This window comes from Aptenodytes patagonicus, chromosome 3 (assembly GCF_965638725.1).
Source record: "Aptenodytes patagonicus chromosome 3, bAptPat1.pri.cur, whole genome shotgun sequence".
Taxonomy (NCBI): domain Eukaryota; kingdom Metazoa; phylum Chordata; class Aves; order Sphenisciformes; family Spheniscidae; genus Aptenodytes; species Aptenodytes patagonicus.
This window is the reverse complement of record NC_134951.1, coordinates 78499104-78619262: the sequence shown is the minus strand read 5'-3', so window position 1 is coordinate 78619262 and position 120159 is coordinate 78499104. Positions and strand designations below refer to the sequence as shown.

The following is a 120159-nucleotide window of genomic DNA, read 5'->3' as shown; positions in this document are numbered from 1 at the left end:
CAAGCTGAGTGTTTCTGAAAAGGTTGCATCATTTATATCCATTTTCCTATGAAACAATCCTGCAGTGACTGGATGGAAAGTCTAACAACTGCATCTTGGGAAGGTGGACCAGACAAAATAATGCAGATGGCAGAGGGAGTCCCTGAGATGGTTGCTGTATTTCCAGGCTGGCCTTTCAATCGTCAGGGTCTACAGACCAAACCCATACCTTAACAGAGGACCCTATGTAAGGGTAGTGCAGTGATCAGGAAACTCGGACAGGTGGACCCTGGCAGTGTCACCATGATGCAAAGTATGGCAGCAGGTGGAAAGCTCTGGGCACCAGGAAATGGAAGGCATCATCTGCAAAAGACTGTTCTTCCTACCGTGAGGTTGTTTCCCTTGGCAGCCGGTCTCAGCAGAAGGTGTGCAACCCTTGACTCAGCCTGTGTAGCCGTGCAGTAGCCAAGAGCTGGGACTACCGAATAATGAAGGGACGTCAACCACAGACAAGGGATGGGACCGCAGCTCCCCCCCCGCAGCTCCGTGCTGGCCAGCTGCAGTGGAATAGAGGAGGTCTTGGAAAGTCTGGGGCAGTGCCATCCACTGCTATGGTGGGTGGCCTTCCCTGGGGGCAGGCCCACCATCAGTCCTCTGGGGCAGCCAGTCCTTCCAGTCCCACCTATCTGCTCCTCCGCGATGAGATGAGGAGATGGGGAATGGACCAGTTACAGTGAACAAACAGTTACTGGACTAACTACCAGCTCCTTGAAACTTAGATTTAGGAGGCTAATCCAAAGATGAGCTTTATGAAAAGGTTATTTAGAGGACTAGTTCATATGGTATTTTTAGCAAAATGATAGCTGAAGAAAAGCAAAAGGGATTTACTTTGACGTTGTTTAATAAATGAAAAAGCAACATTACCATATCATTTCCATATATGCATCAGCACAGCTGCTGGCACAGTCCTGACCCCTCAAATAACTACCCCCTTCCAGCACTGTGTACAACAACAGACCGTGCCTGGGCCAGCAGAGCCAAGGAGACTTTTATGCTCCTGCACAGCGAGAAGGCATGAGCATGGACTTCACCTTCTCCTCATCTTCAGCAGGGCTGCAGGCCTCACCGCCTTCCCACGGGGGCAAGGAGGAGCGGAGCCCACCCAAGCCCCGCTGCCCATCCATCACAGGCTGGCATAGCAGGGGTGCAAGGTGATGCACATGTTGGAGAGGTTTGTGCACCTGAGGAAGGCTGTCTGTCACACACCTCATGCTTTGCAGGTCCTGGCTTTCACCCTCCTAGCCCTCATCCCAGCTTGGTAGGGAATTAAAGGCATCTTCACCAACCTCCGTCCTCTTCACAATCATTTTCCAAAGGGTTGGCTGACAATTTTGTATCAGATAGATAGAGTACAACTTGGCACAACTAACATGGGAAAAACTGTCTCTCTCTCGTCCTTTCTTTCAGCAATATGATTAAAATGGTAATTTATTCTAAAGTACCAGGAACACCTCATTCACATTTTTCCTGGTAACAGCTTTTGCTCAGAGAGGTGGCACTAGCTAAGCAATATGTCAGCTTCCAGCAAGGAAGCCTTTTGTTTATCTTCTGGAAGTCCATGGTCTTCCCAGCTAATCCTTCACTGATTTTTCTATATTCAGGGAAGTTTATTCCTTGGTTTTCCCATCACGTCATGCTTTATTCTCATTTTATTCTGCTCCACCTCAATTTTCCCTCCTCTGGGGATGAACCTTTCAGGCAATTCCAGTCTTCTCCAAATCAAATAAACTGGAAAAACACTGTGTACAGTATGAGAAATCCCTCCTCCTGTTATTCTCCTTTTCCATAAAGCAGTCAGTCCAGGGGGAAACATTGGCCTTGTGACCTTGCAACTACAGTCCCAGCTGTGATCCCTGTTAGTTCATACTGTGCCAAGATTTTTTGAGAGATTCATTGATTCAGGCCCTGTTCAGCCTTCTGTGCACAGAGGCTGCAGATTTTTTTGCCAGGAGGGTTTTAAAGCACGTTCTTAAGAAGCATGTTTTAAGAGGCAGTGGGCACAAACTGAAACACAGGAGGTTCCCTCTGAACATCAGGAAACACTTGCTTCCTGTGAGGGTGACCGAGCACTGGCACAGGTTACCCAGAGAGGCTGTGGAGTCTCCATCCTTGGAGGTATTCAAAAGCCATCTGGGCATGGTCCTGGGCAACCAGATCCAGGTGACCCTGCTTGAGCAGAGGATTTGGACTAGATGACCTCCAGAGGTCCCTTCCAACCTCAACCAGTCTGTGACAATTCTGTTTCCTTTCAAGCTCCAAGCAAGCGCAGCCTACCTTATCTGTGCTAAGCCATTCCCCTCACTGCTCCTGGGAAATAAAGTCAAGCTGAATTTGTGTAACTTCAGCTCTGCTTTCTTACGCCTTTGTCAGAAAACACTGTGTGTGTGCAAAAAACTACTAGCGCCAAATAACAAAATTATTCCTGTCAATTGCATGCTGTGGTAGTACCAAGCCAGTTTTGTTCACCAGGCTTTGGGTCTAACCCCCACACTGCCCATAGAGATGGTTACGCTAACAATACCTGAGCTAGACTAACCCACGCTCACCTCCAGGCTGTCACGGCTAGCTTGCTCTGTTGAGGCAGGCAGGCAAAAGGCCAACCCTGACCTGTACCTATACAAACAAAATAACTGCATGAGAAATTATAAGGTAACAACATGAGAAATGGCAGAAAAGAGAAGCATTAAATACACGATGAAAGGGAAGCAACGGCTTAAAGGAATTGCTGACCCAGGTAGAAAACATGGAGGCTATCACACCACAGATACCAGATACCAGTGTAAAACCAGCAAAACTGGGGGTAGGGGTTAGAGCAAACAGGGCAGTCTGTTTGGGAGGGGATGAGGATTGTAATGGGAAAGAGCTTGGGAGGGGAACGGCGTTGTCTGCTGCTGGTTTGCTCTAGTGCGGGCTGGCTGGCTGGCTCCGCTCACCCTCACCAGCTCTCCTTGGTTCCTTCTTGTCCCAGGCTGGCATTTGCTGCTGCCTCTGCCTCTCTCCCTGCCTGCTGGCGGGTTTGGCTGTCGGATGCCTTGCTGAGAGCAAAGAGACTCATTTCTCATGACATACCCTGAAATCATTCCCTGGTGACAGCTCAGAAGGCAGCTCTGACTGTCAGTGTTGTGGTGCCAAGCCATGACCCTAGGGTAGCAAAAGTCTGTCTTCACCACAGCCATGAGTGTCCACTGGGTGACTCCAGCACTGTCACTGCAGGCAATGCTTTGGAAGAAGCTGGCCTCCCATGCAGGGAAAAATGATATCAGAGACACGGCGGGGAAGCTGCTGTCCCAGATAGCACCCAGCATCTTACCATCTGCTGCTGTGGTGTCTGTGACACAGTGACTGAGGTCAGGCATGCAGCTGATTCTCTCCTGGTGGAAGTGGGTTTCCCTTTACCACTCAATTTTCTCAGAGGAATGAACTAACACTCTGTGTGTATATGTGTACGTGTGTGTGTGTGCACGCGCGCCTTTGGCTGAGCCTGGGTGAGGTTCAGTGGTGCCACACCGTTGGCTGGTGGTGGCAGCAGGCGGCGGCCAGGCACAGGCTGCTCCCGAGGGGCAGCAGAGGTGATGGTTTGCGTGCAGAGGCCTGATGCAAGGCAAGGCCTGAGGCAAAGGTCCCTGGCTAGAAAAATTCAATCATGAGGAGTGTTTGCAGAAGAAGCAGGAACGCAAGGCACTGAGCTTGAATGGGGACACAACACATGGGCAGTGTGACCCCAGGACCAAGGAGCAAAACAAGGACATGCAGGGATGGCCAGAAAACCCTGCGAGGGGTCCTGCGCACATGGGCGTCAGCCCAGCTGGGACCAAGTCACGCCTTTCTAACAGCAAAACCTTCACCACATCACACTCTGAACTCACAGGGAGCTGCAAGGGCAAGAGCTGGGGTTTGCATCACTGGGTATTATCACAGTGCTGTGGGTACTGCCTGGGCACAGGCTCCTGCCGGCTGCCATGCCGTGGGAGCAGGGAGGTCTTGTCCCCAGGAGGGAACCAAAAGATGTCACAGGAGTGAGGAGAAGCACAACTGCTTGTCCAGGCTGTCACTCTCAGGTACGGATTAGCAATGCTGAAAATTAGCATCGTTGACTGTTAATACAGAACTAATACTGCCACCACGTCCATAGGGCATCCATGGGGACGTGGCATTCCCATGCCCTCACACTCAGCCTGCGTCACTGATCACTCCCAGCGCCTGCTCAGAAAACCTTGGCTCATTTCTTTGGAGCTTCTGAAATTTTTCAGACATTTTTCAGCTTCTCGCTTGCTATGCGGCAGTTTTATTTAGCAGATCTAGAGGCTATTTTATTAAGATTATTTTTTCAAGATTATTTTTTCATAGAGTTCACTGTGCCTGGAAACCCCAAGATAACCACAGCGCAGACAGAAGTTTAAACAAAGCTCTTGCATGCTATCATCTGACTTACTTAAAAGCTTTTCTCTTAACTGTTGCCACCTGTAATTATCTAAGAGCACACACAAGTGTTACAGGATGTTCTTGATGAGATCAGAGTTTGGGAGTCTGCAGTGTACTTTTTCCCTGCTTGGTAACTGTCAGATTTGTTTTGCATTGGGCATGGCTTTGCGGTCTGTTGGCAGGACGGATCAGCCCGGCAGAGCACCTGTGTGTGAACCACCGCAGAGTACATCCGCTCCAGGACCAGCCTGGAAAGGAGCCTCTGCTGAAGTCTACATACCCAGCTGGACCTACCCTGCCCAAACTCATTGAAGCAGATGCTCTCTCCTGCTTGGTATCATCCTCAATAGCTGTATTCCTACCTGATATCCTCCTTGTGCCTGTGGAGTTCAAGAAAACAATGTTTCTCCAGAAGTGAAGCCACACATATCCCAGACACCAGACGTGCCTGATGCACAGAAGTGTCCATGCAGTACCAGGAGCAATGGCAAGCACGGAGGCTCCGGTCAGTGTGGCTGTAAGGTTCCTACTGCTGGGTTAAAAATGATGCAAAACACTGAGCTGGCATAAACTTTCTCAGCTGATTATGGTTTGTCCAGAAAGTATTGAAGAGACCTTCTGTCAGCATCTGTGCTGGATGAGGTCCCTCACTGTCGGCTGTCTTGGGTATCACCTGCCATCCTGCGGCTGGCCTTGAAACCGATGTAAAAGCATAAAGTTGGCAGAGACCCTATGTCATGTGCACTAATTCAACAGAAACATGTGTTTGCCTGCAGGTGATTCAGGTCAGCTTTGTGTGCTGTGTGACCTGGGAACAGCACTGGTGTTACTGGAATGGGACAATCCTGCTGCAGGTCGCAGCGGAGACGTACCCTGAAATCAGGTGGAACAGCTAAGATCTCCACATCTTCTGCTGTAACCGAGGGGCAGATGCAGTTAAATATTAACGTTGCTGTGATGTAGCTACAGCCTGGCCCCAAAATGTATGTAACAGCACATACTTTATCGCACATATGACTAAGAATAGTCACTCACCTGAATGCTCCCCACAGGTATGACTAACCACCCTGCTCACCCACTTCCACTCTTAGGGACTAATGGAGATATACTTAATGATGATTTAGGCTCACAATTTCCTGGTACACTCATAGTCCACATACTCATGTATTTATGGGAGCAGCCCAATAACTCAAAAGTTATTGGGAACCTCTTGTACTGAATGGACAGCTTGCTCCATAGGAGAGTCAGGGCATACATTTTACAAGGTCACTCAGTCCGAAATACCTCCCTGGAGAACAGCCTGTGCACTGTAAAACTGCCCGTGCTGCCGGCTCTGCCGCCTCAGTCTCAGGAAACCAGAGTGGGACCACCGCTGTTTGCACGGCTGGCCACGCAGGTTGCGGGGCGGCTGTTTGTCCATCGCCTGCTGAGTAACACAAGACCCTCCCTGCACACACACCGCCCCCACATACACACACACAGGGACACGCTGCTGTTCCCGTACTTGAATTTGTGGCTCCTTCTGTGAATGCTTCCTGCACTTTGTCCTTGTTTTTATCTTTATTTGACTTAGAGGCTGAGCTTCGACAGTCACTTAATTAACATGCTTGACTCAATGTCTTAGTTTCAGTCCACCGAGAAGGGCTCTTCTGCAGGGAGCTCCCCTGCCTTCACTTAGCCAATTCCTCCCAACTCGAGAGTGAACCCGCTCCAGCCTGAGAGTGTCCCTGCGCTGGATTTATGGTTCATCTGTACAAAGTGACAAGTCCAATGATCTTGTTCCAGCCACTCCCTTAGCTGTAAAGTGGCTAGGCTTTCCCAAGGCTATTTCACGTCAAAAGCTGCTAGTTCAAGAGGCGACCAACCCTACGGACGCTCAAGGGTAACAGCATGATCTCACTGAAGCATGTGGGCAACTTCTTCTCACCTACCACTGCCCCAGACAGGATATCTAATGGTGACCATCACTGTCTCATTGCTTCTTCCACCGCCGATACCCACCCACTGCTTCATTTCTTACACTGGAGGCAGTTATCAAGGCACCTACTGCAGTGGGGAGGGGAGCACCGAAGCCTGCTGCGCAGCACAGCAGGACAATTAGCCACTGCGGGGAAAGGCTTAACCAGAAAACATTGATCTCTATTTCCTAAGTCCTATTCCACATGGTATATGTTTGGCTTTAACCTCTCCGGCTAGCTAGTTTCCTCGCCCTTGAATCTGACTCCCCTTACTTCTGTGACCAGTCTCTTTCAGTTTAGTTAGTCCCACTGAAATTTCAGCAGTCCTGGGGATAAAGTGAGGCAGGGCTGCCTGCATTCATGATGGGTCTGTAGCGTTCAGCCCCAATTCTCTACCAAAGACCATCTGCTTGCCCATGAATGTTGGGTCTGTATGTTCCCTTTGGACTTAAGCTACTGATGCCTTCTTGCCATTGCTCCTTGGCAGCTTTCTTTATCCTTGCAGGCCCTGGGAGATTGTGTTTGCATTATCTCATTTGTAGCTGCAACTGGATTTGTGCCATCGGTATGTTTCATTATCTCTCAGAAGTGTAGACAGATGCCCAAATGTTCATAAAACCAAATTACAAGATATCAAAACCCAAAAATTTACAACACAAGCTAAGATATGGAAATAAAACTTAAGAGCGGGAGCTCTCAGCTTCTCCAGAAGGGGAAACGTAAGAGCACCTACCACAACAAGTAGTGTCGGATACCTCCTCCTTTACTGGGGCAGCAGCTCGGTTGCACCTGTACGGTGTCAGAAGCAGCAGACCTGAACACGGAAGCTCACAGACAAATGTGCCATTTCTCAGCTACAAAAGGGCTGGTTTTACAAGCAAATTGAACAGAAGCAATAGCTTTATCCCCCGCTGAGCAAAAAGCCCTTTTAGAAGCATAAATATCAGGGCTAATAACACTGACAAACTGCATCACAGCTGTGTGCATATGATACTTAACTCCCCAAAGATTCCAGCTTGCAGAATAGATTTGAACTCCTTTTGCATCAGGAAAAAATATACTCAAACTCAGAGGCAAAAAGTCTTTCACTAAATCTGTTGCACTGATTGATCCCCAATTACCATTTTTCTAGGTCAGTTTTAACTGCTTCCCTGTGCTTTTTAATAAGTGCTGTGTGTCTGATTCCTGGCCTTCTGTCATGTGAAAAGCAATTTATAACCAGGCCAGAAGAGATGGGTGGATATACTCATTTCACAGAAGTGCTAAAATGGTGCTTTAACTGAGGACCTTATAGAAAATCCAAGAATAATCTGCATAATGACACTGAAGCTGAAGTCTTCTGGCATGGTGTAGGTGGGGGATTCTGTAATTGCCTGTCTCTCATTAGACTGCATTCACACCAGCAATCCTTACAGCTGCATGGTGATACACAAGGAGCAGGCTGTCAGAAATTCAGAAAACCACGTCCCACAGTGTTATACCACTTTTTATTCTATTAGGGCTGGCTTGAGACAGCCCAGTGCTCCAGGTAATGGTATTTTGCTGCCTCAAGGATCGAATGGGATTTCAGCAGGGGTCAGGCCAAGGACAGGGGCTGCAGGAGTAGTCAGGGGGTTCTGCTGCAGGTTGAAGCAGGGCAGAGAGGTGAGTTTGTGGTCTTTGAAGAGCACCAATTGGTCTTGAAGGACAAGAGCAGTCTTTCCCTATGCCCTCCTGCTCCTCTCCATCTTCCAGGGGTCAGGACACTTTGCCCCAGTGCAGTCTTGTCTGACAAGACAGAGGGTCACTCTCCCCTCCACGCAGCCACCCATCCCTCAGAGAAGCACCCCTTTCTTCTCCTCCCAGTGGGACCCCGCTGGGTAGGTGCTGTCCCCACCGTGTAGAGGTAGAAAAAGGCACGGTCCAGGGCAGAGCTCCAGAAAGCAGGGATCTAGGGCCTCCTGACGCTGGAAATAGTGGTGGGATGTGCAGCTCCCTTGTCACCTTTCCTCTCCTCCCAGGCTGCCCAGGGCAGCAGCGCTGGGAGCAGAGCCCTGCAGAGGTGGGAAGGGGGCATCCCCCGCTCTGATCCCTGCAGGCAGGGCAGCCTTTTGGCCCACCAAAAGTGCCTGCCACCACTTTCGCCCCTGCTCTGAGCTGGGGTAAGATGCTGGGGGTGGCTCTATGCCTCACATCACGCTGTGCAGCTGTGATACCCTGTCTCAGCACAGCAGTAAGTACATGATTAATATGTGCAATCTAGGAATTAATTAAGCAATCACACCCCCAAGACCTTACTGCAAAATTAAATTCTTGCAATTAACTATGTATTAAAGTCTTGCTGAACAGGGCCAGTTCTCAGCCTTTGTAGAAACATCAGCGTCTTTTGGCTGTCCTGACAGCAAACCTGCTTGCTACTTGCCAGTTTGCTTTTTCCTATGTTTTTTCTTCTTCCCTTTCAAAATCACAGGCTTCCTTTAAGCTGTGCGTCTCCTGAAGCCTACTTAACTCGCCTCTTCCCCCTCATTCAAGACTCCTGCAGGGCTGCCAGTTCAAAAGGAGCATCTATACACAAGAGAGGAGTCAAGGTGTTTAAACCACCTCAGAAGTGCCTATGCCCAGGCTGAGAATGGTGAAATAGATGCCACCACAGCCCTGGCCAGGTAACTATGGGTGCAGTTACCCAGTACGTTGTAACAGCGAAACCTATCTTCGCCACCAGCAGAAACGTGTTATGCTTCAGCCTGAGTCCCCAGGTTCACTCCATCCTGACTTGTTTATCAAGTCCCTTGTGTAGGATCTAGCCTTGTAATACCTGTAGTGTGTGCACTGCTCGTCTCATGTTGAGACCTGCTACCCTTAGAGTAGGTATGAGCGGTTCATCTACGCAATAGAAATAACAAACCTAGGACTTTGGCTGCAAGTCTTGGGGATGGGGCTTGTTCTTTCCAGCCATACATGGCCACTCACCAGGAAGCTGAAGCCCTGGGACCCATGTGCTTCCCAGTCACACCGGTGGCTGTGACGGCAGGCTGGGTTGAGACATGAGGATAACTGCGGATGACCTGTGCTGTACCTGTGCTGTACTGTCCCAGAGCTGGGAAGGCTGGTCTGGCCAGGTCCAGCCTCAGCTCTGTTGCTGGATGTAGTCACCCCCTCCAGGCAGCTCTGGGAGAAGTTTTGTGAACTGGATGGGTGAGTGGGTTCAGGAAAACTCTCTGATCAGCATTTAACAAAACCTGTGTTTTTTTCCTGAAGTGCCTAGCACACCCTCCAGGCTCTGTGCTGGTAGTTACAGGGCTGCCTGGGCTCCTTTGCTCCATTTGGTAACCTGTTATCACTGCCCCCTTTGATAAGAGCGGCTATGCAAATCCCAGGTGCATTGTAGGGTGACCTTGTCATCTCCTTGGGAAGTCAGAGCAAAGCAGCAGGACCCTGGGGACCATGGCACAGGTTCACAAGCCAAGCTGCCCCAGGGCCAATTCTCTTTCCCCAGACAGCTCGAGCATCCCTCGCCCTGGCCTAAGCAGCTTTTCACACAGCACTCAGGCAGCTCATGGACCCAAATACCAGAGGCTCAGCAGCGCTCCCACCTTTGGCAAAAGCCATGCCACCTCATGACTGCAGAAATTAAACAGTCAGAGAACAAACTCCAGCAACATGTCGTGCTCTATGCCATGGCAAAAGCTGAGGAGTGAGGACTGTGCACTGAGCTTTGTCATCGAGGGAGATATTCCTAGGTTGCACAATACTAAGTGGTAATTAGTGTTCAATGAGGAAATGAGTTCAAGCTGTGACTTTTGGATCTAGACGCAAATAATCAAAGAGTTTTGCGAAATATAGTATGATTATCATCTAAGAAAAATGTCTTAGTAGTATGTGAGCCAACCATAAAGTACACTTTGTTTCTCTCAGTTATAAAATAACGTTCTCATGGTGCAAATAAATATCAAGTGCAAACACATGTTGTTTGAAATAACTTGAGCCACCTAAAAACAAGGTGTGTAGGCTCCCTCTATAGTCAGCTGTTAGATATCAAGCCCTCAGTGCTGATCTGAAGAGCTGAGATTCCATGACACAAAGCACTGGTGTATCACAGACTTTTTGGCAGTCCAAATTTGCTTAAACATTTTTGGACGGGCACCTTTCTCCCAGCAGGATTCACACGAGATAGATAGGGTGTTGTCTGGCCACCCACAGTCAACCCCATCGTGTGCTAAGCACTTTATGCCCTGGTTAATTTGCAGAAATGTCCCCATGTGTCAACACATTGTCCAGATTAGCTGTGTACTGCGTGGTGCTCCAACTGCTATTAACAGCTCTGGGTGCACAGATCTGTTATTAACCACCACTGTATAGCTCCTGCTATACATCTGGATATATATCCGGAGATACCTGTCCTTCTTTGTTGACTGGACAGGCCTGGACAACAGGCATGGGCAACTAGCTCAGTCTAGATGCTCAGCTTTCACATGGCTGACGTTAGCTCAGGTGAAGCCCTACCAAAAGTTACAAGACAACTGGTCTCTCCATCACTACAAGGAGGGCATCCTGCTTCTTCCCTCTCCTTTCCAGCTTCCCTCTCCCAGCGGCTCCCAGCCATGTGGTCCTGTCCCTTCCCTTGTGCTGGTTCTTCCTCGTCCCTTCACTGAACCCCTACGACTGACTACTGCAGGATAAATCTACCCAGATATTTCCTGGGATCAGCCTCTGCCTACTTAGCGAGTTGATTTAATTCATGGAGTATAGGACCAACAAGTGCCAGAATGGGCTGTAGGAAAGGGGAGTGGGACCTTCACACCAAGAAATTGGACTGGCTCACACTGTCTCATGTACCTGCACCCTAATACAAAGGCAGTGAACCCCAGTGGGAGCACGGCTCACTGTTTGTTTGGATGTTTCCAGTGATTCTCCACCACATTCCTCTGAATGTAGTATGTCCTGCTCAGGTCCATGGTAGCATACAATTATGACAGACAGCATCGTGCTCAAAGCTCCGTTAAACATCTATGCTCTTGTTATACTCACAGGAAACAGAGCTGTGATAAGGTCCATACGCGTAGGTAAGCACCTAACCAAGATCATTACTAAAGGGTGTGGATGAAAGAATGACTCACTAGAAGGAATTCAATGCAGAAATGTTTACTCATGCAGGAAGGTTTGTAGGAAAACATCTCAGGAGGCACCTGAATGGAAATGTCTATCTGAGGCATCTCTAGTAAATCACTTTAGCCTAAACTCCCAAAGACCTGAAAACTAGTATCTCTGAAGAGCTAGCCTGTTAGATGTCTCTGCCTCAGTTTCTCGGTCTTCAGGAGCGATTTCATTAGCAGGTGCTTTCAGATCTCTGAATCAGGGCTATTTTTTGACAGCAAAGAGCTATATATATGATCAATATCAGTATGCATTGTTTTTGTGGATGGATTAGACTTGTCTTGTATCTGTAATTTCTTTTCAGCAGTGTTTTAGGCTTTGCTTTGTTCACATTTCACCCAACCCTGTGAGCATACATCTAAAGCTCAGGAAGGTCAGAGTACGAGAATGCTTACCCCAGCTTTTGGAAGGCTGACATGTTTTAAAGCAGGCATGGTAATGCTTCACTACTGTAAGCTGAAGAGATTACTGATTATATCCAGTAAATGTGCCACAGCTGACACTGTTTCACGAACTTGCCACTGCAGGGCAATATGGGTATTCTGTTAGAGGCACAGATGCCCTCTGCTAACAGAGGAACTCTGGCTTTGTTTACTTTGCTCCTCTGGCTGCCATACACGCTATACACTGATTGATATCGTGCTGCACCTGTGCTAATAAATACAACAGACAGGCCCATTTTTTATTGCTGGAGGCATGGGGCATGGCATGGCTTACATCTGTATACACCATCCCCAGTCAGAGTGATCTTCTCCCTTCTGCCTACCAGAAACAGCCTGTCCAGCGTCACCACCCCAAACATGCCTGGGCGTTGTGAGGACGCTGCTAACAGGAATCGGGCAAAACAGTACTAGGGAGGGTGGTAAAGATTAAGTAGGGTGGATATGGGACAGTGCTTGAGCCCATACACAGTCCCATTTAGTTTCTGAGTACAGATGTCACCCTGGCAAGCTGTCATGCTGCCTCCGTTCACATGTGCTCAGATCCACCAGCAGAACTGCATGCATGCTTACTCCCTGCTCTGTCCCCAGTAAAATGGAAAAAAAACCCTGCTGCAAAACATCTTAAAGAGATCACACGAACACACTCAGGTGTGTCCAGATGACAAGAGTCACATGCCCTTATGTTGGTGGGATTTCACGTGCCCTTATCTTGGTGGGATGGACCGCTCAGTTCCCCTAAGATTGCCTACACAGTTCCCCTAAGATGTCGCCATACACAGGAGGGAGTCTTGTCAGGATATTCAAGAGCAGCTCAGATGTCAATAACAAAAACCTCTGGACGTCATGAAATATCTGAAGCTACTCAGTGGTCACTCCCACTGTAGGGCAATACTTTGCTCACTGGTGATACAAGAGAATACCCAAGTGATACTGCAGGTTTTCCAAGAGAAAGAACATCGATTTATCTTAAAAGTGGAGCTACAACCTTCTGCCAGCATAACTGGCATATGAACACAATAATTACATTTGTCTTCCTTCTTGCTCTCCCCAGCATGAAACTACACCAGGCAGAATCAGGAAAGGGAGTAAAGCACATTTCCAGGATGCTTTATGCACTTCTTGTTGCATTTAATTCAGTTTCGGCTGACCCAGGTTTTAGCTGTTAACAAATGCATCAAATATGTGCAGTGCTGAGTAGTCTGTGTGCAGGTGGGTGCAAGGTTTAAAAGCTGCTAGTGCAGTGAGGTCCTAGACCATTAACAGGGGGAATAACCCATTCCCTCCTTCTGATGTAAAACAAACCTGAACAGAGATAGGTAAACAGTTTAGTTGTAAATGGCCAAAGGTCTGGTCTTGTCTTAGCTGGGAAAGATGTTTATTGCAAAGTAGCAGTCCCATTTGTGATTCATGACAGATCCTAGATATGCCAGTCATTGCAACTCAACAGGGCTTGTTATTAATAGCCCTTTAAAATATCACGTTACTTATCACCTCTGTTTTCCGCTGAAGTTCATCATTTAGTTTTGTGCTTCATAAAACCCAGAGAGGTCACCAAGTGCTCCTCGGGGGCAAATTAACTCAGTGACAGCAGCCTGCTCAGGGCTACATAGTCATTTCAGTCTGGCTTAGAAAGAGGGGTAATAAACCTGTCTGCAGAAAATTTGCAGGCAGAGATCTTTGCCCATAGATGTTTTTTTGTACAAATCCACACCTTTGATGTTCAGCTGCACTGAACCTCTTCCAGTCCTCCATCATTGCTTACATTATTTGACACAAGCTAATTGTTTACAGGGCAGGCAAAGGGGGAAAAACACAAAAGGACCTTATGCAACCTATGGGAACACGACATAAATCATCTCTCTCAGTAGAAGAGGCTGAGGATGTCTCCATTGCTTAAGCACACATTTACACATTAGCATTGTCTAATAAATTCACATGAAATAGCTGTAAAGTGTTTGTGAGACGGGGCTGTGGTTTACGGCAGCCTCTGCCCGCCACCTCCCCAGGGTGCAGGACAGGAGGCAGAAGGCAGGGTGGGCACCTGAGGGCTGGTGACGGGTCTCGGAGCCACTCCTCGGGTGTGGGGCAGCCGTGTGTGTACCCCTACAAGTTCAGTCTTGGCACCTCCGACTCAGAAGTGCCAACTCATACTGCGGTGGCTGGTCTGCTTCCTATTTGGGGCAAAACATTATTCTTTAGCTATTAGATGCCTAAAAGAAATCTGCCCTGTTGTGTCTTCTCTGTGTTGTCTTCTTCTACACCCCCAAAGCAGCATGCAAGCGGTCATCTATATCCAGTGTAATTTTGAGTATAAAGTTCTTCAGCTGTACATATATGAGAGAGAGGACAACATTGCTTTCATAATATTTATGACCTCTGAAAATACTGGACAGAGGAATTATTGCCTACCCCATACTGTGCACTGACAGACTGTCAGTGACAGACTGAAAGGGTCATAATCTAAGACATTAGCTCCTGTATTTCAAGAGTGTCATATAGAAAACAAAATAACAACAGAGGCCAAAACAAGAGAGCCAAAGTTTGTTTAGAAATGGCATTTGAGAAACAAATGTTGTGATGCATGGCTTGACAATTGACAAACTTAATTAATTATTTGTTTGTGAGTTTTGAGCAAACACTTTGGCTCTTATTTAAGCATGCAGTGAAGGGCAAAGCCCTGGAAAGCAGCTGAGTTAGATATTTTAATGAGTTGCAACATACAAAGATGCCAACCTTGGATGACATTTTAGAGCAGATCGGAGAATTTGACTTCTTTCAGAAACAAGCCCTCTTTTTCTTATGCCTGCTTTCTGTTACCTTCACTCCCATTTATGTGGGGATTTTTTTCCTAGGATTTACCCCCGAGCACTATTGCCGCAGCCCCGGGGTGGCTGAGCTGAGCCAGCGGTGTGGCTGGAGCCTGGAGGAGCAGCTGAATCACACGGTTCCTGAGTGGGGTGGCCACGAGGCCAGTTTCGGCAGCCGCTGCAGGAGGTACGAGGTGGACTGGAACACAACAGGCATCAGCTGCACCGACCCCCTCGGCAGCCTCGTGGCCAACCGGAGCACTGTCCCCCTTGGTCCCTGCCGTGATGGCTGGGTCTACGACTCCCCGGGGACCTCTCTTGTGACTGAGGTAAGACACAGTTTGTCCAGCAAAATCACTTTTGCCTGCACACCTTGAAGCTAAAAGATGCTGGATTGGTAAAGTTTGCTTTTGGTGCACAGCCTGAGCCTGACTGCTAATAAATAGTGAATAACAGAACTTGCTAGGGACTTAGAGCAAAGATTTGTATGGATAAATAATGGGAAATGATTGCTTTTCCTGGGAGGATAACACTGCAAGCTTGTCATCAATCAGAAAATGGCTATTCTCATAATTCAGTATTTCAGTCACCAAATTGAGGGTAGCACCCCGTAGCCCAAACTGAGGAATTGCACATTTGAGTGATAATCCAAACAGATACTCATGTACAATGAACACGAACTAGAAGATGGGGCTAAATTTGTCAGATAATGAATTAGCAATAGCAGCATTCTTTTCTTCCAACTTACACTATCTAAAACAGATAGTTTAGAAAGTGAAAAACTGTGCAGACCAGTACTAACGGTCTAAAAGCCATGTAGAGACCTGAAGCATAGGAAGGGCCTCAAGAGACATCTCTTCTACTTCTCCTCCAGTCCCAAATCTGTATTAACTATACCTAAACCATGCCTAGCAGATGTTTCTGTAACCTGTTCTTAAAAAATTGCGATGCTGGATACTTCACAGCTTCCTTGGGCAGGGTATTCATATTCCCTTGCTTTGCTATCGTCACCATTACAAAGCAACTCTACCTCACTTTCCCTCGGGACAGATGGGTTGGGGCAGAGAAGAGCACTCCCAGCCATCATCTGCATTAGTCGAGCCAGGGAAACCGATCTGAGCTGTTTGGTACAGCCCCAGCAAACTTGTCCGGGTTAGAAAGAGATTAAATAAGCAGCCAAAGACATTCATGCTTCTTTCTGGGCTGCAGTCTAGTTACACCTGAATGAATATTTCCAGCTGTAGAGAAGTTAACACCAGTTTGCCCTCCTCCCCTCGCTGGGTGTGGGGGGGTAACCTGTTAATTGTAAATCAAACGCAAGTTACAGAGTACTGGTTCACTGCAGAGAAAAGTCAACCAAATCCTGGGCGTTTTGCCAGTCCTAATGAGGAGCAGGACAGCCATCTCTTGGCTCCCCTCTGGCAGGGCTCATGGCAGCCCTGCCACCTCTCACGCCCAGCACTGCTTTCACACAGCGAGATAATACACGGTTAGAGACAGGCCTTGGCATCTGGGAAGGAAGTGATGCTCCAAGCGTCCTCCAAATTTCCAACCGATAGGTGGGGAGGAGAGGGTGAGATTTTTCTGAACTTTTTAATTTGTTCGTTCAAAGTTTCTCTCCCTTTCCCACTCTCCTTATGTGTCATTGTGCAATCATTTTCCAGGGTGTAACTTTTCCACAAAGTTTGGGAAAATCCGGACAAGATGTATTGCCAATGTCAGTTTAAGAGATTAGAGGGTTTCTTTTCTGGAGCCTGTTTTCTAGTTGTGTGTCATTGGTTTCCTTCCTCCTTGAACAGCCATGGTTTGTGTTGAATGTTCCTGTGCTTCTAACTGATTGTCCTTGCAGTTTAATCTGGTGTGTGAGGACTCCTGGAAGCTGGACCTCTTCCAGTCATGCGTGAACGCTGGGTTTTTTATTGGCTCCATGAGCATTGGCTACATAGCAGACAGGTAGGTAGTACGTAGACAGGAGTGAGATGAACTGTTTCCTCTGGCTATCTGCTTTCTGCATGTTGCTGAACAACATTCACGATTCAAAGAGAAAATGAAGGCAATTAAAACTTGATTCAAAAGGCCCGTGTGTCACTCACAAAGGGGTGGATGGTGGTTCCTAAGCCCCTACTTTCAAAGGCTGTTGTGACCTCTCAGTGGCTCCATGGGGAAATTGCACATTCACAAGTGAAGAGGTTTTGTTTTCTTTCACAGTGGCAAACTGCAATGCGAGCTCAGAGTTTGAGATGAAATTTTAACTCGCGCACCAAGAATTATTTGTCCATCTTTGTGATAAATTTGTTTCACATTAATTTTAACAGTATCCAGATGCCCATAAATCAGTTTCAAAATAGGAGAGTTTTTCTCAGATACAGAAATAGAAGAAGTTGCTCCTTCCTAAATTTGCTTTGGTCTCCCTTTTTCTCAGTTGGCTCTGTATGTAGCTGGATCTAGACCTTATTATCCCTCATCTCCTCTTTTCCATCACAAATGTCATTGTGCCATATATTTGCCCAGTGGGGGGGGTTTTAGGTTAGACTCTGAACAAATTTAATGCTTTGTAGCTAACCTTCCTGTGCATGTTTACCAAATTTTTCAGCAAAATGGCAAGAGAGGCTGAGACTGGAATTTGAAGAGGTGAAGGTAACCTGGGGTGAACAATCCTTCTGTAGAGTCAGTCTCTCTTGGAGAAATGTTTTTTTTCTTTGTATTCTCAGAACATAGGAGAGCACAATGAGCAATAGCCTTTTCCTCCCATGCTGATCAGGCCCCAAAATCATCTCTGTTGTACAGATATTGCCACCGTTCTGTTCTTTTCACTTTCCCTCTCCTCCATGGGGGAAGGTCCACGGGAAGGGGCACAGCCGTCCCCATAGTACTTCTGCAGTGTCACAAAATAAGGATGGGACTGTGTTTGTCTCGCTGGTCCCTGCTCCCATGTTTCATTGCAGGCAAACACATCATCGGTTAGGTTGTGCGCACCACCTTTGTGGGGAAAGTGGCTACCACAGTCCTAGCTAACCCCAACCTGTCCCTCCACACAGACAAATCTGCTTGTGAAGAAGCCCACCTATGCATGGATTGGACAGACCGCTTTCCAGCCCTCAGTAAACCATTATCTTACTGCCAGTAAACCAGACCATGTTTTTTTTAAGCTTTCTGCTTAAACAAATTTTTCATCAGAAGATAGTGATTTATCAAAGTAACTCTTTCTGGCCACATTGTGTGTGCGGCTACAACTTTGGCAAAAAGCTCTCTCAGGTGATAGACATCAAATGGTTACAGCAATACCACAAAGATCTTACATCCAGTCTTCAGTCCTGGGCTGGACTCCCCTGTCTAATTTGAAAGACAAAGGTTATCATGCTTATGCCAATTTTTGCTTTTCTTCACACGTATTTTGAAAGATCTTGGTTTCTTTTTTGCATCGGAAACATATGTCAGCCTCTCCATCCTCTTTTTCCTTTAAACCCAAATTGTTGTTTTCTGGCCAATCTTCTAGTGAATTTGAAAGTATTCTGTCCTTTTCCCCAGAACAGACACTTAGATAATGATGCACAGCTTATGGGAGCAAAGGAGGGGATATGTAGCAACCGCTCATCCAGGCATGACAGGACATGAAACAGCAGTGAGCAGATCCTGCAACCATCAGGGGCACCACTCTTCAGATCACCTTTTCAGCACAGAGATGAATTAAGCAATCATGTTCACTAGCAAAGGCATTTCTTGGCAGTGTATGGCTATGTGAGCCAATAGAAACCAGAGCTCCCAAACCCACAGCCATTTATATCTGCAATGCTCTCTCTCTGTCAAAATACTGAAGGATCTTTTTACCAAGGTTTATTATCAAGCAAAAGCATGAAAAGACATGAGGGAGTAGGATATCATTGTTGCTAAGATGAAGCACATGCATGTCGTAGCATCGAGGGGCTTTCTACTGCTCTGCTCACTGCCATCCTGCCCCAGTTCAACGCGGTCCCTGCACTGCAAGCACCTGAGAGCAATACAAAACCCCATACCCAGAGAGTGTTGTGCTGAGGGCAAAAACAAACGCAGAAGTCTCAAATTTAGTAGAGGGAATGGGAAAAAGGCCCATGAATTCTGTGTTTCCTGGATTTGAGATATCTATCCTCTTCTCGTCAGACAGCCTGAGTGCAGGTAGAGTGCTAGTTTTCCCCTGCATGAGATTGCTGCAACCCGCTGTACGTGGGACAACTCCTGCAAATGTTTCAGGTGCTTCAGGGGAGGTTTCATAAGCTCTTTCCAAATGTGCTTCTCTCTGAGGGATTAGCCCTACTCATTTACTTGATTGGTCTCTGGGCACACATCCAGGCGCTGACTTTGACATTCAAGAGTCATAGGTATCTTGGAAATGGCACCCCTGTGTCCCTAGAGAGCTCCCAAGGTCAGTGCTAACATGCAGCACTTGCACTTCTGCCACTCAGAGCTGGGGCACTGGGAAAGGGCCTTTGCAGGAGAGGGGTCCTCTCATGGTCTGATGAGGCTTTCCTGGGCTGGCCTTTAAGGCAAGTCAAAAATGTCTGTATGTCAGGCCCATGACAGGAGGACAGTCTGAGCGATGGGATCTGCTGATGTTATTGTGGAGAACAGAAGACATTTATTTTGGCTGGCGTTTATTATCATGCTATTTTTGTTAGTGGACATTAACTAATTTAATGGGTTTTATAAATCATACTTCTAATTGAATATATATCTCTGTCAGATAGAAAACAAATGCCTTTCCAGTGTTCCAGTAAGCTTGGGTTTTTTTGGAAACAATTTATTTCTGACTATCTGTGAGTCATGGTGATACAGGGAATGACAAATAACAGGGACGTACAAGATCCTCTTCAAGAAGCGCTCAATAATGAGCCAAGGTTGATGAGAAAATAGGTAACGATCACAGTTATTGAACAAGATCCCCATTAAAAAGCTATTGCAGCTCTGAAAGATGGGCTGAAGAGCCACACCAGAGCATTTGACCTCATTAGCTAAGTTTTTAACCAGAAATGAACGACTACCTGAAAACACAGGACAGGGGAGTCCCCTGAGCTTCCATCAAGATGAAAAATGCTGCAAAAGGAAGAGCAGATGCAGACTCCTACCCAAAATGAACAGAGAAGAGGGGGACAGGGACCATCTCCAGCCTCTTCAAACCCTTTGGTTTGTCACCCTACCCTGCCGGCAGCTGAACCTGTTTCTTCTCTTTTCTTCTTTCCCTTTGCAGGTTTGGCCGCAAACTCTGCCTCCTGGTCACAGTCTTCCTCAATTCAGCCTCGGGGGTTCTCATGGCCTTTGCACCAAGCTACACCTGGACGGTCATCTTCCGCCTGATACAGGGACTAGTCAGCAAGGGGGGCTGGCTGACAGGCTACGTCCTCAGTTACGGCAGCTTGCAATTACACTTTCTGGGCAGGAACCCCCTGTTTAGCAGCAGGGCTGACCCCTGTTGGTGCCATCATGATTTTTAAGGAACCGTGTGTAACAAAAGGAGACAGCGACACTGTGCTATTTACTGCCAAACTGCACCTCTTTGCTTAAATGCAGGTGTTTATGACCCAAACTTGCACCAGCTCGTAGACATAAATGGAATAATTAGGAGGCAGCTCTGAAAACTAGGGAGCGTTCATACCTGGAGAGGCACGTGCCAAAATGAAGGACAAGGTCTAGAGACAAGAACTAATTGAAAACGCTGCGAAGATGTATGACACTTTTCCGGGAAAGGCAGCAAGTGGTGCTGTGAGAGATAACATTTGTGTTTCACAGCATTGGTGCCAAAACACTTTTTGCTGTGCTGTTTCACACGCTTGGCGGGGGGGAGGCTCTGTTCCCAAGCTATACGGGAGGAGGGAGATGGAGGCAAGCAAGTGCCAGCTGTCTATTTTATTTTCCCATTTAGTTTTTAGCTAGAAGGAGCAGGAGGAAGAAAGCAACTTTTGCCCCGTGTTGATGGGTGAGGGCCTGACCCTCGAAGGCAGGGGCAAAGTCCCCAGCTGACTGGCAGAGGAGGAAGGGTCAGGACTTGCCCTGTGCTCTACACCAGGGACCCAGACCTGCTCTGCTTTCCCATCCAAACCCATGCCCGCACACCATGCCGCGAGGGCACGGCTAAGCACAGGGGCTTCGTGTGGTTTTAGCTGGCAGGAGCTTTGGAGTCGCCCAGGCTCTCCAAACCAATGTATTTTCTCTGTGCCTCATACAACTTGTCCTTGCAGTTGCAGAATTTGTTGGCTCAAACTATCGGAGGGCAGCGTGCATCATTTACCAGGCTGCCTTCAGCCTGGGACTCATCATCCTCACCGCCCTGGCTTATGCGCTTCCGCACTGGAGGTGGCTCCAGCTCACAGTCACACTGCCCAATTTCTTCTTCCTGCTCTACTATTGGTAAGTGCCCGCTGTTACAGCTCCCAGCAACGCCGAGCCAGAAACGGGGGACTGTAACCGGGAGTCGAGGCTTCTCTGTAGGGATCGGCCATAGCGTTACACATAGGATTACTAAAACGACATCAGATCAGATCTGGCATTTTTCTGTTATTCTGTTCCCCCTGCCCAGGGCTTTAGTCTGAATCACCTAAGAGCAAGGGACTACCTGCAACATGTCACAACGCTTCTGTGTTTGGAGTCCTTGCCACCCATCACAAACTAATAAGTCGTTATTTCTTAAACAGTACTTGAGCTACTGTGAGAAGCGAGTTTTTCTAAACATTGATTAAAATTGCTTTTTTTTTAAATGCAATCAACACACTTTTGTTGACTATTTGCAAAAAAATTGAGTGAAAATGCTCCTTAGAAAATTCCATAACCAGATCAGGGAACAGATTTGGGAGGAGGTTTTTGTTTGGGTTTTTTTGAAAGTTTATTTTTAACATGGAGAAGCTGAAGGATCAGGTTTACAGCTGTTCTTTTTTATATCCACAAACTATTAGGCATTTCTAAAACGTGTCAACAGAATTTATCTCAGACTAATGTTTCCAAACCATAATAAACTGGTTTTAGCCTTTAAAAAAAAAAAAAATCTGGCTATATTGTCATTCAAGTGGAGCACAAATCAGAGTGCAATCACTGACAGACACAGCTACCACTGAGTTCAATACCGCCCATGGATATTCAATACACCGTAGGATCATAGCCTGAGAAATTCAGTTCCATTTTCATTTTCTGTGTACCAGTAATGTGCATTTTCCTTCCCCGTAGCTGTCACGCTTATATGTGTTGCAGGTGTCTGCCTGAGTCTCCCAGGTGGCTCATAGCTCAAAAGCAAAATGACAAAGCTATGGAAGTCATTAAGCACATCGCCAAGGGAAATAAGAAGAAGCTACCTCTCTCTTTCCAGGTGACTGCACTGCATTTGCTGCATATATGCAAACCTCAAGGCAAATAATGTTATGAGTTTAGGATCGGTTTGGGTTTAAAGTAGGGAGCAGCTTGGCTACCAAAAGCACTGCAGTTCCCTAAGGCATAGGCAAGTGAGTTTTCTTCTCTTTGACTGCCTAGGACCCTCGCAGAGCATACTTGGGAAAAAAGGCTTGCAAAAATAGCCAGCAGACAAGAAAAATTCTTCCTTTAAGTAGTATCAATCAACAGTAAACTCACCAAATCTCATGACTTAAAATTCCAGAACATCCTTATGCATTAATTTTTTTAAATGTTGCTTCATGTCATGCAACAACCTCATACACATGGCTACACAGATATGAAGACTGTCTATGTAAATTTTCATGTTTCCTTTCCCCAAAACACTCTGGAGAAGTTATTTTGCCCTCAGTTACGTAACTGGCAAATGAAAACCCTCATCCTCCCATTAATCCAGAGGAAAATGTTCATTGCAGTGTTCATCACACTCTCCCCTGCCCACTGTAATCTCTTGTCCTGTTGCTTGTGCTCCCAGAATCTCAAGTCCGAAGATGAAGATGGAGAAAAGCCGAAACCTTCATTTCTAGACCTTGTCAGGACACCTCAGATCAGAAAACACACGTTTATTTTGATGTACAGTTGGTAAGGGAAGGTTTTTGCAGCCCAAATGGAGGTGTGTGATTCGGTGCCCTAAATCGTCATCATTGATTTAAGTCTGGTTTGCTCCCTACCAGCTGCAAATCTCAGTTCTTTGCATAAACTCTCTCCCAAAGGGTTTGGCTTCATTTGCACCCTCTTCTCTGCCCAGGTTCACGAGCTCCGTCCTCTACCAGGGGCTCATCATGCACATGGGAATAGCCGCTGGGAACATGTATCTGGATTTCCTCTATTCTGCTCTCGTCGAGTTCCCAGCTGCCATCATCCTCATACTAACACTGGATCGCATCGGCCGTCGCTACCCCTGGGCTGCGGCAAACGTGATGGCAGGTGGTGCTTGCCTCGTTACAGCATTAGTCCCAGACAGTGAGTCATGCAAACCTCCTCTGTCAATGAGTTCTTTCCCTGTCTCTTGGTTATTGCCCTGGAAAATGGAAAACAATCATTCCTAACCTGGCCCATGTCAGTATTGTGATCCAATGAAGACCAATACCGTAAAAGCTAACGTATGTCCCACCATCAGCATTTATACCAGCTAATAAGAGGCTGGAGAAATGGGGTGAATTAAATTTCCAAAATGGCATCAAATCAGATGGCAAGTCTGCAGGTGCTAGATCATGAAGCATGCCATGTTAAGTCCACAATTTTTGTCTGGCCTAAAATTTGGATTTGAATGCACAATTGAGGGTTTTCATCCAAAAATCCCCATGTTTTTTGTTTCTAATCCCCATGTTTTCCTGTTTCTAAAAAGGAAAAGTGTATGGGCACATGCACACATTTAAACACCATCTGGGTACAGTAAGTGCTTTCTGCCATCAACAGTGCTGCTGCCATGAATGTAGGATGTTGAGCAACCATGGTGACAGGCACTTGGCTTTCATTTAGCTAAGCGTTCACTCCAAGGCCATAGTCTCAAAGCGATGTGTCCCTTAAGGGCCACCAAATGAAACATCTTTCCTTTTTCTTTATGGAATACAACTAGACTGAAACCACAGACACAACAGTGCCAAACAACTATCAGTTCACGGGGGACAAGGACAAAACCACAAAATGTTACAGAAAAATGTCATAGGCAAAAAACCCAAAGTGTCCAGATAATGGAAACTCATTTTAACAAGCAACTGGGGAGTGCAGGGGCTATGCAAGGGACCGCTGGGCTTTGCTGGGGGAGTGCAGGGGTGAGAGTCCTGCGGCCCTGCAGCTGCTGCCTGTGCCAGGGCATGGGGAGCAGCAGCACCCAGGTGAGCGCCTTGCACTGGGGACAGGTACGGCCGGTGAAGACGCTGCTGCCAACCTGGCTCAGCCCATGGTTTAACGCCCTGCCGGGCTTGGTGGCAGCAACCGCCAGCAGAGACCCCAGCCTTCGCCTCTTGCCTGCACCAGCATCACCAGCCCCGGGCTGAGTCACCTTCAAATGCCATAGCCCAAAGTCCAACCCTCCAGAAAAGGGTTGTTTTTCACCCAGGCAGGCTCTGTGGGGGCAGTGGGGCGGGCAGAGCCCCGGGCGGGAGGCAGGGACGGCCCTGGACTCCCACAGCTGCAAGTGCTGCAAACCACATGCAGCAGTGGCTGGTGTCTCAGCTCTGGAGAGCCTCTGCCGGCAGGGCTTATGGGCAGCTATGGGTCAGTAAAATACTGCCCTGGGCTTGATGCGTCCCTCAGTTGGCTAAATGAGGGAGAAACTCAGTGTTCCAAGTGTGCTAATAGCTGAAACATCTGACGCCATGATCCAAGGTCACTTTGGGATCTAAAAGTCCACATGGCACACAGAGGTGTCCTGGGCTCACTCTGTACGCAGGGCTGGGATATTCATTTATTTGCAGCAGACATCTGTAGCTCCAGGTGTGACAGCAATTGTAGAGCACACACTGAGAGACAGGGAGGCAACACAAACTTGTCCCAGCCTGAAAGCCATCAGAAGCCTCTCTGCAAAAGTACAGAATATCTTGCTGATAAGCAGATTTCAGCTACCAAACAAGGCAGCTGCCCTCAGTTTAGTTTTATTGCAAGCAAGAAATGGTGTCTTGCATAAGCTTTTGGTTAATGCACTGGGTAACCCAAACTACTTTGTATCATTGATTTCTCCTCTATGTGACAGCAACCTAGCAAAGTCTCAAGTCTTGGTTATTTACTTGAATGACAAGACAATTGCACGATAAATTCTTTATTGAGTGAAACAGAACACCATCATGTGCTGTCCTCTTGACTTTTCATGACAGCAAGCTTAGTGTTGCCTTAAATTAAATCTTTAATGCTGTTTTATGTCAAGAGCAGAAAAAAACAGTTTTGTATTCCAACCTTAATGTGCACAATGTCTTTCCAGCTCTTTATTGGCTTAAAATGACTGCAGCTTGCTTGGGCAGGATGGGAATTACCATGTGCTACGAAATTATTTGCTTGGTAAATCCTGAGCTGTATCCAACATTTCTCAGGTAAGTGCACCATCTTCTGTTAGCTGGTAAAAGCGCTGGGTGTTTCTCTGGGAGAGACTGCGAGAGGCCAGCCCAAGGTTGCGGATGCAGCTGAGGAGCCTGTGGCTCATGCACTGCCCTGGAAATAGAGTTTGTGTGTATAAACACACTTTGCAAAGGTAGAGGAGAGCTGCTGGGTGGTGCAGCAGAAACCCACCACCTTCCCTGGCCAAAGCCGCTTCCCCGTTTCTGAGCTTCTGAGCCCAGCACTGAGGCAGCAGGATTCTGAGGGGATGTGCAAGAAACCTTCCCAGACACCCTCCAGGCTCCCCTTCCAGTGCCGTTCAGTGAAGCAGAAATGAAATGCTCCTTAACATCTCTCCTCCAATATAGGGCTAGTCTTAGAGTCTTGCCTTGTCTAACTCTCTTCCTCCTCACCCATTTCACCTTGTGGTATTTCTCCACGGGAGAATGCTCTGCCTGTGCTCTCTTTTGATTATGTTCACCGTGATAGGGGCCAGGCCTTTCTAAGCCCCTTCCTAAGCTCCAGGGTGTTATCTGTCTTTTCCTCCCTGAGGCTCATGGCCCATCCCTCCTCCCATCAGCTGCAAATCCGCTGGACAGGGTGCTGACCTGCTCATCCCGGCAGCAGGGGTGGGCAAACCCTTGTGGGTCCTGCCGGGGTGCTGGGGTGCAGAGCTGGACAAGGCACCTTCAGGTGACGTGTGTGTGCACGCATGTGTGTGTGCTCGTGCTTTGCAGGAACCTGGGAGTCCTTGTCTGCTCGTCCATGTGCGACCTTGGTGGGATCATAACGCCCTTCCTTGTGTACAGACTAGCGGAGCTCTGGCACGAACTGCCCCTGGTCATCTTTGGTAAGAGAGCTGCGAAACAGGTCGGTTGGCCACAGCCTAAACGAATGAGTTTGGTGATCTATTTTCCGCCTTTAAAAAAATGTAGAGAGATGTATATACATGTGTGTACACATGTAAGATACAGCTTGGTAAGTCTGTTTCATCTGGGTGTTTGGAAGTTGTAGCAAAGTCACCCCTTAGCCCTTTCTGCAGCGAAGGGGACCCCATGTTTTTGGGACAGCTCTTTCAAGCTTTGACTTCCTCCTTCTGAGCCCTTCCCAAGGGAGGATTGTCTTTGGGTTCTGCCCCTCTCACCTGCGGCGTGGTTACAGGACCTGAGGTCCGAGCAGGACGGCCTCTTGTCTCCCTACACAAAAGTCATACTCCACCTCTTGCTGGCCCCTCAGGGGGCCCAGTCTGTCAAGGATCCCATGGCAATTTAGAGTGGCAAAGCAGCATGTCAGCCCTAATGTTAAGGCTGCTATCCTAAAAAAAGGGCTGCCTTGAATGTCTGCTGCTGCACGTATTCAAATCAGTGTGCCTGCATGCACCGTCTGCCCTGAGTATGGTCATAGCAGGGTCTAAAACTAATCAGAAGGTGAAATTGGCCAGGTGGCCTGGTAGCAACCTTTTGTTGGTGGGGATCAAAAGTGGGGATGACAGCTAGCTAGTGTCACCCCAATCCCATGCCAGCTGGACAACCAGAGCCAAAACCTATTTCCTTTGTATTGTGTGCACAAAGCAAGGGAGCCAGACCACCTCTGGGCCTATGGCCCAGGATGACTTTCCAGGCCTCAGATGCACCTCAGAAACGTCAGCAATTACTTTGAAAAATGAGAATCACATAGATAAAAAGCCAAGTGTTATTATCACTTTGAGGAATCCTTATTCAATCATTGGGGCAGCTGTGTCTCAGTAAGAATTAATTAGTGACTTGGAATAAAAATCGGGCATGACCATTGCATTGCCTTTGTCATCCTTGTTCTGTGTTTGCAGCTGTGATTGGTTTAATCGACGGCGGCTTGGTTTTGCTCCTACCTGAGATGAAGGGAAAGACTCTGCCTGAGACCATTGAAGATGCTGAAAATCTGCACAGGTATGGCATTAAGCATCCTCCCACAGAGCAGAGCAAGCCTCCTTTACATCTGCAAAATCTGCTAAAAAAACCCATTCATTGTACATCTCCGAGGATCTGTTGGGTTTTGTTGTAGACGTATAAATACAGTGGATGGCTGGTGGGTAACTCATCCCCGGTAGCAATATCAGACTCTGGGCTCTCCTGTATGATCTGACCAGAATCCACTAACACCTTATGTGGGAGCCAGACAGTAAGAGAAGGCATGGAGGGCAGTTTCACAGGCCATCTGAAAAGCATCGGTCTGGGCTTCGGTCACTCCTTAGGCAGCGCGTACAGCTGCTCTGCCTTGAGAAGCATCTGTCAGCATGGGGAAGCATGTCCTCCCTGCCATGGCCGGCCACTGCCAGCCGCTGAAGGTGGCTTTTGAGCAGGAGAGCACCTTGGCACAGCGGCAGGAGATTTCAGCAGCTTGTTCAGCCATCCTACCTGCCCAGGGAAGGTGAGGCAGAGGGACAAAGGCACAGCTCCTTGGGGAAAGGAGAGAAGGTTGATGGCAGGGAAACCCTATGCGAGCTGGCTGTCATATCTGTGCAAGTAAAGCCAGGGAACACAACCCTCGGTCACACCATCCTCCCGAAAACTTAGCAGTCCCATCTAAGTGTCTGTGGCTGCCAGTTGCACCCTGCATGTGCCCAGGGGTGCTCACCACCCCGGTCTCACCTCCTGTACACAGCTGTGCCAGTGAGGGGACCGCTGGTGTCCCTAGAGATGCTCACACCCAATGGGGACAAAGGTGGCTGAGGTGTGGTTTTAAATTTGGGGAGCAATGCAGGGAATGTCCTGTGGTTTCAGTGCTTTCTCCTTCTGGCACGACTCACACCTGCTGGAGCAGCTCCCAGGGTGAGGGTAGAGCTCCACAGGCACTGAAGGAGCCACTCGGATTTACCGAAGCTGGTGCGGAGCCAAAAGACACTTGGCCTGGTAAAAAATTGGGTGTGGGAGGAAAAGGACCCAGCCTGACCAGAAAGGGATGGCAATGTAGCACAAGGTAGAGCATGGAGAGGTTGCCTCTAGGAAAACTTAGGAAGTCCATACATGCAACCACACACCCAGATGTTACTTTAGAAATCACCTAGAATAACAGTTTTTACAGTAGGAAATGCCAGAGTTAAAGTTACTAATGCTGCTGTTGTGATAGGATTTCCAGACAGCAGCGCAGCTGCAACAAGGCTGCAGAAAGTCTCCAATTTACTCCTTATTCTGCTGCTCTTCAAAATAATCTAACCTCATTTGAAAAATTGCCAGTGATGAGACATCCGCTAAACCTAGTTTTCAATTAATGTAAGCATATGGATTATTTGGTGGATCATGCTGCTAGCTACCAGGAGCATCATCTGCCTTTTCCCCTTTCCTTCCACAGGAAAGAGAGAAGCAAAGAAAAAGCAATTTATCTCCATGTTCTGGCTTCTGAAGCTGCCCCCAAGTATGAAACATAGAATCATAGAATCATTTAGGTTGGAAAAGACCTCTAAGATCATCGAGTCCAACCCTTAACCTAACACTGCCAAGTCCACCACTAAATCATATGCCTAAGCACCACATCTATACATCTTTTAAATACCTCCAGGGATGGTGACTCAACCACTTCCCTGGGCAGCCTCTTCCAATGCTTGACAACCCTTTCAGTGAAGAAATTTTTCCTAATATCCAATCTAAACCTCCCCTGGCAAAACTTGAGGTCATTTTCTATTGTCCTATTGCTTGTTACTTGGGAGACTGACACCCACCTCGCTACAACCTCCTTTCAGGTAGTTGTAGAGTGCGATAAGGTCTCCCCTCAGCCTCCTTTTCTCCAGGACACACAACCCCAGTTCCTCAGCCGCTCCTTGTAAGACTTCTGCTCTAGACCCTTCACCAGCTTCGTTGCCCTTCTTTGGATGCGCTCCAGCACCTCCATTTTGCCCCGGATCTGCCTTTACTGGGGCAGCGAGGCAGAAGGGGGCCAGCAGAGCAGCCGTAGCAAGCCCAGCCCTTGACCTCACAAGCAGGGGACAAGCCAGGCCAACGCGGTGATCTTTTCCCCATTGCACGCTCCCAGCTGCTAGCAGTCTGCAGCTTGGGGACTTCCCGAGCCACAGGTCGTCTGCCCACATTTCTGCTTCAGTCCCTCGTGGACCGTCCTTCCACAAGTTTTTCTATTTGCCTTCTGAACACATTCATGCTTCTGGCATCCCAGGGCATCCGGCAGCAGCAACTCATATGGCGTGAGCGGGAAATTCATGAAGGAACACTTTCTTCTGCTTGTTATAAAACTAAAAATCTCTTTGGGCTGCTCACTCACAGCTCATGTCTATAGTGACCATGAGTGTATCCATGAGCCCAACTCACCTCCTCCAAGCTACGCCTGATTCTGCTTGAAAGCAAGCATGTAGGCAGTAACGGATTTACTGTCACAATTCCCCCTATACCCCTCAAAATCTTGGTACTGTCAGTCGGTCTATAGCTCCTGATGCCCAGCAGGACAGCTTCGTGAGACAGCTCCTGCTGCCCAGCAGCAAGCACTGCCACTGCAGAGCCCACTTCAGGAGCCTGGGGCATCCAGAAGCCCCTCTTCCCTCCCAGTTTACTCCCCTTCTTCCAGAGAAAAAAGTACAAAAAATAAGTACTTCTAAGCCCAGACTGGTTTTTAAGCTTTGGCATCCCAGAATTTGACTGGATATTAGGCAAGCAGGAAAATGAAAAGGAAGGCAAAGAGGAGTTGAGGCAGTGAAGCCTCATGACATGGGGGGCTGCATGGAACTACATCATCCTTAGGGATCAGTGACAGGGCGGGGGAAGAAAGGCCCGTCATGGACACCCACTGGGAGCGGCATGAGCAGTAACAGGACACTGTGCATATTAAAGCATATTCATGTTTGTGTTTACGCATGTTTGTTTTCTAATGCCATAAGTTTGGTTTTTTGCTTGACCAAACTCCAAAACAGCTGCAATGCATAAGGACTGAGGCAGGGGTGAAAGATAAGCCAAAAAAAGGGTATGGCTTTCTAAGTAGATCTCCCTCAATAACATGCTGGAAAATCACTGCTCTAGTGCTTTTGAAGGTTGAAGGTTCCTCTCCACAGCCCTTAGGAAGCACTTAAAATGTGATTCATGTCATATTCATCAACTTGTGGATATTCTCTGGATTTGGGTTTGTCTCCTGACCAGTCCCAGTTCTGGGAAAAGGCCCAATTTCTTCATATTTTAAAACATTTACGGAATGTAGGATGACACAGTGCCATACAGTAGGGGTGGGATTGGAGCAAGTTGCAAATAAAATCTAGCACATGCATTGTTTTGATCACACAATAAACAGGGGATCTGGAAACCGCATGAGATTTGTATTGGCCTGTAGGATGTGATTTTCTGCCAATTCATAAACACACGCACACAAGAACACCTTGACAAAACAACCATGTTAAGATTACAGCTTGCAAACAATAAGCCTTAATGAGTCTCTGATACACCACAGAACCTGTGGCCACATTTGATGGGATAAAATTAGCACTGGAGTCTCCAAATAGCAGCTATGCTGGCATGGTGGTGTTTGGATGTCGGTGCTGACAGCAACAGCAGAGGACAAGAGCAGTGCTTAGAAAATGCCGCCCTGGACCACATCTGCAGCCAGGCAGTCCATCAGATGATGCAAGGGAGAACACCAGAAACTTTGTAAAAGTAAAGAGCAATTCTTTCCAAAACCCAGTGACCGAAGGTTGGTGGATACCCTAAACATGAAGTTTTTATTTTCTCTTTAGGCACAGTCCTTATACTGTGGTTTTAAGTAGTTGGGCAGGGGACAGGGTCTTCTTCAAAGGCCAGTCTCACTTTCATTAACCTGGACACAGCTATGTCCAGGTGCTCCCTGGGTTGCCTGAGCCAGCCAATGGTTGGGCCCTGAAGTGCTCTTTCCCAAGCTCCAGGGACAGCCCTGCCACTGAGCTGGTTACACTCAGCAGCCCCAGGAGCAGACAAGCTTCAGCTGCTATTAATGGGAAGGGAAGCTGACAAACTTGTTTTATCTAAGGCAGGATGTTAGACAGCTTGTCTCATACCCTGGAGGAGATCCACTCCTACCACACGCACAAGACACACAAGCTCTCTGCACTTTGAGATTAACCATGTGCAGCTAGACCAGACTTGACATGTTTCATTGACTTCCCAACTCCAGGAATTAATACGTGAATTTCCAAGGTCACCAGCAAGGAAATTGATGAAGCAGATTTGCCTTTGTGCTCATTAAGGTGCTACCAGAAACAAATGCCGATATAACTTATAGAATCATAGAATAGTTTGGACTGGAAGGGACCTTAAAGATCATCTAGTTCCAACGCCCCTGCCGTGGGCAGGGACAACTTCCACTAGACCAGGTTGCTCAAAGCCCCATCCAACCTGCCCTTGAACACTTCCAGGGATGGGGCATCCACAACTTCTCTGGGCAACCTGTTCCAGTGCCTCACCACCCTCATAGTGAAGAATTTCTCCCTTATATCTAATCTAAATCTACCCTCTTTCAGTTTAGAGCCATTACCCCTTGTTCTATCACTACACGCCCTTGTAAAAAGTCCCTCTCCAGCTTTCCTGTAGGCCTCCTTCAGGTATTATAGGCTATAAGGTCTTCCCCGACCCTTCTCTTCTCCAGGCTGAACAACCCCAACTCTCTCAGCCTCTCTTCATAGGAGAGGTGCTCCAGCCCTCTGATCATCTTCATGGCCCTCCTCTGGACTCGCTCCAACAGGTCCATGTCCTTCTGATGTTGGGGGCCTCAGAGATGAATGCAGTACTCCAGGTGGGGTCTCACGAGAGCAGAGCAGAGGGGGAGAATCCCCTCCCTCGACCTGCTGGTCATGCTTCTTTTGATGCAGCCCAGGATACGGTTGGCCTTCTGGGCTGCAAAAACACATTGCCGGGTCATGTTGAGCTTCTCATCAACCAACACCCCCAAGTCCTTCTCCTCAGGGCTGCTCTCAATCCATTCTCTGTCCAGCCTGTATTTGTGCTTGGGATTGCCGCGACCCATATGCAGGACCTTGCACTTGGCCTTGTCAAGCTTCATGAGGTTCGCACAGGCCCACCTCTCAAGCCTGTCAAGGTCCCTCTGGATGGCATCCCTTCCCTCCAGTATGTCAACTGCACCACACAGCTTGGTGTCGTCAGCAAACTTGCTGAGGGTGCACTCAATCCCACTGTCCATGTCACCAACAAAGATGTTAAACAGCACTGGTCCCAATACCGACCCCTGAGGAATGCCACTCATCATTGGTCTCCACTTGGACATCGAGCTGTTGACTGCAACTCTGTGAGTGTGACCATCCAGCCAATTTCTTATGCACCGAGTGGTCCATCCGTCAAATCCATGTCTCTCCAATTTAGAGACAAGGATGTCATGCGGGACAACGTCAAATGCTTTGCACAAGTCCAGGTAGATGATGTCAGTTGCTCTTCCCTTATCCACCAACGCTGTATCCTTGTTGTAGAAGGCCACCAAATTTGTCAGGCACAATTTGCCCTTAGTGAAGCCATGTGGGCTGTCAGCAATCATCTCCTTATTTTCTATGTGCCTTAGCATAGCTTCCAGGAGGATCTGTTCCATGATCTTCCCAGGCACAGAGGTGAGACTGACTGGCCTGTAGTTCCCTGGGTCTTCCTTTTTTCCCTTTTTAAAAATGGGCATGATGTTTCCCCTTTTCCAGTCAGTGGGAACTTCACCGGACTGCCACGCCTTCTCAAATACGATGGATAGTGGCTTAGCAACTTTATCCGCCAGTTCCCTCAGGACCCTCGGATGCACTTCATCAGGTCCCACGGACTTGTGCACCTTCAGGTTCCTTAGATGGTCTTGAACCTGATCTTCTCCCACAGTGGGCGGCTCTTCATTCTCCCAGGCCCCGCCTTTGCCTTCTGCGACTTGGGTGGTGAGGCTCGAGCACTTGCCGGTGAAGACTGAGGCAAAATAGTCATTGAGTACCTCCGCCTTCTCCATATCCCGGGTAACCAGGTCTCCCATTTCATTCCGGAGAGGGCCCACATTTTCCCTCGTCTTCCTTTTATCCCCAACGTACCTATAGAATCTTTTCTTGTTGCCCTTGATGTCCCTGGCCAGATTTAATTCTATCAGGGCTTTAGTTTTCCTAACCTGATCCCTGGCTGCTCAGACAATTTCTCTGTATTCCTCCCAGGCTACCTGTCCTCACTTCCACCCTCTGTGGGCTTCCTTTGTGTGTTTGAGTTTGTCCAGGAGCTCCTTGTTCATCCACACAGGCCTCCTGGCGTTTTTGCCTGACTTCCTCTTTTGTTGGGATGCATCGCTCCTGAGCTTCAAGGAGGTGATCCTTGAGTATTACCCAGCTTTCTTGGGCCCCTCTTCCTCCCAGGGCTTTGTCCCATGGCACGCTACCAAGTAGATCCCTGAAGAGGCCAAAGTCTGCTCTCCTGCTGTCCAGGGTAGTGAGCTTGCTGTGCTGTGCACCTTCCTCGGTGCCCTAAAGATCTTGAACTCCACCATTTTGTGGTCACTGCAGCCCAGGCTGCCCTTGAGTTTCACATTCCCCACCAGCCCCTCCTTGTTGGTGAGACCAAGGTCCAGCATAGCACCCCTCCTCATTGGCTCCTCTACCACTTGGAGAAGGAAGTTATCATCGACGCATTCCAGGAACCTCCCGGATTGCTTATGCCCTCCTGTGTTGTCCCTCCAACAGATGTCGGGGTGGTTGAAGTCCCTCGTGAGGACCAGGGCTTCTAAATGTGAGGCTGCTCCTATATGTCTATAGAGGGCTTCATCTGCTCGGTCTTCCTGGTTGGGTTGCCTGTAGCAGACCCCTACTATAATGTCACCTGTCCCTGGCCTCCCTTTAATCCTGACCCATAAGCTCTCAGTCGGCTCCTCATCCATCCCCAGGCAGAGCTCCATGCACTCCAGCTGGTCATTCCCAACACTCCAATCATAGGAGCCATCCCACCACGTCTCCATGATGCCAATAAAATCATAGCCCTGCAGGCGTGCACACATCTCTAACTCCTCTTGTTTATTCCCCATGCTACGTGCGTTTGCATAGAGGCATTGAAGTTCGGCCCCCGATCAAACTGGTAGGAGTGGGATGGATTGAGGCTCCCCTCCCCCGGGAATTTTAGTTTAAAGCCCTCTTCAGCAGCTTGGCAAGCCTAACTTGCAGGTGACTGCAAAGCAAAGGCACACTAGAGCCTCCCATCTCTGCAGCTCCTGCTGTGGCAGTAGCATTGCTTATGGAAAAAAATGCCAGTGTGATGGGTAATGGTCTTACGAGTCAGCTTCTGTAGTTACTCATTTATTCATCCCAGTATTTGCTACGCTTGACTTATTGCTTCCTCCCCCATTTTCTTTCTGCACAGAATTTTCAACAGGTTTCAAATCAATGAACTATAATAAAGACAGTTGTTCCGCCAGATTTCTTTTGTTGCAGGGCAGAGACATCTCTGCAATCACAGCAGGACACCAGCTCCACAGGACACATAATTACATCCCCACTGTCCCTGTTGCCCATCTCAGGACCAGATTGTTCCTCTCTGACCCTGAAGCAAATACTAGTTTTGCAGCTGCCGGGGCCAAAGTCACATCACTCCAGATCTGTCCTTACCTTCTCAGAGCAACCTCATCATGGCCCTGCTTCGCTGGACAACATGCTTCCCTGCCTTTGAGGCCCTAACAGCAACACTGAACATTAACTGGGTCTCAGGCCAGCCGAAAGCAAGGGCAAGATCACTGTACTCCCACACCAGGAAGCAATCATGGGGGAATAGCACACTGCCTGCAAGATTCCAGCAACAGTTTGCTCAGCTGGAAGCTCTCTCCCTGCAGATGATCATTAAATGGCAGCAGTATCTTGTGCCCTGCATACAGCATCCTTATTGAAAGCCAGCGTTCCCCAACAGTGCTAGGGACCAGCAAGACAGAAACAGTGAAGGGGGGCCACAGTACTGTTGTGCCTGTTTTCCTCTGCAACAGCAAGACTGTTACAGTTGCTAAGTGGGAAGGACTAGGAGAACTGTGAAAGGTGCTGGATATTTCTTGGCAGACCCAGCGTTGCCCCAGTGCTCCCCAAGGCACAGCACCCCTGGCCAAATCCCAGCTCAGAGTCCTGCAGGTCCCTAAGCCTGAGCCCAACTCACTCCAAAGGGATGCCCCTGCAGAGGGCTGCCCCCTCCAAACACGTAGAGATACAGCTCTGTCCTGGCCCCCACCCCATCCTAAGCCTCCAGTGGAGCAGGACTCTGGTGAGCTCTGTCCCCTGGCAGCTGCAATGCTTTTTCCACCCTGACTGGAGTCTCATAATATTTTTAATAAAATTCTGCATGTCTGTGCATGCAGACATTTATAATGCTATGAAGGCTTAGGAAAAGTTTTGTACAAAAAAAAGTATAGATTATCCGCTATGAAGATTATATTAAGACAAGAAAATTTAGTGGTTACACATTGAAAACTGAGCAAGGCTATTACTTTATGAAGGACTGCAAGTCTTTCTCCCATGCACACCTATTTTCATGCTCTGGAGTTGCCACATGGCCATCTTTGTGAGTTTGAGGATAGCCAATAAAAACACCGATGAGGGCTACTATACAGGCACATGGACTCACATGAACACCATAACACATAAGGGCTAGCAAAAAAAAACCTGTGCAAATCTGTTGCAAGTTGTACCAAGACTGTACGAGGTTTGTAGTCTTCTCAGCTCCATAACAGAAGTAAACCTCTCATATTATGCTGCCTCTTCATAAGACAAAACAACAAAGTCAGACTTCATGGAAGCTTATAAAGTTTTGCTGGAATGGACCCCACCATTCCCAAGTTAAGATCTGCCCCCATGTCGAGGTCCACACAGCTGGTACGAAAAGTTCCCAGCTCTGAAACATATTTATATTATAGTGTACAGAGAGGGAAGCAGCTATGCAGTAATAGGGACAATCCCATCAGAAACCCCCAAACATTGTAAATAAAGGATAAGCAGACAAAAAAGGAGGCAAGACAGGAGAGAGTATTTATTCCAGTTTGCCTTTCCATGCTAGTGCCTTAAAGCAGGCTACCCAGAAAGAGTTAAGTCTTCTTCAGTCATGTGCTACTTCTGACGTTTGGACGTGGAGATAGATCTTTTTGGCCTTTGGAGCACTTTGCCTGCAAAAATAACAAGACATGAGCAGCAAACCAGGAATGAAGGTGTTCAGGGAGCACCTAACTTCAAATTCGTCACTTGCCCTGCCTCTTCCGCAGAGAAAATGAGCAGCTAATCCTCAAATCCTCTAGTTTTGCTCTGGCTCCTCAGTAGATACTGGTGCTTCACTCACGGCATGAGTAGCTGCTATCAAGAACGCTCTTTTTCTGTTCCACAAGATCAGTTAGGGTTTTTAAGCACAAATAACATTTATAATAGTGTTGCAGCAGGTTTGAGAGACAAGGGCAGCTATTCACAGGCCAATAAAGGCCTATGCTGCTTGTTTTCAGATGCCTAGGTAGGCAAGTGGTAAAAAGAAAATCTTTCCAGCTAGAGTCTGGGAATTAACTAGCAACTTCTTGGAAGCACAGGAGGCAGCCAAGTAACCCCTGGGCTTCCCCAAGGAGCTCTGGGCAGGCATTTTGCACAATTTCAAGTGAAAGCTGCTAAGAGTTCACCATCCTGACTCACCCGTGAAAGTTTTCAACGTCTTCAACAGTCTCAGGCAAAACTCTTCCTTTAGTTTCAGGTAGAAGCAACACCAATCCACCCGCAATCAAACCAAGAACAGCTTCAAATCAAACAGATGCGCAAAGAGCTTGTTTGCATATACCAATTTCCAGCATATACACCACTTTCTACTGCCTGGCACAAAGGACTCATAAATGGCATTTTATTTTGTTCTTCACACAAGGTGTGAAGCACGTCAAGGCTCTGTATGCAAAACCAGCGTGCCACCTCTGGAGGATGTGGCAGCCACATGGAGACAGCAATGAGCCAAGTTCAGTTGTGAGTTACTCACTGAACCAGGGCATCTCAGGCTGGACAGACAACTGTAAAGAGGAAAGAACCCTTTCTGGTCTAAGTGTATGCCAGGAAACGGATTCAATTTTTCTGCTATTTACATAACAAGATTTAGAAAATACATCCACAATGTATTATCTCCTACACAATGTGATTAACTTCTCCACTGATAATTTCTTTTACCCACTTTGTACATGTTCGGTGTCTATATTTTATATTTACCAAGCACCCTCCTAAACGTGCTGACTGTTAAAAACTGCATACTGCCATTCAAGACATTTTTCTATAAATAGTGTGCTGATCTAAAGATTCAGAAAAGTGTTGCAGACCCTGGCCTGAGAGTTCAGATCACTAATCTACAAGCACTCATCTTGCATTTATTTACAAACCTCTTTCCACATCGCCGAAGAACAGCCAGTTAACAGACTGTCAGAAAAGCTGAGGTGTAACAGCCACGCTTGTACTCCATTAAATAGGCAATTATGTGAAATTCTAGGGTTTGGCTCCTGGACTGAGACAATATACCTCACAGAAGAGCAGTAATTGATCAGATTTGAATTCATCAAAATATTAATCTCATCAGAACATTAGAACATTTCTCAACTCTTTGCCATCTGTTGAACCTGTATTCACCTCTAGCTTCCTTTAAAATGCAAGGAACAATAATAAGGGCAAAGGAGACATGAATGCATAAACAAGCTTCAGGTTGTTACAAACTGAAGGCTATGGCTTCTGCTGAATTTGGGGCAACTGCCTTAGCTGCTTTTCCCTCCCTTTGAAACTTGGGCCCTGCTGCTGCACCCCAGGAGTGGCCGGCGAGGAGGTAAGGTAGCACTTACTGAAGACTATCAGCGGCAGATCGTGCCAGACTTCCACCAGTCTGTAGACAATGAATGGGACAATGACTCCACCAATATCGCACAAGGAGGAGCAGACCATCACTCCGAGGTTCCTGGTTAAAAAGCAAAGGAATCACATTAGCATCACAGTACTGCGGACAGAAGGGCACGGATCACAGTTCTGACCCTTGCATAGGGCATGCAGATCAGCAGACGACAAAATGCCAAAACAGTTTGCAAAGCCCTAGTTTTCCACTGGTAGGCACATCCAGAAGTTATATTTAGACCTAAATATTGCAAGAATAAAAAGCTTAGCAAATAGGAACAGGAGAGTATATCTGTATTTTCACAGATGTAAGTGAATTCCCAAGGTTGAAGATAGAAGAGAATCAGGCCCAAAGTGTCTGAGGGGAGTCTCCGGATGTAATAAAAATGTAAAACCATTATCTTCAGTACATCTTAGGTGACCTAGTGCAAGGGCTGGCAAACGATCCTTCTGTTTGCTATACACCATTAATAAAATTTAAAACTCCACTGTATTCATTATGGATAGAGAAATAAGATTAATAAAGTCTCATGATTTCATATGTTGCGTAGCTTCATATAATCAGTGTCTCTCCAGTGAAGAAAGGAGGAGTAAGATTCATCTGGTCAGTGCAGACATCATCTCTGCAGGCAATGGCTTACAGTCACTGGGTAGAAAGAGGAAATTTTGAAGAAGAATTAACTCCCAAGCTTTAGATTTCTGCAGCGCACATATCTACGTCTGAGCTATTCACTCTGCAGCCCACTCACAAATAGGGAAAAAATCCAGTCCTCAGGTGAAGGGCTTGATTTCACACACATTCTCCATAGCAGACTCCACTCTGGACAGATCCATTTAAATGTTATTTTGATTCAAACAAGATACAAATCCAAGCACTACATGGGACTTCAGAACCCTCATCCACCCTGGTGGTCTCCACTTTTCCCTTTATTTCAGTCACAAGAGTTTTCATCTGCCTTAAAGTACATTTGTTGTCTTCATGAATCTACTTTTTAACACATTTTACTTATGGTCCACCTACTTTATGTTCAGCAGTACCTGCGTAGTTCTGAAGCATTTGAGGACAACTTAGTTTAGCACAAAATGTTAACATACACATTGGCCTCAACTATTTGTGTCCAGGCCAAATGCCAATGGGGAGGAGGGTGCACCTACCTGATGTATGTTGGATACAGTTCAGTGTTTACAAAACAAACCATTTCAAAAGCCATTGTGATTCCCATTCTCCCGATGCAAGCAGCAATCACTTTTAGCCAATGTATGTCTGCAGTGAAAATGCATTCAACACATTTAAAAGTATCCCAGCGATTCAGCAGGAGTCAGTTAATACACCAGTGTTATTTTAGGTGGGACCTTTGATCCCATATCACTTGATGTTTTGAAGGGGCCTTGTTTCACCTGTGTGAATGAGGGAATGGGAAGAGCCAGCGCCGCATGAGCTGTGGCATGGGGACCCTCCCAAAGCACAGGGGACCTAGGTGCTTTGAGATTTATTATTAGCAGTGCTACAAATCAACCTCATTTCACTTCTGCAGCATGAGGAGCGCTACTAAAAGTCAGGGAGGCAGCACCAGACGGTGGGCATGGGTTTGCAGACCTTTGGGGCTGGACCTCAGGAAAAGGGTGGTGGGTGGGTGCTGTTCCCAGGGGTAACGCGAGGGTGGGAAGCCACCATGTGGCCTCACGCAGGTGACTCACCCTCTGGGATCAGGGCTGTGACAAGGCAGGCGGCCCCAGCCACCAGGTTTGCCGCAGCCCAGGGGTAGCGCCGCCCAACGTGGTCAATGGTGACGATGATTATGAAGGCGGCTGGGAACTCGACAAGCGCAGAATAGAGGAAATCCAGATACATGTTCCCAGAGGCTACTCCCATGTGCATGATGAGCCCCTGGTAGAGGACGGAGCTCGTGAACCTGGGCAGAGAAGAGCATCCCGGCTTCATTAGTCAATTGGAGGACCAAGGTCTGTGTCCTGCTGGAGCCTTCGTAACCAGAGCTTCAAAACCAGCTCTCCAACGTTATCTTCTTACCAGTTGTACATCAAAATGAATGTGTTTCTTCTCATCTGCGGTGTCCTGACAAGGTCGATGAGTGAAGGACTCTGCTTTCCGCCATCTTCCTCTTCAAATTTAATATCCTGTGGAAGAGCCAGTACAAAGTACAAAGCAGAGTGAGTTTCTACCGGAAGAAACTGATGGAAGGGACTTTCATGATGCTTGCTTACATGCATAAGCAAACCCTGAGCTCACCTCAAAATGGGAAGGCATCTTTTTCTGATTTTTTTTAGCCATATCACTGACAATTTTCATAGCTTTGTCATTTTTTCCTTGAGAGATCAGCCACCTGGGAGACTCTGGGAGGCACCTACAATGTGAGTGGATGCTATTATGTACAAAACCATAAAGCTCACATAGTGCTCCCGTGTATGGAGACTGTGGAGAGAGGGCTTTGGTTGAATAGAGGCAGGTGGGTTTTTTCTTTGTTTGTTTTTTGTGTGTTTCCCTCCACCACCCATCAGGAAAAGTAGTACATCCCGCTGCTGAAGTGGGAAGACAAGCAGTTGTGGTAGTGGCTTTAGTCAGAGAAGAGTTTACTAAAGATAAATCAGGGAAGGGCTTTGAGCGAGAGTAGTGCTATCATTTTATTCAGCCTGTTCACCACAAACTGGCTCCTCTTAGGGAGTCATTTTCCAGTTGTGCCATCACAGGTTAAGAAGAAGTAAACAAGCTAGAACTGGCTTACCAATTCACAAACATGGAAAAAGGAAGGCAACAAATCTCTTTCTACTATTCCTAACCTCTCGACCCATCCAGACAATTTCTCAAATCAAAGCACTCAAACTGAAAAATATCAATCAAAAAGAGAGGAGAGAATCCAAAATAAAGGTGAACCCACATGCCTTCTTTTGGTTGGACCACAAAAAGCCGCAACTTTTTTTCCTTAAAAGAACATGTAAACAACTTGTTACAGTTATGTTAGCATTCAACAATCTCTCAATAACCATATTTTTGGCGTAGGATCCACTAAATTATGTTAAGGCATTTCTTTTCCTTTACAAAATGCTTAATGAAGATAATATACAATACTAAACCACTCTTCCTCCAGTGTTTTTCGAAGTGGTCTTTCTTTTAAACAGAAGTCAGGTGCGGCGCATAGGCTAAGATGCAATGAAGTCTCAGATGCTGAGGGGTCCTATTTCCCTCTCCTTTTTGCTGTGTACCTCCTCTTTGCACTAAGAGGCACACATAACCGAAAAGCAGTGCCAAATCTCCCTCAGTATCAAGCCCTGGGAGGCGGAAGAAGCTGGTTTTTGGGTCGTGGGCAGAGGTACAACAAAAGCCTGTTTACCAGTAGTAGAGCAGGAAGAAGCAGCTCGGCAGGGTGACGGTGAGCTGCAGCCACCGCCAGTGAGGGATGGCATAAGCAATGGCATCAAAGACCAGGAGCCCAACAGAGAAGGCCGTCTGGTAGAGGATGCCCACCGTCCTCCGGTACTTCGGACCAACGACTTCCGTCACTGCAAACACACACAGAGACAGGTAAATGACAGCTCAGCCATGACCACTCAGCGCAGCAGTAACTTGCTCTGCGGGGACGCTAGAAGACCAATGCTGCGTTAACGCCCTGAAGAAGCCATCTTGGTAATCCTGGGCTTCCTGGCATAAAGCCTCAAGACAAAAATCCCCTGCTGCTTGCAGAGAAAGGTTTGCTTTTCTGTCACCCAAACTCTCAGCAGAGGAGAAAACACTGCTCCTGCACTTACACTGGCCTAAGGCATCCAGTACTGTCCTCTGTCATGGAAATCTCTGAGTAAATCAAACATTCCTGAAAGTGCACAGATGGTAAAAATCTAACGCCAACATACATGTCTCCAACCCAATAACAAAACATCATATTTTGTTTTTTAAGTGCAGCCTTTCAGCCTGCATCTCACTCCAAGTATATAAGAAATGCTTGTACCACAGGATGGCATACAGCTTCCTGGTCAGGATGGCTTCACAACTCATCTACACTTTGCAACCGCACATCACAGGATAGACCCACAGGTTAAGTCTCGTTGGTACAGAGCTAAAAGTAACTATTCCAGTAGGCAGGCACAAGCACACTCAAAACTTTGCATCCAGTTGTGTGATTTCAAGAAAGCAAACTGATTAGAAAAAGAACAGAAAGCAGTTATTTAGCAACTGAAGGAAGTGCTGTGTTTTGGAGCCATGGATTAGCTAATACTGCTTGGCCGAACGACACACAAAGACATCTCCTCAGGCTCAGCTGGACTGAGCCAAAAGCACCTGAAGGGTAGACAAGTGTCCCAGGAGAGTGTGACAACAAGGTTGCTCTGTCCTTGTACCCTTCCCTGGGCATTCAGTATTAGTCACCCTTAGGGAGAGGATACAAGTTTAAAGGGGCTTTGGGGCTGATTCTGGGTGGCTTGTCTCTCATGAGAGAGTTTCAAGAAGAATCCAGAAGTAACAAGGTGTAATAGAGGGAAAATACGAGGATAGGGCAAGTCATTGTCCTGATAGGGATTTTATGCTCTAAAATGGCATAAAGATCCCCAGAAGACGTGATGAAGATTTCATTTGTGCCAGGAATAGATTTAAGAGGCCAAGCAACCATGTAGAATATGCACAGGAAGGAACAATCATGTCTTGGCAGAAGGTAGTCTGGACTGTGGACTAGATGTTTTTATTTATATCAGACATCTGGATAACTGCATTAGCAAGATGTCCCCGCTAAAAGACTTAATAGAAGTTTAGGGTGTTGACATTTATATTTTTTCCACTATCACAGTGACCTGGATCACTCAGAGCTATTTGGTAGAGTCACCTGACATCCTAATCCAGATAAGGCTCTATTGGGCAGCAATTAAAATATTTAATTTGCTGCTTCAGTGATTGCTTGGTGTTGGCTATTTTTGACAAGAGCCTGAACTCCACACCAGAGAAATCATAGAATCATTAAGGTTGGAAGAGACCTCTAAGATCATCGAGTCCAACCGTCAACCCAACACCACCATGCCCACTAAACCATGTCCCTAAGTGCCTCATCTACACATCTTTTAAATCAGAGAAGTCCCAGGCAGCTCAACCATGCACCAGAAAGTGGTCCTGAGCCGGCCCCAACCCTGCTGCCACACAGCCATGCTTCACCACCAGACACAATCAGTGCAAGGCTCTGGGAGAGGCATCAGCACAGCCTGGCTCCTCGCATTGCTTTGCAATCCCACGTGTTGGCCTCCACTCCGACAAGTGCATAGATACTCAAACAACTTGTCTTTTTCTCAGCAAGCACATACTGTTCTTCAGTTATTTTTAGGCTGTAAAGCCTGTGTTTGCCCTTTAATTCTCTTTGTGTCACAAAAATGCCTCCAATTTTCCCCACCCTCTGCCTGCTTCTTTAATGGCCTCCTCTGTCATCACCCCATCTGTGACTGGGCTGGAGCGGCTGCAGTCTGCCCTAGGGCCATCGCCTTCCCCAGCTGGTGCTTGAGGGGAGGGAGAGGAGCCCCGGGGGCCCAGATCTGCAAAGGGGAGCTGCACCACAGGGGAAAGCCTATCTTGAGGTAACAGCCCTGATATACCACTGCTTGCTTGAGCTTTGAAGGCTCAAGCCACTGTTGCTTCTCCCTAATGACAGTGCTTGAAAAAAATCCTGAGAAGTCAAAGAGGGAGAAATCTCCTTGATAAAACACCATGGGAGGCATTTTTTAAATGGCTTTTGCTCGGGTTTTTTTGTTTTGGTGTTGTTTTTTTTTCTTCATCTTCTGCAGCCAGTCTTGCTCCTGGGAAAAGGTCTGAACTCACCCAGGATGTAGCCTGCGGTCCAGCAGCCCTTGCTGACCAGCCCTTGCAAGAACCGGAAGATGACTATCCACAGGTAGGTGGGCACAAAGACCAGAAGGATTCCACAGACAACATTTGCAAGAATTGTATTTAAGAGGCAAAATTTACGTCCAAACCTGGATTGGAAGATAATACATGTAAAGCAAAACACTAATCATGAAAACACAGGCGTTTTAAACTAGTAAGAGCTTTGTGCATCTTTGGGAAAGAAAAAAAAAATCCAACTTTGCTATACAAGGGATAGATACATACTGACTTTTATTCTTAACCCATTACTCACTTATCTGCTTTTCTATTTCCTGAAAAATTACTGTGCCAATTGCTCTGCAATTCCACAAAGGCTTTCAGGAAAAAGAAAAATTTCCCAAGTTAAAGAACAATAGTCCCGTATTTATATATATTTGTACTGTGACTGTTATCCCTGAATTTCAGAACATGCATCTTAGTAATCTGTTTTTTCATAATGGCAGTGAAAAATAAGTATGGGTTAATATTATGATTCTGATATGTCTGCATGCACGAACTTTGTAACAGGTTTATATACCACAATCTTAATCTCCAAAAATCTAATATGTATGGATCTTGTTGCGAGTGGGCTGCATTTCACAGCTGGAGCAACTCAGAGCCTGCTGTACTAACAGTCCTAGGCAGGAGGGGAAGAAGGGGGAAAAAGGGCCTTCAAATACTGGCATTTGTTTCTTTTTAACCCCAGCCACCTGGGCTAGGGCAGCTGTCTCTGAACAGGGAGCTAAAGATGCCAGGACACAGGGATTTCTGCTTTTTCACAGCGACTGCTGCTGTACCTATCTGGCAATCTCTGCGCCTACTATTTCAAAGTTTCTCCAAAGGAAGCAAGATGTTTCCAAGCTGCAGCCACACAGAGTGTGACAGATCAAGTGGGGGCTCTAAACCAGCGTTTTCTGGCTTCAGTTAACACCCCAGGGCTATGGTGGCACGGTAGGAAGTTTGGGGTGTACGGTCCTAAAATAGTCCTCACAGACTCTTGCAGGACTCGCTGAACAGGAGATTTGTGCAAACCACCAGGTATGACCTAAGAGACAGAGTCCCCGTTCCTCATACCATGACTGAACATCCAGGTGGTTGACCTTCTTTTAAGAGCAGAGATGATAGCAGTTGCACAACCTTTCTCTGCCTTTATCTAAGCTTAGCTGCTGAACACTGATAAGGGAGGTCAGAGGGTTTTACTGTCAGCCCACACGTACCTGTCTGCTATGTAGCCAATGTTTATGGAGCCAATAAAAAACCCAGCATTCACAGAAGACTGAAAGAGGTCCAGCTTCCAGGAGTCCTCGCACACCAGGTTAAACTAAAGGAGCAACCACAGTTAGAAGCAAGAGAGTGAAACAAGGAGCTGGCTCACATCCACAAGTTTCCTTCACTTCAGTTAAAGATTTAAATTTGTTTCTGGGTCAATAACCATTTTATCAGCACCCGGAAACCCTACTGACTTAATTATGTGTCCAAAATTAAAAACAGGATCAAGCCCTTGAGCAGTTTCCTGGTATTTCCCATGCACATCTCATGTCTCGTTACTGGAAAGCACGTAACTGAGTTATGACCTTTCAAGATCGGGACCCTAAATTGTGTTAGGCTTTGTTGATCAAATCAGCATGGACCTGATGATCACCCTGGGCTTTTCAAACAGCTTTTTTTGTGGCTGATGGTGAACATTTCTAAGGAGTTCTGGTTGCCTCATACCTTTGCATGCCACAGTAGTCCTTGCAGACCCCTCAGGACTAAGGGTGATGCCTTCACTAAAGGTATCCTAGATGCTTGCAGAAGCCTGCATCGTCCCGCTTCCCGTGGAGCACCAGCTCCCCGAAGGAGGGTGGGAGGAGGTATCTGCATCTGCCCCTGAGGCCACAGCGTTTTCTTTCTGCTCTGGCCTTTTGCTCAACTAAATTGTCCTACAGCCTAATGCGTCTGGAGACCAGGTATTTTGTATCCAGGGCCAAGCTTTATACCACATGGGTACGCACATATATTTGCCATCTGGCCTTAGTTCTCTTATCTTACTTAAGTAGATATACATAAAAGCTACTGGAGAATAAGTTATCTCAAAAAACTGTCCTAACATGACTAAGAATCCCTTCCCATCCTACTGGTAGCTGCGTTTATTTAAAGCTATTCATCTTTAATCAGCATAAAACCAGATAATCCTCCTGATGCTCTGTGGGGCTTTCCATGAGGATATTCTTCCATGTGTAAATTTTTCCTTTGAGCAAAGTAACGTGCTTTACTCTGCACTATTCTTTCCCTTGCTTAGCTGCCAGAGCAAGGGACAACTTAACAGAGCCCAAGAGCCTTAACAGAAACAGTCACATCCAGAAGCAAAACACATTGCAAAATGCACACAGAGGCACGTGACGTTTCTGGTCATCCTGTGAAGGAAGCGGCCCGCAGGCCTGGCCTTGCACCCCCTTCAGAAGAAAAGGGAAGATGACTGATGTGAGAGCGTGACTGCACGAATCCTCACAGACTGCAAGTTTTCAGCTTCCCACAATCTCAAGAGATCATGGTGGGGGCACCCGGACCCTTTTGCAGTGAGATGTGCCTGCTGTGCTGCTGCTTTGTAGAAGTCCTGGGTCACGCTCCGTTTGAGGTGTCTCACTTCCTCACTTTAATATCACACAGTCCATACTTTGCTGAAAGAAGTACACTTACAGTACACCACCTAAAATCTAGGTCCGACCTCTTGCAAAACCATAAATGCTGAAGTTGCTAGAGCACAGAATTTACCTGCTCTTGTCTTTGTGTTAGATATATGGGGGCAAGAACCCTGATTTCCACCATCTCTAAAAATTTGGTGGAACTTTCTATGACAAAATCAAGTTTGTCATCCCAGATACTGATTTGTTTTTAAAGTTAAAGCACCTAAAACCCTGAAGTACCCCAAGTAGCTTAAATACCATTTTCAGTTTATTGACACATCTTCTGAGAACACAAAACAGCCATTGGATTTTCTGCAATTTATTCCTGAATTAAGTTGTTTAATTGTAGGAGGTAATTACCTTTCCCCCACCCATAGTCATTCAATCATATTTGAAACAAACTTTAAAAGACTTTCTTCACTAAAAAAAAGAGAAGAAATCGAGACCTTCACATCCGGGCGCAGATCCCAGGAAGATTAGGCGGTCTGTGCAGCGCGCCCACCACTTAGGGATCAGCCGGTTTTGTTTGTAGTGCTGCGAGCCGCTGATCCCTCACAGGCGCTGTTTACACACCTCCACCCCTCGGACCTCTCATGTGACAGGAGTTTCATTCACAACTGGACTTTATCTACCTAGGAATTTATTTGCTGAAATACGCTTTGCTCCCCAGCTGGAGATACAAGCCTCCTGAGCAGCCAAGGCAATGCTTCACAGCAAGGACAGAGGGAAGACAACTTGCAAAGCACCCTGTGCGAGTTCGCAGCAAGAGGATCCCCCCATCCAGGTAAGCAGGCGTCATTTTAACACAGTCTAGGCTACACCAACCCTCTCCCACGTCCCTCAGCTTGCCTGTAACTGAGGGGGCAAGGGAAGGGGGGGGTATTTGTTTTTACCTCAGTCACGAGAGAAGTCCCCGGGGAGTCGTAGACCCAGCCATCCTGGCAGGGACCAAGGGGGACGGTGCTCCAGTTGCCCACGAGGCTGCCGAGGGGGTCGGTGCAGCTGACGTCTGTCGCGTTCCAGTCCACCTCGTACCTCCTGCAGCGGCTGCCGAAACTGGCCCCACGGCCACCCCACTCAGGAACCGTGTGATTCAGCTGCTCCTCCAGGCTCCAGCCACACCGCTGGCTCAGCTCAGCCACCCCGGGACTGAAGCAGCGATGCTCGGGGATGAACCCGAAGAAGATGACACCCACATACACCGGGGTGAAGGCAGCAGAAAGCAAACACAGGACAAAGAAGGTTTGCTTCTGGAACCTGTCAAATTCTCCAACATTCTCCAAAATGTCATCTAGGGTTGGCATTTTGGCATCAAAACTACCCCAAAAACCTGATCTAGGTCTTCTCTGCAGCACTGATATATTTAGTTGGCAGCAAAGCTATTTAAGTAACAAAAACATTTGACCAAAAGTCAAGACTAACTCCATAAATTATTAAACTACATGTTGCAAGCTTTATTTTTTAGGTTTCATTTGAAATCAGACCTTAATTCACCCAGGGACAATTTGCATTTAACCTAATCAGAGCACATATGTTCCTTTTGTCCAGAAAAGCTGCTAACAGCCACAGCACTTGGGGGGTTTTTATTAGCCAAACCAGCTCCTCAAAGAGGAGGCATTTTAAGGAGCAAGCATAGATGGAAAATTCCACCAACATGCAAGCAAATGAAAAGTTTAGCGTAGCAGTGGCTGGGCACCACATGCGAACAAGGCTTGACAACCGGGTTGTATAAAAAATAGGTAAGTACACTGTGAAACTGGTGTGTCTACATTGAGCCATGTAATGGTAAAGGAAGAGCTTTCCCGCAAACTCCAGTACTGCGTATGCCTCATCCCTGCAGCCACCCTCACTCTCCACACTACTCCATTTCCAAGGAAAGCCTCTCCCACCTACATCAGGGAACACAATTTTCACCTGACCATATTTTTGCAGTGATACAAAAGATAAAAAGCATTCACTAAGGAATTATGCACCAGCAATAGCTTTGGGAAGCCATAATATAAAATACTTATGGCCAAAACAGCTATTTCTTACCGTAGAAGATCTGTAAGACTTTAGGTAGAATTCATTGTGGGACACCCCCCAAAAAATCCAGTTATATCAGGCTCCAACGGTGCTTCATGCTGTCTATGGCTAGACACTTGCCACTCCAACACCTTTTGCTGACAACAGCTGCTTCCATCAGAAAGAAAAGCATAAAGTGAAGGTACCATTTTAAAGATGGAAAAAAGTGAAAAATAGTCTGGAAAGTGACGTGCACTGTTTAGGCAACCAGGCAAAAAAAATTAAAGACCTCGTCTCAATACACTCCAAAAAAATAAACCAGCTTAGAAGGCCATTCTGGCCTGGGGACAGAAACAGAACCGGTTCTTCACCTGGTCTCGCTGCCCATCAGCCATCAGAGCAACAGTGGCCTAACCAGCTACAAAAGCTGCTTTGTGGACCAGCACTCCAAGATCATTCCCTGCATCACACAGATGCGCCCCCTCCTCTTCTACCTCCTCTTCTCAGGCAGGAATGGCTGAAGCAAGGTAACAAGAATTCCCCTCCTGCAGCCACTTACAGCTGTGTTACCCCAAGCCCGGCACAGCACCACTCCACACCAAACTTTCGCCTCCGTGGCTGCAAGGGCTCCATGTGGAGCTGGGGAGGGGGACGTGGACCCACAAGTGCACAGCAGCTGCCACGCTCACAGCCTGCCCCCGCAGCCTCCCTCAGCAGGAGGATGTGTGCGGTCAGCTGAGGCCAAGGAAACTGAAATCAAAGCCTGCCTGGGAAGCGGGTGAAGTCTAAAGCCATTAGGCTGTATCTTAAAAACACACCCAAAAACCCTCACATTGCTTCTTTCCTAGCGGTTTTGTTTAACCAGTTGGTAATGGTGTGCTTAAGTTCCACGTGAACTGAAAAAGTTAGATCCAGACTGGGCCTTTTTTCCTGATTTCCCACCACCCTCTCTGCAGTCCAGAGAGGGGTTGGGTGGCACTGTGCCATGCGGGTGGGTGTCTTAGAAGCTCACTTCACAGGGAGTCGTGCTGTTGACTGGCAGGGTTTCTGCTCCTGGCCCAGCTATTTGCCCATACTCGTCTGGTCCCTACTATTCTCGCAACACTTCCCTCCCCTATGGTTAAGCAGGGTATTCCACTGGAAAAATAGTCTGGTGAAGCAAGTCACGCATCCAGCTCTGAACAAGTAAGATTCAGCCAGCCTACCTACAAATGCCTAGATAAAAAGTGGGCAATAGTTCCAAGACTAGGCACTGAAGTCACTGTCAGCTGCATATTAGAAATATATCATTGATATTGCTCAGATAAGCGCCCCCAGACAGAGTACCTCTGCTCCACCTAAGCCTCACTATGCACAGCCACAACGAAGAGACCATGCGGTGTTATGCCTTGATACATGGGAAGTCACTTCATGCAGCGGTTCATGGATCAAACAACTCCAAGATGCCAGCCTTGAAGACTTGGGGAAGGGAAGCAGCATTCTTCAATGTTCATTGAGAGAACTGTTGCAATGGTAACTGACAGTATTAAAAATACACTGCCAAGCCTCTCATTCCCCCAAATTAACCTAATGCTAAATACAAAAAATGCTGCTTTTGTTTTAAGTATGACAAGATGCAGCTTTAGCCGAACTGATTTACAGCTTCACTGGTAACAATACAAGAGGAAGAAAACCCAAGTCTGATAAAAGAGAGAACACACCACTGGGGCTTACCTATATATTCTGATCTTTGTCATCAAACATTGGTTCTCATTTTGAGTGATGCGATTAAGATATTAGTTATCACAGCAAAAAAGGGTATCACCAGGCTGATGAGCAGCATTACAGACTAGTGTAAGAAAGATTCCAGACCTGAGATGTGGGATTTGGAATACCCACTTCATACCTTTTATTGAAATTGCTGAATACTTTATATTACACTATTTTGATTCAAAATTGAGTTTTTTTATAAAAAGAAACCATTGTTGAAACTGAGTAAGCCAGCCAAAAGGAACAATGAAAAGTTTCAAAAAATTCTGACCAATGCATGTACTCGTACGATGCTTTGAAACCCTATCATTGCCCATAATTTAATTTAGGAAACACCTGGAGAAGAGCAAGACTGCTAGAGGAAATTTGACTTGCATTCATTGCCAGCAACATTTCAAATCAATGACCATGGCCAGGACTATAGCATAAGAGCTAGACCTTAGGCTATCAGAAAACATTGGCCCAAATTTTTTTTTCTTGCAGTTAATACCAGAGAGAGGTATTGTGCTGACTAGGGCTCCTCTAGTTGTTGGGCTTTTCTTGGTGATGACAAACTGGGCAGCGCAGATTGTATTATAGGAATTCTGCCTCTACGTCCTTGAAAAACTCTGGTTCTCTGTGCAGTCGGCCTAGTCCAGCCATAATCTGGGGAAAAAAATCTTTGGGTGCTTGTCAGCTGCTTAGGCAAATACTGATGAAGTCAGTCATATGACCAGTACCAAAAAAAATATCATGCAAAGAACAGCAACCATTTCAGGCTAAAGCTATACAGAGTTGTACCTTTCAGTCAATACCTTTGAACCAATGATCTGTTTAAATTAGAATGGATATTCAAATTTACAGGATAAATTAGACCAGTTCCAAAATTTACATCAAATCATCCCAACACACAAAAGTTATATTTTTCCTTGTCTTACGATGGGTGAACCCATAGAATAATACCCTGCCGGCAGGAAGAACATGTTGCTATTAAGCAAACCTGAGTAGTGAGGATCAATAAATACAAGGAGTTAAAATGCTAGTAGTCAGATAACTTGAGTCTCAGGAGCCAGGGGCTTCATTGAGCCTTAATCCTTTCCTTTCAAAGGTTTCTCTTTTTTAAGCAAGCATTTAACATCTATGCTGAGGCTTAAAAAAAAAAAAGTGTCCTGGCTAGAGAGAGTCAATATTACTCAGCCAACTGGATGTTAGAAATCCAGTCATTACTGAACAGATCATTGTAAACAACCAAGAAATCTTTCTCTTCTTCCCTTTTCAATGGTTTCTTGTTAAAGGCAAAATTCAGAAAAATCTTTCAGGCTGAAGTCCTCATATTTGGTTGGAAATGTTGTCCTGTAATATATAATCTCTCTATATATATTTGATTAGGCACAAGAGGGGTTATTAAACATTCAACAAGTCCTCATCACTATCATCATGAAACGATACTGTATTTGTAGAGTTCTGTGCCTGCTGCTGGCCTGGCTTGGCTTTTGCTTTCCTTTCCCTGCCCACATTCAGCAAACAAGCTTTGTCATCACTTCCAAGACTGGTTGGCTTCTTTTGTGGGTGCTTGCTCTTGTCTAGTCCTCTTCCTGTCTGAATCTTTACATCTGGAACGGTTAACACTTCATCCTCACTGTCCAGGTCATCCACATGGAGAGAGGTAAAGGCTTCAGATGTAACAGACTTGGTAGTAATGTGACCATTCTCCTGCCCGCCTTTTGCTGTTCTTTGATTTGGTGCTGCGATTTCCTCCATAAGCCACTCTGTTTCATTCTCATTAGCTTCTTCTTCGCTGTTTATCTGCAAGAAAAAAAAAAAAATGCAAGAGGAGACTGCGTATACCACTCTAGACTCTGCCACACGCTGATCTCCCCGATTGTCAGACCCCACACCACACATGGCCTTGGGTTTAACTTAGACGTAAGATACTAATACTGCAATAGCATGCTGTTACTATCACTTTTCACTATGTCTGAAACAGAATTCTCTCTTCCTGTACATTTATGTGTTATTTAGCTATTTATGGACTGCTCTTCATTTCCTCAGCTCTATCTTCGTTTCCCATTTCACAATATAAATGTAGATAGCTATGTGGCTTTCCTGAAGCCACACAGTATGGTTTCCATGCACTGAAGGAACTAGGAATTAAGGGCATTTATTTATTTATTAATAAAAGCTTCATATTAAGAAAACTTGACAAGAAAAAAAAAACAAACCACCTTCGATTTTGCCACTGTATTACCTTTGTGTATTTGTAGGAAACACCAGATGTTCTTCTGCAGCAGTTCGTTATCTTGTTTATTATGATTTCCCTAAAGAAGGGGAAGAATACTACATTAGGGAAACTGTATCCCCCTTATTAGCCCTCACTTTTCTTCACTGGATTTTTACCATCAACATAAAGCATTTCACCAAGCAAGCTGCAAGCTATCGCATAGTGACACTTGACCCTGAACCACTCTAACAAAATTCAGTCCATGATGATGTACATCTTCCCCCTTACCACAGCTTCAGGGTGACTGTTCTGAAACACCTCTGGCCTTTATGTCTAAGGGGAAAAAACCCAAACTTGTCCGGAAAGCAGAGAATCAGCAGGACTTGCACTTGTTCCTTGCTGCTGTTGTATGGTTCCAGCTTGACACCATAAAAGGAGAGGGCTATCAAATACTAACAATATTGTCACATTGTTTTACCCTCCTTAATTAGCAGATGTCCACAACAGAGACTAGCCCGATTCAATTGTGTACTCCAGCCCTCTTTACATGGACCTTCAGACAGTAATGGGGAATTCGAAAAAACCCAGCCGTTTGACAGTTGATGCTGCCAACTGAAAAACAGAACTTAAATCTCTGAAGTTCACTACTTCCCTTTCACTGAGGAAACAAGTCCTACCAAAGAAAATTCTAAAGCCTCCCAATTGTTTCTTACCTCCTCTCTTTTTTGTAGAGCAGCAAGATTATTAGGCACGCAGTGAGAACAACCAGGAGGACACTCAGCACAGCACCAACAGCCTGACTTCTCCTTGAAAGGCCTTTATGTACTTGGGCCTCCTGATCAGTCTGGTGCTCATTGCTTCCTGGGTCATTGGTTAATCTAGTAACATAAATTGGGAAAAAAAGGACGAGTAAGATCTATTGACCAGTTGCATGAAACTGGATTAGAAACAGCAGATTCAAAGATACCAAACATGCCAAACCATCCTGTCAGTCCAACCTAACAGCTATAAAGAATTGAATTCAAGGAATTTCGTTCTAAGTAAAAATCACTGAAAAAATAAAAATGTATGTACTGGGCCTACATCCTGGTATGCTTTCCAACAGTGCGTAAAACTGATTACAGTCAAGACTGAAGTGCATGATTAGGCACTCTAGAGCTTACACAGCAGCAGCTATCCACACAAAGCTGCTATTTTAGAACCAAACCTGCACCTGAGCTAGCTGCAAAAGCTACAGCAATTATTTACCTTCCAGCTGACTATGGCACTACACAGACCTCAATAGCTAATTGCCTGTTTAAACCAGAATAAACAATTTCCCTATGTTTTCAAGCTGGCAGCCAGAAAGTGAACAGTCCTAGAAGTAGTCACTCCATTCTTTGCAGTGAGGTTGCCTACATGTCAAGAATGCCAGTAAGCACCTAGATACAGTCGCTCTGCTTTTAACACTGTCACCTCATTACTCCTTTTTGGATCTGTAGGTAAGCTGATCATAATTAATTGCAGAAACACCTCATTATTCCTCTAAGACCTGCAATGATTTTCACTCCAGCTTTAAGAAGTAGGCAGCTAGCAGGGAAAGCCAGTCTTTGCCATGGCTTTAAAGTTTTCCAGACAGTAAGGCAAGGAGGACAAAAAACCTTACCCAAACACTGGTTATTCCTCTCAGTAACATGAAACAGCATGTTCTGTTAGCTACAGTAGGTTTTACTTAGTGAGAACAACAATATTAATTCCACCATGCCTCTCCATTTCCCGTGCAAACAAGCAGCTTTAGGTCCAGATCAACTTGGCAAGTGTTTATTTAGTGGTCATGTGCCAAACATTACATACGTGAACACCAATTCCATCTACCCATGAGTCTACTGCTTTTTTAGCTTTTCATTTTTTCACAGTCACTGTGATGAACAAATACGAAAAAGCCTTTAGCTGAGAAGTGCTGACAAGAGCTGCTTTCAGAAAATAGTTAACTACTCACATTAATGGACACACAGCAGATGTGTACCAGGTAAATAAATACTGGCAATCTGCAGTCTCATGAAGGAATTCAGGGATGCCTTCCTTTACTTGTGGATGGCAGTGGAAGAAAATGGTTGAAGAGACAAACTTTGATTTATCTTTACCGCATCTGGAGTCTGATGAAAGTATGACATCCAAGTCATCATCTACAACGAGAAGAAAACCTTATCGTTTACTACTTCCTTGAGAACACTCTATTAACACTAGACCCTGGAAAGTTATGTATTTGTTCTGCAGGTTACACTTTGCAGTATCTGCAGATGAGCTTATACTTTTATGTAGGTGATCCCATCAGTTGCTATGGAACAGTGGGCTAAGCTCTTCACAAGAAAAAGTAGCTAGATAAAGGAGATCATTGCTTATGCAGCACAAGCACAGAGGAAAACAGGAGACCAAGTCTTCCATCTTGCATTGTTTCTACCAAAGTCTCTCAACAACTGTCAAGCCCAAACCCTATTAAGGCCACATTTGCAACTGAGCTTACACAATAAGAAAAAAACAACCTAAATTCTGCTAGACAGACTCTGGATACCTTTACAGAAATAGATTAGCACAGATGTTGTGAAACAAGAACCATTTTCTGATGAAGCAATTCACATGGAGTATCAAGCAATTCTGGCTAGTGAGCAAGTACTTACCCTCAACGTAATATTTAGCTTTTCTGGCAGAACCAATTCTCCGAAAGCGACGTTCGTTAGTTTTAACCTGGCAGATGTTTGCTCCAGAGCATTCTGGGAAACTTGAGTTTCTTATACCAGAAAGTTGAATTTCATATACATATTTATCGCCATTTGTCCGTATGTCACCAGAAGCCGTGTACAACCTGAGGAAACCAGAGGGCAGGTCTATCCTTAAGTCTAAACTCACAGATTTAGTTTATTCCCAAAACATAAGACTGGCAACAGTGGTAGCTGCTACCACTGGTTGATTCCAGAGCAAGTTGGAGTGACTGATTCAGCAACCAGAGAAGATGCAGGACTGAGGCTTCCTCCCTGGACATTACAAATGAGGATTATATTTAGCATAAATATAATCTAAGAAAGCACAAAAAGCAAGCTTTTCTAGTTATATTGCCCTCAATGGGTGTATGAACATGTAAATACCTCCAAAGGATTAAGATAAACTGGAGACAAAAGCATGATTCAGCAGCTCAAACACAAGCTAGCCTACTGACCGTAAGAACTATATTGTGTGCTCTGTAGCTATGATAAATAGCATAGCTCAGCTGTCTTCTCCAGAAGGGTAACTAGCTCTACCATAACTGTTATCTAAGTACTATTTACAATAGTATCCTTTCACTCTGCTGGTCAGACAGAGAATGCTGAGATTCATAGCTATTTGTTCTAGCCACCTGCTCGAAGGCTGAGCTTGCTCAAATATGACTTGCCTTTAATCTCGCGTTACACCAAGTTTTATTTTTGTCCTGACTTCCTCTCCTCCTTCATCCAGGCCTGTTTGATTTTTGTTTTTTGTCTATGCTTGTAATGCTATCACCACGTTTGCACAGCAGGTTTATTCACAACGCTTCTGCTCAGTTACTCCAATCCTGCACACTAATGCTTTGTGCCCTGCAAGCAGAGTTTATTCTTCCCATAACGCTAGTATGGGCAGATTTCCTTCCATAACACTAGCATTGACGTTAAATATAGTAGTTTATAAGAGATTCTGAACCAGAGTTATGTGCAATGTGTAGTATAGTCAGTGTAACTGCTGGTCTTCCCCTCCCTCTCCTGAGTTCAGTCATGCTTGACCATTCCTCCAGAGCTGTCCTTCCTCACTTGTGAGGTTTCTGAAGCATGGGTTCCTACTTCCACATGGATCGTCTAAGCAGGAAAAAAAACGTGCTATGTAAAAAGCCAAGGAGTACTCTAGGTGAAAAAAATCAAGTTCTCTGTCACTGAACTAATGTCTACACACTATGGAAGAGAGCAATAACCCACAATAAAGAGATCTAACATCAAGGTGAGCATGTGTAGGCTTTAGCCTAGTCTTGAGTACACCTGGACATGCTCAAAGCTATAAGCCCAGCTGTGAGCTGCACTATTAATCAGGCCTTTAAGTCACTCATTGGTACAAAGTTAATTCAGTGCTATTTCCACTTGACAGCTAAGAACTGTTACGGCAACATAGAATATTCACACCAAGCTCTCTTTTCTTGCAGTACAGTTCTACAGGACTAAGGTGGTGTGGTTTTTGGTTGCTGTTGGGGTTTTGTTGTTTTGGGTTTTTGGGGGGGGTTTGGTAGGGTTTTTTACTTACTTGTAATAAACATCCCCTAAAGAGAAGTTTTTCCCAGTTGCAGGATTAATAACTGTTCCGTTCACCACCTCCACCTCCTGCTGCTTCACAGCACAAGCTACGCGTGTGTCCCAAGTGATGTAGTAAGCACAGTTTTCGTCATCAATCCTACCAAATAACAGACACAACTCATGATTCCAGGAAACAGTAACAAGTGCTTAGTATCTTGAGAAAGGGAAGACACGCAGCTGCTAACCCATGCGTGGGAATGTCCTAAGCTTCATGCCAAGAGTAAGCTAAAATAGTCAAGTAGCACTCAAACAAAAGCTACTTGAAGAGTTGCACTGCACTTTTCTGCAGTTCCAAGACCTAAAAAGACCTGGCTGCACTTGAACTTCCTACTTCAAAAGTTCCAGAAGTCACACAGTGTTTTCAGAGGGTTTTATCAAAACATTTTAGCTAACAAACATGTCATGCTGCTCTTGGCAGGTTTAACGTGCTGTGCATTATTTAACTAGGACAAGGAGTATAAGCTAGTCAGATTTTGCTGCTTAGTTCTTCGACTCATACAGAGCATTTTGCTCGGTTTCCCAATTCTACAAACAATATACAGTTAACCAAAGCAAGACTGAACAAAAAGCCATCGAGCTTTCTCAGTATTTGTGATCATGTACATATCTCTCACTTTGGACAGCTTCTAGTTAAATAATCTGTACTGAGGCAACAATAAACCATGTTCTATTAGCTCAATCACTTACCTACAGTAAGTGTTCTCTACTAAACAAATCTTGAGCAAACTTAAGAGTGGTTGTACTACAATTGACATTGAAAACAACAGCATCCCAGCCATCGTCAGATCTAATTTGGAAGTAGAATGCTTAAATTTTTGCCCAGAAATTTTAAGATAAATACAGAATACAATTGTTTATGGAAGTGAACAGGTGCAGAAATTCCAGAAGATCCATGTCTTTTAAGTACAGACCAAGGATTATTTTAGGGACTGTCCAACAGAACAGACAGTCACTGTCCTGAGACGTACAGTTTACTAGAGAGATACAAAGGAATAAGCCATGAAGATCAGTGGTATGTTGTTACTCACCTCTGCAGCATGGGCATGCCAACTGTTTTTGCACACTTCAGTTCTATAATTGTTGTTACTTTCTTGTTTTTCCTACATTCCTGCCCACCGGAATAACTAATATACACTGCATCACCTAGAAGAGAAAAACTGTGACACTCAAGGCTTTTGTAAGCAGTTGTCAGATGTTCCCTTTGCTCATTCTCCAGACTTCATTACTTGAGATTAATTTCTAGGATTTTTTTTTTTCCCCCTGCATAGACCATACATCAATTACAGCACTTCAGTAATTTGAGGCCTTCATGCTGATGATCATTTAAAAATCACTCCTCAAACACCTTTGTATTTACATCGTACCATGTGTTCCGGTCACCAGTATGGCCACAACGAACGTTTACATTTAAGACATCATTTTTTTAAAACATAAGAGTAAATGAAGACATCCATTTATAAATTAATTCAGGCAATAAACACATGCAATACACCCCATTGCTTTTGTAGCTGGATGGAAAATTTCCCTCAATTTCACAAACTCAGCAGCAATTTAAAAAATATTTTTTAAACTGAAAAATTGAGTAAGGTTGAGGGGTTTTTTTATTCCTTTTCTTAAAAGTGAAGCCAATTAGTCATCTTTCACATGTTGCTTTAATTGAAGAAGTTACTGGACATAGAACAAGTCTTTCAAAACGGGATGAACAAAAATAATTCCCCCTCCCACAATTATAGAATCACAGACTGGTTGAGGCTGGAAGGGACCTCTGGAGGTCATCTGGTCCAAACTCCTTGCTCAAGCAGGGTCACCTGGAGCTGGCTGCCCAGGACCATATCCAGATGGCTTTTGACTATCTCCAAGGTAGGAGACTCCACAACCTCTTTGAGCAACCTGTGCCAGTGCTCAGTCACCCTCACTGTACAAAAAGTGTTTCTTGACGTTCAGATGGACAATTCCCTTCTTACAGCTTTAATGACAACACTGTTTATTTGCTTCAATGTTTTCTCATGGTTTAACCACCACTTTTAAGTTTGAGTAGTAGCATTTACTGGTTTTGTTTTTAAACAGAAGATTCACTGGTAAAGATATTTCAAAATAAAGGCTTCACCATAATTTAACAACCACTATAGCTAGGTTGTAAGATTTAACCATCTCTAGCTCTCTACAGGAACAAAAGTAACTCTACCTGTCACATTCAGCTTCTGTGTATGAACAAGTCCAAGAACTTGAACGTCACCATTGTTGCTTTTCCTGCAAATACTGGCTCTTTCAGGGCAGCCTGTGGGTCCCTCATGTACCCTCTGACAGAGATTCACATAGTACCTATAAAGAACATGGTAGACAAAACTTCTTTAGAATTAATTTAGGCTAAACTGAAAAAGTGAGATATAAACTTTAGAATCCTCATGGGAAGCTAGCCAGGTTGAAAGAAATTAAATACTCTAACTAGCTGACAGGTAAAGCATGTACTAGGGTTTAGAAGGTTACTTCTAACCATCATTTTCAAGTAAATGACTCTGTGCAAAAAAAATTGATCATTTACCAGATTAGTTCACTAGTTAATTTTGACCTAGGTCAAAACTAGAAATTGGAAATGAGTCAAGAAATGCCCAAAAGTTTTTTCAGCTATAAAGGTTATAGTACTGTCCGAAATTCAGCGTCTCTTCGGAGCTATACCAGTTAAGTTTTATTAGAACAGAGAAACTAGTAGCAAGGCAGTGAATGAAACAGTTTTGTTACCCCATAGTTTATCATAAGTTTAGAATTAGATGCTCTCATCCTTGCCAGTTCATTTCTATTTGCTAACTGGAGGGGGGAGGCTGGAGAGGTTGATGACTTCCTGCCATTCATATTTTCCTCTAAGTTGATTCTTAGAGGAACGCGGGGAGGAAGGCCCTACTCAAGTGTGTAACTTTTTGTCTAAAGTTTGAGTCAAAAGATGGCAACTAAGTCATTAAGATTTTTGTTCAACATGATTAAGAATCAAAAAAATTGCATTTAAACTACAAAATGACTTTGTTAAGATAACAGTTTAAATAGAAAGCCTTTAAAAAGCTTTTAGTTTAGACTTATTCATCGTTTAAAAAGGGTTAGCAATAGAGGGAAGGGGTGAGGATGAAGACAGTAATTATTCGTCCTCTTCAGATAAAATGGGTTCCTTTCTGTTTTTTTGTCTATATGCAGTGTTACGCATTTTAAGACACTGTCAGCAGTTTAAACAGACTCTGAACAGGGACCAAAGAGAAGTACTATGCCACATTACAATTTCAACTGTATCGATTAGCAAGCTGCTCCCTGGGAGTTGCTCATTACTCACGAGTTCCCATTGTGGAAAAAGATCCATGATCCCGTCAGGGAAGAGAGCATTCTCAAGTCATAAGTTCTGTGTTTTTGGACAAACTTGCACTCCATCTTCTTGGGAGGACAAACAGCTTGAGTCTTCCATTCAAACGTCACAGCACAGCCAAGTGTCTCACTCAGAAGGTGTGGTCTCCCAACACCAGCATTTTCATCACATGTGAAGATAATGGTAGATTCCCTTCTTGCAGTTGCTATAAGGGGGAAGGTGGGGGGGTGGGGAAGGAAAAAAATACTTTGCAAGAGACTTTCATGCATGTAGGGATTTTAGTGTAGCAATTTTGTGATATCAACAACAATTTTAATCAGGTATTGTTTCATATAGCAAAGAGGCACAAATGCTTTACCTAGCAACTTTATTCCCTAGGTTAGCTTTCATGCTTTTTAGAAAGTAGTGTTCCTTCCAAAATGACTGATCTCCATCAAAGCAGAGTCATCACTTATGACTTGAACACTCATGATCTAAATGCATGAACTTTTTATTTCAAAAGTATTTCGCTCACTCACTTGAGTAGAGTCAGGTTTGTCCCATAAATTCCTTGTCTTGCCCACTCCTATCCCTTTACTTCCACCGTATTGCACCAGAGGTCTTTTGCCCAGCCTGATAATGGCTAACTCCCTGTGTTAGCTCAGATCCTTGCACATGAAGTATAGGAAGTTCTTACCATTACCACAAAATCCCCACTTTCCATCTCCCTGGTAGTTTTCAGTTGTAGCACACCATGGCCTATTCTTTTCTTCTGTAATACATTCCTCATAGGTCTTCCCTTTGTACTTGAAGGGGAACACACAAAGCTCTCCCTTTTCAGTCACTGAGAAGGAAAGGTATATCCTCTTAATAACATGCAGTAGAATATCAGGTATATCCATATTCAGGACCATATCCAAAGCCTATACTTAAATACTAAAGAAAAGTCAGAGGCAGACAACAGAAATACTGCAACATTGAGTCTAAACCCAATTAGAAAACTAGGATGTAGTGTACGATTAGCTACAATCATCCCTACAGAAAACTTGCACTCTCTCTTCTAGCAGATATATGTTGATGTTGCAGATTAGTATAGTGCATGTGATTTAACGGAACTACACGTTTCTATTGCCATATGCAAAATCCACGTTGCTTCCCTCCTATTGCAACAAAACCTCGCATTTTAAGGATAAAAAAAGCTGACAAGTTTTTACATAAAGAATGGGTCTGCTTCAATCTCACCTGGAGGGCACCGATCACCTCCTGTATACTGCAAGATGACCGTTTCATCCTGGTGGCTATAGTCCATTTTCATTTCCTTTATGTTTCCAAAAGATGACGCACCACTTTCAGATGTCAGACACACTGCCCCATTTTTGCATTTTCCCTGCGGCAAATCTGCTGCCTTACTGCATACGCCAACATGGTAACTGTTGGATCCAGAAAATACCTGTGTGGACATCCAGAAGCATCACAAACAAGGCTGCCTCAGAGCCTGCAGTCAATGCTTAAAAAGAACCACCCGAGTGCTTTACGAAACCAAGTCTCACACAGTACTTGCATAATGCAGGAGGAAAATAAAATAACCAATTTTGCAAGTCTGGCCTTCCTTAATATGGCAAAACTGCAGATAAAGTACACCCACAGGACCAAGGATACAGTCTGTTCAGCAGACTTGTTTTCACGTTCAGGATTCTGCCACAGGTGACGATTTCTCCTTCCTTTCCCCATCAGTATATCCATGAATTTCCCTCTCAAAAACATTAAAAACCTAATATTATTCCCTCTAATATTATTTGTTTGGCCTCTGACAGAGGGGATATCAACACTGACCACCACAGCTGCAGCACATGCTTCAGTCTCCTCTCACACCTCAGGATGCTTAAAAGATGCCCCTGCTTCAGTTTTAAAATGTTGATAGCAATGGGCAATTTAAAAAAAAAAAAAAAAAAGTCACACCACCAGAAGGCATTACCTCAAATGATCTTCCAGAAAGGCTGGTCAGGTTAAAAGTATAGTGTAGCTGTTCATCAGTCACAGAGCAGCCTAAAGTTTTCACTTTATCAGGACACACAACCGGAGTTTCCCACTCAAACACAAAACTGCAGTCAAGTTTCCTTATCATCTTTGGCTTCTCCTGTTACCAAAGAACACAGCAAGATACATTAGGTTTAATTTTTGGAGAGTCTGTTGTTCTTTCTGCATTCCTGCCCCCTCCCCCAACAGTTAACCTCAGTTATTACCGAGGCTAGACTTTACTGACTGTAGGGCAAACACCATGCCTTCATTATCACAACCAGTACCAAAAAACCTACAAGTGAAGTACATTCTACCTAGCTCCAGCAAACAATCAAAGCAGTAATTGAAGTACACAAGCTTTCTTATTAATTAGGGAAGAGATTTTGATGTTCAGCTTAGTTGCAAGCATCAACAAAAGTGAGAGAGAGCTGTGTTTCTCCATGGTAGAGAACATTAAGAAAGTTCACTGAGTTAAGGTTTAGAAAGAATGCTGTTTCCTTTGTCATATTTTAAATAAAAATATGAGTATGGCCTCTGTAATATTCAGAGCTGCCTAGAGTTTCAGCTCATGCCCCATGTTGATGGAAAATGGTTCCACTGAGTATCTTCAACAAGCTCTAGTTCATCAAACGTTATACCTAAGTGCTTCTCTATAGTTTGTTAAAGCATTCAAAAAATTAAAGAAGTGTTAGATTCACACCACCATGCAAGCTCAATTTAGTGTTCAGCTGTCAGCACAAAATAAAAACATAAGTATCTAAATGCAAATTTTTAAAGCTGTGTATGATTATGGAAAGGTTTACAACATAGGGGAAACGTTTCACAGTAATAGCTTTACGAACAGTTATGCTGGTTCTTGTGTTAGCTTGCGGTACAAGCTTTTGGACCCAGACAAGGTGCAACACAGCATTAAGTTCAATGCCAGCAGTAAGTTATCGCTACATTACTTCAGTGAATCTGATCCTTGAAACCATCAGAACCTGCTACTCTCAAGCCTAAAGTTCATGCACTCTATGAAATTTTGCCTGGTTAAGAATACAAATACTAAGTATTTAAGTACTAAGTATTTAAGTAGTTAAGAATACAAATACTAAGTATATTCCTTGTTGAAATAAGGCCATCCTTACATGCTAGAAACAAATCCTTGATTTAGTTTTAAACAAAGCTAACACTGGTTACTACCCACTTCCCATTGCACTCCAATATCAACATAAGTTTAATAGATGTCTTACCAGACTAGTTCCTTGGCTGCAGTGAAATACAATAAGAGAAGTATAGTTCAATTTGTTGTTTATCTGACAAGGAGTAGTGCTGTTGTAAGTGATGTAAACTTCATTTACTGCCTCATTTAACTTGGGAGGTTCAGTAACACGACCAATATCCTACACAAGCAAAGATATGTATTAAGAGACGTATGGGACACACCTAGATTTCAGATCAGCCCAGAGATTCAGATCAATTCAGGTTCATCTGTTTGGTTTACATGGGAGCACAACTATTGCACTTTTGAAAACTGCATTCTATACTCAAAGAACAGTTGTTATATTTCAATCCTAACAAAACACAAGTTGAGCCACTCAAAACACTCTTTGATTAAGCTTGACAAAAGCCAGGGAGGTTCTGCATCTTACAGGTAGATTCTTCTTTAAATCATTGTGCCAAAATACCAACACATCACTTAAAAATAGGTCCCTAGATCAATGTGGAAGTTCATGGAAAACAATCTCAACTTTTTATGTGCATCTTCTACAGCTCACAAACGAGACCTCGAAACAGACAAGTTAACCAATATTCTGTCACAGGCTTGCTATTCATGCAGCTGTCAGAGTTCTTACATGAAAGTACTAAATGCATTTTGGAGCATGCTAGGACATACCCTGCTTCATATTGCAACAGGCTATCATGGGATCAAGCACGCCATTTCTGTGCCACAGAATGGCAGACTAAGAGGCATTCTGCTTCCCAGTCTCCATATTTGGTACAAGGCACTATATGAAAAAATTCTCTGTAGTAATTTTTCATATTTGTCACAGTATGGAATCTTCCAACACTCAAAAAAAACCACTGGGGTTCAGGATAGGAAAATATTTCTTCGCAGGGAAAAGCAATGAAAGGGAATTTTGCAGGGTAGATTTAAATTTTGTATTCCATTTCTATAACCCATTGTCAAGCCTCTGGTTCAAATCGGGTCTCTAGGCAGGGACACTGTTTTAAACTAGCAGGGAAATGCATGTTTCCATGATTCCAGGCATAGTACTTACTATTGGTGATTCATTAACAGGAACCATGCAAACAGCTGCTCCAGGTGGGCAATTGACATCTTTGATAGGATTGAGAGGCTCACAAATGTTGATGTAGAAGTCTGGAGAAACATCTGTTACATCTTCATTCACAAATGCCTCATAATACCCAGTGCGATGGATCAGAGGAGACAGGTCAATAACGGAACTGCCATTCAATACTGAGCACTTCACCTACAAGAAAGTACATTTTATTGCTCTTATTCTTTTATTACTTGCTTTGATTTATTGACAAACATCCTGTCCTTCATGGGGCCAGAAGTGTGGCTGCATTTAAAAGCTTCAAATTTGATTTAAGTAAAGCAGCATTTGTTACAATTTTTGTTTGTCTATAGATACTAAGCACCTACAAGCTGCATATGAAAAACCTCAATCATTTAAACATTCTTATGGAATAGAGTCCATATCAGAACAATACCAAGACATAAAGCTCTGGCATGCATACTCCAGCATACATAGTCACTATGTCTTCATTTGATCAGTAGATCCTACAGTTCCTTTCTCTCCCCATCTCCCACACATCATTGGACCATCTCCAATAAACAAGCTTGGTTATAACAATGTAAAGTTATTGTATTGCAAGTTGATGGCTTGAGCACTGCGTTTCCTCAGAACCTATTTCATGAATTCTTAAAGTGCATATGCTTACTGACAGCCTACCTGGAATTTGGGAAGTCTATTCTTGTTTAGCTATTACATAAGGAGAACTAACAAAATTACCATTTAATTTCAGTACAAATAATCATCATTGCTACCTAGTTATCACCACACTGAAATAACTAGGGTCACTGTGGATACACTGTGAAAAGTGATCAGAAATACACAAACGATCACCGAACAGAGTTAACAGGCTAGAAAACACAATGTTTTTAGACACTGTTGATTTGTATTGCAGCACAGTACATACTAGTGAAGAGGAAACTAGAGCTATGTGTACCAGAACTCTTACAAAAGAAGGAGGGGACATGTGACAGTTCCTGTCAGGGAAAGAAAAATTGGAAAAAGTTTTTCCTAGATGGAAGTGAGAGCTATGGTAGCATTGAGACAATGATGATGAGGAAAAACAACTTGTCACAGAGAATGATGGTCACACTGGAAGTAATCAAGGCAGTGAAATGAACGATTAGGCAGATTCACAAAAGGTAACGTTCAGGTGTTAAGAAAAGATCTGAATTCACCCTATAGCTCATTTAGCTTTCTATTCCTATTGCTGGCTTTTACTCTGTGCACCCACTACTGGTAACAATTTAACTAGCTAAAATTAACTAAAGTAAGACTAGCTCAAAGTATTGTCTGGAACACCAGTTCATCTAGAGTTGACCAAATCACATTATTACAGCATGTGTTATACAGCAGAGGCAGATGCTAAATTCATGCTATCGAGGTTTATCAGTTTTTACACTGAGCAAACTGATCATACACTTGCCTGGCCTCTAGTCACTTGCTTAGAAACAAAGACTATCCCCAGGCACAGAGATGTCATCCATCCTCAACTCAGCCTAAGCTCTGTTGGCCTGCTGCATTGGAGGATCTTAACCATCGATTCCCAAGAAGATGCCCTATGGCTTCCATTTGAGCTGTACAGAAAAACAGCTAAGTAGGTTCCACAGAGGGGTTATTGTGAAGCATTAAAAGTTTTAACTTGGCTCACCATGCGGACCAGAAGTTTGCCAAGTATTGTTCATCCCTGCTGAAAAAGTCAGTAAGAAAAGTATTTGAGAACTTCTATATGAACTTGGGTTCTGTACCACAGGAAGAGACCTTTCCCTCAAAGAATTTAAAACATACACTGGTATTATGCCTACCCCCCACCCCCGAAATTTAGTCCCACAAGTGTTTCCTGTAGAAGTAATTCTTACCTCTTCCTCACAAGCCAAGGAAGTATGCCAGGAGAAGTAACTAGTACATGTCTGCTCGTCAAAAGACAGAAAAACAGGCCGGCTATCATCTCCAACGTCAGACTTGCATACAAAGCTAAAATAGCTTTTATGCTTCAGTTCAGGGTCTGCAGGGCAAGGATCTCCACCTTCATAGACAAGCTTTAACACCTGATCTTCATAAGTTAAAGTTTTACTCAGTTTTCCAGCGTTAATTGGTTTTGGACCACCAGTAATGCAGACAGCTAAAGTAAAAAAGAAAAATGAACAAAACAGATCAAGTCTGATGTAACTGCCCTTCAAAATTGCCCCTTACAACATGAACAGCAGGAAACTTAACACTTTAGTCTCACTTTAATTTTCCTATGAAACACAGGCTTTTTCACACCATCCAGAGTTGCCATTAAACTGAGCTGAACTGCACTGAAAAAAAGACCAAATATTGTCTTTAATACTTCATTAACCAGCAGAATGTACTGCATCTATACACGTTTAAGCAATCAGAGCAGTGTTTGGTTACCACTTCTCTGAAAACCAAGAGATTAACACAAAACGTCAGCCAGATTATATATAATTTCATTAAGATGCCTCTTAAAAACCAAATCAATCCAGTATTCTAACTACACAAAAATAATTTTTAATTCACAAGTGATACTCCTATTTTAGCATTTAAGATGCTTAAATATTATTTCATATTCAGTTTGACAGAAGAGCTGGCAATTCAACCTGCTAGTAAGCAGCTTAAAATACAAGTTAACTTCTACTGATGTTTCAGAAGCATCCAAAACAGAACAGAAAGCTAGAAAGAGGGTTGGCAAGGGTTTGAAGTGCAGACACAAGGCTCGGTGCAGATGCATTACAGCAAGACATCACCATAGAGCAATCTTTGTGCTCAGCTCACTCTAGCTGGAAGCTCGTAACTTCTTCCTTTTCACAACAGCCAAGAGGTGCAGTAGATGCATCTACACTCCCGCCCTCACATCCAAAAGAATACCCACCCATTCAGACCTAAAGGGATTGGACTAGAAGTGAGCCCATGTAAGTTTAGGAATGGAGTTCGATAGGAATACATCGCTTCATTTCCTAAAACAGTTTTAGGATCTTTTCCTAGCCAATTCAGCCACACAGCTGTTCTCTTCACTCCTTCCACATTTGCAGTAAAACCTGCCCCTCACATTTTACTGTAAACTTGAGCATAAGTATTTCCTTTGGGTACTCTGTAGTCAGTGATTACAGTATCAGAGGGGATAAGATGCTTACCAGCTCCATTAGCACATGAACTTTTAGCTTCAGCGCAAACGTTCAACTCAATTTTTCTGTTGTGTGAATCACTGATGGTATAGCCAGACTCTCGCTTTAGCGATGTCAAATCAAAGAGGTGGCCTGTAGGCAGATCAGGGAATAACTTAATCTTTTTTTCAGATTCAAAATCAAGACATTTCTTTGTATTAAAAGCTTTCAGTAACTTAATTTAGTAGGAAGGTCAACCAGCCTCTACTTGCCTGTTAGCTTAGAAAGGCAAACCGTTACCAATTCATATTAATAAACTAGTTTCAGAACTACAGACTATTTATGTTCCAAGGCACATTGCAGTACCTTACAAGATATTTCTACCCACCAATAAGCTTGTTAGTCACTATCCAGAGGATACATCACACTGCCCTTTTCTAATGCAGCTCCTCAAGAACACAAACGTAGTAGTGCCGCTTCCAGCGGCCTCTTCCACATACAAAATCCTGAGGCCTCCTCCTTACCTGTTGCAGGATTGGTTACCCGGCAGTCATTTTGCACATTGCTTTTAAGAGGACACGCAGCAGCGGTGAACCATAAGAAGGTATATTCACAATCTTCAATGGCCGTTATAAGTTCTGGCTTCGATTCCTAAACATGAAACAGTAGAGAAACAGTATCACTGTGTAGAGATACTACTAAGATTTCATGCCATGGGGTTATCCCTGAAGCCTGTAGCTGAGCTCAATTCAAATGCCAGTCCTAGGACTTAACAGACCATCATGATCCAATGAATTAACCCAAGGACAGAATATTTAACTGTGACTATTTCAAATACACAACAGCACAGAATCGTTATCAGGAGCAATAAAATTGATGAGAGGAGAGCTAAAGGCAGCCTAGCTGGGCAACAGAAAATCCAAAAGGGCAGGGTAAGACATCTCACCAAATAGAAGAGTACTTAATGGCAAGGCATACAGATGTGCAAGAGTTAGGAACTACACAGCCAATAGCATTATTTACTACTTGAAACACTTCCCAACCTGCAATACCTTCATCTTCAAATTGTCTGTTTGTGTCTTGAAGCTATTACAGATGATAAAATCTGTGCTAGCAGACTGTACAAAAAGATCTCTTAAAAACTGCTCAGCATCTAAAGTTCAAGTACCTATAAGCCACTCTGCTTACAAAACTGGCTCCCATCCAACTACAGATGATTAGGGAATGGATAAGAACTGCTCACCATTCTCCACACACATACAGTGGTATGAACAACTCGTGAAAACATAAAACCCTGCCAGAAGGAGCCGACTTACAATTTTGCTTTCATCACACTTGAGGCGCAATATTGTCGTTTTCTTGCGAATTTTATCTGGACACTGCTCCCCGTTAATGTATTTCAGAATAGAAATACCATTTTCCCACCGGGGACCATCAGCCACTTCCCCAAGACTCGTACATTTTGCACCCTCCATGAGGGAGGCAGCAGCATCAGAAGGGCAGGAACCTACACAGATGAACAAAAACTGTGTTATTACTCCAAATGTTATTAAGGCTTACTTGCCTGGAATGGAACTCCACTACTCTACTTTCAGGTATGTCATGGCTGATCTATCTCCAAGCCACTGTCCAAACCATACTCATTGGGGCATTTTTTTCCCCAAAATCACAAGTAGCAGCAACCACCCCACTTCACTCAAGGTCGTGCAGAAAGTAGTGGCAGCTACTACTGGGGAAGCAGACTACTACACAGAGTGAAAGCCTAGAGTCTGTTACCTGGTCTTGCACTGCACAAAATGTGGAGTCAGTCAAATTATGCCATAGAGAAAATTCTGAAGTTAACATCTTGCGCCAAAAGATTATTTTAATCTTTAAGATTTATAGCAAACTTTGGATAAGGACAGAAGAGCTAGAGTGCTTAAGTTATCAAGAGAAGATACAAGCTGCTAATGAATCTCATCTGCCAAGCAGATAGAAATCAAGCCCACAATCTACCCTTCCCTCTGGTGCCGAAATTACACCACTGTCTCCACATACTTTGCTTTATGATATTTTTCACTCTGAACAACCAGCAGTACTGTCCTACCACTTGCCTCCCCTAGCTACAGCGAGAATATATTTTTATTTTGCTCTTACGTGCAGCACCATATGGTACTAAGGGCTTGCAGACATTAATATAGTATTTCTGTGCAGAAGCAGATAGAGCAATTGCCTCCCAATTCTCTCTATGCCGTGTCAGAGATGAAAAGTCATAGAAGTTTCCTTCATCATCCCTGTAAGAAAGACAAAGGATTCAAATTAAGAGGCATTTAAAAAAAAAAAAGAAGTAATTATAAGTTACAATTCTTAAGTTACTACAATAACTTTTAACCTAATAACTCTATAAGCAGAGTATCATGCTGGAAAAGAAATCTGCACCAGACTCATTGCTCCCTATAAACCACAAATTCAGTACAGAGATATATCACTGCACCAGCCATCCCCACAGTAACTGTCCATGTGCAGACAGCCCTCAGCCAATGCAAGAGTAATTCTGACTTTTCATTGAAGCATGCAGGCTTTCAGTGCACAGCAAGCACAAATGCACAGTTACAGTGGATTGTTTTACCTTAGGGTAGAAACCTATCATGATGCCAGATGTTAAAACTCTGGGCCAATTATTAGCCACATTTGACCCCACTTAACAAATCTTAATGAGCTAATACTTGGTTGTGACAGAAATAGATGACATTTTTCCTGGAGCTTTGTTTGGTGGAAGTTCCAAACAGACAGCAGTTGTATTCTTGTTTAAATTAGCTATAGTTAAATAACAACTAGACACTTGTAACAACCTAACTTACTCAGAGTTCAACCATCAATAACTGCATACCCAACAGTTCACTTTGATACTAAGCTTATTCCCCAGAAGCTCAAAGAAAGTATTTTTCTTCAGTGAAATTAGTTTTAGGAAGTACAAATGGCAAAAGTCACTTAAAATACAACACATTGGCATTGAATGCCACATTAGCTGGTTACTAAGTCAAAACACAATAGCTAAAGTGGCAGTATTGCACTGAGTTGCAATAAGGCTGTATTTGTTTCTGTCATCATACAGCTCCATTTTAAGTTTGTGGAAACAACTTACTTGTAGGAACACTCAGTAGATTTAACAGGTGGGCAAGCATACTGAGTATGCCATTCAAACATGTAGGTGCAGTCTGGAGTTTCCTTCAAAAACACAGGCTGAAATAACAAAATACAAAAGGAATTTACTTTCTTATTTAGACACTCTGAAGCTACCAAAATGTCTCAGTCTTGCTTCAAGAAGATCCAGGAACTTGTATTTACACATTATCTTAGAGCCATACTATGCCTCTGACCAGCTGAAAGCATGGCTTCTCTCAAACCTGAGTTTGTCCACACGCACACTTCTGATAAAAGGGCAGCCATTAGGAACTTCTACCTCCTCTATGAAATAAGGGGAAGAGCAAAAGTAACTCTAGGCACCATTGTTTAAGAACAGGAAGGAAAGCACAAGCAGAGAGAGATACTAAAAGCAAGTAACCAGCTTATTTTGGCCTGGCCATGTAATACCTGCTTTCCTGAGGATTCACCCTCCTACCTTTTATTTCTTACAAAGAAATGGCTGTTATTTCTGGGAGAACATCCCTTCCCAACATCTCCAAGAGCTTTGCTAATGGCAGGCATCCCTTAAAGGAACAACATGCCCTGACTTCCTGGGGCACGACAAAGGTACCTTCCATAAATAGGAAATGCAAAACATTCCTCATTTTTTATTACCTCACAGGACCTTTCAATCTCCTGCCTAATCTGTAAATGATTAGGCAGTCCTTGAAGGAAGCTAGTTCATGTTCTTCACCTTACCCTTCCACACATTAAGAAGAGGGCAACTCTGGAAGACAGTACACACAGGAAGCATATGTTTTGAAACTAACCTCAGATGTAGTCTTGTCACAATAGAATAGTATGGCAGTCGATCGTTCGTATATTTTATGACATTTTTCTCCATTGGTGTAATTAATCATTATTAAACCATTTTTGAAAGTCAGTTTTTCTGTAAGCAAGCCTAGAAGCAAAGGGTTGAGAAAAGTAAACAGCTAATCCAGTAAATACACAACTGCAGTAATGCCTCTGGCAACAGGGTTACATAGACAGCAGTAACATGCACAATAAAGTACTGATAGAAAGACCTCAACTTTCTTCTAAAACTTGTGACCTAGTTATTGACTGAGTACTACTCCAGTACAGTAGGGCTGAGCTCATTCCTAATTGTGTGTCAAGATAACTATATACATGACATTTTATTTGCACATGAAACAAAAGTGGCAGGGTGCTTTATCTCATAAGATGTACAAGATTGGCAAGAACCCCTCTTGTATCACATAGTAGCTTCAGTTACACCCTGGTTAATCTCCCCATTCTCTAAGTTCCTTCCAATCAAGTGCTATACCTGCTACTTTTCTGAAAGTATTGTCCATCTTCTTTACTTGACACGATGACACACTGTGAGCCTCTGGTTTGCAAGGTTCTGTTATTTCTCCACAAACTCTGAAGTAGTAGTCATACTCATCCGTACTCACTTTTATGTCTTTATTGGAAAGTGGCTTCAGATTATAAACATGACCATACCTTGGATCTTTCACCTGGCAATCCTCTCCTTTGAAGAAAAGTTAAGAATTTAAAATACAATTTAATATCTATGAGCCATGCCAAATACACTTAGGACAATTTAGGCTTACTGGCACAAATAAGACCACAAAAATGAGTAGCTGGCACTTTAGGGCAGTGACACTGAAGAACCATTTCAGTCCAGCTAAGCAGCTCCTTCCGGGAAGTCACCAATATCTAGAACTATGAGACTAAGCTTGGAACATTGGAACATAATGGAACATTTCTTTTCTAACTGCCACTTAAATCAAGATGCAAAAGTCACACTGTAGTTCAAAAACTACCTCAAAGTGGCCTTGCAGGTTCTTCCTTCAGCCACGCTGAAGGTTAAGTACAGAACGAGAGACACTAAGTCCAACACTTGCTTAATTATCTGGAAAGAACAGCGAGGTCACAAGGCCAAAGCAAAAGTTGTCCTAGATGTCAGTCTTCTATCTTCTTTTAACAGCTGTGAAGTTTGCTGAGTTAGGAAATAATTGATCACAGGAAATGTTAGCTACAGCTTACCGGTCTACCACGATGTATACAGAAAAGGTTCAGGAAAATTCTAGTTTCGTGAGTCTAGTCAGCTGATACACATCAGTAACTTTGCTGCTGATCAAGTCCTCAGTTTTAAAGTGACCCTTTGCTCAATATTCTGAAGCTTTTAAAAAAACCATCAGATTGTATTACATGATTATTATGCTCTCCTCAATAATCCAACAAGTTGCTACAAAGTTGAAGACATCACATCAGTTTCCCTCCCTTCAAAACCACAACTCTTGTCACCAGTGTCCTGCACAGTAATTACAAGCTACTGCTCTGTAGCACACACATTACTCTTATGCCACATGAGATCACTGGCAGTTTCAATAATGTCTGGGACTGTTGCGACAGATCCTTCACAGGAAGTCTGGATGTTTTATAAGGCATTATCTACAAGTTGCAAAACAAAGCCTGCAAGGGCAGAGAAGATACCTGCACACTCAACTTCCCATCTAAAAGCCAACCGGGTACCAGAACTAGAACCTGTGATTCCTTCTTGCATGTCCTGGAGTCAACTGTAAACTCTGATACTCTCCCCACTGGTCTCTCCACGATTGTCTAATGAGGGTCAAGTTTACAGTATAGCTTCCAGTCTTCAGTGGGGGACAGGGAATGACTTGCCAGGCATAGGATCAACTGTGTTCTCATGAAACCTGACGCTTTTTTAAAATTTACAAGACACTAGCAAGCATCTTGCAGCCTGTGATTTAACAAGGTAGTACTATGATTTGTCAGAGACAGCGTTATTACTTTATCTTCTTTCCCTAGATAGGGAAGTACATTTGCCTGTCATCCTAAATTGTACTTTTAATGTTAGATGTGACTCTTAGTTGGCTTAAAGCTCAGAAGAGGCATCCCTCCACAAGCCAGCACCTTTTACAGAAAGATTCACAGGGCAAGAAACAATCACTAAGTATTAACTTCTTGTACAGATTTGTTTGGTATTTTAAAGCTCGAATAACTACACTTACCTTCTGCTTTGTGAACAGGACACGCTGCCAAGGTTCTCCAAACAAATACGAACTCACAGTCATCCTCTTGCTCAAACACTGGCGATCCCTACAGAAAAGAGCCATATGAAGGAGGCTTACTAACAATTACATTGCAGGTCTCAAAATGTACATGCACAATCCTTTTTTATTGCAGTTGCACAGTCTAAGATTTCTATTATCAAATTTCAGCACCCATTTTCAGCAAAGAGCTGCTTTTGGTGGTTCACAGGATTCCACTATAGAGTTCACTGTTGTGTTCTATGGGCTCAGGAAGCAGTTGTAAGGAGAGACAAGGGGAAAGCCTGTATACAAGATACTACTTTTTAGAACCAGCCTCTCCATTCCAAGCAGAATAAACACCGTCTGTTTTGTTATAGTAAGTCCAAGCTCCAAAATCCTCATTAATAGCAATTGGCACAGAAAATTACCATTGTTTGATCACACTGGAAGATTATATGTGTGGAATAATGCTGCTTATCTTTGCATCTGTCACCATTCAAGTAGATAATGCTTAATGACCCATCAGTAGCAGCCTGTGGGTTTATCTGAATGACTCCAAGGTTCTTGCTCTTATTAGCGTATTTCACACAAGATCCTATGGCACCACCTACAGGAAAAAGAAAAAGCCTGTATTTTAGTTCAAAGCTTTGACAACTAGAGCATTAAAGGAGACTGTCTCAAACTCCTGAAGCAGAACACAACAGAAGTGTTTTCATAACTACAGTTACAGACATGACGTGCCCAAAGCCTTTGAGGAATAGAACAAGTTACTGTCCTGCATTCACTGAGATCTTTAAAACTGCACTAACTTATCTGCTCCCACAGACTGATAGAAGACTACAGCAACAGGTTAAATAAATCAAACCGGCTAGAAGTGCAATAAGACATGGCATAAACTTCTCATTCCAACCTCATTCAGTTAGGAGGCTTCAACAACATTTAACTTTCCTTTCTTCTTTAAAAATAAAATAAAATCAAGGATACTGGCAAATACTGCCCTCCATGCATTTTTCCCAAATGCATTCCCACACATTTCAATGCAAGAGTCCTGATGAGCATTAAGACTGTTCTCAGTTTGAGAAAGCCTGTCTACCCTTGACATACCTCACCCAGGTCTATGCAAGTTCAGTGATTGAACGGGCAGGATTCAAGCAATCCTACTAAAATAACCAGGGATGTCATTCTGCATATAAGGTCTTGCATCAGAAGTCCCAAGTTAAGAAATGCTTGCCACTTGGCTTACCAGGGCATCCAGGCACATAGGGCAAAGGCTTGCAGACATTCAAGAAAAATGTTCGCTTCTTTGCTTCCTTTGAAGTGTCTATAGCAACCCATGGTTCACCCTCTTTGCTCAAGTCACTTAAGTCATACTCGTTGCCAGCAGCATCTGAAAAAGGTGTGGTACATACAGTAAGCTGAAAGACAACCTATTAAATACTTGCAGCAGTATTGGGTTTGAAATGATACAAGTTTCGCTGATGAATACACATAATTCAAAGTAATTTTCAGAATCACATTAGATATTCATTGAGAGAAGGTACTGTTGCCATAAAAAAAGTCACTACACCAAATGCAGAACAGAGTTCCCTTGACAGTTACTTCCCACAAGTAACTACTCAACAATTCACAGGTACATTTTTCCAGAGGCCAATACTAAATTAACCCATTTTCTTCAGAGTTGGGCTGAAGTAGCACCCAGTCATGACAAGGATTAAAGGTTTTCAAAGTAATTATCAGCTCTCTTGTGTATACCACTATGTTCCACATTAGCTTCTTGCCTGTCTTCATAAGTTCAGCCTGCTTCAAACAACTTACCTCCTCTCCCTCTCTACAACTTCTATGAAGACTTCAAGTCTTACAAATGTCTTCACAACAGGCATTCTTAAAGCTCTTCTCCTAAGAAGTTTGCTGTTCAGTTAATCTTTCCAACATTTGTTGGACAGAGCCCACCCAAATTCCAGGTACTTACCTGTAACCTGGCAGTCTACAGGAGCAGGAGCACAGGCCAGAGCTGTGTGAAACTCAAAAAAAGTATCATGGATGTTCAGCACACTGTTTATCTCTTCACGCACAAACTTAAGCTCTCCAGGATATGAATCATTACAAATGAAAGTCACCGTGAACGTGTCTGATGTTCCTGTAAAACAAACACTTATTTCCTGCTGGTTCACTCGGGAATATTTGAATTTAAGTTCAAGCTAACACTTGACTTTAAAATTTTCTAACACTTTCTTATTACTAACTGCTTCAAGAAAAACACTACCTTATTGTTTATGGTTTTTTAACTGTAAATACACAAGCTTTCTTTAGAAACCTGTGCTAAATTGCCTAGCAGCCATAACCGCCTCTCCAAATGGGAGACCAGAATGCCTTGACACATTTCAAGAGCATAATTACCTTCACTGAACTGTGCTTCCTAGGTCTTTGACATGATATATTTGAAGAAGCAGAAAACTTATAAAACATCAAGTCAGCTGTACCAGCAATCTCTAAATTAGATCACACATAGCAAAGTTTTGGGTTTGGGGGTTTTGTTTGTTTGTTTGTAAGAATTTCAGTGTAATGACTGCAGAACAAATAATACTGACACTATTTAAGCAGCATATGTTAAGTTCTGTTTAGTCCTCCTTTCCACAGCCCACAGGAAATGGTAGAATTATGAGGGAGACTAGTATTTGTCATCAACATATCCTAGTGTTATCAAAATGGTAGAAGCTCTCAAAGCAAAATACATGAAAACTCAATCACTTGTTTCCTGTTGCATATTAGGTATGAAAACGTCATGACTGGGAAAATAAGAGATGCCACCATAGCAATTTGTACAGAAGACGAACATGCAGGAGCATCTGAGGTTCCTGAACCCCAAACCCTGTTTTCCTAAAAACCTTTTATTGTTAAGGTGTCATATGCCTTTATGAAAACTCAGTTTCAGTACAGTTGGAGCATGTAAAAATCCAAAAGCTAGATACACATTTTTCATTAGTCTTATCTGTGAAACAGACTTAAATTAATGAAGTAGGTGTACATGAAGTACTAGAGCACTTATTCAAGAAATTCCATATAAAGAGAGTATAAGCTTACAGAAAAATGACCTTTCAGATATGAAACAACTTTAGAGAGCATTATTCATGAAACTGAAGCTTAAAGCAATGACTTCACTTAGAAAAAGAGCCAGAATTCATTTTGCTTGTTTTCCCAATTTGACTATCCATTTCTCCATGCGAGGAGCAATATTTTTCATCTACTGAGTAAGGAAAAAAATCCTGTACTGTATTTGGTCTCTTTCCAGGAGTTTTGAAATGCACATGTATTACTGAAAACTGAGCCATTACCATTCTGCATGATTTGATTTCTTCCTAAAATTTTCATATGAACTAGCTTGTTTAAGTGACTAACACCAAGCCCAGTAGGTTTTAGTACACAAACAAAGGAAGGAATGAAGACCATTCACAGAAAGTTTGTACAATATCAGCATCCATCTACACTGCCTATTTCGTGAACTCACCTGATTGCACGCGAAAAGGACCTCTGTAGGTAAGAGTTAGAAATCCTTCACCAGACAGATACAGGGTTTTGTCCAATTCCACCAGCCTCACTGATGTCAGATTTTCTGCTTCACATCCAGCAGCTGTTTTGCCATTGATTTTACCACAATCTGGCATGGGTCCACAAATGTTTAGCTAGAAGTTTTGAAAACATGTGGGTGTACACAGTATTAACTGCATCAGAAAAATTAGGTCCACATAGCCATTTCTACATCAGTAAAACTCACTTGTCAAGAACTATTTCAAACACCATGAAATGTCTGACATTTCTAGACAAGACAACCAACCAGCTGTAATACAGGAACAATATCCTCAATCTTCAGCTTACAGGATCCACAAATTCTCCCCACTAGAAGTACAGGATGTGGTTTAGCAAATTTATTCTTAGACTAGAAAACACTATGGTAGTATCTGTGGACAGCCTAGGACTACTGATACATGCAGATCGCATTAAGAACACTGATATGGACAGATTAAATCCCTTTCTAGGCTTCCACTGTCCATTTCTGCAGCACCAGCAGATAAACTGGTATTATGCAACAGAGTCCATAACAGGAAAACCATGCATAGCCTCTAAAGTGTGGCTACCTTATGTTTGCTAAGAACCAGAACTTCGATGCTTTTAAGACCATCTGAGATGAATCAAGTTATCTTCCATTCCTTCCCTCAACCACAGTACTTCCCTGCCAACTCAAATTTCGTAAGAGGACCGAGTCAAAGCTCCACTTGCTCACTAAGCAAGACTGGAAAAAATGCAACAACAGCATCCATAAGCAACAAATTGTACAGTCAGAATCCTTACCAAGAACTTCTTCCCAATGCCAGTAGCCATATAGCCTTCTCCAGAAGCTAATGGCTGCAGATTGAACAGAAAGCCAGTGTTTGGATCTCTCACAGAGCAGGACTGAAAAGAAAAAAAAAAAAAAATTATGACAGCATTATTGTCTCCTTCTGCATTACTTCCGTTGAAGTTTTACCTCTAACTTGTTTAAAGAGCCAAAGTAGTGATTTACAGATATTCCTAGCCTGCGTACCAATCAGCAACTTCAAAATTTGGACAACCAGAATACAGCTCTGGCAGTAGCTCCATTCAATTCTTTTGCACAGTTGTTCATTGACATCAGCCACATACCAACATATCAAAGTGCAATTTAACAGATGACATCTATCAGGTTAGCTAAGAGCAAGGAAATTTCAACGGAGGGTTGTTTTCACACTGTGTTTATGTTGAGACCTGTAAAGCAGAAGCAACTGAGCAGCTCAGTGTAAAAAAAAAAAAAAAAAGCCTCATTTGATGATCTGTACACAAACAAGGACAATATATATCCTTACATATAAACTCAGTTTTACTAGCAATCTTGTAAGGGAATGAAACATTCAGTGCCACAGCAAGTAAGTTGTTCTCGAGAGAGACCACTTGAATACTTTGGTCAGAAGTTACGCATTTCAGGAACACTTCAAGGAGAAAGCAATAAGATATCACAAGACTCCGTCATTATCAACTTCAGACTTCACTGTAGTTAGTTTTCTCCAAGAGTCATTTAAACACAGCAACTAGGAGTGCTAGGAAAAAAAAATAGTATGTTGAGACTATGAATACAATTACGTCCCCCTTTCTCACCTGAGAATCATCTTTTGTTTCCTTGATTGGACAAGCAGCCTCAGTTTCCCATAAGAACGTGGCCACACATTCCTGAATAGCTATAAATCGTGGGCTGCTACTCTGGAAACAGATTGCAGAGAGAAGACCAGAATAAGTGTAACAGCCAACACCTTCTCAGGTTTGAGATTCCACTTTATGAGAAACTGTCAGGTTCTTCTAAAAGATTTCACTACAAATGCACACAATTCCCACCCTGCTTCCCTCTCCCCTATTTACTTTGAAGGTCACTGCTGAAAACTTTGTCTAGCTAAACACTTAGCACGTCATTAAGCTTTAGCAAAGAAATGAATCTGACATCCAAATATTCAGATTAAATTCAATACTGAATCTAGACACGCATAATCAGACTTTGCCTCAGTCTAAGCTTTGAAGAGTTTCGGGGTATAATGCATAGTCCACTATAAAAAAAAAGAAAAAGAAAAATCAAGCAACACAAAACTCTGTTAGCTGAGGTAACAAGGTAACAGGAGTATTAATTATACACACTTCATTTCAGTGTTTTCAGGCAAAAGCAAAGCAGTTGGTAACTGCTCCAAGTCACAGATTTTCACCATACCTCTTGGGCTGCAGATCATGTGAGTGAGGGGAGTAAGACCTGCATATTCACAAACCAGCAAGAACAAGTCTAGGCAAGCTTCAGTCTAACTATCCCCTCAGTCTAAACTTCAGTTTGTGGAGTTGTATCAGCAAAAGCTTTATAGATTTAAGAACTCCTCTAGAATGAACAAGCTACAGAGGATGCAGAATGTAAGGCTGAAGATACACTTTACAATATTCTTCCTCTTAAGAGGGTCTGCAGTGTTTGTATGTATAACTCCTCAGTCTTAAGTCCCCGTGTATTTTTCATGCTAATTAGATTAGTCTGAAATATCACTGTCCACTGAGGCTGTTAATTTTTAACTAGTTCTTGCTTATGATAAAATACTCAGTCTGAGACACATGCTTCTCTGGCATCTAAGTCAGCTTTGGTTTTACATCTCTATTTTAAGTCCTCAAGAAGTCTCCCTTGTCATGAATCTGCTATACATCTTCATGTAGCTTCACGTAACCTGATGGAAAACCTACTATGATGAAGCAACAACTGAAAGATCATTTGTCCTTACAAGAGTGCCCTTGGAACAGATGAAGTGGATGGTGGTGGTATAACTAGTTTTCTTTCCATCAGCATCAATGCACACAGAGCCATTTGCATAGGTTAGAAAAATGTGTCCAGGTCTTTCAACTACTAGTTCTTTGCTGGCAACACCAAGATTACTAATAGAGGTGACTTCAGCATAAGAAACCTAGAAATAAAGAAAAGCATGTCAGCAACTGTAAACTCAAGTGAGGAGTTACAGATACAGTCAAAAAGAAGAAAATACCTACCACAATAATCTTGTATACAGAAGGTTATCTTGAGAGTTTTGAAGATAACAAAGATGTAGAGATCCCCCTACATTTCTCCCCCGTTCTGTACTTAAGTTTCACATTTTTAACAGACAAGCTCCACAAATAGGCGTGGTTTGGTTTTTTGTTGTTTTTATTTTTAGTACAATAAGGTGCCTGTAGTGCCTCACAACAGCCGTCCTCTTCTCACCAGCTACACAGCTTAGGAATTTAGGGAGGCCTATGCCTCACGCGCAGTAAGTAGGGTTTAATTTGTACAGCTCTTTAAAACACAGTACGTGGAAGCCTCCAGGCATTCTTAGAATTGACCTTAGGGATCTGCCATGCTTAGCAAAGCCTAAAAAGCACTAGCAGAAACTCAGCGTTAGAACAACAGCAGGTGCTACTACCAAGGTCGAAATTAATCTTCACTTCTGCCAGATAACTGGTGTTTCCTATTTTTAAGAGACTATTTTAAGTTAGCAACAGCAACAAACAGATTACAACTCCAAAGCTCTGTCAACAAAGACTTCCGCTTTTTTTTTTTTTAACAACTCTGCATTTAGGTTGATCCAATGTGCTCACTTTTTACTCCAGTGTCTTCAGCAATGAAGTAATGAAGCCCTAATGCATCTCCACATGTAAAGTAAGTAGCCTTACACAACAAGGATTAACGCAAGCACAGGAAACTAGTAATATTTAGCTCAAGGGCCATGATGGTGATGTACAGATTCAGTCACTCAGACATCCTCTTCAACAGTATGGAGGGAAGGTGTTCTCTCCGTTTTACAGAAGGAATTAGGACAGGTTGGTGAGCCTCTAGTTCAACTTTTCCTACAGCTTTGAGTAGCACTGAAGCCAGGCCTTGGGGAAAGTGTCCATCCAGCCTGTCAGCACAAACAGCCCCATGATAAATTGTTACACTTCAGGGAAATATAGAAGTAGAAGCCCATAACCACCACCTTTTTTTTTTTTTTGCTTGGCAACTTCTGCCTAATCTACATCTCGAAGCCAAAGAGAACTCAGAGAGGGGTGTGAAGAATCTTTAAACACATTTCTTCCACAGTTCAATCTAAAACAAGCCAGAAGCAAGACAGAATATCCAGGAGAACAGCCTGTTCTTAGAGCAATGCTAGCAGTCTCTGAGACCGCAGCAGTTTACACAGAAGAGATGCAGTTTGTCTGCCTCTGCAACACAGGACAAAGAATCATGCATGTCAAACATGACATTGGTACACTTGTAAAAATTAAAGCTTTGGTCTTTGAAGAGGTGGACAGGAGGTCTACCATTCTGCAATGATTATGCCAACATTACAGATACACAGAATACCACTGTATTTTGCACAAAGAAGCCAGAATTCATGTGCCTATCTTGCATACCCCTTAATCTCACTCACTTGGCAAACCGGTTCTGAGCTGGGAGGGAAAGGCTACTCACATGATCATGCCAATACTCCATCTGACAGACAGATGCTCGCCGGTCGCATCCTGGGACAGCAATCAGTGGTCGACAGATGTTTATGTAGTACTTCTTGCGCTCGTTTGGTCTTGAATTATCCATGGCATACCAGTTTTCACCTCTCTTCTCAGATTTTGCTAAGCTGAGCAGGAAGAGAAAGTTCTACGCTAAGAACACACATTCTTCATAGATTCTCTCTAGCTTTCTCTTTCAGTCTCAAGAAACAGAGCAACCGTAAGGTATTTCAGAATAACTTTTTCCCCTCATTTTTAAGTGTTACAATTAAAAAGAATACTCCTAGAAAGTAGAGCACAGTTGACAAAATAGTAAGTTTTTATTAAGCAAAACCATCCCAAAAGGTCAACTTACATCTTAGGAGGCAAGTCAATACACTAGAGAGAAATACTGTCTTCATTTCAAGATACTTGCAGTTAAGATTGTCACAACAGATGAAGTTTCTAGTGCCGTCTACACAGGAAACTAACTTCATCCAGTGCTACTCTATCAGCCAGAACACTGAACTAGAATAGCCAAGTTATGTCGTATATGTTACTCTCCTACCTTGACAAGTCATATTGGTCCATGGTGTTGGGATCAGTCACAACACATTCCAGCGGCATTTCGGGACAAGCATATTCAGTGTACCACCTGAAGTTGTAGGTATAGTTATCTTCTACCTAAAAAACAGCAGAACAGGTCAGTGAGGCTTTCCACGCAGAATACTTTGTGACTCACAGCTACTCCTTTGTATGTTAAGCTTGTTATTTCCCTTTGGTTTTGGGATATACCTTCTCTGCACTGATTTATGTAGGTCTGTTTTGTTGTAGATCTTGTCATTTGCTGTGTCACCAAAAATACTGTTTCCAAAAATAACAGAACCAGAGCAACTACAGCAATGTGACTGCTGTCTGCTGTGTTACAGGAGACACAGTCCTACCACTTGTTACTTCTCAGCCAGTTTGGGGTTTTTTTCAGCTAGAAATACAAGATGATCAAAAGCACTAGTAATTACATGGCCCAGAGATTAGAGAGAAGCAAGAACCTGGATCCAGGTGAACAGCTTACTGTTCAGTGGTCAAGACAAGCTTTATGGCTGCAAGAAGAGGCATATATACCAAGAGAAATAACTATTTCTCTTATTCTGCTTTATAGATACTGGATATTTCCATCCATGAATCTCTGCTTGCACCAGCCTAGCAGCAATTATTGTCAGGATTTTGGGATGGAGATCCTTCCCTTCTTCATATAAAACTTCTTACCTGATATTCAGGCTGACCTATTCCAGCCTGACGGTCACACAGGAAAGTTATAAGGGTAGATCGCTGTGTTTTCTTCTCATCATTGTATGCTGTACCATTTTTGTAGGTCAACTGAATCAGACCATCATAATATGAAAGTTTGGAACTGGGCAGTCCAAGACTCCAAAACTGATCCTTACTAGAAAAGAAAAAGTGGGCGCTGAGACTGAACAGAATGCAAAATTAGTTCTCTCTTTAAGAGAAGTCTTACAAGTAGTAAGCACACAGGTAAGTTAATAGAAGACACCATAATAAGACAAAAGAATTAAAGTAAGGTTGACTAGATATAAGTGAGTTAGGATGAATAGAATGCTGCCAAAAGGAAATTTAAAACATGAACAGGTGTCTGTCTTTGGAAAGGAAAGGAAGTTGTACCTTGCTTAGATATCTAGAAAACTTTAACACTCCCTTCTCTAGAGGACTGACAGAAATATCAAGTTCCCATTCTCCAGAGTAGAATTCACACTGCAGACACCCTAATGCTGGGCTTAAACTGGTTCCATGCAAATACATGTGGACAGTGAAGACCTAGCACTGCACAACAGCAAGTCCTCACCCAGGGAAGAAAACTGCCTTCACATGCTCTTAGCTCGGGACCAGCTTTGGTTCAGGGGGGTTTCTTTACTCTGAGTTAACACCGGCCCTATCAGACCTAGCCTGACCACTTTCCCCTGAAGAAGGTTTTCAGTATCTGCAGTAAACTCTTTGGCTGGAGAGTAACTCGGATAGAGCCAACTCAAGTACAGGTGCATGCGTTTGCACTGTACCACACCTCTGGCAACAGGCTGACCTGGAACCTGAAGTGTACAGATACTGTCTCAAACATAGCTTGTAGAAGATAACAGCAATGATGCTGTTAGAGTAGCAGTACGCACTGGGACTGTGCCCGCACAGCGCTTTCAGTAATGGAAGTACGGTGCAACACCCAAGCTCTGGGCTCCACCTCTGCATAAGGCAGCCACTACTCATCCCGAGCGCAGCAGTGCTTCTTTAGGCCAGCTCTTGGAATCCAGCTGACCCTGAATCCAAATTGTGGGTTGGCTTAATACAGCTGCAGCAGTTAATCTACAGCTTACAGTCCTTACGGGAAACATCAGGGAGAGCAATGGAAACACTCATTCAATCTCAAAAGCTAGCTTAAGCAGTTACATGTGTGTGCACTTTGCTTGAAACAGCTGGCAGCATAATTACTGCACTACCAAATAATATTTTACATGCAAATTACCTGAATCTATTACAGGCAGCACAGTAATTATTTTACATGCAAATTGTTCACTGTTACACACAGACAACACATCATGCAACAAAAGATCTTCTATTACAGACAACAGAACTAGTTACTAACCTTTGTGTTACTTGGCATGCTGCTGATTTTGCGTGACACAACTCATCCAGCACACTGCCACAGATGTTTATGTAAAACAAGTATTCAGTAGTATTAACTATATAGTGCCCATTTTTCTTGGCCAGAGGTGATAAATCAAAAGAGAAGCCTAATTGGGAAGGAATAAACTTTGTCAGTTTAATTTTTTCCTGCCATCTCTCACAGGTTTTGATTCTACCAGTCACACAGCCAGTTCACTTCCCCCCGAATAAGTCTCCTTCCATGTAATTATTGTTCCAGAAACAATTTGGACATACTAAAAGCATGTTTTCTTATACAGACATACTGACTACAGTAAAATGCACATTACACCTAGTTTCCTCCACAAACACTAGGGGAATATTAAACTCGTGCTGTTCTGATCTTCCATACACACATGCTTAAAACTGTTTTGCTCAAATGTTGTGGGTGCTTAGACTTAGGCTGAACTCACTTTGTTCTTGCTCATCAAAAGGACTCAGTGTTGTGACACAAGTTCTATCCCTCATGACCTTTCAATCTGCTGAACATAAATACATACCTGCCTGAGGATCAGAGACTTGACAGTTATCTCCTTCAGTTTTAGACAGGACGCATGCAGCAGCAGTATACCAATCAAATGCATATGAACATACACCCTCAGACATCAAGATTGGAGCACTTTCTAGATCACCTGGTATCACAAGAGCAATGTGTTACACATACAGTCAGTCAGGCTGCCAAAAGGAACTATGAAGTTAAGCCTAGGAACACTAACTCCTCCCCAACAGCAGACCAAGATTAAAAGTACTTCTCCTCTGAAAATGAGGACTAAATAGAACCAAAAATTCCTTGCACAAATTCTTTGCATCCTCCTCCCCAGAACAAAAGTTTATCCCAGAGGTGAAGATGCACTGCTCCTCTGTTTCCGAGTACTATCACAATCTTAGAAAAAATGTCTGCTTTGATACACAAACCTGGTGTTTTGCTACAAAGCAACAGCTTTATCAGGAAGTAGCGCATAACCTGATCCTAACAGCCGGCACACTTGGACAATTCAGCTTCCTCAGGCTGAGGTAGAGGAATACAGGTTTTCTGTTTCTCTGGGAGATGGTTAAACTAGTGGGCTATTATATGGAGATGAACAACATTAACAACTTCTGCAAATGCTTCTGCTTTTCGTAAACTGCAAGCTGTTTAGACACAAAACAGACTTATTGGAAAAGGTTTAAATATCCGATCTCAGTTCAGAACCTGCCTTTCCCCATCAAGACAATCTAGGGATAGAAAGTGCTTTGTATAGCTTTCAGGTATTTGTGGAGCTTTAAACACTTAAACATACCTTCATCATGTTTGGGAGAATCTTAGTTCAAGAGACTTACTCAAAGGTCTTTAAAGAGTACTTGTATAAAGGGTGAACAGAGCTAAATACCTGCAATTACATTGCTATCATCCTAGTAAACAAACCGCAGTCTTCAGCTTTTGCACAGAAGGAAATAAAAGACAAAGGCACATGCTGATATTTAGCACTCAGGCCTGGATATATTAAATAACCTCCAGTTTTTAACTGTATCAGAGAACAGGATGTGGATATTCTCACCTGGTCTGCACACTAGAGTGATGACAGTTTTGATCTTTTTGTTAACACCACAGCTGTCTCCATTTGAATAGGTAAGCTGAATATTTTCTCCAACCTTTTTAGGAGAAGATACAAATGTTCCAAGATTCTTACTCTTGTTTTGTTTATCTGTAAAGACAGTAAATATATCACTTTTGTTTCCCTGGAAAGAAGTGAAGTTTACACTATTAAGAGAACATTAACTAGCCAAATGGAAAGTCTTAAGAAAGCATATGATTAGGATTCTGTTTTCAACCTCACCAAAACCATGGTACGAAGCCTGGAGGAGAGCGTAATACCATTCTTCAGTTAGAAAAGGCTACTTGCATCATTTCTTCTAGGGTCTCTGGGAGCACCAGAGAAATGTGCTCCTAACTTCTGCTTCCTCAAATAACTGAAGGCACTCAGGGTGGCCCACTCCATTTGTAGAGGAAGTGCCAAGCCTTCAGAGCCTTACAAAAAAAAAAAAAACAAACCAAAAAAACAACCCACCCAAACCCACTCACCTACAGAGCAAATAGCAGCATCATCTGGGCAGCTGGAAGCTCCTCCTCTCTTCAGCACTTTATGGCAGACATTGATGTAATAATGCTTCCTCCCTACCTCCGAAAAGCTACTGTCCACAGCTTCCCAGTTCTGGGCTAACTCTGAAATACAGGGTGTTGTTAAGAACAAGTCATCCGGCTTAATTGTTCTAGCCTCTCCATGCCAAAATGCCTTTTATCACAAAAAAGGACCCACATTTAAAACCACTTAAGATGACAGCAACCAAGGCAGTCGTGGATATGGGTACTTTCATAAGGCACTCACTCCTTTTGGGATGAGGAACGTGATCGTCAGTACCCCAGAAATCCACTCAGAAAAGCAAAAGCCAATTAATGTTCAGCTGAAGAACTGCACTAGAGGTGGCATGTAAACTCAGGACAAAAGTAACTGAAAGCTAGTTTTCATTGCCATACCTGAACTGCGGATGAGAGGTGACAAGTCATAGTGTTTTCTCTTATCAGCAACTCTGCAAAGGAGATCTTCTTTCTCTTTAACACATGCATATTTTGTATCCCAAGTAAAAAAATATGTGCAGTCCACTTCACCAGTAAACACTGGAGTTCCTCTACCATCATTACCTTAACATTGAAGATGGATAAAAAGATGTCAGGTTTCCAGTGGGGGAAGGGGAGAAAAGCAAGGAGACTTGAGGACTAGCAATGAACAAGGAAGATAAAAATCCTTTTGCTGCACAGGAATTGCGTTTGTGGGTTTTTTTGTTTGGTTTGTTTTTGTTTGGGGTTGGGTTTTTCTTTTACTGTTGGCTAAGAAACGAGGCTCTTTTACACCTCAACATTCTTGATCATCAGTGTAAATTTAGAATAGCAGTGCTACTACACAGCACAAAACAATCCTGCCAGCCACAGAAATTAGTGCTTACTCTAACAATTCCTTGTGTTAGCTGTGGCTCAAAGCATGCATTCCTTTGAACATAAGGCCTACTAGTAAGCACAGAAGTCAAATCCTGAGCAGAGTCATCACAGCTTGTTAAACTCACCTGCTGTTTCATTGCACTCAAAGTTTATGACAGTCATTCTCTGAAAGCCGGAACTACATGCATCCCCATTTGGATAAATTAGAGCGAGATCCCCATCAGAATATCTGAGTAAAAAGTCAGGTTTAGATAGAAACATGGGATCAGACACAATCACGCAGTGTTCTTCACATAACAGAAGCCACTCTCTTGTTTATTTAATAATTGTCTCACTCAAAGGGAAAACAAATGCTTGTTCAACATTAATACTGACATTTCTACTGTAACAAAGGCTTGCATCCGCTGATTTTTCTGGTTACTTTTCACGAATTTGTATAAAGTTTAAAGAATGCTCTAAAGAGTATCTGTGCTTTCAGCTAGAATAGACTGTTTCAGTTGGAAGGGACCTACAATGATCATCTAGTCCAACTGCCTGACCAATTCAGGGCTGACCAAGTTAAAGCATGTTATTAAGGGCATTGTCCAAATGCCTCTTAAACACTGACAGGCTTGGGGCATCGACCACCTCTCTAGGAAGCCTGTTCCAGTGTTTGACCACCCTCTCGGTAAAGAAATGCTTCCTAATGTCCAGTCTAAACCTCCCCTGGCGCAGCTTTGAACCATTCCCACGCATCTTATTACTGGATACCAGGGAGGAGAGATCAGCACCTCCTTCTCCATTTCCCCTCCTCAGGAAGCTGTAGAGAGCAATGAGGTTGCCTCTCAGCCTCCTTTTCTCCAAAGGTGGAATATCTGTTCCCATTAGTTTATTGCATGGCTATTTTTGCAGGTGGAAGAAGTCATACATCCTGGAATATTGCTCTGACAAGTCTGTCATGTGCTTACAGACAGATGGAAGACCATATCTAGGTGAATAATCGCTGCTTTGCAATCTCATGCAAACTATTGTCCCAGTATGCCACTTGGGAATCCTGAAGTTTTTAAAAAATTAAAAAAAAAAAAAAATCACAAAATCCTGGACTTCATTAGTCTTGGATATGATTAATGCATGCTCTTGCAAAGGAAGCAGAGATGCCCTCTTGTTGAGGACAGCTTCTAAAACATCCAATCCTGATGCCACTTTACATGCAAAACTCAAGGAAGGCAAGAGGCAACACAGCACAATCTGCAATTCTGACACCAAAGTTGATGAAAGTTTCTTCCCTGTCCAGGCAACAGCCCCTACCAACCCCATCTGCTCCTTCATTTGCTAATGCTATCCTGGTATACTGTTAATGTTTTTCTGTACAAAACCGAGCAAAAATATTTGCATTTTGTATCAAATATTGCTTACATGGCAAATAAGGGCATCAAATTAGGAAACAAAGATCAGTCATTCAGACAAGTTAACAGGGCTAAAGAGCCTTTACACACCTTAGGGTTTGGTTCTCAAATCTTCCTGCCACTTTTTGCTGGTTATTTGAAGATTTTACTTGGCAAGATGAAGTGTATCCTGTGCTGTCCTTGCAGTTACCTGCAGTGGTTTTCCCACATATATTCAAGTAATAGTAATACTCCTCTTTGTCATCTTTGGCTAAATATGGTGTGACATAATCTGAATGAATAAGAAAAAGAGAAGTGTTTTAAAACACAGCAGAACAGATATAAAAACCCAAATATCTATAGAGGACACTTTTCCTGTCTCCAAACATGGAACTGGAAAACTGGCTAGTCATACCACAAAAGAAAAATAGCGGCTTACCTGGAAGTTGAGTAAGTGGTCTTAAATCAATGGAGATATCATGTTGCTCATTAGTCAGAAGACAGCTCCTACTCTCCAGGTAATCCCTGTGACAGGCATACTCAGTAACCCACTCAATTTCATACCGGCAATTTGTTTTTGCTGTGAGTTTGGGACCTGCACTCTGATACAGAAGTGAACAGAATTTAAATGACAAGTACAGAGACTCATTTGAAATATAAACTTTAAAGCAACAGTATCACATTCGTTTAGGGTCAGTAATGACTAACTTCACCTGTAAATTGCTTAACAGCTGCAAACATTGTCTCTTGCCTCTCAGAAATAGGTGTTGAGAAGAAAGTAAAACAGCTTTTATTAATGATGTGGCAAACTAGAAGTCTAAACAGAGGTAAAGTATCAGGCATTAGCAGAAGATCAGCAGTAGTAACAGTACATTAAAAAGCACTTTTCCTTAACATGTTGGCAAAAGCAGAGATACGTGAGCCCAGATTGCTAAGCACAGCTTGGATTGTGTTTGCCTCAGAGGAGTCCTCAAAGAAGGGAGCAGAGATCAAGTGTTCTCCGAAGGCAAAGCAGCCTCTTAGACGCTGGTGTTTTAGCAACTTTGATTCCCTCAGTCCAAATCAAGACTGAAAGGCATTTGAGAATTCTTTAGCCAACACTTTTGTCAGGTGCATTTTCTGTAGTGAAATATTTCTACACCTCTGGGAGAAGGGATAGTCTTGTTTTTCCTCACTTTAAACTGAAACATTTAGAAGCTCACCTTGTTTCATAAATCTGTATTTCTGCCACCCACTAAAACAACAGGCAGATACACAGGTGAAGTATCAAATAAGTTACAGGCACAAGTAACATTAGCAATACTATTCATACTACATGTGTGCATAGCTGTAGTGAGGTATTATAAAGTGACAATAGAGGAAGGCCTATGATTAGTTTCTGCAGTGATGAGGATGAAGTATGGTACCTATCTAGGTCAGATGAGAGACAAAACATTAAACCAAAAGTTAGCCAGAGGAGAGTTCCTCCTTTGCTAACCTGCAACCAAAAGCATCATGATATGAAATGGCAGAGCATTAGCAATAGCCACTCTGGCCCAATTTAAGGAGTGTGGGTGGTTGAGATTACCTGGCATCGCATCAAAGTGATCATCATACTGCACTGAAGCTAGGCTAAAACTGTGTCCTGCAAAAACTGAGCTGCTGCTTAACACTATAGCAGTGTTTTACTTTAAGGTAATAGGAGTTCATGAGCCTGCTTCGTAAATGACAGACTTTTGCCATGCAATGACACTTGCTAGCTATTTTCTTCCCTGAGGAAGGCCAGATTAATAAAAAACAAGTTACAGACAACAGTTGTAAGCACGCCCAGCCTGACTGATGATGGAAGAGTGCTCATCAGCAAGCAGAGCTCTGGGCCAAGAATTAACACTGTACTAGCTCTGTCCTATTCTCAGAGGAAAGCTTTGAACCCAGAAAAGGACAACCAAATTCACCAAAACAAGAAAGAACACCCCCATGGGAAAATTTTACTCAATTTCTTGTTTCTCTCTTATAGTCTTCAAAAAGTCTTCTAGAATTTATTTAGATTCCTACACTCTTCACAAGCTGCAAACCAGGAGGATTTCTGTTCCCTTCAGCCTTCAATAAAAGTGGAAGATAATGCACACAAAAGTTAAAGACCAACCATTTAACACAAACTAAAACAGCAAAGTTACCTCTTCTCCCCTCTTTGATGGGCAAACAAAAGTGATCGTCACTGCTGGGTTATGGCCTAGGCAGAAGGCTGGCTTTTTTTCATCACTGTATATTCTCTCATAACTCAGTACCAGCCTAGAAACAGAAAATGGCAAACCAAAAATACAATTAAGACACTATGCACTGTACAGAAGAAGGATATTTTTGAAAGAACATCCACCCTTTGCTAGATACCCAGGCAGGATATACCAAAGTAGCCCTGCTCCTGAAAGATACTTTTATGGAGGTCTTTATTCCTTTAATCTTACAGTTAACCAAAATAGAGATTAAGACAGTCCCAGCAAAATTACTTAATACAGCATCCTCTTGCACCCCAGTTAAGACTATGCTCAATGCCTTGTAACCCATTTTGTAGCGGGAACTTGGCTGATAAGTCACAAGAACACTCTAGCTTTGCTCTCAAACTGCGGGAGAGCAGATGTGATAAACACTCTTGCAACTTTTGGAAGTAATAACCACTCACGTTTTACCACATTCCTATACTTTACCACCTCCGCATGTATAATCTCTTTCCATTCTGCCCCCAGAATTAAAAGTAAGATGAACTCATTAGCAAATTGATAGGAGCAAGGCAACTGGGACAGATCAGGCAAGGCAGGATTAGGAGAATGAAACATGGTAACTATCTGCCAGGGAGAGACAAATGGCAAGATGACTTGGATGAGAAAACAAGGAGACCAACACAACTTCCCAACTACGCATTACTGTTCTATACAATCTAACAGGCAGAAGACAACAGCTCGTGGAGGGGTGACAGCCTAGCTTCAGGTCAGCCACACCTCTGATTGGCCTCTCTATACCTTAGGACACAGATATGCAGTCATCTTACTCTCTTCCTAGGCCACCCTAGTCTGATTGAGCACATACAACGAACTTTCCTCGAGCAATGAAGAGCTCATCAATCCTAGCAGTGATAAGATAAAGCTTTCTCGCCAATCACTTTTATAGAGTACTAGTTGCACATTAATATGAGAACAAGCTTGTGCTTCCTCAGATGTAAGCTTCTGCCTTGGTACAGAACACCTCAGCCACTTGTTTCATGCTGGGGGAAAAGCCTTGCAAGGAAGGACTCACAACTTTGTTTGTAAACCAGAAGAAAACCCACAACCCTGTCACTGAAATAACCCTGTTATTAACCTGGTTTATTCTGCTTGTTTTCTTCAGCTTGCATCTGAGATAAAAAGAGTACTGCAGAAGTCAACAGGATACAAGGCAAGCAGGCTCAGATGACCTGAAGCTCAGAAAGATCAGCAAGACTCAGGCAAGTCCCCTGAGCCACACTGGGTTGTTTGGGTGTGGTTTTTTTGTTGTTGTCTTGGGGTTGGTTGGTTTTGGGTTGTTTTTGGTTTTGGTTTTTTTTTTTTTGGGGGGGGGGGAGGGGTTGGTTTGTGGGTTTGGGGGAGGAGGGGGGGTGTCTTTCAAGCTACACTTCCAGCACAAAAGGCAGCAAACAGAACAGAGGCAGCATCAGGGAAAGTTTCCCCTAGTTCCAGCTCTGCCACCACCAGGAACAACAAGCCTTGCATTGCTTACCTATTTCTTCTATTAAGAACTCATTAATGCAAAAATACAGAAGGGCAACATCCATCAACTTTTAAAGTACTCCTGGGCAGCAGAGCAAGCCAAAAACAGTGCGTAAACACACAGAGAGCCAAGTGCATTTACCCTGTGGGCCCTCAGACACTAGGCAGATGGAGTCAAATGTCACTCTTCTGCTTGTGGGCAGAGAGCAGCAATCATTCCTTGCCTCAGAGTTTTGCAATTCTGTAAAAAGGTCTCTCACAATGAAGAAGAAAATTTGATCTGTTACAGCAGTACAACAGGATGCTGAAAAAGACTCTGCCCTGTCATAATTTGAAGAAATTTTTTCTGTCAATGCTTCAAAATTGAAGTGGTATTGATGCTAAGTTTTGGAAGACTCATCTGTTACCAAGACTGCTTTTTCCAGCCCAGATGACCGAGAAGTGTTCACAGAAGTATCATCCCCAAAATTACATACCTGTCTTTGTCATGAAGTTTCAGCTGTTCCTGTGGATGGCCAACATCATATGCCTGACCTTCGTGTAACAAGCAAGCAGCACTGCCAGCAGGGCAGGTTCTGGTCTCTCCACTTGAACTTCCTGTTATAGAATATAGAAAACAGAACATAGGACTCAGTTTCTAAGCCCTGCTCTACCTGAAGTATCTTGCCATTTTTTCTGTGGGCTCACTTACCATTCATTGCTTTACCCTTTTCTAAAAATACCTTTAAAGCAGGTTACGTTAAAATGTGAAACTGGCAAGACAAAACCTGAAGTGCTTGTGATACACAGGGGGAAGTTCATGCTGCCCTGTTTTTGGACAGCAAATTCATCCTTCCTGCCAATGTAGCTGCAGCTAGTTTCCAGTTGCTAGTACAGCTGCTGGATGCACAGGGCTTTGAGAACTTCTAGAAGTGTGCCAAGTTTTGGGGTTTTTTTTCCCACAACACCAAGACAATACCAAGTAATGGGTAACCCCTCCTCACAGGGAAGGTTTTTTCCTCTCCTTTGTTTCTTATAAACCAACTTATTCAAAGCTGTCAGCAAAAAGTTTCAGACTAAGGGGATTTTTAAAAGAATAGACCTGCCACTAAAACTAGAGGTATTAAACCCTTAACAGGGGCACAAAATACATATTTAACTGCAGAGTAGAAAACACAGTGGGAGTATACAGCTAAACTAGCCTTTTCAGCAAGTTTCAAAAAAGTGATTTTGCTGGTTTAATTCCTTACATATATAGCTCCCAACTGACATGAAAGTGCTAGCTATGCACCATTACTTACCCAAGCACCTAAACACTATTTTAGATGCATCTCAGGACATTCACTTGGAACTAAGCAACAGCCTGAACTGAAGCCCAAAGTAATAAATTTAGAGCACATGAAGTGCTATGAACTATCTCGGTCCTATTTGGCAACAAACAGAAGCAGCTACAAGACAAGCTGAGCTCTTCCACTCAGTCCAGTTTAAGTCAACTTTTCTAACAAAAGAGGCATATCTCTGAACACCTCAATAGTTGGAGAGTAAGACTTGGCTTCACAGAAAGCAGCCTTCAAATCATCAAAAGTACCTTGAAACAATAGTGCAAGTCCTAAAATACCGATCTCTGGTCATAGGACAACCTCAACTGAGGCACTGGAAAAGAACCACACTACTAGAAATTTATACACCGACAGGTGACACAAACAAGTATTCACACCTAAGTCCCTGCAGATGTTTATGAACAAGGAATCATCATCAGAATCATCCACCAAGTAGTGTCCTGAAACTTGGATGAGAGGATTCAAGTCATGTTTCTTCAAGTCTTCATCAAACACATAGCAAGGGACCTAGAACAACAACAAAAAATTACATGCAATCCATGCTACACAAGTAGGGAAAAGTTATGAACAGGCATATATAAAGCCAAGTTAATATGTGGAAAAGGTTTTTATTTCTGGAAGCTCAAATACTTAAAGCTAGACATGCTGACTAAACTGAGGCATCCAAAGTTAGACTGTTCTGCTCCAGCTTTTAGAAGAGTTTTACTATGAACAACCATCGAGATGACAAAAAAGGCTGAAGAGTTATTTAAAATTCTCAGCTCCACCCACTTCCAACAGATGCTTTATATGCCTATGAAAAAGTTAAGTCTATGGAGGTTGTTGGGATTTGTTTAAGGTGGTGGCAGGTAGTTAAATTGCCAGATGTGTGAAGAGTAACTTCTGCATGGATAGTACATAGATTACCTCTTTCACAGGTTTAAACAAGTTTTTCTTGCAAGCCACAAAGGTCCTCCATTCAAAATAGTGCACACACTCTGTTGCTGTTACAAATTCAGGGGTACCCTATTTAAAGGAGAAAAAAATAATTCTTTGAAAAACAGACTTCAGTTTTATTTTACATCTGTAGACAGCAAGAACTTCATTCAAGAGATTAAGTAAAACAGAATATAGCACATCACAGAGCAAGGGCATACAGTTTCTTAATAGCACTTGTTAACAGCAAGTTTGTTATTTAACAGCTTTGTTGGTGAACTCAAGAAGGTGCAGGGTACCAAATCCTTCTCAGTCTGCATATGCACCAATTCTCAAGTTAACATGTGCCAGTCCTAATATGCAGTAATTGTACTACATCTTTTAGAAGCAGTCACTATGCCAATTGATATTGGCAGAAGCACCAGTCACATCTAGTTACTAGAAAGGAAAACACCAATATAAATGTGTATAACTAGATGAACAGCAAGGCAATGCATGGTTTACCAGCTCCCTGTCTTTTATCCTACAAAGAAGACTGATCAGCAGTCTCTTCTGCTACACAGAAAGAATACCTCTGATCTCAGCTACTTACTTTTATAGGCTTATGTTATACACATTTGTATCTATTTCAAGATGGGGGTTCTACTGCGGTTCAGGGCTGGATGCTCAACTGAATGTCTCCACTTCGAGAAAGACAACAATCAGATTTTTCCATTCTCTCTCCATCACCTCATCTAGAAGCACTTTAGCATATTTAAACTGATTCCCTCCCTGTTTAACCCTGACATAAAAGTGTTGGGAACAAGTTGTCCCAGACACTATTACAAAATCCTTTTACTAGGTCACATGAAGCAGAGGTGTTAGAACTACACTAACTAGAAGAAGTTTGAAGATCATTATGATCCGGTGTTACAGCTGGGGTTGAGCAATAATTTTTAATTTAGTTTAAAGAGTCAACTGCTGAAACAGAACAGGAAGCATTTAAGTCTCTGCTGCACTGGCACTTTGTTTGAATTGGCTAGGTTTCCAAGAGGGGGTGTGCAACAGCATCATCAGTGCCAACAGCGGCACTAATAAGTACTTATCTCCAATACAAAAATATGTAAACTGATCACAATCTGTACAGAATACCAAGCTGTGGTATCGGTGTAACTCCAAAAGCACGTGGAGGTGAACTGCATATACACATGCCCCTAGGAACTTTTCGGGGATCTCCATTTTAAGCAGATTCTCACAAACAACTACTCCCCCAGAAGCCCAGCTGGACGCGTAAGCACTGTTAGTCCAACTATGTGCAGACAAAACCTAACACTTACTGTTGTCAGCTACGCTGACCCGTAACAGAGGTCAGTCATTTTCTTCAATGCTGTTCTACTAAACAGCCATGCTAGGTCCACAGCTTAGGCACAGCCAGCATTTAAACAATAGCTCTCATTGTTACAGCACCCTGTACGCTGTTGACTCATTTCTCCATATTACACTGTTAAAATACTACAGTGCAATCCCTGTAAAAACATTAAAGACCCAGAAGAGCCCATGATCAGAGCTAAGTTGCAGATCTACAATTATTTTCTACCAGGACTGAATTTTGAAAGCCACAGTAGATAATGACCTTAATTTGGTACTAAAACATAACTGGCTTTTCCTTAAGCTGTGAAGCTCAGTAATTAGTACATCCACGAGTACAGCAAGTCTCCTTAAAAAGCAAGTTAGAAGTACTTGCCATTTCCATTGAAGATAAGAACACGTGATTTAGACTTACCAGTGTTTTCCCACACAGGAAGTTAACGTTGCTTTGAATTTGGTGCTGACTGCCTTGCTGCAAGCAGTTACGTGTAGTGTTGAGTTCGAGAAGAGTTTTAGAAACTTTTTGCAAGCCTAAGTCACCTAGGGTTTTTAAAAAAAAAAAAAAAAAAAAAACAAGCAAAGAAAATGGGTTATCATAATACAGCACCTTCACAGAAGCCCAACAGACAGGCTCTAATTTCAAGGACTGAGCAGCACAAGACATACCAGTCCACTTGAAGACAGTCTTTGAACAGAGTACAACTGAAGACCTTCATTGCGGTTCTTGCGATTTGGAAGACTAGATCCAAGTTAAGATAGTGTTTGATATCTCTAATCACACTTCTACTTTCTTAAAGGTTTTTAGCAAACACTTTGAATGTTAAGAAGCTCAACAGCAGGTGCCACTACAAACTAGTCACTGCCTTAGGAACAAGGGACTCCATCAGAAAACTGTTACCAACTAGTTTCAAGTACCACAGTTCACTCCTTCCTCCAATCAGCTTCTATTTATCAGCTTTTTAGCCTTTAAGCCATTTATACAAATAGTGTTAGAACAATACGAGAGAGAGTCTATCATAAAACATAGAATGGTTTGGGTTGGAAGGGACCTCTAAAGGTCATCTAGTCCAACCGCCCTGCCGTGGGCAGGGACATCTTCAACTAGATCAGGTTGCTCAGAGCCCCGTCCAACCTGCCCTTGAGCATTTCCAGGGATGGGGCATCCACAACTTCTCTGGGCAACCTGTGCCAGTGCCTCGCCACCCTCATAGTGAAGAATTTCTTCCTTATACCTAATCTAAATCTACCCTCTTTCAGTTTAAAGCCATTACTCCTTGTCCTGTCACTACATACCCTTGCAAAAAGTCCCTCTCCAGCTTTCTTGTAGGCCCCCTTCAGGTACTGGAAGGCAGCTATAAAGGTCTCCCCGGAGCCTTCTCTTCTCCAGGCTGAACAATCCCAACTCTCTCAGTCTTTCCTCATAGGAGAGGTGTTCCATCCCTCTGATCATCTTCATGGCCCTCCTCTGGACCCGCTCCAACAGGCCCACGTCTTTCTTGTACTGGGGACCCCAGAGCTGGACGCAGTACTCCAGGTGGGGTCTCACCAGAGCGGAGTAGAGGGGCAGAATCACCTCCCTCAACCTGCTGGCCACACTTCTTTTTATGCAGCCCAGAATACGGTTGGTCTTCTGGGCTGCGAGCGCACATTGCCGGCTCTACGTACATCTTAATCTTAAGTCTACTTAATGAAGAACCCATTGGTGCCTGGGCACAGCCACTGTTACTGGCGTTGCCTGCAGACAAACCCAACACAGATCCACTGCCTCAGCGCATGTCCCCCTGCAGCTCCCATCCCCTTTAGCACAGCTTGCATGCTGCACGAAGGCTGGGGTCAGTGCTGTGTCACTGCGCATCCCTCTCCTCCTCAGCACCTGACATGAAGGGGAAAGGTGGAGTACATTTCAAGTCATGATGAGCACCAGCTCAGGCCACTGAAATGTTCCTGCTCAAACCTATTTTGGTTAGCAATAAACACCAAGCCCTTTCAGATCTAGCATGCCAACTCCACCCTGTCCATTTTTGATAGGTAGATTTTAATTCTGCAAAGAGTTTGGGTTGAACTATCGAAAATGCTATAAAATGCAAGTATTGACCGGCTTCCCCCTCTCCATTTTTCTTTATGTCTACACTAGGGAGAAAGCAAGTCAAATCTGTAATTGCTGCAGACAGCAGCTTTGCACCTAGGCGAGATGTTGTTTCATCTTAAAAACACACTTGCTGGAACTTTGCCCAGCCTGTTATCTCCTCACTCAAGGCAAGCAAAACTACACTACACCCAAGTAATATAGTCTTGAGAGCAGAAGGAGCAGAAGTAAGCGAACCAGGCAGGAAGAGGGTGCAAGAACCTCAAAAATACAGTCAAGGCAATATTCTACAGAAACACCATTCCAGGCACCCATACTCAAGGCTGTTACCAGCTGCCAGTGCTTCTCCTAGTGATGGGCACTGTTTGGCATCTTTCCAAAAAGTTCCCCAGCACTTTTTTTTTTTCAATCCAGTCCTGCAAAGGAACTGGGAAGAGATCCATTTGTGACTGTTTCTGATGAGCATCGGTTGCGTTGAACTGTAGCAGAGAGAAAGCAACTATAGCCACCAAACTTGCAGGTAAAGCTGAAACGGTGGCAGTCAGAACAGAAACCGTATGCTAACCCACACGGCATCCCCTCAGTAGCTCAGGGCTCTTCTATTCATGCTGCATATGCTTACACTAACTGCGTTACAGGAAGGCACATTAAGATGCTCACACCTAAGCAGCCATTCACAGCACTCCCTGTATAACCAGGGTGACAGGTATTACAGACTGTTCAATAACCCTCCGCCTTCTCAAGGGAAGGTAAGAGTGGAGACATGCCAGCCCAGAAGGACGGCAGCACAGACTACAAACCTGTACATGCATGCATATGCACAGGCTGAGAACCTGCAACAGTGGAGCATGCTACCACCACTGCGGTTCAGTGCCACCTTCCAGGCACCTGGAGACTGTCAGTGGTTCATGCCTTTTATATTTCCTGGCACTCTTGTTATCAAAAGGCTATCTTCAGTTTTTAAGACTTCCAGCACTGGTGCTGACAAAGGTGCCATGCAGCCCTTTTAAACCCAAGAGCTTTGAAAGCAAGATTTCTACTTATCACATCATTGCTTAGAAGATGCTGGCAAAGTGTCCTCTCTTCTTCCCCAGATTAGCAGAAGGAAGCCAACACAACTTTCTAGTCAAAAAAGCTGTGTATAGTAACAATATGCACACATGATTAAAAACTCTCTGGTTATAAATGTACACAGTTGTAAGCCCCAACTTAGCAGAGAACTTATGACAGCACCATCTGAGGACTTACGTCAATGCTCTGTAAGCATTTGTTTTCTCTCAACTCTGAGAACACACTACATTGCTCTAAAGGTCACGTGAGCTGACTCCAATTTCCTCAGTTAAAGTGATATTCAAGAAAAATCAAGTTAAGCCAGTACATCTTGTTTACTACAGGCCAATATGCATGCTCTCCTCCCCACTGCACACTTAAAACTAGTTTAGGAACTTGCTAAAAGTTTTAGCAAGAATCTCTTCAGTGGCACATGACTCCTCCCATCCCTGCTCACAGAGCAAGTGGTCTCATGAACCATCCCTCACACCATCAGCTTCCCGTGAGCTTCCTTCCAGAGCACCAGTTCTGCAACCGTGTTTTCCACAAATCAAGCTCTCTCTTCAATGATGTTCAAACATCACTCATGTTTCCTCATGCCTTTAGAGATGCATTTCTTCCACAAAGTAACACACTAAAATCAGCTAGTACAGCTCACAAAAATTAGCACCAGATACTTCATATTACACAGTTGTGCTAAATCAGTATCAAAGGCACTGTCCACAACACCTTCTACTCATTGACTCCATCTGTTCAGCTGTTCGGAAGAAGAAAGGCAATCATGGAAGACATCCAATCAATTGTCCAGAAGAAGGGGGCATTTAGGTGGCAGCTATCATTTCATGTCCAGTCCTTCTACTGCAGCTGGACAAAGCGCATGTTTCACCACTCAAGTTAACAAAGAGTTACAGTAATATTTCCGCTTTTAATTTTAGCAGTAGTTCAGCTAAATAGCACACGAGTCACTAGGTGTCACACTAAGTTAAACAAGTACCACATCATTTCCATCCTCACTGACATTCAAGAACTAAGCATTTACCTACACCCTGAAAACTTCTAAGGTCCATCAATGAAGCAGAAGAGCTTTTTCTAGGAGAGGCTTTTGGGGTCTCAGCACCAACACTGGTAAATCACACTGACACACAGTTAACGTTAGCCACAAGGCTTCCCTTGGATACAAACTCATCACAGTCACAGACCATACGGCCTTACCCCCTTATCAAAGCTGGGATCAACAAACAGAACCAGCTCTATAACCATTACCTCTTGCATAGGTGATATTTAAAAGCAAAACTATTGTTTGCAGTGAAAGCTTCTTTTTGAAAGAATGAAGAAGACATCTGATTAAGCCCATATTTGAAGAAATCTTACAACTTAGCAAAGTTTATCAGCTGGCAAATTGCCCTTCTTCCCCCAAAGCGAAGCCCTTCAGCTGCACTCAGCTTTGGCATACAAGTAATCTCGTATCACCTGGATTGCTTGAAGACAGGTATGCGGCTTAGCTTCCAGGTAACTGGAATCTACACTGGGAGTCTACACCTGCCTAGATGTGGATTAAGGAGATTTCTCCTTTCTCATTAAGAGTGATTATTCTTTTTTTTTTTTTGTCAAACAAGAGGCTTAATAAGCCATTAGCATAATCTCAACTCAGCATGATGGTGCTGAAGCTCCAGTGCAACTAGAGGCAGTATGATGAAGCATGGCAGGCGTCACTAACAAGCCTCAGCCTTACCATGAACAAGAACAAAACTTAGACAATTTGACCAATAAAACAAAGCAAAACTCAATGTCGATGTTAACTGCCCTGCCTTGATTTCTTAATTTATTGCACGGTGGTTAAAAACATATCTTACTTGAACAGGATTTGTGGCTTAACCCTCGAGAATCAGTTCAAACAGCCTCTTCAAGACCAAGTTATGATTGTTGCCAAATCCTCTTCCACCCAGCAGCAGTCAGGCAATAAGACACTCAAGGTTTGCATACAGCAGAATATTTGATACTGCTCATGGTCATCACCCAGCTCTGTTCTCCCTTCCTCTTTCCACAAGAGGTGTGGAACAAAACCTACACAAGCCTCTAGGTCTCAGACTTCCCTGGGGAGAACAGGCTTCCTCAACCTGCCACATTCCAGTCTCGCTCAAAAAAGCATGTTAAAACAGATGCCCAGATGCTGCTTCCTTTTGTAATCCACAGGCACCTGAAGCCTCGACCGCATATGAGTTGAGACCCACATCAGCAGGAAACAAAATTCTTGCTGTACATTTTAGGAATGAAATACATTAACAGCGTCAAGTGGTCTACTGAGATGTCACGCTCCTTAGAGTAGAAGATGCTACTATATGCAACTGCAGTTTGAACTAAGATGCAGCTAACCAGTCATCCCAGAAAACTCTGGGGCTTGGATATACTGCACTATGTAAAAAAAACATGCAGCCATGAACTGAGATATACTTTTATTCATGCACCCAATGATTTTATAAGCCTGGGTCACAACACTAGTAGTTTGTTTGGAAAGCACTGATTGACCACAGCTTGAAACCAAAGTATCTCTACAGTTAATGGAAAGGGGTGGGGAGAATGGAGGCTAACTAGCTGCTGTGCATCTGCATACAGGCGAGAATCATCTTCCTCCTCACCATCTTCCAGCAGTTCAAGCTCAAACTAGCTTCTCATAAAAGATGTCTGCCAACGGAAAGCAAGACTGGCAAGCATGTTAGATTCAGACTTCAGATCTGCAGGATGAAAAGGCAGTCTGAAGACATATTACTCTTCAGAAAGCTATTGCTTTATTCTATTAGAAGTAACAGTCAACTACCAGAAAACCTCTTCATCAGTATTCATATATTATCGTTTCATTAGCTGAAGCACAGAAGCAACCTTGAAAGCAACGAGCATCCATGAAAATAGGCACACAAATACTGTTCAGAGCACAAGCTGCTTCTGACGAAACCATGTGCGAGCATGTGTATAGGAATATGCCGGTTTCATATTTAGATCAGCATGCAGAAGTCCACCACTCCTCAGAATACCAAGGACATCTGTGAACTACTGAAGCAGCCACCAGATTTGACAAGTGTAACTGAAAACAGAGGATTGCATGTAATCGACTTCCTTTCTGTGTGTAACAACTTAAAGACGACAGCCCAGCAGCTTAGCAATACTCTGCATTACAGAGTAACCTGACTCTGAACAAAGAGCTGATGTAGCATCAGGCTACGTTGTGGTATAGTTTAGAGCTATAACTCAAGCTTTATCCTGTGTTCAGTACCAAGCTTCAAACAAGGCTGTGCACAGTGCGTATCCTGCCACAGGTAGATGCACTTATTTCTACTTGAGATAGCCTTGCACAGTTTCACACTAGAGTACAGTTAACTAGATCATAAGATAAGTTTCACTGTCCTGTGAAGTGATTATCTGCAATCAGATCATGTTTTCCCAAATCTCCCCAGTAAATCTACAACAGAATAAAGTTTTACACTGTTCTGAGAAGAAAAAAAATCTTTGCTAACATGTCAAAGTTTGCAATAGTTATAAGACCATCCGTTAACATGACTCTGAACTACTTATGAGGAAGAACACTTGTTTACTTACCTACGGACAGATAGGTCTTCTTATTGATGTCATATGCACAGACTGCACTTGATCTTCCACACTCTTCAACACCAAAACAGAAGTTTATTTTATAAAGCACATGTTTGTCTGCATCAATTGCTTCCCATGTGTAACTGAAAAGAAAAAAAAGCTTGTCAGTTGGTATTCATATTGTCTGCACCACCATCCTCTAGACATCAGTCCCTGAAATAACCAAGTTATAAAGCTAAGAATACCACTAACTTGAGTTTTGTATTTGTGTTCTATATCCGTAAATACCAGAAATAATTGTTACTGTGTCAGGGCCAAGAACAAAACAGATCTAACCACTTGAGGAACGTGTATCAGGTCCATTTTCCCCTTTCTTGAACTCCCAACCGCCCATTCTTCCCCCTCAAATCTCTGTGAAGGCCACTCTGATTAGGTATATCACAGGTGGTGAACCTTTTTCCTTGAGAGCCTGAGAAACTTTGCAAACATCTTTGGCAGGCTGCACGCTACTGCACTTTATCAATACCCAATGAGAGCGGCAGAAGTGATAAGTCTAAGTGGAATAGAACAGCCAGCCACATCCTTTCTGCCAGCAGTGGAGCCACCTACCTTCAGTGTCAAAATTGCGGTTGAGATTCTCGCAGCATTCAGACTGAAAGATGCTAATAATGCTTATTAGGGCCTAGCTGCACCTTTATGCATTTCATACATATATCTATCTCAATATTGAAAGGACAGTTTCTGAAGGGTGATGTCAGAAGCTGGAAAGCAAGCAGAGCTATTCACGAGAGACTCAGTGAAAGATCACACCAGCTGGCTACAGCCATATCAGAAAGTCAGCTGTCTAAAAACAGATAAAGGAACATGAAGCTCTGGTTAAATACAATGGGGAATCAATCAGAGTAACAGAAGAAAAAAATTAAATGCACCATAGTTCAGAGGTAGAGCAAGGATTCATTTCCCTCATAGCAAGCGCTAAGACTGCAGTTAAGATGTGATCAGCCGCATGACACAGCACCACCCAGTTTCGAGGCAGGCCCAGCTCAGCTAGTTTGGAGTCAGGAGCTCTTTAGACAGCCTGGCTTACTAGCACGGTGCTGTGGTCAAGCTCTGTTAAAAAGGCACAGCTCAGTAAACATTTGCCATCAGCTTGGCTCAGCTACGCTTCTTCTGGCACTGGCAGCAGCCTGCATTGTCTGGATGGTATTGATTTTTGCCACATAAGAGATTCCCCAGCTTTCCTTCTATCCCGAGTGGAAACTTCAGTAGGATTTAATACAGAGTCATCACATCAGAAAACTGAGGACAGCACAGTGACTTATTAGGTATTCCCATTATTTACAACTCACTAGGGTTTAATGCATCTATCTGACCCATAGAAGCATTTGTCTTAATCTACAGATTAGTACTAAGTCCAGCGAGGGAGCTCGACTCCCTCCTCTCAGCTACCAAGAAATTAGAAGTTGACCAGAAGCTTCACCCATAAGGTTTGTTTGCCTTAATCCCTAGCTCGTAGATGTTGCACCACTTGACATTATCATACCGCAAATCCCCCCAGGAGGAGAACCCATTCTTGTTCCACTCGGAAGCCCAGTCCTTGGGTGAGGAAGAGGCAACAGCAGTTCAACTACATTACTTTAGATTTTGAATCCTCCAAGAACTCCTCTCAAATCCAGTGCATCCCATCTCTAATCAAAGAGCCAGCAGTAAGATACCACATACTTTTCCATTTAATTACTCACTACGGAGTTCTTGGCTTCCCTGTACTACAGCAGCCGTATTAATTTCAGTCTGCTAATGGCTGGAACAAGTTAGGGACAACTGTAAGAGAGTTCTCTCTGCGAACTGAAAAAAAAAGGAAAATCTTTAGGCTCAAATATAGTAATATAAGGCTCAAAAAATAACTTACCAAGTACTGAGTCATACCCAACACACCAATAAAGTTACTTTTTAATCAGATTCAAAGACTGTGTCTCAATCCTAGACAAATACTTGCCATTATTCTTTCCTCATAAGCAGACAGAGCTGACATTTTACAATCATACTGATTAGTTCTCTGAGCTAGTTTCTTGCATTTCTGAAGTGGATAAAGACAATCCCGATGCAGGATGACGATGAGAATTAAGCTACAGTACAGAATAACCGAAGCTCAGCAATGGAAGAAAGCTTGACAACACACACAAAAAAAGTTAGAAGAACCTGACTCAACCTTCAAGGAGTAGCTGAGGGAACTGGGGTTGTCTAGCCTGAAGAAAAGGAGGCTCAGGGGAGACCTTATCACTCTCTATAACTACCTGAAAGGAGGTTGTAGCGAGGTGGGTGTCAGTCTCTTCTCCCAAGTAACTAGCGGAAATGGCCTCAAGTTGCATCAGGGGAGATTTAGATTGGATATTAGGAAAAATTTCTTCACCGAAAGGGTTGTCAAGCATTGGAAAAGGCTGCCTGGGGAAGTGATTAAGTCACCATCCCTGGAGGTATTTAAAAGACATATAGATGTGGTGCTTAGGGACATGGTTTAGTGATGGACTTGGCAGTGTCAGGTTAATGGTTGGACTTGATGATCTTAAAGGTCTTTTCCAACCTAAACGATTCTATGATTCTAAGGGCTCTGAAAACAGCAAGTGATTAAGACTAAAGTTGGTTTTACCTCCAGGAGAAAATGCATTTCAATCAAAATACAATTTCTTCACAATGAAGCCCCAAAAAGTTCGCATTTCACTGAAAAATTCCCAAGGGCTCCAGTACTCTTTTCTGACTAGTTTTGCAAGACAACAAAAAGGTAACATATAATACTAAGGCACAAAGTTTTTGATTAAGCTAGAGTGTTCTTCAGTGTGGGGGTGTTTTTTTTAGAGAACTTGCAAGTTAGAATCTGTTTGTGAACTGAACAAGATCTACGTCCTTCACACAACAGAATTATCACTCTATGTGAGATTAAGGGGTTTGCTTTCCCAGTTCCATGCTATGAAACAGAGGAAATCAACATCTTCAAGTCAGTTCACCCACATGTCAGAAGCAAAAGAGAAAGAAGATGAGCAGCTTACAGAACAGATGCAAAGCAGTCACTGAAGCCAGCCCTTCCTTCCACCCTTTCACAGGCCCTGGACAGGGAAGGCTGAGGATTCCTTCAAAACAGTCCACAGAAAGGAAATAAGAAATCCCATGTTTAATCATGTTCCAAACCACACCTTCAGTGGCACACAAAAATGAAAATCTAATGCAGTTTCAGAGTAGTATTACATTTGAGGACGTTCAAGGGACTTTTTTTTAAAAAAAAAAAAAAAAAAACAGTTGGGAGGAGCAGGGCAGGATTTATTCATTGGGAGTAACAGCAGGCTGGATGTAGCCTAAGCAGCTGTTCTCATCTGAGAGATGCAAAACACACTTTCACAGTAAAAGCAAGAATTATTTCTCTCACAAGTCAGACTCCTGGCATTGAATCAGTGCCTGGGAATAGTTTCAAGTTGCATGTGCTCTACTTTCCAGTAAGATACAAGCCGATACAAGCCGACCTCTCCGCTGCATCCCATAATGGAAACAATCTGTTGGCAATCACATTACCCACCCTGACCATGGCTGAGCCACGCAGACCAGCTTCCTCCAGCTGCTCGGCACTCACCTCCACCAGCGATGATGCCTCATGTAATTACTCCCTCACCAGGGCCAGCCGACGTTATCTTGTTTGAAGGGCTTAAGCTATCCCAGATTCAATGCAGTCGAGCTAGTTTAGGGAGCTGTTATACCAACAGCTTTAAAAAGCAACAGCCTTGGTCATGGGGTGGGGTGCGATGCACGCTCTATCCAGGGGGCTCAATCCAGGGGGCTCAATACAGCTGCTATCTCACAGATGACACCATTCAGGCAGCCATTTCTGGCACAGTTCAAGATCTGGGCTCAAACACGGTGTTTGCCTTGATTAAAACTGTCAGTTATTTTTGCTGAAGTCACAACATGACACCTGTTTCCAGATAAACCCAACCGTAGACTACCCCACAGTTAGAGGCCTGAAACATACACCCACATCAACCCCCCAAGGCAGGCTCTTTTCCTCTCCCCCACCCTTCTCCTCCCCTGGGTGTTGCTGACCCCAGCACCTGACACAAGCTGGACCCAGGGACTGCTCTCTCTCAAAATTAACTCAGCAAAAACAACAGGTGCGTGCGCATGTGTGTGGAGCAGGAACTGAGCTTGGCCAGTTCCCAGTCTGGCTCGCAGCAGCTTCTGGCCGTGCACCAGCTACAGCAGACAGGCAGGGAGGCAGGCAGGGAGGGAAGATCTCCTGCTAGAGGCAGTGCTAACCCTGCACTGTCGAAAGCAGTTGTGCAAGCAAGGTCCAAACGAGTTACTGGGAATAACCTTGCCTGCAGGTCGGCCTTTCCAGCTACCTAGCTTTGTTTTTAAGACACTGAAGCGACAGCATGAAAAAGAAAATCAAACTACTTTTCAGCAAGATCAAAAGAGAGCTCTGCATTTTTTTTTTGACAAAGCAAAGAAGCAACTCATGGAAAATAACATGAGAAAGGGAAAAAGGGTATGAGCATTAGCGAGTCTAGTTTACCTTGCAAATCGGTAGTTCAGGCATTGAAGTCAGACAAGGTGCAGATGGCTAATGGCTGTCACAGCACGTGCATCCCCACGCCAAAGCCACTTCGAGGTTTGAGCACTAGTGAACCACTTCAAATGCAACAGAGCACCAGAAAGACTATTGCTACCATTCTCATAACCATGCTCAAACAGCTGTAAAGCATAGTTACAAAGAAACATGCGTTTGCTCTCTGGGGAATACACTGAAGTGGCTCATTTTGCTGAAGGGATATTACACAGATGACCCGGCACAGAGACAAGGCAACCTACAACCAGAGCTGGAAAGCGGATCCATATGTGCTTATGCATCCACAGAATTTTGTGTCCAGCAGCTCCTCAGCTATCAGAACACTGCAGAGATGAAACTAATACCTGAAGGTCTTTATGAGCAGGTTCAACCAGCATGATCACAGGTAGACAAGCTCAGGAACAATTTCTAGGATGACCACTTCAAATTTGAAGCTGGCAGCTCAGATCCACCAGTTGCCACAAAAGTCACTATTAGATGTGGTTAACATTTTAGCACAAATATGTATGGTAAAGAAACTTCTATGTCAAAGCAAGTTCTCCTCACAGAAAATGAGTGCTTGAATGGCACAAGGTACAAAGCTATCGCTATACTTCAAGAGCTTTTTAATGCCCTACTCATACTTAGCTCTGCTCTAGCTTACCTGTCACTTTTTCCAACCATCACCCACAGTGCATATCTTCAGGCAAGTTTTCTTGCATATGCATCATGCGTAATAGCCTTACAGTTACACCACAAGCTGTTCAGCTTTCTCCATCCAAAAGACCTTTAGTCTTTCATGCTACACTGTAAACCACATCTACCACATCATCTTACAGAATGCGTAAAAGGGATAGCAATTTGAAGTTCAAGTACGCAAGAGCTATAGGAACCTCATGTGCTAAGAAATCACATTTAAGCCATTATAATGGTAGCTTCCCAGGAATGTGAAGCAACTGTGCACATATGCAAATAAGTCCAGTAATGACTTATTTATGACATCTCCCACTTAAATGTGTCAAAGCACTTAATAGAGCTGAGCAAGTTCACCTAGAGGTCACCTCTCTGTACTCAGCACATGCTTCTTCACTGAGGCTAAGCTGAATGCTAACCCCAGGGTTTTCAGCAGCACACAAGAGCACAGTTGTGGTTTCACAACAAAGGCTGAAAAGACAGTATTTGAATGAACAAAATTGTACATACAGTCAACTGTAGGAGTAGTGTTATTAAAAACTACAACATTAAATGCAAAGCAGACTTGACTTACAACCCCAAAATTGGAAATTCTGCACAACAGCAATCCTGTGATGTACAGCAGTTTAAGGAGTTTCCCTTCCACTCAGGAGTCTAAAAGTTACAGAAGTTAAACACCAACTCCTATCCTTACACAGTAGACAAAAACATTACCTGTCATCAAATCATCTCTCATCCAGGGTAGATTATCAGGCAAAACAGCGGGCAGAGGAGGCAGTTTGTACTTGCTGCTCTGCCATCACACTCGAAACATTTCCTGCAATTTTTTTAGAGGGGAAGGAAAGTTTTACAGTAACTTCCCCGATGTTACATGGAAGGTGAACCCAAACTGTCAAGCTTTCTTTTGTTTTTAAAGTAGATGGATTTAAAGAACAGTTCATAAGATTACCTCCAGAATTTGTTTCTCCTGTGTTGTCACAGGAAAGATGTAAGGGGAAGAAGGAAAAACAGGGACAGAGACCGAACTGACTAGTAATTTCCTATATCCAACCAGTTCCCTGTATTCTTTCCCAGGTGCTCATACAGCAGCAATCCTGGAGACACCTCTACACAGAAGATAAAAAGAGAATTCCAATTCTGACAGCACAGTCAGCTGTCGGAGCACACAAGAACAAAGAAGAAAGCATGATAAAACCAGTCACTACAAGCCATGACATTTGACAAGGTTTCAGAGAATGAAAGCTTTTCTTCTTTCCCCAGACTGTCCAAGCAGTAAGGCTACACGAAACAAGCAATGAAAACCACTAACTCAAGTTTAAGTAGCCCCATGCCACAGTCCTTGCACAAAACAGTTTTGACACCTTTCCTCCTCCCTGCAAGACAGCTTTCCTAACCTGGGTATCCCTCTACTCATTTAAAGGAGAGTCAGCGCCCCTTCTAATCCCCAACATTTTCCTTCCTTGCCCACCTTTTGACATTCACACACCAGACACAGAGGCTGCTGCAGCTTCACCAGCCCTATTGTGCCACACAAAAGTCAGGACACTGTTTCCTTAACAGTCGTAAAACAAATCAAAACCTTGTCTTAAGGCAGTGCAAAAATAGGTTGGTCAGGGACTTGTCCTGCACACCCATGTTGTATCTTTCGGCTGAGACATCAGCCAGTAGTGTAAGTGTTTGCGTTACCTAACTGCATCATCCCTCACTTGGTAGTTTTTCTACAACTGCGCCCAAGATGACACTTCACCACTGATCTCCATGGGGTCTTCCCACCTGTCAGACTGCGAGTTCTTGTTTTTTCCTTTACCCATTCTAGATTACTAGGCAGAAGTCCTTCAAAGCAGTTTTTCCCACCATGGCACAACAGCAAGCGCATGTTTTTGAAGCAGTCCATCTTAAAAGGAAAACTGCTGATTATGCTATCTAGTCACAATTTATTTTTCACTTGCCAGTAATAAAAGGAAACTAGCTTAAGTAATTTGCATCCAAAAAGAGACAGCATGTCTCTCAATGGCACTCCCAAATATTCCTCTAGTCACAGACATGCAACAAAACAAAGACAGACATTGATAGGACTGAATGCTATTCTGAAAATAGGAACTGCTTGAGAATCAAGTCATTTAAGGTAGGGTTAAAAAAAAAAAAAATCATCAGAGTCAGAGGAGTTAAATTCCCTCCAGAAGCCACACAATAGTTTCTCATTTCTGTCTCAATTCTACAATTAGGGTGGTCATCTGACAAAACCATTTTTTTTGCCACCCTCATGGGTTAATCTTGCAAGCAAACCTACTTTTTCCCTTTTTCATCATTTAACAGTATCATACCCCAGATTCCACCAGGAGGAGAGCCCATTCCCTCCAGCGACCCAACCTCTGCCCTCAGTGCTACATTCACTGTGTTACATTGGTGCCTGCCCAGTGCCGTTGATCGAGATAACGTATCCCCCTAAGTACCAGTGGGTATTCTGGCTAAATAATGAAGAAACGAAGACTAGCAAGATATTGTTGCCAGACTAAGTTCACGGCTGAATTCAGAGTAGGAACATGCCAAAACGTGAAGAATAGTGCCATTTCCACATAGCAGTTCTCATTTCTCAAAGCCTTCTTACCTCCCCTGTAAGTAACTTAATGGAATCTGGCGATATCCTTAATAAAAAGAAGACTATCAGGCGATGCCCCTTCCAAATCACTCTGGGTTTTTTCACGCTAGAACGGATACAGCGACATAAACCAGCAGTCCTGGCCACAGGCGACTTGAACAGAGCAAGCCTCCTCGTCTTCTCACCTGCAAACTTCCTATATCTGCAGAGAGTCACAAGATGAGGTCCCACGGGGGACTGCTCCACGTCCCCAGCCAGCTGTCACCCCTCGGTCCACCCTCTGAAGAGACTCACGCAGCCCCGCTAACCTCCCGGCACCGCGGCGCACTCGCTACAGACCAAGCTCGGTCTTGTGCCTGGGCACACCTGCGCGGCCGCCGCTTCCCCCAGCGCTCCCCGGCCTGACCCTCACAGGAACGGGCGACCAAAAGCCCTGCTCGGGCCGCCACGGGGACGGGGGCCGCCCCGCCGAGGCCCCGGGCTGAGCTCCCGCACTCCCCGCTCGTTCACACGCGGCCCCGCGGAAGGCAGGAGCGAGCACAGGCACCGGCAGACCCCGCTCGCCCCGCACTCCGCCGGTTACAGCCCTTCCCCGCGGGAAGGCCCTCTCCAGCCGCCGCCTGTTCCGCCCCGCCGGCCGCCCCCCGCTGCCCACCTGCACAGGTCCCGGTAGGCGTCGCTCAGGGCCGCGGCGGCCCCGCCGCCTCCCTCCGGCCCGAGGGGCAGCGACAGGAGGACGAGGAGGAGGAGGACGAGGAGGAGCGGGGCGGGCGCGGCGGCGCGGGGCCGCGGCGGCGCCACGCGGGGGGCGGTGGGCGCCGTGGGTGCCATGGGCGCGGGCCGGGCCGGGCCGAGCGGACGCGGCTGCCCCGGGACGTCAGGCGGCGCCGGCGACCAGCGGCACGTCATGTGACCCCCGTCCGCCCATTCCCCAGTCATGTGACCGCCGTCACGTGCGGGCGCGGCGCTCACATGATGCGCCCCTTCCCCTGCCGCGGAGCGGGTGGAGCTTCCCGCTGCCCCCCGCCTCCCGGTCCTGCACGTGCTGGGCCCGCCCACTGACCGCGTGCCACCGCCCCGCGAGGGCGCGCGCGCGCGGGTGGGGCGGCGGTTACGCGGCATTAGCGCTGCGGCGCGGCGCGGCGCGGTCCAGTCAGTCAGTCAGTCAGTCAGGGCCGGGGCGGCTGCGTACAGGCCGCCAGCGCCTACTGCGGGCCCAGCCGCCGCCAGGCCGCGCGGCGTACCTGCTACCCACTCACGGGAAACAGGCGGACCGGGATGCCACCCCTCTGCATCCCCCGGTGTGGTGCGTGGGTGCGCGGGGCAGAGCCCCTGCTTGCCTCAGCTGCCTCACGGGCAGCTACGAGGACGGGTCATTCCTCTTCGGGAGCGCCGGCCTCGGCAGGGGCGGACTGCCTGCCCTGCTGTGTGCTGGCGGGAGGGAGACGGGAGGCGGAGGCCTTGTACCGTGCCGGCTGCTGGCTGGCTTTTGGGTGGGGTTAGGCGTGCGGAGGCTCACCCTGTGAAATAGCACAGTGGCTGAGTCGGGGGGACGCTCTTTGGAGAATGTTAAATGGGGTTTTAAATAAGTTACTCAAAACGTGCTGTGAAGTCTTGGGAGAGACCAGAAAACTAACCCGTTAGGGATGGAGACTGGGGAGGTGATGACAGCAACGTGGTTGGTTGTATCGTAAGAATTACTACTACAGCAGGGAAGCTGGCATGGTGTGGAAATTATCCCCGATTTCAAATGGCGAGCAGGAGGGGGGGCTTGCACAAGGCAGCAGCCTTGTCAGAGGGAACTGGAAGAGGTACTCTCCTACCACCCGTGCCTTCTAGGCTACTGAGAAGAGTCAGCTGGCCCAGGGCTTGTACAACAGATTATTTCCAGGATCTAGCAAATTTTAACTGGGGTGCTTAAGATTGAAAAGAGGGACTTAGCATTTAATTTTTATGAAACTGCAGTTAAGAAGCGAAGCACCTTTGAGAGTGGGAAGAGGCATAAAGGTGGGGAGAGTGAAAGAAAAATAAAAATTACACTCATTAAACAGACAGCCATCTTATTTGTATGAAGAAATTCTGTTCACTAATCATGCTTTCCAAAAGTCATTTGCACAAAGAAATGCAAAAGGCCTACAACTTGAAATAGTTTCTGTTTTTCTTGCCCCATTCCCTGACATCCAAAGGAATAAGACAACACTGAAGATCTGCCTCTATGGAAGTTTAGCCTGATTCCAGGCTGCTGTGATCTACTCCTTTCTTCCTCTTCCCTCTTGGTTACATATTCCACTTCCCTCCTTTTAAGTAGCATTAGTTCTTCTGCAACAGGGCAGTCATCTGGTTATAGATGCTGATCTGGCTGAGAACTAACATAATATTTTGATTGTTCTAGGTAAGTTTCCAGCAGTATCAGCTGCCTGACTTACTTGGCTCACTGCGTATCTGCACAAACACCGACACCAGCTCAAGAAGGGTGACAGGAAGGCATAGCTGGCGCTGCGGGGTGAGGAGGCCCCGCGTAAGATCAGCTTTAGCTGCTGTGAAATTTCACCCAACCAGAGATGCCAGAAGCTACAGCTCAAGTCAAGCCAATGGCTCTCCGCTGCCATGCATGGCCTCAGCCCCCCGGTCTCCTCTGCCTGTCTGCTTGCACGCGATGTGCTGGTACTTGTGTAAAGCCACTCAACTCCGTTAGTCCAACAGAAAAAAATCACCTGCTGAAAAAAAAGGAGTAAGTTTTCTGCTGGCTCAGCAGTTGTAGCAGCTTAGTGAAGTGATGAATCCTGGCACAAGGGCAAAGGAGCAAGAGGAGGGTAAAGCAGAAGGAGGACCGCGTCGGTTGGTCTGTTCAGCTGTGGTGGCAACTTAGCTTTTAGAGTTACCACAGCCTAACCTAATAGCAATGTCCTCAGCTGATGAAGAGAGAAAGACCTTCAAGCTTTATGCTGGAAGGAGAGTTGCAACATGAAACAATGATCAATCTATCTTTGCTCAGAACCTAAGAAAAAAAAATGATTAAAAGGACTGGGTAAATGCTGTTACCCTTGGCAGCTTTCTGTGAGTATATAATGGATTATTGCCAACTCTTGCTCTTTTGTTTTAGCCTTCAGTGAATTCCTTAAAGGTCCAAATCTCATTACGCAAGAATCCCAGTTGTCTGCTTTTAAGACTCTAGCCTTAGTATAGTTTAAAGACAAGCTTGATGGCATGAACTCAGAGACTCAAAGGACAAAAGCAGTAGACTGAAGGAATACCAAGTTTATTATTTCTGTGGTTACGTTTCTTAAACTTTGCTGTTCTGCTGGCGGTACCAGCATCACTCACTCTAGACAGAGCAGTGCAAATACAGAAGACTTACTGGTGAATTCTGTCTCTGCTTACCGAGTTGAATTGAAAATGTATTGACCAGGAAATTCACTGCAGACAGCAGTGCAGGCAGACATGCTGTAGCTTCTGATCTTATTAGCTACCTGAGTTTCTGCAAAAAGATCTTTATTCCTGAAACGATCTTTGTGTTCATTTAATCATGTGAATCACTTCACTAGAGACAATGTGACTGCTCACCTTGGTAACATTAAGAACGCGTCTAAAGATCTGCAGTGTCAGGGCCTGGCAGCGTATAAATTTCGGTTATCTGATAAGAGCTAATTGAAAGTTGTTTATTGACGAAAGAATGAAGAAGTTTATACCAGTTACATGCTTCATTCTGCATACTGCTTTGTATGCGTAGGCCCCTGTATTTGCACAAGGCTCAGAGACTTCAGAGCAGTTTCTTTGCATACAGAGAAAAGTATGTGAACAGCTACCTAACAAGAAGGAAAGAAATTGAAACATCAGAAAAAAAATCGCAGTTAGAAAGGAAAAAACCAGAAATTCTACTTTCATCTGCAATACCAATACATATGCATCAACCTAACAATGAATCAAAGTTGCAACACAGCAACTCCATAGCTATGGAGCTGCATAAACACTGAAATATACATTGTAAATACAAATACCTTTAAAATAAAATTATAAAGAAAAAGTTTGCAGATTCCAGTCCTGTGCAAAGCATGCAGATTCCAATCCTATGACTGCTTCCATTTCCTGTATATTTTCCTTAACTTTTATAATCTGGGGGATCCAGTGGTTCTCTCAAGATCACGGAATTTCTCCCATGTTTAAAGCTAAATACATAAAAATTGGCAGGAGCTATGTGTCAGTCATTTTTGTATCCTAAACTATGTTTTGCAAATAGGCAGGAATGTTTCATTCTGAATATCGTTTCTAAATAAGAATTTAAATATTTACCACCCATGTTTAATGATATGGGCATCTCAGCTAACCGGATACCGTGGGGCAGTGTTAAAATATTCTGGAATGTGATCTCATAATCTTACCTTTTCCTTTTCCTCAGGCGAGGCTCGGCACGACGAGTTGCAGTAAATTTATGTTGCAGTAAATTGCAGTATACCTGAAACTCATGCTGAAACTTCCAAGTTACGGATGGTTCTCAGTAGGCAGGGTATCATGAATAGGTGATGAATACATAGGTCCTCTAGGATTCTTCCTTGCAGCTTGCCAGGTGTCTAATGTCACATCATTTCATGTTCTTTGATTCACAGTCTTGCTTCAATCGGTATCAATCAGCTGTGCAGTACAGGCTGGCTGAGAGGCAACTCATTTCTACTGTTACTGTCTCAGTTCCCTCTAACACTCATATCTGATCTCTGTCTTTTCAATAAATAGGAACAAAAACTTTTTCAGAATCCAAAGCTGTTTTTACATTTGATTGTGGGAAATTCTTTCTCCGGTGAGGTTTGGACAGTTTATTTCTAGCTGTCTGTAAGCTACACTATAATAAAATCATTATTTTTATACTTTGTGAAGACTTCGTAAGGCTCTTCCATGGAGCTGTGCTGTTCTTCAGAAAGCACAGAGGCACCACTCACTGGGTTGTTCTCTCTTCTTTCCCTTTTTCTTGCTCACTACTAAACTTTAGTTTTCTTAATCTTACACCCATTGCCATTATTTCTGAATGCTCCTTGTTACTTTTGCTGCGCGTTCAGTCTTTCACTGTTTCTCTAATTCTTTCTACTCCTCCTTCCTTGTCTGTTCCACTTCTACTCTTCCCTGTTTTTTTTCTCTCCAGCATTTTTCAAAGGCAAGCTCTTGATAAGAGTTACCTACTGATTTGTTATGATGAGTTACCCTGTATCCTGCTTTAGAACAATTTAAAATAAGACTGTTGAGGAAAACAGTGCCTGATGACCTTGTTTCGCAGACTTAGGTTTAGGCTTCCCAGAGCAGTTAGAGAGATAATTAATGACATTTCCTAATCTAGCTAATATTGTTCAATGAAACTGTAAAAGAATATCAATTTTGTCTAAACACGTTGACTTTATTTGAAATCTTTGTCTTGTTGGGAAAGTCCTTACATGCTGTACTTGGTGTATGCGCTGAAAAGGGGACTGGTTTGTACTGGGGCTTAGAAGATTAGAAGATGGCCCTAGTCAAGGCCGTTCTTGAGTCATTGCCTGAGCAAGTCTATAGCAGCTTTTCTGTATTCCTCCATCTCTTTTCACATCTTCGGTCTGGCTTTCAAGGAATATGACTCTTGGCTATTTATGCTTGGGTCAGAACTCAGTATTTTGTAATGACGAAGGATCTGATCCACCAGCTAGGGCCTAGGTTACTTGGTGGACTTGCACCAAGTAGAGCAAGAACTGTAAAATACAAACCACTTCACCAGAGTAAACCAATGGTACTTTCATTCGTAGTCAATGAAATTTCACTAGCACAAGTTTTTTCTGTCAGAGGAATATGATTTGATTTCTCTGCTAATCCTGTTTCATTTGAAACACCTACTAGAAATTTATCACAAACGATTTAACTTCAAAGCACCTTACCAAGGCAGTAAATGTAGAGTGAAAGACTCTTCAGTGTTTTAAACCTTGTTACCCAGTCCTGGGCGCTTTTACTTCAGTGTCACTCTTCACACTTTGGTCTGTTCTTCTCCCAGGAGCTTTTGTCTCTGTGGTCTCTTGTTGACATCTATTTTTGAGGTAGCCACCATCCTTTGGTCCTGTGACCTATGCCGATACCGGATGGGCATGCAACGCGAACCTGCTCTTGCTGACCTCGCTGTGTTCCCAGAGAGCGTTCTGTCAGATGAGCAGGTGTAAGTGTGGTAGTAGCAAACACAGCCCCCACTTGCAAGGCAAGCTTTGGAAATGAAAATGTCCCCAAATGTATTTGTTATTTCAGAATTATTTTCTGACAGTTCCCTCTATCCCCCTCCTGACTTATATTTGTCAGCAATCTCCCAGGCTGTTATCTGTTATCATTAACCGCGTACTCCAAAAATACCACCATCTCTTTCCAAATATGATAATCTGTCATGTTTTACTCTCCAGTAACTTGATTTTTCCAATCACTTTTTAACTTCCGGAGATGAAGTGTTTCTCTTTCCTGCATCTGGGACCTCATCTGTAACATAATTATCTCAATGTAAGTTGCAGCTCAGCACAGAAGGATGTGATAATGGGAAAAGATAACCTCCTGCTCCCGCACCTACAGTAGCTGCAAACAGTTGTGGTTCCTCTGCTGTGAGAAGTGCAAGCTAGTACAAGACATATAAAGACCACTTGCCATGGCAAAAACCTGCAGGTATCTCTTGTGGAGCTGAAGTGAATAAATTAAGCTCCTTACATCTGGAAGACTTACTGCCCCATCATGTTGTATTTTTATTCTGAGCCAATAGGGAACTTTTCTTTTTCTAGTTCAGGAGCTATTTCACCTAATTCACTAGTACTATGTATGGCAACAAGTTGTCACCTGTTCCATCTTGACTGTCACAAGGTAGCTGATAAATTTCTGTTTTGCTTCATTTTTCCTGGCTCTGTGTAGTGTGACTTCTTTCCCTTGTAACTGGAGGACACCAAAATGAAAATGGCATCTTCAGCATCACACTTACTTAAAAATTAACAAATTTCGTACACAGCAGAGAAATGACCAAATTGGTTTTGTTTAAAGCATCAAGGCTCAACCTACATTTTCCTTCTTCATATTCCTCTCAGGAGAAAGAAGCTATGCAAGACATTTCTCGCATAATGTGCTATTTGTGGAGGATTAAAATATGTGGTATTTATATAGTTGATTCAGTTGATTCTTCTATCACCCTGTCTTGGTAGAATGTATTTATATATTCTGTCCATGTATACACATTTGTTTTCATAGCTACATTCATAAATATGTTTAGGCCAATATTAAATGTCTTCTAGATACGCATTTTATTTTCATTACATTTGTCTGTAAAACATTTTAAGATATTTAAGATATCTGAAGAATAAGAAATAGGGTTACATATAAACTCATTTAGAAGAAAAGTAACAATCTGTTTCTTTAATAATAGATACCGCATTTCCCTGTATGTTTTATATTCACAAGTTGCTGAAGGAGATAGGGTAGAGAAAAATAAATAGCAATAGCAACGTATATATGAAGGCCCAGTTAAGCCATTACAGGATTAATGCCAAATAACAATATTGTATAAATGCTGCAATTAAATATTCACATTGGATTATAATAATAGATTGCACGTGTAGATCACAAGACAAGAAAGAGATCTCCAAACTGCACTGTTTTGAATCTGTAATATCTCCACCTGAGTCAGTGGGAGTAATCCAGATTTTCCTTACCTTTTTTCAGTCAGAACCTGAGTTAAATGAACAGAACACATGTAAATATGGTAGTGAATGTGGTAAGAAATATGCATCAGATCGACATGGAATGACAACTGTCTTGAAGAGTTTTCTGGCATTTTCTCATGTACTGACATGAAATTTAAAGATACGATAAATGTTATCATGGGGAAGGAAATCTTACAATTCACCCTTACTGAAGTGAATAAAAACTGTGGTGGAAAATTTACTAGTGATAAATATTGATATTTCCAGGCAGTTATTTCCTTAGCAGCTGAAATAAAGTAATATTAGGAAATACCGTGTATGTTCTCTCCCAAAATAGGATGGAAGGTTTGTGCCACACAAGAGAGAAAATAGTTTTCTCTGTGTATTATTTGCCTTAACTTTCATCTTTACAATGTTCTAATGTGCACTCGAGCCTCAGAACATGTGCTCTGAAAAAGGTATTGGAGGACCTGCTGCTTTCTGACATGCTAGCTCTAATTCATCTTTGAAGCCTTCAGTAAAACTACTCGGTGGGATTTTCTGTGTCTTTTCTTCTTGCTGCTCCACACGAAGCAATGATGAGGAGACCGGCACTGTGTTTCATGATGGGCAGTGGTACTGAAAGCTTTTTCAGTCCGTCTGGAAGTGTTTTGTTATCCTAATGCTACAGGAGGTACGTGATCTCATGAGCATGGCCAAGAGAGGAAGGTAATGGCTGCAGTCACTGAGGAGGCGGGGTAGGAGGCATCCAATCTGCAGAATTTTACAAGTCGTATGCTAAAGATCAAACTGGAGGGACCTATGAGCGGAGTACACAGTAGGAAACTCAGGATGGATAGAAAGATGAGAGATGCAAGGCATATATTTCACTGTGACTGCCCAAGGCCTTAAAATAGCTGTGCTGTAGGCTTAAAGTCTTCTGCTCTCGGGATTAAACAAGGGAGAACCCACAGGATGGCACACGCAGTGGCTGAATGATGCTTTGGGAGGTGTCATCAAATCCAGACGGGGAAAAGTACAGATAAAAGTTTCTCAACGCTGAGGTCTGCTAAGAAGCAGAGGCCAGCGTTGTGCTCAAAAAGATATATGCTAACAGACAGATGAACCAAAAGAGAGCTGATAATAAAGAATATAGTTAGTGAATAGAGATATATTTACAGAGGACCTCAGCCATGCCAAGGTTAGCCATAGAGACATTGTTTGTTGCTCCGACACTGGTCTGACTGGCACAGCCTGTCCCCTGGCTAGGGGCAGGTCCCTTCCAGGCCAAGCCCAGGTAAAAAATTATCAGCCAAAACAAAAATTGTTGTTGTGTATATTTATTTTCACCAAAACAATTACACTTTGCTGTAGTATTTAATTGATATCTTCAGTGAGCTTAGAGTAATAAAGAGAACTTTTTTCCTATAAATAATATAAAAAAGTTATATCTGAAACATGTATGTCACTCTTTGAGTCAAAAAATAAATCCAGATAGACCAAAGACAACATAGAACATAAAACACCCTCCTCCAGAGCATTTAAGCAAATGTTTTTTTCTTCTGAGATAGAACAGTGACACCAGGGTGTTCACTCCATCTTCTGCACATAGCTGTTAAAAGTTTTACATCTCTTTGTAGACTCTTTATACATAAAAATACTTGCTACTATAAATATTTTAATTTATTCTTTACATCAACAATCTGTTACCTTTTATCATTAAAATTAATATTTATTTGCTATAATGTCC

At 43.8% G+C, this 120159-nt stretch overlaps 3 protein-coding genes across 4 annotated transcripts; 1 reads left to right on the top strand and 2 right to left on the bottom strand.

The window, feature by feature from the left end:
* The first annotated feature begins 14685 nt into the window (after window positions 1-14685).
* Window positions 14686-30073, top strand: LOC143158240 (solute carrier family 22 member 2-like). Its single transcript, XM_076333939.1, has 11 exons — window positions 14686-15131; window positions 16652-16755; window positions 20024-20178; window positions 21012-21180; window positions 22015-22129; window positions 22685-22791; window positions 22958-23172; window positions 25130-25238; window positions 25980-26092; window positions 27068-27167; window positions 28570-30073. Exons 1-11 carry the CDS (start codon window positions 14721-14723, stop codon window positions 28643-28645), a joined length of 1674 nt encoding a protein of 557 aa, XP_076190054.1. The 5' UTR covers window positions 14686-14720; the 3' UTR covers window positions 28646-30073.
* Window positions 30074-36175: 6102 nt separating this feature from the next.
* Window positions 36176-47874, bottom strand: LOC143158239 (solute carrier family 22 member 2-like). 2 transcript variants are annotated; one of them, XM_076333937.1, is made up of 11 exons: window positions 47464-47874; window positions 45122-45225; window positions 43860-44014; window positions 41404-41572; window positions 40305-40419; window positions 40086-40192; window positions 39755-39969; window positions 39212-39320; window positions 38011-38123; window positions 36839-36938; window positions 36176-36330 (listed from the first exon to the last, which is right to left on the bottom strand). In XM_076333937.1, exons 1-11 carry the CDS (start codon window positions 47872-47874, stop codon window positions 36264-36266), a joined length of 1665 nt encoding a protein of 554 aa, XP_076190052.1. In that variant the 3' UTR covers window positions 36176-36263. The 2 variants fall into 2 exon arrangements, with proteins under 2 accessions (XP_076190052.1, XP_076190053.1); XM_076333938.1 differs by lacking the exons at window positions 36176-36330; window positions 36839-36938 and having other exon boundaries at window positions 38057-38702.
* Window positions 47875-50426: 2552 nt separating this feature from the next.
* IGF2R (insulin like growth factor 2 receptor) lies at window positions 50427-111591 on the bottom strand. Its single transcript, XM_076335325.1, has 48 exons — window positions 111416-111591; window positions 102887-103020; window positions 96575-96699; window positions 94804-94902; window positions 94275-94404; window positions 93055-93175; window positions 91016-91130; window positions 89299-89461; window positions 88971-89151; window positions 87621-87724; window positions 87037-87201; window positions 86584-86724; window positions 86060-86206; window positions 85022-85153; window positions 84463-84610; window positions 83079-83256; window positions 82381-82496; window positions 81799-81961; window positions 80099-80278; window positions 78954-79055; window positions 78135-78236; window positions 77293-77467; window positions 75757-75924; window positions 75031-75174; window positions 74216-74394; window positions 73767-73854; window positions 72053-72259; window positions 71538-71668; window positions 70727-70824; window positions 69739-69875; window positions 68919-69109; window positions 68127-68253; window positions 67633-67755; window positions 66355-66617; window positions 64457-64669; window positions 63428-63577; window positions 62152-62313; window positions 61419-61626; window positions 60874-61020; window positions 60168-60402; window positions 59037-59173; window positions 57880-57994; window positions 56802-56948; window positions 55181-55365; window positions 54502-54688; window positions 53237-53401; window positions 52551-52620; window positions 50427-52108 (listed from the first exon to the last, which is right to left on the bottom strand). Exons 1-48 carry the CDS (start codon window positions 111589-111591, stop codon window positions 51707-51709), a joined length of 7476 nt encoding a protein of 2491 aa, XP_076191440.1. The 3' UTR covers window positions 50427-51706.
* Between the last annotated feature and the right edge of the window lie 8568 nt (window positions 111592-120159).

Bases quoted from the DNA above. Each gene is read 5' to 3' on its own strand.
- LOC143158240 (XM_076333939.1), top strand. From the start codon at position 14,721: ATGCCAACCTTGGATGACATTTTAGAGCAGATCGGAGAATTTGACTTC. The intron at 20,179-21,011 runs GTTACGGCAGCT...TTGTCCTTGCAG, and splicing joins GCTGACAGGCTACGTCCTCA to TTGCAGAATTTGTTGGCTCA. The intron at 25,239-25,979 runs GTAAGTGCACCA...CGTGCTTTGCAG, and splicing joins CTGTATCCAACATTTCTCAG to GAACCTGGGAGTCCTTGTCT.
- LOC143158239 (XM_076333937.1), bottom strand. From the start codon at position 47,874: ATGCCAACCCTAGATGACATTTTGGAGAATGTTGGAGAATTTGACAGG. The intron at 45,226-47,463 runs GTAAAAACAAAT...TTGCTCCTTTAG, and splicing joins GGACTTCTCTCGTGACTGAG to TTTAACCTGGTGTGCGAGGA. The intron at 41,573-43,859 runs GTGAGTTCAGAC...GTGTGTTTGCAG, and splicing joins GACCGCAGGCTACATCCTGG to TGACGGAAGTCGTTGGTCCG.
- IGF2R (XM_076335325.1), bottom strand. From the start codon at position 111,591: ATGGCACCCACGGCGCCCACCGCCCCCCGCGTGGCGCCGCCGCGGCCC. The intron at 91,131-93,054 runs GTATGTAATTTT...TTCTGTTTCTAG, and splicing joins AAACTTCATGACAAAGACAG to GCTGGTACTGAGTTATGAGA. The intron at 57,995-59,036 runs GTAGAGTTACTT...TTTCTCTTCTAG, and splicing joins ACAGAAGCTGAATGTGACAG to GTGATGCAGTGTATATTAGT.